This window comes from Diadema setosum, chromosome 9 (assembly GCF_964275005.1).
Source record: "Diadema setosum chromosome 9, eeDiaSeto1, whole genome shotgun sequence".
Lineage (NCBI taxonomy): Eukaryota > Metazoa > Echinodermata > Echinoidea > Diadematoida > Diadematidae > Diadema > Diadema setosum.
In genome coordinates this window covers 8313565-8457743 of record NC_092693.1, presented here as the reverse complement: position 1 = coordinate 8457743, position 144179 = coordinate 8313565, and the positions used below count along the sequence as shown (strand labels likewise).

Below are 144179 nucleotides of genomic sequence, written 5' to 3'. Positions count from 1 at the left end.
GGAATTGTGATGATGTTCACACCCTATCACTTTCACACTTCTGGTAAAGTTAAACATAGAAGTTGCAACACTAGATGTACAAATTGCATGTTGCTAATGTGTTGCCAATGTGTTTCCATAATTGGCTGAACTACATCCTGTCGAGTTAAATCACCATGACCAGTATCTTTGCAGTGGACTCAGAAAATTTATTTCTAATCATTGCCATGAGTGTTGATAAGTTGAGCTGCAATTGCTTTTTAGCATGCTACATGTAATATCTCAATAGTTTTGCACTATACGCCCCTTCTTGTTTCTTCACATGTGGAAAGTTTTAGCTGCAGATTGCTTGCATGTGCTAAATGTTTTGAAATCTTATCTTGCGCTTTCATTTTCTAAATGTGTATCTAATTTGAACTGCCATACAATTACAATTTGAATTGTCACTTTTAATACGATGTTGCATGTTCAAACTGCAGCTTGCTTCGTAGTGTTCAACATATGGATAGTCAGAGTTGTCATGTAGCACATTGCTTTTGGATACCAATCTCCCCCCCATCCCTTCCCCAACAAAAAGAGATAGGAAATTTAATGTTTTCTCCAAGAATGTTGCTGCCTTTCAATGTGTTTTCATACTAATTTTATAAAGCAACAAGGTATCGTGATCTCAATTGTGTATTTTGAAGAAGAAAATATAATTGGGTCTGAATAGTGGGCTGCTGAAAACTTGTTTGAAGTTGTCCCTGCCCCCCCCCCCCCTTGCAGACTGATTGATTTACTATGTCATGTTCATCCAGGCCAGGGGAGGGGTCGGTATCCTAACATTGGTTGCTCCAAGTGATGAGCATCCATCTATGATGCTTCTCCATCAGCTTGGGATACCAAGATGATGAAGGGAGTGGGGGGAGGGAGGATTGGGATGCATAGTCTTGTGTACAGACTTCTTTTTAGACTTCAGATAAGATTTCAGATCAGCGGACATAAAATGTGACTCACTTTACAAATGAAGTTGTTTTTTTTTTCCTTTTAATCTATTGCTGTGATCCAAAGAAGAGAAGTCACTTGTTTACAGATATCTATTTCAATTGTGTGACATTGTAAACAAAATTGAACGTGGTATACAAAATAGTGCTTGTAAGAAAACATCAAACTATTTGGTAAACTGAGAAAGAGAGTCAGCAAAACATACACGTAGGTTGATTTATTATATTCTTCTATATGCATGTGAATATGAAACAGTTAAAAAAAAAAGATACAAATTTGCATTCATGATGAAGTATCTGAAATGTGTCCCAGTGGTATAAAGTCAGCATTAAAAAACAAAGTCATAATTTCTGTTAAACCTATTTTTGTATTGTTTCAAACTTGGAAAGATATGTTACATACTTGTCATGTGTAGGCCTTTACTCTTTTTTTTTTTTTAAATCAAATAAAACCTTTGACCACTGAGTATTGCACATTCAGGATGTATGAACATTTATGTGCATTAATGGCAGTACTGTCACACGATAGGAACAATATGAACACATGCACACGCACACATGCACAAACACATACAGATACACACATACTGACTCACAAACACACACAAACATGCTGGGAATGGCTGACTGACCCCGGCCCACTTCACCCTCAGCAGCAAAGAGACATAGATTACAAACAGTACTGTATCAGCCTAGGGGATAAAGTGTCACATCATGAAGAATTACATAGTGTACAGAGCCATTGGTATTACATGGCTAAATTATCATACTCTGACCTCTATTCCTGTAATGCTTGATATCTAGTTCTGAATTGAGCATATAATGACAATATCTTGAAGACATTTTCTCCATGATTTATGCTAAAGCGGTATTCAATACTCCATGAGTTATTACAATACATTGTACCACATTCCAAGTTTTCTAGCAAAACTTGTGTGAATGGTATTGTGCAAAGGGGAGAGTGTTTATAAACATACATGGGGCCAAGTAAGCTGAATAAATTTATCCTTGACATGTTCAGCAATTCAAAACAAATATACAAAATGTACATGCGTACAGTTATGTGACCATGTGACTTAGGTTCCAAAATGTCATAATTATTCATTTCTATATACATTTTGTAAGATACTTTATGATTCACCTTGTGCTAAACATATTTCTTGCAAATTGTTAAAACAGAAGGAGTTGGGAAATGAATGCTTTGTATTATTTTGTACCATTCTGTTGAATTAAAATAAACTTGAATTCAAGATCAAGGGGGGGGGGGTGTAGAAATGTTCTTTATACATGTAGCATGACTCTTGTAGAACCACTCTGACTTTAGATGTGTATGTTTCTTGTACATCAACCCAAACCTTCATGAGATATTTAATTTGGTACCATTTTGAATCTCTCTACCACCCCTCCCCCTTCACCCCTTCCACTATGCAGGCAAACCCCATGTGCAATACCAGCTAGACAGTGCCATGCAGGATGTCAATGACATGTTTGTACTGCTGGAAGAGGCAGAGCGCAATGCCTGCCGCACCGCCCTCATCGAGGAGAGGAGCAGATACTGCACCCTGGTGGGCTTCCTCAAACCCGTCGTCGTGAGTATCAGTAGCCATAGCAACGATGTGAGTTGAGAGTGTTGGGAAGTAACGATGATGATGATGATGACAATGGTGACAGTGATGATGATGGTGATGATGTTGATGTTGATGTTGATGTTGATGTTGAAGATGATGATGATGATAATAATGATAATAATTATGCTGATAATGATGATGGTTTAAATATGATGATGATTATGATAGTGGTTTCAGTTCTTACAAGGTTGATAATAACGATGATATAGGTTCATTTACCCAGAGCCAAGGTAACCAGAATCTCATTACTGCATGACTCTACTATGTAAACAATAATATGAAATAATATGAAATGATTTTATGAAACAAACGTTGAAAAGATTTTTTTCCCCAGAATACAACAAATAATGACCAGAACTTTGTACAAATATAAATCAAGTGATGCTGAGGACATATGTATAAACATGCATAGATAGGCCTACAAGTTGTACATGTGGTTGCTTTTGTCGCTTTCCAGTAAACAGTAAGCTCATTTGTGTAGAACAACCACAGGAATGCCGTCCTTGGACTGTTCTGCCTAATTTGTGGTGGAAATATTTTGAATAATTTTTCACATAGGGTCAAGTAAAACTGGGTTGGGGGTATTTGGAGTGGTCATTATGTCATTTCCGTTGGCATTGTTCTTACTGAGGTTAGACTGTAGAAAGCATAGGCCTAATGGTCTGTTTTTTTTGTGTGTGTTATTTGAAGGCTTGAAGGTCCATTTTCCCCCCAAATCTCTGCCAGTATTCAATAATTGAAACTCTCAGACTGCCAAATGATGTAGGAAGAATGTGGAATTGTAGGATGTTTCCTAGATATTCATTGAATTTGATATTTTTAGAACACTGAGCAGTAGGGCCTCTATTGTTATGTTTATAGGGATTATAGTCAGTTGCGCCCCTGGATGGGAATTAATGACATTCCAAATCACTAGCTTGATAAGTTTTTAATCCAGCTATACCTCTCACCTGGTAGAAACAGCTATGATTTGCTGCAGTTTAGTTGTGGTTCACTTGCCATTAAATAGGAATTTTCACAGAAAGTGAAGTTTTCAAACACTAGTGCGTTCCATAAAAAAAAAAAAAGAATTTAACTTTAATAAAGCCAACATTGTTTCTTTTTTTTTTTTGGTGTGGTTTACACACAATTTAGTGTCACTGTATCATGGACAGTACATGCTGTTGTTAGTTATTGACAAGGGATAGGCCCTAACTATAACAACTATTTCTGGCCTTACTATGAGTCCACTGCAAGAATGCTGAATTGCACTCAAACCTAGACAGAAAAATCTGTTTGTCCAGAGGAGTTTTATAACATTTTTTTACTTTTAGGACCCTCCTCCGGAGACAAAAGGAGGGGATTCCATGAAGCCAGACATAGTCTCTGCAGAACGTATCAACAAGATATAATACTGATCTATTTGTCAAACCCAAGCCAAGCTTTCTCTGCAATTTGGCATTTCTTAAAGTCTTCGTTTTTCATCACCTTAATTGTGTTGAATTGGTAAAGTGTTTTTATATTGTACAGATGTATTGATTTTACTAATTCTTTTTTTTTTAGCACTCCTTTACCAACTCATTGCAATACTTGGCAAGTAGTGTAATGTTCTTGGGATTACGAGCTTTTCATTTGATTCTGTTTGGTTAGTCTGTACAAGCTATAGGCCTTATGATATTTAGCTTATGCTACAGTACTGTGTGTTTACAAACAAAATTTAAAGGGGGGATTTTGGTATTACTGGAAGGTGGGATTTTGGTATTACTGGAAGGTGTGACAAGTGTCAAGGTCGGACTGTGAATCCTTTGGTTGTTATATCAACATTAGACTTTGATCTGAAAGCTTGAAAGCATGTAGAAGAACCTGATGGATGAGAGCTAAGTAGGCCAGGCACTGTGCCAGAGAGAGAGGGGGAGGGATTGTTGGGTTAGGTTAGAAATGGGTGGATGGGCTCCCCTTGGCATACTGGAGGCCAGTCCCTGAAAGTGGGGGTGGGGGGGGGGGGGGGGGGAGGGGGGAGCATCTGGGAGAGAAGGTGCATGAAATGGGCCATCAATTCAATTTAGTGGAAAGACGGTTGGCATGCTAAGAGGCTTACGATGAGACAGACAGTAAACAACCTGCCAAAGGAGCTGCGCGATGGTAGTGTGGGGATAGACAATCAGGAGTGTGCGGCATTTTAAAAGCCCCATTTTGATAAACAAGTTTGCTAAAAATGGAAATTAGGGCAATTGAATATGTAACCCAGATGATGTAATTTCTTGGCCTGTCCTACCTGCATAGCACCAGTTGTAACAAGGTGTCAAAGTTGAGGGGCCTTTCGTAAGGATTTCCAGTACAGATGTAAGCAGTGACAGTTCTATCATGCCAACTTTATGAAGAGAAAGTTACAGTGATGTATGGATATATGACAGACCAATGCTGCCTGTAAAGAATGGACAATGGTGTAACATAGCACATTTTTGATGACTCGTGACACAATAAAACCCTCCTGGCTTCTCTTGAAAAGTTATATCTTAGAAACAGCGTGCCTATGGCTCCTGCTTTTCAACAACGGACAATGGGGGAAAAAAAATCAGTAAAATGTACAATGCCATCACCCAAGACCTTGAAATCCTCACGTAACTCTTATTCTGTTGTAATGAGTGGTACACATGTTTGAAATTGTTGGCTAGATTATGCAGATGTTTCATTCACTGCATATCAGAAATGTCACAAGTTTGGCTGAGAAACCAAATCCGCTGCTCTTGGAAGAAAACTGTGTTTGTTTGTTTGTTTGTTTGTTTGTTTGTTTGTTTTTCCATTCAGATATCCTCATTTGTAAAGGAATAATCTTGGAATGATGACAGCATGTTATCATTGTCGTTTCCTAACTTGCTATTATCATTGGTTCTTTCTGCACCTGTCAATACAGGATGCTGGATATTTGGTTTAACCGAAGACTATCTGAGCTCAGTCAACCTTGCCTGAGTCAAATACAAAGGAACTTGAGAAAATCCTTTGCCTGCAGTGAAATTTGACTTCCACAATATGATTAATACATGTTTATAGCCATTCAGAAACCTTTTTCTTTTACTTCAAAGGCAATTCTTCGACTTGTGTTGGGTCAACTTGGGCGAGTTTTGACTGTATGTTAAGGCGGACTTGATAACATCAGTTGTACAGAGTGTTACAAAATGTTAGAATGCTCTTCTTAATCTCCATTGGCTGTTTGCTTTTATTATTAGCATGCTTTAATGTATTTGTCTGCTCATAAAGACAGTCAGTAGCCTCTGCTGAGTAGTCTTGGGAAGGGGTTTGAACTACAATGACTCTACTCAACCTCCAAGTGGTACATAAAACTTGCAGAAACATGTTTATGACGACTTTACCTTGCTCATGAAAGTGAGAGCACAGCATTTCCCATTTCAACACCAGCATCGAATACTTAATTCACATATAGGCACATATGCACTCACACTCCAGGCCTTGGGTGAGGTGTTGCATCATGGGGTAACAAAAATCCACTTTCTTGCATGTGTCAGCACACAAACATAGCAAAGGGCCAAGTATTGCAAGGGTTTAAAGAAAAACAACAACAAACGAATAAATCAAGCTGGCAGAGTGAATTGCCAGTGCGATTCTTGCATGGTGTTGCAAAATTAATTATTTACAAACTGTTACATGTGTGTGTGTGTGTGTGTGTGTATGTATGTGAGCATGCCTGTTTTTTATTTGTTTTTGTTTTTTTCAAATTCCTCTCCTTTCCATCCACCCTTACCCCCTCTATGTTCATTATGGCTTATGCCATTAATCTTGCCCCCATTTTATTATTATTATTATTATTTTATTTTATTTTTATTTTTTGCAGGAGGATGAGATCTCTATGTTGACCGAGGTGACCCACCTACAGACAGTGCTGGAGGACTTGAATGTCCAGAGCCAGGACCCCCACACCCTCCCTCCAGCCAGCGAGCAGGTCATTTCGAACATCAAGGGGCAGGACGTGCCGTGGTCATATGTAAGTTGGGCATGTGTTAGTCAGTCGTATGGACTTATGCCTGGCAATGTGATGTTGTTTGTAAATAGATGTATGTCAACTTGCTAGATGTGTGTTCATTGTGCTGCGCTAGTGTCTTTTGTTTGTGTGTATGTGTGTTATTAATTAAATGTGCATAGGAGCAGACACAACGGTATTTGCTCATGTATGTTGCAAGCATGGCAATTTAGGTACTAACAGGGAGGAGAGATGGAAAATATATTTTGAAAAAAAAAAAAAGAAAAATGTTGCTTCTTCACTATTCATGCTTTCTGTGACTTTTTCGTTTATATAAAAAGGAATCCTGTTCATAGTTGCTGTCATTATGACCATATCATTCATGAATTTGGTCACGATATTTGCCATATTTTAAATGAGAATGTGGAGATTGATTACCAAATTCGCCCAAATTGTATGTTATTATGTAATATGTAGTCTAGCAATTACTGACCTTGTCAAATGCTGCAATGGAAGAATGAAATAATTTTAAGCAAGTGCCTTTCTAATGAATTCATCTCTCATCTTTCCCTACTTGGTAGACACCCCCAAGTTCCCCGACACCCTCCAACGAGTCCCGCAAGTCCAGCATGTGCAGCTTGAGCAGCATCAACAGCTCCGACTCGCGCTCCAGCGGTTCCATGGCCTCCGCCCACTCCAACCACTCCCACCCCAGCGTGGGCGGGGCAGGCGGGTCGGCCCTCCACCACAACTACCACCGGCACCGCAGCCTGTCGCAGCCCGGCAACCCGGCCTGCCGCCTCTCCAGTGTCTCCTCCCAGGATTCTGGCTTCACCTCCCAGGACACCCTCTTCACCCGATCGGGCTCGCCGCCCACGGGCACAGCCACGTCGAGTTCGACGTCGACGTCGACCACAGCTGTCCCTCAGCAGCAGCAGCAGCAGCAGGGACAGGGTGATGATGAGGAAGACGGGGAGGAGGACGAGACGTTGGCCTACAGCCTCATGCTGCAGATGGCAAATGAGTATGCACATCAGGTAAATTTGGATTCACTTGACTGTTTATCATCAACATCACTATGTACAAACATTTGAAGCCAGCTTTTTTGGCACATTCTCAGGCAATACTGTAAAACGAGGAATGTTCGTGTGCATTTTAATTTCACGAATTTCGCTAGCGCCAAGATTCACGAAATTAAAATGCATGCAAAAGTTCTTGTCTACACCATATGCATTGAATGCCAGTGGCAATTTGCGAAAATTTCGTGCCGCAAAAAAGGCCGTCGGTTCCAATTTGCGAAAAATTCATGGCGCGAATATATCATGTTTTACAGTATATCAATAAGTCAACAAGTTTTTTAAATTCTTTTTTATAAATAGGAATTAGATGGTGATTACAAGTGATGATGAAGGATTATCCTTCTTTTTGAATAATCATTATAAATAATTGTGCAGTTTTCTTGTAAATGCCACATCTATCATGGGGAAAACTCCATATTGATATTCAGATATAATCACAGTCTTGAAAGAAAATTTACCAGAGAGAGAGAGAAATGTTGACAGACGCAACAGTAACTATGAAGCTGCAACTTGTGTTTACCAAAGGAGACTCTGTAGACAGGGGCTGAATGAAAGAGGAGATATACTCCAGTACTCTCTGCTGTAATGTTTGATGTGGAGCTCATTCATTTTTGACATACATGTAGGCTCTAGATCGGAAGTGCATGCATGTGATATTCAGCTTGATGAAAATGTCCCTTTGTCAATCTTCAGTGTGCTCTATTTGCCCACTGTCAATGGCCCTCTTTGTAGTATTGGGACTGTGTTACACTTGAGAGGATTGGCTGAGTTATTAGAGGGTCAAGTTTTAAAGAGGAAATTAACTGAGCGTATGTGAGCTTCAGTTACAAGTCACTGCACTGCGTGTAGGCACGTAAAGGGTTAACAAGCTATGACACTCCGCTTTTCCCTCCTGATCGTCATGCAGCATGGTAGGCGGTCTTCCAGCGATCAGTCATCCAGTGAGTGCAGCACCCCATCCTCTTCCCCCTCACCAGCCTACCCCGCCCCTCCATCAGCCCAGATGGCGCCCACTCCGCCCTGGTTGGATAACACCTCCACCACGCCCACTCCCAGCACCTTCGCCGCTCCCCGCAAGCCCAAGGCCGTGCCCACGCCCATGGTGTCCTTCAGCAAAGCCGGGGCAGGTGGGGAGGGACGGCCGCTGCCGGTCAAGACAGGAGGAAAGGGCAGGCAGGTCATGCCAGACTTCAACCAGCCCCAGCCAAACCAGAGTGAGTATCATCCACCAGGGCTCTGCCCACTTACATACAGCACAAAATCTCTCTAAAAGGAGCAGTGAGGAAATGACTTTAGAAAGTATGGTATTTCCCCACACTACTGAGTGCCGAAGTGACGATGTCACAGTCTTTTGTTCTAGTTTGTGTTGGAACCCGGTGTACGCATACTTATAGACATTCGGGCTAGGTAAAGTTATTTAGAACCTGTATCCATGGCGATAAATCGCTATGACATCACACTTTGATATTGTATTGCTAAATACGTGAAGGATATTTAGGCGTTAGTAATCACCCTGGCCCTCTTTTTATTCTGTACTTCACACTCTACCTAGGTCAAAGCCAGTGACCTTGATTATAACATGATTTAAACTTTGAGACAAAAATGTTTTATTGGCGCTTTGATGATAGAGATAATTTGATACTGTGGTCTTTCCTCTTTCTCAGTGTAAGCTTGCTGCAATACATCGTGATGAATACCAAGCACGAACTTTCCAGATTGTTGATAGGACCATCAACACAAAGTAGCAAACTCAAAGATTACTTGACTGGGGAAAAGTGTGATTACAGTATAGCAGCTCACATTTGACTGCTTATGCTGTGGTGGACAATATAGTAGTAGAAGATGACCAATAATAAGTTAGGTGGTTCAGGCATTGACCAGGCCAACTTCAGCATGCCTCCACGAGAATGATGTTTGGTTGTGGTCAGTAGAAGGGTACTGGAAATACCAGGAAGAAAACAAGAACATTTAGCCTGTCCTTTAGCCTTTCCTTTCTCCTTAGATAAGGGTGTCTCAAAATATTCTTATATTTTTTGTGTTCTTATGAGGCCCAATGATAATGATTGCATAAGATGGCAGTCATATGTAGGTATATGTTTACAGAAAGGCATTGTCACATGTTGACATTGCAAAATGTGCCCATCTTTTTTTTTTTTTTAACATCTAAAAGCTGTGAGAGGGCAAGCATAGGAGATGACAGAAGATAGGTATTATTGTGACTCTCTTGAGAAGGCAAAGCAATTACATGTTTGTTTGTTTTTTGGTCTTTGTCTTTGTCTTAAATTCCAATTCCAATTCTGTCACATGCTTTTCCTTCACCATTCAGTTGTGCCTCAGCCTGTGGTGTCCTCCAATGGCTCAGACCCTCAGTCCCTGAAGCAGCGGTGCGCTACGCTCCCTTCCAGGAGAGCCTCACAGGTGAGTCTTACCATTATTTCTTCCCCTCATACATGTACAGTCTGACATCTCCTATCCGGACATGTCATTACATGTACATCTGGATAAGGGATTTGGCTGGATATAGGAGACTTACTGTTTAATACACATAGCTGCCTACCCAATGGTAGCTACATGCACATGTATTAGTTTTGCGTGAGAATGTCACGTCCTTGTCAGGTGGTCTTCTTTCAGAATTTTCTGATAAATTGCTCAGTGAACGATCACCTGTACTGTGTTCCTATTTACTGAAAAATTTTCTGTCATTGATCTTGCTGTGATTTTGGGGTATTGAATGCATAAAAGCTTCCTGCTTTGATGATAATGGTGAATATTTGAATGAGGGGACAGAGATGATAAGGCCAAAAAAAAAAAATTGCTTGTTTGCCCTTAATTGCCAAAACCCAAGAGGGTCGGTAGGTCGGTTTTTTTTTGGTTTTTTTTGTTTTTTTTTTTTGTTTGTTTTTTTTTTAAATATCAGGGTACCCTTTTTTCCATGTCAATGCACTCAAAACTCCAAGAGATTCATTCAAATTTACGTCTTGCTATAGGGCCCGGTACGCGAGGCAGAAACACTCACTGACAAACACTTATAACGTTCATTTTTGTTAAATTTTGCAAACAGCTCCAAAAAAAGTACCTTCCAGTGAGATGCTGGCAACTGAACTCCAAACAGTTTTGGTGCCATGACAGCTGGTAACGGATGCTGCAAAAGTAGCCATCTTGTGAAGGGCTGCACACTAACCCATTTTTTCTGCCGGTCCGACCTGTCTCTGTCGGACCGGTAAATGCCCCGTTTTACCATTTTTTACAGGTCCGAACAGAAAATTTACCGGTCAACAACGACAACATTTTAAAAAAAACATTAAATGACTTGCAAACTTATTTTCTTGTTTTTTATGGATGTACCCCCCCCATGTACATTTTACAGATTAATATTTTTTTTAAACTTGCATTATTTATTGCACAAGAAATTTAAAAATAAAGACAGGAAAAAATTAGAATGTTTGTTTGTGAATTAGAGTAAAATGATAATGAACAAAATCAGATTGTATCAAATGCGTTTGCGACTTTTTCTAAACATCGGCGCACGAACTTGCTGCGTAACCTGCTCTTGGTGGTCAGTTGGATTGCGATGATTTAATGAATTATTTTAGTTGTGATATTTTCTGATGCACGCGATACAAGGGGTTCTTTATTTTTCTCCCGATAATCTCTTCGCATTTGTGCATGCGTTTTTGAAAGGTACACGACATGCAGGGCCGAATTCGCAATCCTTTTTGCGCCCATTTCCACCTCAAATATTAGCGGGATTGTCACGATTTCATAAATTACTTCGGTTGTAATATTTTACGAAGCACGCGCCAAAAGGGGTTGAAAATGCGTCCTTTATTTTTTCCCGATAAACTCTTCGAATTTCGTAAGTGCGTTCTTAAAAGATGTACCACACGGCCGAATTCATGATACTTTTTTGCGCCTATTTCTACCTCAGATGTCAGCGGGATTGTGACGATTTCATACTAGTAAATCACTTCGGATGTAATCTTTTGTGATGCACGCACCAGCTAGAATGGTTGAAAATGCGTTCTTTATTTTTCTCCCCATAATCTCTTCGCATTCCGTAAATGCGTTCTTAAAAGATATACGACACGGCCAAAAATCATGATTCTTTTTGCGCCTATTGTTTCCTCAAACTTCAACGGGATTGCGATGATTTTATGAATTATTATTCGGCTGTAATCTTTATGATGCACGGGCCAAAAGGGGTTGAAAATGTGTCCTGTATTTTTCTCCCTATAATCTCTTCGCATTTCGTACATGCGTATACGTCACGGCCGAATTTACGATCCTTTTAGCGCCTATTTCTACATCAAATATCAGCGGGATTGCGATATTTCGTTAATTATTTCGGCTGTAATCTTTTGTGATACATGCACCAGAAGGGTTGAAAATGCGTTCTTTATTTTTCTCCCGATAATCTCTTCGCATTTGTGCATGCGTTTTCAAAACTATACACTGCATGCTGGGCCGAATTCGAAATTCTTTTTGCGCCTATTATTGTTTACTCAAATTTCAACGAGATGGCGAAATTTTCATGAATTACTACTCGGCTGTAATCTATATGATGCAAGCGCCAAAAGGGGATGAAAATGTGTCCTTTATTTTTCTCCCGCTAATCTCTTCCCATTTCGTACATGCGTTCTTAAAAGGTATACGACACGGCCGAATTCACGTTCCTTTTTGCGCTTATTTCTACCTCAAATATCAGCGGGTTTGTGGCGATTTCATTGATTACTTCGGATGTAATCTTTTGTAATGCACGCACCAGAAGGGTGAAAATGTGTTTTTTATTTTTCTCCCGATAATCTCGCCGCATTTGTGCATGCGTTTTGATAACCAACACGGCATGCAGGACTGAATTCAAGATCCTTTTTGCGCCTATTGTTTCCTCAAATTTCAACGGGATTGCGTTGATTTCATGAATTTTTATTCGGCTGTAATCTTTTATGATGCACGTACCAAATGTGTCCTTTATTTATTTTTTTCTCCTCTATAATCTCTTCGCATTTCGTACATGAGCTTTTGAAAGGTGTACGACGCGGCCGGCCGAATTCATGATCCTTTTTGGGACGATTTCTACCTCAAATATGTAAGCGGGACTGCGATGATTTCATGATTTTTTTTTTTCTCCCTAGTATTATCTCTTCACATTTTGTGCATGCGTTCCTAAGAAGTACACGGAATGGCCGATTTCGTGATCCTTTTTGCGCCTATCTTCATTGTGAGATCATTCTGAACGAATGAAAATATTCATTTGTGAAATGACTGTGTAAAATGAAACTGAACGCAATCAGATCCATTTACTCTATCGCTGAATATCGAATATGTTTTTACTTTTCTAAAAATCGACACAAGTAAATTAATTCTAACATGTCAACTGCCACGCTGCTGCGAAGCCGGGATCGGATCGTGAGTAAAATGACCCAGAAATGTGTGCGCTTCTAATTCTATCAATGCTTCTTGTCTGGCATGACCGCCGATCGCAAGCAAACGAAAAGCAGTTACACTGTACATGCATGGCATGGCAGTGGAGCGTGAGCAGCGCCAATGCGTAAGCTAGCGCGACTACTGGTCGCCATTGTGCAGACCTGTACTAAGTGCATGATATACATGCATTGATTGGATTTCGTGCGCGTGCACGCATGTGAGCCAAAAAGGTTGCTACATTGTAGCATGCAATGCATGCTGTAAAACGTAACACAATTACGACGGGTCGATGAGATGGAAAAAAAAAAAAAACATTTTTAGACTTTTTTTTATTCTTTCTGTAGCTTAAAATGGATAATTTTGGGTTTAAAACCATTCACAAATTTGTAGAAGGTGAAATTTGTGGAAAAAAATAAACTTGAAAGAGCAAAAAAAAAAAAAAAAAAAAAAAAAAAACGCGACCCGAAATTTCCGTGATTTTCGGTCGGTCGCGAAGGGCAAACAAACCATTTTTTTTTTTTGGCCTAATGATACTACAGAGACGGAAGAGGCACCCCCAGTGAATACAGTGATTATACAAAGACAATTTCATAGACAAATAGGATAAAGGTTGCTTTGGCCGTGACAGTGAGACTCTGAGTTTTTGAAGAGCTTAATGAGGATGAAGGAGACACGTTTTCATCTCGTTTTCCTACGTTGTACTCTTACCAACATATTGTACATGTATGTTCTTTTTGTAGGGATCTGCCCCTCTGGCCCTGGAGGCAGCTCTCTCCCGGGGTGAGAAGCCAGACCAGGAACCAATCTACGCCACTCCAGGCCCGTCCCGAGCCAAGCCCTCGAAGCTGGAAGTAGCCCCCAACATGACCCCGATGAGCCAGCGGTCAGCAGGGTCAAGTGGGTATGGCACGCAGACCAGCTCGCCGAATACTTCAAGTGACACCGTAAATTCATCAGGTAGAAACTTGCTCTTCTATCTCCGTGTTGATGTAGGGTTGCTCTATTTCATGACTGCTGGATGAGAGAGAAAACCTCAAGTGTGCATGACTGATGTTTATCAGCAATTTTCATGCTGGCCATCAGTGAAATGGTTCTCATTTCTCAATAATTCTTGTACATGCTGATTATTTGATAAAGTTGAATGTTTCCCATCTCATTATATTTCCACAGAATATGACCCATACTCCATTTGTGACACAAACGTCAACTATCCCGACATCAACAAGTCTGCAACACTGCCCCGCCACTTCAACCCGGCATCCCTCTTCCAGGCTGTCTCTACGGCAACGTCATCAACCCCATCACCAACGCCTTCCTCCTCCTCCACATCCTCCTCGTCCTCCACCTCTCAGACCCAGATGCACCGTCGGCACTCCTCCATAGGTGCTGTCATAACGCCTTACAACGAGACATCCACCCAAGGCACCATGCGGCGCAAGAAACCACCACCCCCAATACGGAGGACGCCTTCTGGCAGCTCCCTAGCTTACAGCCTGACCGAGTCCGGTGGCACGCCAACCTACGATGCCTCTGGTAAATTCAAGCTGCCGCCAGCCATGCCTAAGGTACCAGTGTCTGCCGGCCAAGAGAACCCTCAGAAGGTGAGTCGGAGCCAGAGTCTGAGGATGTCCAGTGATGATGGCATGGTGCAGGCCATGAACAGGGTCGCCATCAGGGAGCTGGATGCCAAATTGGCCGAGCGCCGCAACTCTCCGCGAACACCACCAGCTGATGCCATGAGCAAACCGCCCAATTACACCAACGGTACTACAAATCCTGACATGGTTGATGGGCAACCCATGTACAACATGATGTCGCCAGGTTCCAGGCATAGCATAGCACATCCTCCAACATCATATCAGCAACAGATGTATCCACCACAGCTACCGCTTCAAAGTCAAGCAACTCCCCAGTATCATGGACAGCAGCAACAGCAACAACAGTATCAACAGCAACCTCCCCCAACACAGCCTAAGCCACAGCAAATGCAATACCCACAACAGTCACAATACTCACAGCAGCAGCAGCAGCAAGTACAACAAATGCAACAGGTGCCATCACAACATTATTTGCAGTACCAGCAACAGTACCAGCAATACCATCAACAGCAGCAGCACCAGCATCAGCCAGCCTCACAGCCTCAATACCAGCAGCAACAACAGAACCACTATCAGCAACTTCCACCACAAGTACCACAGCAGCAGCAACAGCATCAGCAAGCCAGCAACCAGATGGGATACATGTACCCGACACCAGATGGCATGGCATGTATACCACAACCCCCTGCACACAACCCTCCCACTCCCCCTACCCAGGGAAGCCCCCTGCCCCTACCCCCAGCCTCCTTGCTAAGCAGCCAGACTCCTCCTCCTGCTGCTGCTGCTGCTCCTGTGGCGGCCCAGCCCGCATCGGACAGCGAGTCCGAAGAAGAGGAGACAGGCATCGGAGTTATGGCGGAGATCCGTCGCGGAGTTAAACTCCGAAAAACTCTGCAGACCAGCGATCGGTCAGCACCGAGGCTCACCTCCCCTTGAGGACGGTGAGATGGAGAAGAACCTTATGACCGTAATCCAATTTTGGTGTCCAGGCTGATACCTTTTCTTTGTGCTGGACATTGCCCATGCCAGCACAGCAACCCGTGGCTTTTGCTAGTGCAAGTGCAACCATTTTTGTCGACAGAATGCATCACGAGTTACGATTTGTGACATTTGAAGAGCTCGTGGTAGTAATTCATGACTTTGTAAGCGGTTACAGCCCCATGACCAGACACTAGCAGAAAACATTTTGCATGTGTTTTGATCAATGCATTTGTCATTGACCAAGAATTCCCACATGAGATAATGTTTGCATTTGAATAGAGGCAAGGAATGAGAAATACCACATGATTGGAGCTCATGCGCAGAATCTGACTATAAAGCTATCTGTATGCGTTCACTACATCCAATTGTAGTTGGTCCTCATACTCTACAGGAGAAGTATATGTACTACTGCTACTACTGCACACATCTTAATCCACAGGAATTACTGTACATCTGTGTGTGAAATAACTGTCTATTTACCCTTTAATGTATGGTTGGAGGAATTGTAATGTAACGTTGTTCAAAGAAGTGAAATGTGCATATGACCTCCTCTGCCCTGTAATTGTCATATCCTTACACTACTCGTGCAAATTTAATGTTATTCCTGTAAACCAACAAACCTACCACCTGCTCTGCAGGGGTGTGTTGTAAGCTGCCAAAAGTACATTGGTATTTCAGCTCCTGCAAGTCTGAAAACTGCTCCATTTCTTCCTTCCTTATTTTTGTTGTTATATATCCTAGGTATCCAACTCGTTTCAAACCAGTAAATCAGGGAATTCGTATGGTGCATTACATCCTATATCAGTTTGCACAAGCATCTCCGCCTAAGCAGGTCTCTGTACAGTACAAAGTATCTCATTCAGTTGAACGAATTTGTTTGGTTCCCGGATTTGGTGCATCTCAGTTTGTTTGGTTCTTTGTTATTTTTTTGTGCTCCCCATCTGAAATACTTTTTGTATATTTTTTTTTTGCCATTCTGGCTCTTGACCAAGGTGGGTATATATATATATATATATATATATATATATATATATATATATATACTCCTTAAACAGCTGCATATCTCCCATAAACTGTGGTGCTGTAAGCTATCTCATTGACTTTTCAAAGAGTGGGAGAACTTCATTCAGAAGCTGCAGCAAGCAAGCCTTTCCCCATTAAGATTTTGATTTCTGTCGATAAGTCTTACCTCTTCTGGAGCGTATTGATGTTTGTACTCTTGGTGGTGCACCTTAATAAACTCTTCTTTCACAGGTTGATGCGATGACATCACAGGTGCCCTGCTGTGCAGCCAAGACAAAGGGGAGAAAAAAAAAAGGAAAGAAAAAAGACCCTTTCCCATTTTCAAAAATATGAGATTGCATCCTTGACCTGGAGTGCCGGTTGATGAAATTCTAGTTTGTGTTCATGCATTTTCGATATTCACGGCTGACTGTTAAATTAACTTGAATTATATTTCTGTAGTTAGGCTGCACACATACTATTCTCTCCATACCAATGTGACAACTTACAGTAACGTATAAGAAGGAACTTGACAATGTTGTATACGGATGTCAAGTCTTTGTGTTTCGAGTTTTTGCAAATATTGACATTGAAATAATAAACTTTGCAGCGAATTTGCTGAGTGTAGTAATGATCCTCAGAAGTATATCAAAGAATATGAAGTGTTTGCTCAACATGTATAGATGAATGGTGCTTTCCGTGGGGGGTTTACCTTTTTTTTTTTTGTATTTAGTCGTATAGAAATTGGTCAATCTGTGATAACTGTTGCCACATGTTTCTGAGCTCCGGGAATCAAATAGATTGAAAAAAAGGAAAAAAAAAAAAAAAGCTGTGAATACGCAACATCCTGGTATAGCATCTCATGCATTCGACAAGACAGTTTTAATATGAGTATGTGCCTCAACGCAGGAGCCTGTTGGTTGCCTGAGATATTAGTGTGAGTAGGCCACTTTGTTTCTGCAGATGATGACAGAAGAAAAAAAAAAACCCACACACACAGATACTTGTGTGGTCCTCTAGTGCAATTTCTTGAAAGGATTCTGAATGGTATGGACACAGTGATCTGTTCTAGGTTGGTGTTTAGTACAGTCTTTAGCACAAGTTCTGTTTTTATGGTGTTTAAAAAGTGACAGCATTGCACTGCTTTATATTGTTGATGATTTGAAATGTCAATTACAATTTAAGCTTCAGCAAGCCATCCAAGGGAAAAAAAACACCAAAGAGTTTTGAGTAGATGATAGATTTTCTACACAGGGAACTCTTTACAGTAGGGAAAAAAAATGACGCAAAGCAAAGTGATGTAATTAGTATTGCTTGCAAGATATGGATTTCCATACCACCATTTGCTATCACTAGTCATATTACAGTCATGTTACAACATTTATAAGGGAAGTTTGTGACGTAAGATTTTCAAGATACAAACAATGCAATATTCATTCATTCTTGTTTAGATTTTTAATATATGCTCTCATATCTCTCTTTCTCTCTCTGTGAAAAGAAGGCACAACCGTAGAAGAAACGATTTGTATTAGTCGAGGTTTAATCTGTAAGAGAATGCTATCACTTTCTAAAAGTTGGTTATATCGAGTGCAAGCTGGATCTGGCGAAGAAGGCATTAGAAAGGAATTTTTAATAATGCATTTGTGTATGTTTGTGTGTATGTGTGTGGGTGTGGAAATACAGTAATACAATGCTGTAGAGGAGAGACATGGATTTGTGGCTTTCAAACTGCACGGCTTATGACTTTCAGTGCAATCCAAGGCTGCATTATGGAGCAAATTGTTCAGATTTTGGAGGAAGTGTTTCACGAGAATGGTTATGACAGATGTAAATATCTCTTGAGGTGTGTTTTCTTTTGAAATGCAAAGGTCAATTGGATGAACATCATTTGTTTATTGGCAAAGGCCAATCATTGAAATTGTTGATAAGAAAGCAAGGACATGGGGACTGTTATTTATTATGATTTCATGTGTGGTGAACGAGAAGGGAGGTGAGAAGCACGATGACAGAGGGTGTGTAATATTGCCAAGAGTCTTGCAACAGGTGGCTTTGATGTAACTGGGACATACCACTTCAGCTCAAAGTGAGTGGCGGCACTACGTATTATCCTATGCAGCCGCATTGTGGAAGCCGGAAATTTGTGACCAACTTTCTAACTGTCAGTCGGTGAAGTTTCTCTTCGTCTTCATGATGTAGCTGCAAAGAGTTCTCTTGTTAAATATTTGGAAGGCAAGCCGCCAGTCCAAAGAAACAAAACCTGTAAAGATGCACGTTTTTGTCTTTTAGAAGTCATTGCTGAAGATACAAGTATTTGCAATATCAAAATGCATCTGACTGCAATGGTGATGTTACTATCATATATAATTTTAAAAGAATCTAATCTATTAGTTAAAATAGAGCTGTTTGAGCCATAATCCAATAATCAAGCTGTGACATCAGTGGTTTGTAACTGAAGAGTAATATTGTGCACCCGATGGGATATATGGCATATCCAATTTTTGCTTCCTGTATCTACAGTCTTACTGTTGTGTCACACATTTTTATTCAAATAGGCATTTGACAATACTATGTCCCTCTCTGTCAAGTTTGTATGGCAGGAAATAGATTCTGAGATCTCTCAATGTAGTAGAGATTATCCCCCCCCCCTCAAAACTTTGTAGTTTTCTATCTCTTTCCATTTTGTGGGTATTTATTAGTAACACAGCTTAATTGTAGTAATAGTTTTGGTGGGTAGGTATTTTGTAAGCCCAGTTCATATATCTCAGACAAGCCTTCTCTAGAGTTGGCATGATTCATTCATCTGCAAAATATTTAAAAACCCGATGATGGCCTCTGAAATCTAGCATATGAGATTGAAACCAAACCTGTATTATCACATAGGAATACTACCCCTCATTTGCCATAATTTTCTAATAGATGATTAACAAGGAAAAAACGTAACCCTTATTTACTCAACTCTAGTCTCTGTCCGTATGTTTCATGTCACTCAAGGCAATTATTTCTTACGCCGGCTTTCCTGTAAGCCAGCACCTATCAAACTTTGCCCACTCCGCATTGAGAATGGGAAATTTTGTGTTAAATGGAGGAACGAGGAATTACGAGGAGAGTGGTCTGCACATGTGGTTGCACAAAGTGGCACTCGTGGCCCCTCATATGTTTTGATCAAGAAAACAATACGAGGAACTCACTTCTCTCTATCTCGCTTTCTCTTTCTCTTGCTCTCTGCATTTGCTGTGTGGGGTTCTCTTCTTATTGTTGGATACTGTTTCGTTCTGTGAGGTATTTATCTTTGAAAACCGGTTGAGACTGATAAGGAGTCCGACAGATTTGGTAACCAAGCCTCATCGAAAGAGAGAGAGAGAGGAGATCAGTTTGTGTTTGTGTGTTTGTTTGTGTCTGTGTGTTTGTGTGCATGTGTGTGTGTATATGGTGTGTGCTTATGTTTGTGTGAAAGTTTGTGTTGTCACTTCACAGACCTAACAGGGCCTTTAGTTCATTTATGTAGCAACAGTGGGTACTGTGACAAAGTTATTCTTATGGACAAATTTATGGGACACTCTGTACCCTTGGTTTCAAACGAACACACAAAAAATGAGAAGAGCAAAGAAGTTCAGTATTTGTGTCAATGTCCATTTGTTTGAAATGGTTGCAAGGCCGTTCCTTAAATGCTTTTTATTTCTGCTGTAGATCAAACTGAGACTCCTTGGAGAGAAAGAGAAAAAAAAACACCCAAGTACAGCAGGTTTTGTTGTAGATACATGTAAGTATTGGGATGTATTATTTGAACGTTTCTTGTACATTGTGCTCTAATTTATATCAGTTGTAGTGTTACAGAAGATATTTCACTCTAGATATGTGAGAACATGAGAAGGAAAAGATTGCATGAGGTCAATATTTTTATGATATGTCATGTCTTAATTTAATGAGGAATTAAAGATGTACAGATGAAATTAAAATAAGTAAGAAAAAAATTCATGTAGAGTTCTTCCAAAACTGCTTTCTTTAAGATTGAGATATTGTGTATAGATAGTAATGAGAAAATAAATGACTAGCTATATACTGCTTTGTTTAAAGATATTAAAGACATTTTTTTTTCTTACTTTTAGAAATTAATATGTCTGTATTCATACAAAGTTCAGAAAGTCTGTAGTACCAGGAAGTATGTTTAATAGATAATGACACATTGTACATTGATTTTATTCATGATGTAATTGCATATGGTAACAAAAACTCGTTTTTCCTGCTTAACCTTTCATCCCACAAAACTTTTTTTTTTTCCACAAACCCCATAGCTTCTATGCGTCTAGCAGTCCATCACTGTGTGTTCTCATTGATTTACTATGCAAAGTTGCATTTCTTGATCGCATTTTGAGAAATTGTTACCAATGTGTTTTTATCTGTATGTGTACTTTGACTCTGTTACTGGGATTTTTTTTAGAAGAACAAGCAAGTAAAGAGGGGAAAAATGAATAAATGAAGATTTGTTTTGATCATCCAGTGCAAACTAAGATCCATTATGAGATGTCTCATTTGTGTCATGCATATTTGTCCTATTTGCTGTTGTCATTGTTTGTGCAAACATTAAGCTCAGACACAATCATATAAAATGTGTACACATTGATATGAATACCACATTGATATAGCATAACACAGTATCATAAAATAGTGTATATACAAATATCATGCAATTAATACATGTATCATGTTCTCATTACACAAGACCACAAAAGGAATTGAGAACGGAGGATTTTGTACAAGAAAATGTGAACAATTTTCTTTTATTTAGTACACCATAAGATATTCAATATCTTCATGTAATTCTTTTTTTGCAAACAACAAAATTACTTTGTTCTTAAAAATGAACAAGGCTGAAGGTCTGAAAAGATCAAATACCATAATACTTTTTTCTTATATTTTTCAAGGAAAAATGCGCTTACGGTATATATCATCAGATTCTGAAACAGTGAGTTCAAAGTGTGAATTATAACATTGAAGTTCACTCTGAAATACACTGTACAATTGTGTATACATACTTAACACGCGTGAGTGAATTAGCTAATTATTGATTACCGTAATGGTATATTCTACATGATTGTAAGTCATTGTAGGCCTACTAAAATATATTCCAAGCGCGGACAGAGCATAAACCATAGTTTTGAGCTACGACGCGACTTCATTAGGAAACGGAGAGCGGTTTAAACATGTAAACAAGATTTAAAGTTTGATCGATTCAATACAGTTCCCGCACTTATGCGAGATGAACTAGGTCAAACGTTTCAGTGATTATCCAACAATTTCAAAGAAAAAGAAAAAGAAAACAATATAGGCAGGACAGTGGTAAGTTTCAAACACGAAACAAAGAAATCAGATTTAACGGAATACACCGCTAATAAAAGCAATCTCTAAGCTTTAGTGTGTGTTTTTTTTTCCTACTTTGGTAGTATGGAACTGAGAGATAGCCAACACTTGCGTATCAACTAGGGACGTCGTGCCAGGTAAATTGATGAACAGTACGATGGCGATGTAACATTCACAGACATACACGCCGACACATTTTTGCATCCTCCTGGACACTTCACAAGACACCTAACGACTGGAGTGGAAAAGGTTTATTTTACACGAGAAGACACTACGGAGAAAAGACGTCACAAAGTCACAATAGACCAGTTTACTATTCATGAACTCGTATACGTGCCTTTAATTCACAGTCTTTTACCTGAAAACCAGAAAGCCTGCCTAAAGCTTGCTTGAGGATTGTCTGAGGCCTGTGTCATACCCGAAAGGTGCTAGGGAAAGAGAAGAAACAAGTATCTCTCCCAGAAGTTCTGTGCTCTATCGCAAGATGGTTCAATGCCAACTTTTCATGCGATGCTAATGTTCTTTTTTTTTTCAGTCCTGAAGAAGCTTTGAAGAAAAACTGGAAGGATGTGTTCCGTGAAATACAACCAAAAAGTTTCACTAAGGATTTCACCATTTCCTTTGAAATACAGCTTAAAATGGTTAAAATCAAGAACCTCATATTTGGTCTCCTAATCAAAACTCTATACGGGAGAGCGGCTTGGAGCATGGGACATCAAAGCCAGTGGAATGCTATAAGCATTCAATTGTCATGCTATAGAAACTACGCATAAATTTGCACAAATTAGGCAGAAATTCCGTTCCTCCTCTAACAAATCCCTGGTCAAACTTGGCAATCACTAATAGACCTACACGCAAACTGCATCCACTACGCATTGGTGGATGAGGTGGGTGGAATCGCTGGGAGGAAAAAATATCCAGGAATTGGCGTGCGCTCGTAAACTGGCCTATTGTAATGCAATTGTGACGCCGATTCTCCCGCTTTGAGGCTATGTTTTTCTCAAAATCTCCTGCTCTAGCTGTGTGTCTCTGTGCCAGATGCATTTTCCTCTCTCAAAATTAACTTTTCCTCATTTTAACTTGAGTTTTGACAATTATGTTTAAAAAAAGGGGAAAAAAAGCTATCAAGATTGCACCAGAGATCAGCATCACCTTCCGGGGCCTTACGCGGCGCTGGCCCGGACCCCGGAATGTCGCGCTTGGCGCTCGTGATGTGCATACTTATTGTGCGCATGTACAGCCTATGATAATATAATGTTTGCGCGAAATGTCTTTAAAATTGATTGCTTGGCGTTCCAGGCGGAAGAATCTCCCGTTTGAGAGATGTGTGGGATTGGGATCTCCAGTAATATGTATATCAACTTTCTCCACCGTTTGTTGTTCCATTTATCCCTTACCTATAAGGAGGACGCTCTCGGAAAAAAAAAATACCTCTGACAATTTTGTTACTTCAGCTGTAGGCCCTACTCATATACATAGAACATTGTTAGCATCAAGTAGTAGTGCACTCACAATGGCGTAACTAGGGAGTTACGTAACTATGCAGACTAAATTAACCCGTTGAGGACGAGTCCCGAGTATACTCGGGCAGCTGTCTATGGGAAATGCGTGTTGTAGCAAAATCAAACCGTCCTCAACGGGTTAACGACATAATTCCATCCATGTCTGAGTTACGACGGTCTCCACTTAAGTCGAGAGTTTCTTATCCATCAAGCACCAATTACACTGGCCTTGTTTAACTTCCAATAAGCTCTGCAACGAGGTCGTTTTTCCCCCTCTTTCTTTCCGAACAGTCGCTTAGGGCTAAAGAAATCATACAGGTTGTCATTGGATACAGACAACGTCCACTAAATCCTGCCTAAGTATAAACACATAGGGTACCTAATAAATGCACTAAAATATCGTGGCACGAGTTAATCCACTTAATTGTCGGAGATGGTAACAATTCTAATAGTAATATTTCATAATATATTACACACTGCATAATCAATCGTTGCGTATAACCATGCACATAAACTCAACTGCCATCTTCTGGTGTGTCAACTCGTGACACTCGCGCTTCACACGGACCATCACTCGCTTCCTAAATTCCCGCGCTCACGGCTCCGGAGCAGAGTTCGCTGCTGTATGAGGCCCTAAAATTGCGGCCGTGTTTAACCAACGTGCGAAACACTGCATTCAGTGCCATTGCATAAAAGTTTTACAGGATACATATGGTTGCAAACACGAGAAGAAAACACACACACACACTGGTGGAAAAAAAAAAAAAAAAATGGTGCGTGCCAGGGCAAACAAGTGGTGAATTTCACGGCAGAGCGTAGTACCTGCAGCTAAAGTGGCGGTGAAAGTAGTAGAGGTGATAGTTCATCATTTGCGTGTAACTTTTTGACCCCTCCTGGATTCTTATACCACTGTTAGCCCATTAGTAAACCTGAAGTAACACTGGACATGCCATCAAGCTGCTATAATGCAAAGAATGACAACAGCACACATAAATACAATCTTTAAAAAAAAGGAATATTGAGAAAAAACATAGCTATAGCATTAAGGCAAACAAAGATTTATTACCATAAATTATCATTTAAAACAGCACACTGTCGGCGCTAGAAAAAATATAAAACGTAGAAATGAATTTTAGAAGTGTCGCACAGATTCATAATGCCTATAAAAATTGTTTGACATGCACGATTGCTACAAGCGAACTATCCTCAGCAAAGAGACTTGAGTTGGTATTCATGTGATTATACAGTAGCAACTGGGCAAGATAACTAGCATAATGCGAAAAGAATAATACACATATATGTATAATAGACTAATTGAAGACAATGCCGAATAACAAAAACAGTAACTGATCAGCTATATTAATAATGCATACATAATGGTCCCGACACCCTCGCCACAGTTTGAATTATGTGATACCTGATCAAATATCAGGATTCCTAACTAGCCTGTTTGAGCAATATGCAACGTTCACTTCAGTATAGTAATCTGATATCATACCACGATTCGTACTCAGTCGGATCTCATATTCCTCTTAGCCTATTTGTGCAAAAGAACTAATTCGCTACACCTCAAACACTCATTCTAGAATTGTCTTAATCAAAAGGTGTGAAACTCAACCAGGGCATGCATTTATCACGATTTTGCAAGCAAATTATACAATCTAGTGGATTTCAATCGTCAAGATCATCCATTTCAGCATTCTCGTGTTCTGTTTTGTTATGTTTTGTTTTTCAGTTCAGATATATGGTGGAGAACTGCACAAATTGGCTTGTCCCCTACCATTAATATAATTCATTCATCAAAACATTTTTCCAATGATGTCATTAGTGAAAGGATATTCACATGACTTCAGGTGCCAAAAATACTGTGAAACAACAATAAAAAAAATAACACAAAAGTAGAACAAAACGAAACAAAAAGAAAACCCGAAAACACTTGGGTGTGGTGTGTGTGTGTTGCAAAACAGAATGGTGGTTTTTACTTGCGATGAGTTTGCCACTAAGACAAATAATATGACTCATCAAGTCTGTCTCCGCTATCATTTTCACCATTAGAGCCAACCCGACGTTTCCGTCGAAAGTCACCACTGTAATCATTCAAGTGCCCTCTTAAATCAATTTCCGATGCTAGTGTCATTGTGTGGCAATTTTCCAAAAAATCTGGAACAAGACATTCGTATTAAAAGAAGCCTGGATGATGCTGCCATGAAAAAAAAAAATCAAGTTCGTCGCGTATCCGATTAGTGACAAAGACGTCAGAAGAATTCTCCTAGCCAGTACGAAAATCTACATCATATTCCCAATGCCCTGGAAAACAATAAATAAGAAAAAAAAAAAAACTCTACCGCGTCTATCGTGTCGTTCGTGACAGAGAGAGGGCTTTTATCGAGTAAGGACCCTGTCTTGGAGAGACAACACATTTCATCTGATAGCAATACCGAGTTGCTCGTAATTGTGAGTAGACGATAACAGGTTGCAAGTCATTAGTGAAGAATAACGATGATGAATTTTGGTTATCGTTGCAGCTGTTGTCGTTGCTGTTTCTGTTTCGAGAGGAATTCTGAATCCAAACATTAGTCAGTTATGGGGTTTGCTTCTTTCCCACAATCTGATTGCCTGCGCAAACTAAACTTCCTTCTGACTGCAAAAACTGGAATGATTTCCACAAACATCTTATGCTGTAAAAAAAATGCAAGACAGAAGCCCTACGACAGAATAACGTATTACGCTTCTCGTTTGGCATAAGTAGTAGATATTAGGGTTATTTGGTTGATGCGATCACCAATTTCTATAAATTCCGATGTGAGGGCGTCCCAAAGGAAGATTCGAAGACATCGTAAAAAGTGAGATAGCCATTGTTAGGTGTGGCTTGTTCACGGCTCAATATTCCCTCCCTGCCTTCTCTCTATTCATACGCGAGCTCATTCGCGCCATCTGTAGGTGTACTAGGCAGACAAAATTCACTGAAATCAGCGGAGTCTTTGAAGCGGTATGGCCGTCACGAGGACTGCATTTCACTCCTCAGAGGGCAGTGTCTTCTTCCGTCTCGTTCCTGGACTCCGCCGGAAACTCGTCTGTTCTCACGTCACTGGCGGCATTTTCTTCCGCTGGAGGAGAAGCTGGATCCTCTTTCGCTGCTGAAGATTCAGGTGGTGGCGTCACTGGCGAGGCAGTATCGGGTTCGGGCTCGGCGATGTTGTCGTTCGTAGCGGCCGGCTCTTCCTGGAGGACCTTCAGCGATTCGCCAGAAACATGAGCCGCGGATTGAGCAGACGGTTCCTGATCGAAAGAGGTCTCGACCTGAGCGTCACCAGTCGCTGGTTGCTCCTCACTCGCAGTTTCCCCAGCCGTCGCGGTGACATCACCGAGTTGCTGTTCTTGAACAGCTTCTGGACTCTCCGCTCCTTCCACCATTTCACTTGAGGGAGGTGCTTTCTCCGCCTGCGATTGGTCGCCCGTGGTTGCAATTTCACTTTCACCTGGACTGTCATTGTGTTCAGCGGCTTCATTTTTTTCTGCCGAAATCGAATCCGCCTCTGGCGAAAGCTCTGTTTTGTCGTCGGACGTTACCCTATCTTGAGTGTCCCCATCATTATCTGGGCTAGCAGTTTTGGCTTCGGTGATGTCCGTTATTTCAATCCTATCGTTACTGCCGCTCTCCTCCTCACATTTACTTGCGTCGTTTTCAAGGTGTATCTCTGCCGCTTCTTGGGACACGTGCGGTGTGACATTACCAGCTGCCGCTTCCTCCTCCTCCTCGCGGTCAATAGCTCCAGTGGCTGCGTCATGTTTTTCGCACGAACCATTGGTCTCAGCCTCGTTGGCCACCTGTTCGGCAGTAGCACTTTGTTCATTGGCTTCCACTACTTCATGTTCATCGGCTTTTCCATTTGTCTCGGAATTATGCGGCTCAGCATCTGCTGGTGTTGAGCTCTGATCACTGTTATCTGTCTTTCCCCCTTCAGGACCCGCCGACTGCTCTTCCGCGTTTTTGGTCGGCGAGGGGTCTCCTCCGTTACTCAACGGTTCTTTCTTCTGCTCGCCTGCTTTCTCCACATTTGCTGTCACGTGATTTTCTTCCGCTGCAACATCCCCACTCGGTTTTATCTCTGCAGCGTCCCCATTCTCCCCGTTAGTCTTGTCTGGCGCTACTTCGCTTACATGGTTCTCTTTGGCAGTCTTGTCGTTGCTGGCATCGCCGTTGGACTTGACCTGAACGTTGTCCTCCTCCTCCTCGTGAAACACAGTATCCTCCATGCTCCCGTCGGATCCGACCATGACGAACCCTGGATCGCCGCCTTCCTGGATCGCCTTGGCGAGCTGCTCCAGTTCCTTGGGCGGGATCTCGAAGAGCATGGAGGAGGAACGGGATCGTCGCTCCTTCACCGTGATGGCCGCGCTTAGGCGCTCGTAGATGGTTTCCACGAAGGGCTTGGCACTTGGACTGTAGAAAAGGTACTCCCCTTCGCCCTGGGGACTTCGACTGTAATATATGAAAAATAAGATAGTAATGAACAATTAATGGGTAATTGTTGCACACGTTTCTGTATTGTCTTGGTCACATTAATAGTCAGAAAGTGTCCATTGATATGCCAGCAAACTCTTAGTCTAAAATAAGATGAATTAATTCTCTGTAGTCCTGCTCCACATAGTCCCTATATGCCTTTTCTCATTGCAACCTATTCAAGACAAAGAATCTCCGGAAATGGCGGAATCTGCATCGAACACATCGAGTACAGACATCGTACATCAGTAATCCTAATGCAGCTAATGCATCAGTTAACTTTCTTTGGACCACTTCTCTGAAACACCACTGATCGTGTTTTGGTGTGTAACTGGCAGCGGGTATGAGAAGGTTAACGCGCCAGAGGCGGCATTGATGCGAGGACCACTCACTTGCTGATCTGAAGGCACGCAATCTTCTCCAGGTCCTGCTGGGGGCCCTTGCTGGGTAGCATAAACCTCTTGAGGTGCCTCAAGTCCCACTCCAGGGCCTTCTCGCCGGTCAGCGGGTGGTGCAGGGCGACGGTGAGTCGAGATACGCCCGCTAGGTAGACTCCGGACAACTTCAGCCTCTCCGAGTCCTTGTTGGGGATCACGCTGACACGAAAGAATTCTGCGGTAGGTTGTGAAAGATGACACGAACATTACAGTCATTAGTATCATCATCATCTTCATCTTCATTCTTATCATTAACAGAATTTCTTTTATCATTTTTACAAATATCATAACTATCTTACTATCTCACCCGACAATGTCATTACTATCACAAAAATTTCCACTGGCAATGGTAAGGATACCAGTGTAAAAAAAATAATGAAGGTCAATCTTGGATGCGCCCGGCATGGCTGCCTCGGTCTGCATCATGCCTCGCCTGACCACAATAGCAAAACGGGACTTACAGAACCACACTGTAGTTTGTTAGTATAACAGACGCTGTCCTGTGGAAAATGTTCCACGACTGGGTTTATGACCCGGAATGGTGTGGACTTGTATTGTATGTAAACTGTCTTAATAGTGCGATCTGGTGCATCTGATTAATAAGGCAAGGTGCATCTCATTTCCAAGCCAAGGCCACTGTATATATGTATTTTATGCGAGTAAGCAGCATTAATGAGTGCGATTAAATACATCATGGTGAACTATTTCTTGCAAAACTTTTACGGATAGGCCAACATTGATTAGCTGCAGGTCTTTGAATAAGTGCATAAATTCTTTGTGTGCGTGAATTTATGTGATAATACAGCGTAAGTAGTGGAATACTAACTGCCATCTTTTTTTGTGTGTGTTTTGGTTGTGTGTGTGTGTGTGTGTGTGTGTGAATATGACTATTGAATCATAGAACGAAACTCGAACGGGCAATTAAAAATAAAACGTGTGTGTGTGTTGGGAGGGGGAGAGTAGCATTTCAACGTTGCAGATTTTCTGAAGAAAGACTAGTGACGTCATCAACATTCAATATAGGATCGCTGGGGAAATGAATGACATTCAATTCTTTTGTTCTACGGAACGTGCGCTCTTTCAGTCAAATTTCAAAATCCAGTTCATTACAGAGTTCTGTGCATACGGCCATGATTTTTTTTTTTTTTTTTTTTTTTTTTTTTTTTTTTTTTTTTTTTTTTTAATACAGAAATACCCGGGTTTTTCTACGGGGACTGTTGAACTTTACTATCATGGCTATTTGGTACCTAGGATACAGCTCACTTATTGCGAAGATGAAAGTCTCAGAGGCTCTCACAGTCACGGTAATCATCGATTGCAGAGCTTTAAAACGAAAGCTAAAAGAGACTTGTCATGCTGACTTTGCGGTATTTCAAAGCAGACGATCTTCCTTTGACAGTCAACATGCCCAGAAGTGACTTGGCGGGGGATTGTGGGACGGTAGTACATTATAGTTACATAAGGTGGATGAGATGACAAAAGCTTGCTGTATAGAGCACGTCATTAGGGAGCTTTAGATTTTAGACGCGCGGACGTTCAAAGAGAAAAAAACATGGTTTGAGCGTGCGCATTAACTTGACGTGCGCCACTGCGTACGCTCAGACCATGTTTTTTTCCCTTTGAACGTCCGCGCGTCTAAAATCTAAAGCTCCCTAATTTTGGATACCACGCAGACACCTCTGTTTTTCAACATAATGTGCTTCTTTTCTCCGACCCCCCTTCCCTTTCTTTCACTTTCTCTTTCTATCTTTCTGTCTTCTCAGTGTAGTTTACGAGCCAGCCCTTTCTCATCCCATCCGCCCACATTTTCCCCCTGTGTCATCTGATCTACATGTACATCAGACATTCGTTGCCGATCAGCCATCACTCAAGAACAATAGGGCGCAAGAGCTGCATACCTCAGACTTAACTTCCCATCCTAAGTTGTGTCTATAAAATAAATATAAATAAACGTGTATAATGTTACAACTTTCTCAAGATTTCTGACAAGGTAACATTCTCGCAAGGTGCGGTTCCATCATGTTATCTAACATGTGAAAGAGAAAGAAGAGAAAGCCCAAACAAATCGGGAATGAAAAACATACGTTAGTGGGTCATGGAGGGGTTTCGGATAACAAACAATACGCTTGGAAAGAATGGAATTCAAAAAGTCAGCAGTTCAACTCACTGGAGACCAAAAAGTAGGGAGGGAGAGCGAGCATACACTAAAACACGGATATTTATCTTTGGAGGCAGGACCAGAGATCGAACAGACTGGGAACCGGTAGGGAGGAGTGGTTCATAAAGAGTTAAAAACAACAACATCAGAGCGATAAACTGACGATAAAAACTCGTGTGCTTCAAAACAGGTACATCTTTGTCATGACATTTACTTGACGACGTTGAAGCTTTTCAAGCCGTGACGATTTTTGTCTCGTTTGCACAAAATAGCGCGAACGTGAACTTCACAAGCGTGCTATCACTTCCAATCGCTCTATCTCCGATCAATTAGTTCCAGCAAGATTTTGTTTATTTCAATATCGATCTAAATATTGAGAAAAAGTCTGGTGAAAATTTGAAGCACTGGTCAGTGGAAAAGGGGCTCTCCCACATCGACAATAAAACAGAGGAAAACGTATTAAATATGAACAATGACGAATTCAAAGCCTGATTTTTACACATGCAGAAAAAAAAAACCGACAGGAAAATCATTATCATCATTGAGTTGGAAGCTTAGGGCAACAGAACACAGATGGAACTAAAGGAGGAGGGGACACACAATTGAACGGAAGACTGACGCACCTGAGCCGAAGCCCAGCACCGATGTAACTTCCTTCTGCTCTGATGCGGGCAGGAGCAGCTTCCGGAACACATCCATCCACTCCTGGGTGTCGGTCTCGCTGTCTCCGGACAGGGTCAGCGCCACCGTGCCTCCGCCCTTGAGGAACTCGAAGGCCCTACTCTGGCTCTTGGAGATGACCCTCCGGATGTGGGTGATGCCCTCCAGCAGGAGACTGGTCACCTGCTTGTTGTAGGCCCCCTTCTCCATGTACAGCTCCAGGAGCACGGAGGACTGCGACGAGCCCTTGGTGGTGTTGGTGCGTATCACGACCCATTTCCGCTTCCACGCCTGCATGGACGAGGAGAAGATACAAGGAGACTTTATCAGAAATGCAGGAGGGATCATAGGCAGTGAGTATCATATAGAGGGTCACACGAAGTCGAGAGATCTGAGCAAGTTCATCGACTTCACTGTTATTATAACAGCGATGTGTTGTACAATTTTAGTCTATCAATCTGATCTCGGGAGACACCTTGAAAATAACTAACACAACCCTTCTCCACTGAAGTTGGACATCAAACGAAAAGAACTTCGTCAAAGTTGGCATGGATAAGACATGAAAAATAAGATGCGGATAAACTGAAAAAAAAAGTCATAAACATTGACATGATTCAACCACTAATAAAAATTAGATGCAGTAATGATCTTATCGCTTGATATCTGTCCCATCGATCTGCACACTACACACGTAATTCTTCACTAAATGTTCTCCTTTTTAAGCTGAAATAATCAGAAGAAATTATATTCATCCCAAGTAATGAAATGTGGATCAATCACAGGATGACTTTTGATTTAAAGGGAGTGGCTTAGAGAAATCTCTCTTGCTACATGGCTGAAAAGTGAAAGAAAATCCTAGCACCATCGTTAAAGGGACATTCCGGACGATTTTCATAATTTCACATCATGTAGTACATAAATCAACAACTCCATGTATAGATTCGTGGAATTTGTTGTGGTCCTTGAGCAGAGAAGCCAATAAATTGAAAATCTTAAACAAATTACACTGAACAGTGTTGATGACATCAGAGCCTCATATACTTCAGAAATGTAGCAGTGCAATTCCATTACAAGACCAATTTGCTCAAGAAGTTCACCTGTGAAGAATCTATGCATGCCTTCTTCTTTTGTTCTGCTTCCGTGAGCCCGACTCATGCATTCTTATGGTGAGACTACCATGTCATCATCCTTGTTCATTGCACTTTATCATAACTTTTGAAAACATTCTCATTCCTCATCCCAATCACTATAATTTCTGAAACTCTGTACTCAGTTTAGCTGATTTATAATTGTTCAAATGTAAAAGTCTGAAAATCACCCGGAGGTCTCCTTTAATGGTATCACACCAGATACATCGCACCAAAATGGATGGTTGTTGTTAATGTTGTTTTGAAGAGCGAGATTTTACCCACTCCATTAATTTATGTACATGCATGTTGAAAACGAACGATAACACTCGAGCAATGCCAAGGTCATACGTGGGAATTTCCGCAAAAGTTCTGTTATATGGTATTATCTCCTCGAATCATGATTATCTTTTTGGGGTGTACGTCTGTCACTTCATCTAACCGCATCGAAGTGGCGGAAGGTATAGGAACGCTCTACACCAACACTGATTTTTTCACACGCTATTATCATGATTATCACCCTGCCGGATGAATGAATGTCAGATATCATTAGTGGCGACCTTCATCCGCATTGCTTTCTCCCGAGTATGGAAAACAGATACAATACTAACACGGAACATCCAATTTAACATCCACTGACATTTTAGAAAATCTGAATATGACAGGAAGGAAAGGTATAGTCCTACGGCTTCCTCAGTACCGAGCTATAACCGTGCGGTTTATGAGCTTTTCAAAGGAAGCTCCCTCTATTACTCAAGTAGATTTGGGTGGGGAAAAATGGACACCATGCACTACGGAATTCAATATCACAGCCAACATGTATTTACCATTTGCAGATACACAGAACAGCTTTAGTCCTTCAAAATATTTTCAAAATGTGAGTTAGGGATAGAAACAACCAATGGAAAAATATTAATCAATGTATAATCAATTTTTAGTACTGTTAATATACAAAATGTGAACAATAATTTTGTTAGGAATCGCTAAAATAAACCGTCTATAAAAGTTACGGTTTACGGGGAAAAAAAAACAGTGATATCGCCTTTATTGTAAAGTTTAAAATGGAAGGTTGATTTGTGATACCAGTGAACTATAAATATGCATCAAATGTGATAACTCACATATTTTAATTTTTTCATATTTTTTTTTCACTACTGCTCCCAATGGTAAACAGTGGTTTTAAAATACTGACCATGTCCGGACGTGCGATAATAACCAGGAACAAAAATAGAGTTGACAATTGACTTGTCAACTATCAATGATTTCCTTGAAAGGTTGAAATAATACAGTGGTGCTACGTTGTCATCATATGACATTGATTACCTATCAATTTCAATGAGAAGCAATGTCGCGATTAAGTTCAAAGACATGAACACGACTTACAGTCTCTGTCAAGACGTTTTATTACCCCGTGGCATTATTGCGCGATAAATAAGAGTGCGAGAGAGACCCTACGACTGTTTATACGGTCATTTGGCTCTCAGTGATTCCAATACTATCTCAGAGATGGAGTATGTCAGCCAAGCGATTGGTTAAACAAAAGACTGCAGAAAGTGTTATCTGAAATAAAAAGAAAGGCCTTGAAGCCAGATTCATATGGAAAGACAAGCACAGGCTGCTTGCTGTTTATTAGAGAGCAGTTTCATCTCCAAGGTGCTGCGGAAGTCTAACCCGGAATGTTTGTACATTGTCATGGAGGAAGGGACTCATGTTACGTCCATCATGATATCCTTCTTATTACAATATTTAGTGATAACGAAAAACAAAGCACCACTCTGCCTTTATCTTTCAAATCTGTATCAATCTAATATACATATATATATATATATATATATATATATATATATATGTGTGTGTGTGTGTGTGTGTGTGTGTGTGTGTGTACATACTATGCGATATCTATTTATATCTATATTATATCTTATATCTATATCTATATTATGTTTTGTCCCCTAAACATATTGTCCATAGCGTCATATGTTTAGTATTTTGCATCTGCCCTTTGGCGTTCGCATCTGAGACGTTTTGAATGAAGAAATGATAATATTACACGCATAGTTTGTGATAATTAATTGGTATAATTCTATGCATTTTTTAATTCTTTCTAAGCATCGCAGGTCGAGGCATGAAGTATACTCCATGAGAACATCGCACTTGACACCAAGTCAAACAAATGAAATAATAAATATTCTCATGGATCATTTCTAGTTCCCTGTCATCCCAAGTCTACTACGTGACTCCCTTTTCAAGCAAGGGCTAATTCCATGAATCCGGAATGTCTACCTCGAACTCTATACGTGGAAGTCGCTCCAAAAACAGTTGCCATGGTCACCGAGATGTAAAGACGTACATCTCGAACACATGCTCGTTGTCAATGATGTTCAGACAGACGGGTGCAAAGTCCATAGTCCCAAGCAACATTGGCTGGGAACATGCCTGGATTCGTTAGCAGCCAGAGGCGTCTATCCTGGGGGGGGGGGGGGGGGATGTTGGGGAAACAAAGTTATCATTTCGCCTCCCCCCCCCCCCCCCCACCACCACCAAATAATTCCCGACATGTGGAAAACTTTGTGTTTTTGATAGAGATCACCCAAAGTGTGCACCAGATTGTTGAATTTCAATTCTGAATATGTTAATTCCCCCTCCCCCTTCCCCGCGTGGGAGGTAGATACCTACTCCCATCCACCCCCCCCCCCAAGTCGGTCCTTTTCAGTAAACTAAGTACACTTTTAAGACAGGCTTTGATATTCCATTATTGTCACGACAGGAAGAGATACGCCACTGCCAGGGGAACCTCCTGCAGAATCACGGAGCTCAGTTTCACCCATGCATGGTATACACGATAATCCTTTGTAGGGTGTAACGTGCACTCTTTCAGCGTTGAGACAATATTATAATGATTATTATACAAATATCGTCTTTGCTACTGTATCCCTCTGTCTGCATGCGTGCTTCTATAAACATCGAACTGCCTGATATAAAGTCATCATTCATTGCTATCAATCATGATATCGGTTCAACGACAATCGGGCCAACGATAATAAAGACTTACATGGAGGAAAACTCTACGTCATGTGACCTTGCTATGTGTAACGTTGGCTAAAGCAATGAGCAGCCATGGTTCAAGAGTTTCAGAGCGTTAACGAAAATTGAACACAAATTTCTGCCCAGTATCATCAAGTGCACAGAAATTGGAAACTTGCAAGGCGATGACATCATCAGGTCATCTCATTCGCAAGTGAGAAAAGAAATGAAGAATATTATTTTACATGCCGTTTTTCTGAAACTGCCCAAGTTGTGTTCGTTGTAGGTCCATGCTCAGACGAGGGGGCTAAAGGAAGGCTCTTTATACTCTTTTATTAATTTTACATGACGGGGAATTCCCCTTTAATTTGGTACGCTGGATCAGCCATCATTCACACAGCCCCTGGTAATCTCTTTGTGTACTTCGTTGGGTTCACGGCATACGGTAAATGAAATCGCTATCAATGCAGGCTCATGGCCAAACAGTTGTCTCCTATGTTTCAAGAATGCTCTTAAAAAACACGTCGGTTGCGAAGCTGGCTCGGGAGATAAAATCGACTGGAGGAAACCGCGAGGTGACACGCAGGGTCAACTTTGCCTATCCATTACTTTGTCGATCCAGCACACTTCAACTTTATTGGCAGCAAACTTTAAATCAACAAGCACGCACCCACCTCATGTGTATATTCAGGATTGGTAGGTATACCAATAGACACTCGACTCGATTCTTGTCCATAATACATTGGATACTCAGTGTTTGGCTATATACACGCGACGATCGCTTGTCGACGTATTTACATGTGTGATGAAAAGTGGAAAAAAAAAAGGTCAAGAAGATTTGAATGGGGACACTCAAGAGATTTCCGTGGGCCAACGACAAATACATGTAAAAAAAAAAAAAAAAAAAAAAAGGGGGGGGGGGGGGTAGTCACTAATTTACTTTACCGGCTACAAAGTTTGTTTGAACTGTGTCATACAGAAAGAATTCTGAAGGTTTAAAACGAAAAAGCATACGGCAGCAAAAGAAAAAAGTGGATTTCAGTGAACATTGCTATACAAGGCTGGTGATTAAAGAACTGCACTATAGTTTCCTCAAGGATTTCGCTTAGTTTTGTGTGTCTTTTCTATTTCTAATGTTCTCAGAACAAACAGAAAGGCAGGACTTCGTTGTCATCACCGACTTATCAACGCTTGGATTCCGAACAAAGAAACCACTCTGCGGGTTTCATACGATCAAGCAAAAGGTAAAAAGAAATAACAATCTTTCTGCGGGAACACAATCATTGTGTAGGAATGTCTGCAGACATAAAGTAGAATTTGCGAAATCTAAGGTACCATACTGGCACCCACGTCATCGCTTTGTTGCTGTATTACCATCAACATGTACGTATATAGCTACTGTTATTTCTGTTCGATCACGTGACGCCCTAGATGTTGGGCAATGTCAACACTGTCTGTGGGATGTGGGAAGAATATTATCATTGCAATCGCTGGAATAATGAAAAAAAAATGGAAGTGTCTAATAATAAAGTAAACAGGGGAAGTACAGAGTTGAAACCCTGCTTTGTGCTTGGCCAACGGAGGAGACTACTACCGGTGGAGCCCGCCAGCTGGCTCTATGATATATAGGTGCGTCCAACCAGGGAGGTGGGAAGAGACACATCACACGAATCCTGGAGGTGTGCATATTATTGTATACGCCGAAGTCACATGAACTTCCAAGTTCAAGGTCACACAGTGCAGCAGAACCTGACTGACCGCTCCCCACCCCTGCGCGCAAACACACAATACACACACACACACACACACACACACACACACACACACACACACGTACACATAAACTGCATCAAACCAAGTGTGAGTAAAAAATATAACGTTTCGCAGCCGTATCACTGCTTCCACACTATTTCAGTAACGTTCAGTAAAATCGTAATAATACGACTTCTATTCTTCGGCACAATAAGTTATCACAGTAATAACTCTTTGAAGATAAATTACCGGGTGTTTTTTTTCCATCTACACTAAATTTTAATAAAACTATGTTCACATCTTGCATACAACTGTATATCTAAACAGTACTTAACACTGATTAAACTAACTGGCATTTTTATGTTAGTTGTTTCTTCCCCTAACTCACATTTTAGAACTATTTTGAAGCACTTTCCACCTGCCAATGATAAATAGTGGCTTTAAATTAACATTGCTGAAGAGTAGGAGGCTAGCAGTGGTCACGATATCGGCGTGGGTGTGTGTGTGCGCGCGTGTGTGCGTTCTGGTGCATGTATAGTTGCTTAGTAAACGACCGCAGAGGATTAATAACTTGATCTAGAACATGGTATCGAAGATAAGTGCTACAAAGACAGGGGAGGGTGGAATAGAACACCTCCCCGGCCCTCACATCAGGATCATATATCATATGAGAATCTCGCAAGCTCTCACGCGGAAAGTTCAATTTTTTTTTTTCAATTCAAATTTATTTCACATGCTAAAAAGAAAACATCACGTTCACAGTAAAACAGAAGAGAAAAATGCATACAAACATAGCACGTGAGGGATCAGTAAAGGCCGTATAAAGCCTATCGTGGCCGATTCCCTTACAACAATAAATAGGACGCAATTTACATCAAAGGAACAAAAACAACAATGAAACATCACAACAATAAAAAAAGGGGAAAATGGCAAAATTATTACAATAATTACTCAATTGCACTTTGGATTAAAAACATTTTGTATTAACGTTTAAAAGATATCAGTGTTGGACTCTCTTTCTGAAATGTAAAAGACATGAACAATGCTACTGTATCAGTGAGGCTACGTTGATATTCGTTTCATTTCCATTTTCAACCTGATGTCGCAGATGTTTTATATCACAAATATCGCTATTTTACAAACATCTAAACGCGTTAATAACTTCCGCCCACTTTGTTCATCTTTCGTTCCTTCTTTTTCCGCTGACTAGGAAGGGGACTCCACCTCTGACTGATCCGCCAATCTGGGCGTTTATAGCGACGAATGAACATTCAATAGTCACAGACCAGGAAGAAATTGGTGGCACAGGCTTCTGTGATACCAACACCTCTCCTCAGTAATGCGATATCCAATCGGTTGTTGCTGGTACACGACGCAGTGTGCAAAAGATAACTGGATAACGATTAGATAACACGGAGCTTCTTTGAAAATGGGATTCGTTTGCTTTCTTTTGGCTTGCAACGCGTGGAGACCCATGACCTTCTCCAACTAAATTTATAATGTAGACTGGATTCTCATGGCTTGGTTATGTTAACCTTTGAACAGCCAAGATATCCTACGGATGCACATACCTCTGTAGATTCGTGTAGATACTCTAGCGGCTTTCCGACTGCTCCAGCGATAAAACCTTCAAAATCTCCAGTAATAAACATCATTTTTATCAGATTCTGTCGTGAATTTTATTAACCTCCTGAAATGCGACGTCTTCATTCTCATTCAACATAAAAAAAAAAACTTTTAAGAATAAATGCATTCAAGTAAGTGGAGGAAAATATGTCGAAAAAAGTGCAAAATGATCGCAATTTAAGCATTAAAACACACACACTTATACGCATTACTGTATTGGCATTGGGGTGCCATTCTTTTGTTAGCATGATTCGGGCAGGACTTTGCCCGAGTTTAACATTGATATAACACGTGGGTTTGTTTTCCTGGCATCCTGTTTTCGAAATACTCTACATAACCGCGGGTTTACATTCCAACTGCATCCTGGGCAATCCTGGGAAAAAAAATGTTCTCCCTACTCGCAGTTACCATGACAACTGTTCGTTCATATTTCGAGACTGTCAAGACTACCGTGTAGGCAATGCTAACTTCAGTTAGGGTGTCTTGTGCCAATTCGTCTTGAGGTCAAGAAGATCGGGTCACTGCTACCGCAACCACCCGCTGTAAACAATCCTATGGTGACCCTGTAATATGAACTCAACAAACCTTTGCTTTGTTGAGATTTTCTTGCGTTCGTTATCGCTGTCAAAAATCCTCGCAATCTGTGGCAGTACACCTCCGCACGCATAGTCGCACTCCAGACTGATAATAATAATAATAATAATAATAATAATAATAATAATAATAATAATAATAATAATAATAATAATAATAATAATAATAATAATAATAATGATAATAATAGGGTATACGAGATTGTGACACAAGATGGGTACTAGTATTATCATTGTTATAAATCATTAAAAAAAACTGTTTACCATTGGGAGCAGTGATTAAAAAAGGAATGTTATCACAAGTATCTTGATGCATAGGCCTATGCAAAGTTCAGTTGTATTACCAAACATCCTGTGCTATACCATATGAAAATTTTGCAAGAAAGCCTCAGGCTCAAAAAATAAGGAGTTATCACTAATTTTGTCAGTAAACAATCATACTGTTTCTTCTAGAAACGATTTCGATAAAACTATTGTTCACACTATGTAGGCCTATATTTAACAATGCGTAACACTGACTATACTGTACTGATTAACATTTCTACATTGGTTTTTTGTATCCCTAAACTCACATTTTAGAACTATTTTGAAACACTATATCTGTTGTGGGTTTGTTTTTTTCATCTGCAAATAGTTTTTGAGTATTATCATTTTCGTGCGTCCTCATGCGAGTCTCATGCACCAGACAACAACTGCTGTCATTATTGCTACAGCGGGTTTATTTGCTCTCGCTGTGTATCACTTTGCCTTGACCTAAATTCTTTCTTTTATTCCAATAGCAAAGCGACTGTCAAAAAAAAAATAATTTCAGACTGAAAGCTAGGCTGTACTCCCTGGGATACAAAGTTTGAGGTCAAGACCCGATTGACGGTGAGACGGATGAATGTGCTGCACGGAGCTGACATACTCCTTTCTTTCAGGTCTCTCACAATATTTCCTTATCATTCACTCGAAGGCGAAATGAAAACATTGTACAAAATGTAAGAATAAGCCAAACTGAAGTTCAAGAACAATCAGTCTGTCTGCCTGTCTCCTTTAAATCTTTCCTCTCTTATCAGTAAATCTCTGCGTTGACGACTTTCATAATGTATGAATACCTAGGTAATGCTGTGAAACACTCTACATACTCCAGTTAAAATGTGTATTTAGCTATCATTATGTGCCATACGTTTGTAACAGGGAATGGGATTCTTGGAAGCCAGTCAGAATGCCCGCGCTATACCATATGCCCCCCCCCCCCAAAAAAAAAAAAAAAAAAAAATAACAACGGTACCCTCCACATTCGATTTGCTTCAATGGTCAAAGAGAAATGAGGAATTTTGTAGAGGATGTCAGGAATCTCTTCCCTCCAAGTTCTGTCTATTGTATTCACACACGAGATTATCGAAGTGCTAAACTTGGAAGAATCAGACTCATGACATGCTTTACAACAATCCACATTTCTCTGTGACCGCTTAACCAAATCAGATGGGGCTTTCTGCAAAATAGAGCTAAGATGTTATATTTTAAGACCATGAAGTAGCATTTAGACAGTTTAATCATATTGGGTGTTATCAATGCGAAAATCTGATTGTAATTTTTTTGGGGGACATACTGTATAATACCGCAGGCTTGTCTTTTTATGTTTAACTCAACTTCCTGTAAAACATCCTATATACACTCACATTCACACACACGCTTACACACAAACACACATTGAGTAATTCTGTGCTGTATATTTTTTATGTCATACATAATGGGTGTATCTACCTGTCAAGCCTCATAGGCTTTTACTGATACATTCTATTTCATTTTCCTTTATTATAATGCACTCTATTTAGGTGATCCGAGTATCCTCTCGGATCACCTATTGTTTCTGTACGGAATCTTTCTTTATTTCTTTCTCCTCAAAAATTGTGCAGAGGTTAGCTCAGAAAGTGCGTTGCCTATGAATGTCAAACTTATACCATATATGTATCATGTCCCAAAGACGACAGATCAAGTAAAATCATAGTGATCAGTCGACCGTGACGTCACTATGACGTCATTATATGAAAACACATTTTCATGCATATCTCATTAATAGAATGGAATTCTTCAATTAAATTTACGTCATATATATTTTAAATCAAGCGGATTCTACTCATATTCTCAAACTTCATATTTATCTTAAAACGCGCGCGTACGCGCGCGTTGAAATATTTGTATGCTCAAATCGAGCTCAAAACTTTTTTCCACACGTTTCAGACCATTTCGAGCATTTTTTGAAAAATTGAAAAAAATGGACGGACGCGTACGCGCGCGCCCATATTCGCACACACAGCTCATATGCAATAGAAATTTTCAGTTTTTTCACACGGATCGGATGTCCAAAATGTCAAGGAATATTTCTACCAAGTTTCAAGTCGATCCGACTCAATATGACGTCATACAGGCCCCGTCAAATTCAAAATTCCGCGCGTGCGTCAATGGGGATACACAGTGCAACTATGCCAAAAAACCGCCAATCTTAAATCGGATTTTACTCGTCAGGATGGACGGTGACCCCCCATTTTCTTGACATATTCTGAAAGCTGATGAGTTGTACATATCATTTCATGGGTTGGATATGCTGACAAAATGATTAAAAGATATCAAATTTCTTAATAAAGTAAAAAAAGCACATTTTCAAAATGACGTCATCAAATTTCAAGTTTACTCGAGCGTATCTCACTTGTCCTTGGCCAATTTTCACCCAGATTTCAGTATGCTGTAGCTTATTTAATGCTCTATCAGATTTAATCAGTCAAATATTTCGCTGGATGAAGTCTTCACCTCGTAAAAATAGATTGAAGGTAACCTTGTCAAATTTGACCCATTTGCGAGTTTTCTCTATAGAAGTGCAGTTTTTCTTGAAATGAAAATTAACTTGACTGTCTTTATCGAGCACTATCTCACTTATCCTACGTTGAATTTCTCCCAGATTTTAATATGTTGTAGCTGAGACTTTGTGCTATCATATAAGTGCACTTTTTTTTCACACGATGTCGGTATCACGTCAAAATACTTGCTTGAAATTAAAGCTCATCAACGATGTATTGAAATATTTCTTTCTTTGCGCAACTTTCTTTGCAAAAACTCAAGAAAAACATGCTCTATCACCACCATATTTTGCACATGTTTAGTTCATGTCACCTACATTATTTCATAAAATAACGACTTCTTGATCAGACGCCATCTTGGGTATGTAAATAAGGGTCAAAGGTCATAACTGTTTCATCTTGTATCTTGGTGAATACCTGTCCTATGTTTCCCATATTTTGCACACTTATAGACGATGTCGCAAGAATCATTTCACAAATTAACCACTTTTTCCTCAGGTGCCATCTTGGGAGTGTAAAGGTGGGTCAAAGGTCATATGTATTTGTTGCTGTATCTTCGTTATCTAGTGTATACAGAATTTGGTACCAAGGATGGCAGATATGACTCCCTTTTCTAAATGAGAGTCCAAACATCACACGGCCAATGTCTCTAAACACAGATGAAACCTGTATGATCATGCATATTGCGATCAGGACTCGAATCATTGATTAAAAAAAAAATCGGATCACCTTAATTTGTCAGTAATGACAAATTACAATCTCTAGTTGTTCCATTGTATTTGTTCGCTGAAATACTTTTTAACATTTTATACCTGTACACATTGTGAATAGGCTTATATGAATGATTGTTATTTTCAAATTTTTATCTGAAGAATGAAATAAAACGAATGAATGAGTATAGCACCTACTCCTGATACAGCATGGAGTCCATGAAATGCGTACGAATGAAACAAGTCAAATTAACGGCTTAATACTATACGTCCTCTAGGAAATATGATTACATCCACAAATTCAAATATTATTCAAATTAGTGGAATTCTTCCGTCGAGATGTTTTCATTGCAACTGATTGACAAATCGCCCAACATCGACGTAAATAAGCACTGAATTGATCAGTGTTTTAGTAGTAGCCATGATTTAAAAAAAAAAAACACACAGATAGAAAAATAATAGGCCTATATACTATTGCGCTTGGAGGTGATCATTACTGTGACTGCACCGGATTTATACTAAAATAGTCACTTTTCCTTGTAGACAGCGTCATCAGTTTGAAAACGATTCTGGTTATAGCAATGTGGTTTTGTTCCTGCGTATCTATAAAAAAGTAGTTTTTACGGCAAAGCTCTCATAACCTTGGAGGGTATGGATGTCAAGTTCATCGACTATTTTCTTCTGATTAGCCGCACTGATAGACAGTGTCTTTGAACGAGGATTTTCACAAGCTGACATGGAACGTCCACTTAGGGGAAAAAATGATCTGCGCATATAACCACCGTGACTTTGGACGCAATGCGATATGGGCGTGGTTCAGCACGAATCCCGGATATACAGTATGCAACAGTGCATGAAGGTTAAGTCTAACCATGGCCCTAGCAGGTCCATGCTCTATAATACCTGCCAGCTTTATGTACGACAGAGCGCGGGCATCGAAGTTACCAGAGTGGATGTTGTTTCACAAAAGAATGAAGCTCCAACAAAAACCAAACCATGGACATGTCGCCACTTCGCAGTCTAGAGAATTAGGCCCTACATGACCATCCAAGCATCTGGTAGCCTATCTTTATATCAGGGATGTAGAATTTTCCCCCTTCTATGGATATAGGAAGCTGTCATGGAATAATGATTTAGGCCTGTACATGTCATAATGAGAAATAACCTATCAGACACGCCTATTGCAAAACGATATAGAACCTTGCCTCAAGTAGTTTCGGCTTTTGCACACGATTACTGATGTCAACGCGATCACCCCATGTCTAACAGTATGATTAGTCCAGTATGCGATCATTTCACTTTCGGTTTGATTCCCTATCTTTTCATACCCCACCCTGGGAAACACGTAAATAGAATCTCATTATAAGGGTATCTGTATGGCTGGATCGTCGTGGAATCCATGTACACGGACAAAATGATTTGATGAGGAACGGCGGAAAGTAGCGAATAATCCCAGTCCATTCAACACGTTCAGCGTCTATTATGGCATGATTGAGGGGAGATGTCGTTGGTAATTTATGCAACATACGTCGCCAAAATATTGAACGCCGCAAGGTATCATCTCCACGATATCAATTTTTAGTCAATGCTTCCGTGATGTATACAATAAACACATAGGTCCTACTTCTTTTATTCGGTTCTGTGATTGGTCTTAAGTGGAAATCCGGGACAAAATAATGCAAGTTAGTCTAAAAAGAATGAGGACAATTTTACATGCAAAAGTGTAATTTGAGTAAAATCGGAAGAAAATTTACCAAGTTATATGATATTGTGAAGTTTCGCAAAACTCTCATGAAAGTTTTTTTTTTTTTTTTTTTTTTTTGGGGGGGGGGGGGGGGGAGTCGCTATAGTGAATATGCAATAGTGAATTAGTTATGTCATCCCCTCATAATAACTTTGGCATTCGGTGTGTACATGAAATCGTTAAATTTCCATTTTTCTTTTCATCAAACACAATATGCTCCCACATCAAATCCAGACATAAAAAATCTGACTGTTCGTTATATTGAAACTGAAGTTTCGCCATTTATTATCTTTTTAACATTATCAATGTAAAATTGTGAGGTGATGAAATCTTCTGCTCATTCATTTGCATAATTATTCAATGAACATCAACTGTTCAAGAAGTGTTGTAAAAAAAATAGCGAATCTTTAAAGTTTTATCATTTATGCTTTTGATCCGATAGTTATCAAATTTTCACTGTTGTGCTTGTCGAATTGGCGTTTGAATACCCCTTTCGAGTTGAAGATATGGCCGAACCATAAGGGGCATGGGGGATTGTGCATGTGAGTGCTTTCTGATCATTCAGGGAAGCTGAATTTAAAGACAGCAGTTTCCAGGTCTAACCGTTAGTGATATCCTCAACATGCGGTATTCGTGTTCTATCTTCCTTGCATCTTTTCTGCGTTCCTCACAGTTCGGACGTCAAGGTTGCGGTCAGTTGGAGTTACAACTGGTCAGTCCGTGGTCAGCAGCGTAGTTACTGGTGAAGACGTGCACGCTCGTAAGTAGCGAACCCACAAGGATTGATATCAATACATAACCTTATTAGTCCCTTGATTTGTGTTACGTTCTAATTTGACACTGTCATCCTGGTACATTGTGATCAAAGTCAGACTTTACATATTTTTTCTTCTCAACCCTCCCCCTCCCTCTCCGCAAGAGATCGGTTTTCTATACAGTTTTTCATATTTTGCAGGTATGCCGAGGGTTTAGTCTGACTATTGTTCATATTTGATTGTGTTAATCATGTTTACTTTGCAAATCACTGTATATCTTGAGTTGTATCATGACAGTTGTTACTATTTTTTGTTCTCGCTTACAGATCCCAATGCAGATGTTTCGGGTTTTGTGTAGACAGAACATGCAGGTATGTTTAGGGGCCTGTTTCAATCGTTGTTGATCTGATTGCATGCTGGCGTATATACCCATTTTGAATGCGATGCTATTTCACATTATAGTTATGTACCAGACGCTCCTTGCAGGTCATTCATATCCATCTGCGTGACGCTATAGATGTAGGCCCCTACTGAATATCTATTTACAACATGCAGGTGATATTCACGTATGTCTATATTTCATAGTCTTTTTTTTTGTGTGTTCGATGTTATTCATGGATATGCTTAACACAAGTCCTCTCGTCGGAAAGAAAATATCAAAATGAAACGAGAATCACATGACTGACCACGTGACAGTCACAAAAATTCGATTGCTATAGCACATAATGGCCTTGTGTTTGGGGTTTGACCGGGTTAATAAAGAAGACAATATTGAGATGCAAAAGAGAGGAGAATCTCTTTCAAGACTTTATCCCTTTTGTTTTGGGACCACATTCTCAAAATATCATTCCTGTAAGTATAAAATGGTGTTGTGTTTGGGTTTGACCGGACTAATAAAGGGATATATCTGATGGGCGCAGAATCTCATTGTCCAGGAGTCAGTAAAAAAATCAAAAGCAATGCGCAAATATTGACCTTCTTGTGATTTTTTTTTTTTTTACCCTCTGTAAATAGGGCATGCTTGTTTCCTCTTAAAGGCATAATTTACCATTTGCAGATGAAACAAAAACCCAGCATTAGTGCTTTAAAATAGTTCTAAAATGTGAGTTTGGGATAGAAACAACCACTGTCAAAAATTGAATCCGTATAATCGATGTTAAGTGTTGTTAAATACACAAAATGTGAACAATAGTTATAATAAAAATGTTTCCAGACTAAACCGTATACAGTTACGGTTTATTGAGAAAAACCCTGATATCTCCTTTTAGTTATATTTTAGGGTTTATTGCAAATATTTCATATGGTAGGATGTTTTATGACACAACAGACCTACACATTATGCATCAAATGTGATATCTTGAACATTATCACTGCTCCCAAAGGTAAACTGGACCTTCAAGCCTCGCAGAACCCCCCAAACAACAACAAAAACAACAACAAGAAATTGCCATGGTAAGCCTTTGAGATGAACGATATCCCGAAACGTCATTGTTACATTGTACCAGGGAGGTCGTCTCACCTCCCTTCTTGTATACATGATACCATAATAGCCCTTGAGTGTATGATAATTTGAACGAGTGACGGTCACGTTCGTTTTACATACGAGATTGCCATTGCCTATATGATAACAATTACTCAATCATACAATATAACTGCCTTGAGAATTAACCATGCAGATTGATTCAATGGGTTCCAACCGTCGTCCGATCCGCTACACGCACGCCACGACTGGCCAGAGTAGTTGATGGTGGAATTTTTGTTTACTACACAATCTGGTCCAATTTTGGACCTCATGTAGAAGAGGAGATCTGATCTGAAATGGACTATCTACCGTTACTATCACAATCATTGTTGCATGTCAATTTGTTTTCACAGTGTCTTGATACTTCAAAACCTTGATTCATGTTTCAGCTATACGTCAAGTTTATAACACTGTTTGTTTTGAAGGTATATTATAATTCTACTGTTTCGGAGGCATTACTATGATTCTACTGTTTCGGAAATAAAAATATAAACAATCTGCGCCACTGTGAATCGTGATGATTGTATCAGCACGGCCGTGACATTCACAGTGTATGCTCGTATATTTAGGGCCTACTGCAACATGTCGTCCTGTGAAGTTGGGGAATCCCAGCTGCTGAGGACATTACGCTAAAACAGGACGGAAGTCTTAAACAAGGAAGAGTTTAGACAACAAATTATGACTTATCATTTTAGATTTACACAACATCCAGGCGCTGACAACATAATAGCCACGTGACGCGTGTGCATTATTACCCGGCCGCCGTGTTCACCGTTACTTTATTATAATTATTATGTACATAGGCCAATACTATTTAGGTCTACGAGTTGTAAACCTGCCTACTGCGTTCCTGCCCCTTTTTGCATATGACATTGTGCTCAATTTTCTCGAGATTTAAAAGGAGAAAGTGATGTCTCTTGAACCTCCTTGGCAAAAAGAGCAAACCCGGTGAGGTGATATTTCAATTCAGTAAGAAAGTTCGTAATTAGCTGGTATGGTATGGTATAGTATGGTATGGTATGGTATGGTATGGTATGGTATTTATTTCCGTATAAAAACAATAAAAAAAAAAAAAAAACAGGTGAAGTGCCCATATTCAGCGTTGCCAATATGGCAACGCTGTTCTTCCATGGGGTTCACATACAATGAATACAATATACAATTTGAAATGGACACGTACAAAATGAAACCAACGTTTATACAAACATGCAGGTGGAAACACATACAGTAAAATGAGAGAAAAAAAAAACGACGGATAATGGAAAAGTCTTAAAGGCAATTGACTAAAACAATGAACAAATCAAAATATGTTTAAGTATAAAAATTGAGTGTTTGGAAATAAGATCCTCAATCATATTTATGCAGTGAAAGGAAAAACAGATTGTTATAAAATAGTTACTTTGATCAATTTAGATAGAAATATCGTAGTAAACGAATGAAAAAGAAACGAATGAAAAAGAAATGTGCTAAAGTGCACATTGTTTGTACAAAAGACTTCTTTTTTCTTTTTCTTTTTTCTAAGCTGGTTAGGCACCTCACTCGTCGAAGCGACAATGCATAAGTTTGCTAGACGTAGTAATATTATGGAATTCATGTTAAAACAAAAAGTGAACCTGCGCAGACCAGCAGGTGACAGGAATCGCTCAGGAATTTACACTTGTATGGGGGAGGGATGCACTTCATTGTCTTGCATTGAGAGCATTGACAATTTTTTTTTCTGGTATTATTGCTAAATACCAGGATGTGCTGGCATGCACCGTTATTGTGATTGAATGAATAATGATCACATTGCAGATGCTTATCTCAGTGAAATTGAAATCCAACATGTTCATATCTCAAATTATCTTTTTCTGCTTTAATATGCGCAAGGTGGAACTATACGAACTGGCTTAGACGGGGTCATAAAACCCCGAAAAATAAAAACCCTATGGACAGATAACATTTCACATCAACAAATATAGGACTATAACCACTGGTCATTTTCTCCGAGATCACATGCGTCCTCCATGATTCGTGAGGGAACCCCGGGGAAGCACTTATAGAAGAGAGCACCCGCATTGGGGAACACTCATATCTAATTGCAGGTAAGGAGGCAAATCACGCTCAACTAAATTTTATCGACATGGATTTTGATTTCATGTCGCATTTCCCGGTGTCCACGCGGCAAGGTAAGGACTTCCTTTGGCATTATTCAATTCCCCGTACAATGGCGATCCTTACCCGTTAGCTATCTTAATGACATGGACATTATAATAGGTTTTCCCTTCGAACGCTTCCGCCTTATGAAATATGATGGCACGAAAGCAGGGTAAGCGGTGGAAGTTGAGTCTGCTCTGAGGCCACGTCATCATTATGTTCAATTTTTTATGTTTAAACTTTTGTCTTCGAACCCGGGCGTAGGCTGCCTTCGAGACATCCTTTTTAAAAAAAAAAAAAAAAATCTATATAGTTTTAGCCCGTCTCAGCAACACATTATAAATGTAGGCCTACCTTAAAAGCTGGTGCAAAGTTTGCATGACCTAGATCCCAAACAATCAGTAAAATGCTATGCAAATAAACAAACTTCAGACAAGCACTCTGTTTACTAAGCGTATCCATGACTGTAGACTATGAATTCACATGCAGCAAAACTTCAATAACTTCACATTTGGAAATGCTTCGTTTTTGACTACTCCAACAACAGTACGGTGAAAATTGCTATGAATGAAATAAATTGCGGCTAAACTGCTTTTATGTTAACATTTCACATTAATTATCGTCATAGTTAAATGTTACAAGATTCTCAACTTGTAGATTATCATGTGACTATCATTCCCGCTTGTTGGAAAAGTGGAAACACTTTTCCATCACGCGTTGTGAGAAAGGAAACCATGCTTTACCGCTAAAACATGGAATATTACTCCATAAAATGAGTACAACAAAGCAGAGTTATAAGGGTAAGGTTGAGAAGCACTTGTGTTTTGTTTTGTTTTGTTGTTTGTTTGTTTTTTCTCACCTCACTGATTCGAAAGACCCAATTTACACAGTGGGTATATAGGTACGGGTGTACCTACAATATCATTCGCATTCGACATTAGGCATTACTGGAATGTCGTTGTGAACACGTCATAAAACAAAACAGAGGAAAAAATTCAAACCAGTCTTTAATTGTTTACAAACAAAATTATCTAAATCCTATCCGTAATTTTGAAAAAAAAATACACACACACAAAGAGGAATCCCAAAGGTTGTCCCTGACAGCATGTAACCAGGAATACTGCTCGACACAACAAAATTAGTACTTGCAGTACAGTGACTGATGCACGCTATAGCTAGCTGAAAGCTTCTGAAATGTGATTCGATACAGGAAAAAGGGCGAATCAGAGAGGTCATCCCACTAGACCGACACCCACGAGTCATACAGCCCACGAGTTCGACACTACTTACTAGGCAAAATAAAGCCCATGAGTTCGACACTTACAGGTAAAAACAGCCCACGAGTTTGACAGATTAACACGGGACTTAATGTGTTGGTCACGAGGGCCTATAGTGTCGAGCTCATGGACTGTATGACTCGTGAGCTGTATAACTCATGGGCTGACTTGTCAGCTGTATGACTCGTGGGCTGCATGACTCGTGGGTGTCGGTCTCGTGACGTGCACCCGAATCAGACAGGTCGTTGAAGGGTCCTCCGGAAAGAAATCATACACTGTGTATATACTCATAAATTGGAGTATTAGAAACATGAAAACCAAGTACAGTCTTAGTGGATAACACCCTTACAGAAGTTTGATTCGCTGGAATGATGATGATGATGGATGTGCAGCTATTTGGCGGTACTTCTCTGGCCATCTCCGGTTGATTTCCTCAAAGGCTGACAGACAGTGTGACTGTTTGACAAATGGATGTCGGTACTTGGGGAACGGAACATGCAACTCTCTCACATTTACAGAAGGTTTGCATTCATCATTCAACTTTATCTCTATACGTCAATCAAATTAGACTTGTGTACTTGCTATGACAATATACGTGATGACAGTGTAGAAGGAATCTCAACCTGGATTCGGTGGGGGGATCTAGGTCCCACATTGTATTTTTGATTACATTTTCCAGCTCAGTCTCGGTCTCTAGTTTGTGTGACGTTCATGAAACATAAAATACAAACTTTTGAAGGCAATGATCTTGTTGGTAACCTTGACGGCATCTGTTGCAAGGTTGTCAATAAGATCCCCCAGAAGACTCGTGATTTGTCTATAGATTTGCGCTGTGCTGATTTTGATAACGCAGCTTATTATACTGTAAATTATACATATAAATGCACCCGTACTGCAAAGGCAAGGTCACGTCTAGCGGCCAAAAGCAGACAGTAGGCGGTACTGTAAAGAATCGAAGAAGACTAGACGCATATTCAATTGTCTGTAGCTCTAGCAACGAATCACAAACATGAAACATTATTCTTAAGGTATTAATTCATTTCAGATATCTAGTCATGATGATTTTGGTACTCAGTAACGTCTATATAATAACAATCTTGTATTTTCTCGCCACACGAGAAATTGATAGTGTCTGCTTGAAGACTACCACGAACGGAAAGTATGCTGTTTCTATGACGCGGTTCCCATACAGATTATGCTATTATTGGGCTTTAATTGGTTTTAAACAGTATGGATATTCACTATATGGTATGCTGAAAAGTCTCACGAGTTTAAGCCACACCAAAGAAAACAACGGAACGCGTTGACCACTAGGTATTGCCAAATTAGCATAGTTGAAGCATCAGTTCAGTGCGTGTTTTAATTATTGCCACTCACAAATGGAAATTAGCATAAATCAGTACGCCTCAAGGGAGAGAGTGAACTTTCTGCACAGCAACGAATTACTTTTGTTGGCTAAATCGGTGAAACAGTCTGTTGCCTGAGACTACACAAACAGCAGGTGTTACGCTCAGCTGCTTTTGAATAGCGAGCTGGAATGTCGATTCTCTGGAGCCAACGCACCAGAATAATAATTTAACGATCAAAAATAATGACAACCATGACCCACACAAGCAAGCAAACAAGAGTTCTTCACTCACATCGATGTTGCAGGACTGCTGTTATTTTTTTTTTTTTTTGGCCATTTTTCGTCTTCACGCGCGTAACCAAGTGACTGTACTGCACTGCATGTTGAGAACACAACGGCGCAAGACGATCAAAATGAACACCCTTCGCAGAATCATGATGAGCTTCAAACCGAAGCTCCTTGACAGAACTTGAGCCATGATATTCAGGGTTATCACAGGTGCATATCTCATCGGTTTATTCAAAGATAGGGCTCTTGAAAATGTGTGAGCATGCCTGTAACAGCACGAAGCATGGTAGCTCAGTAACTCTATATCCAAGCGCATGCATAAACGAGGGTGGACAACGAAAAGACAAAAAAAAAAAACAACAACAACAAAACAGACAAAACAAACAAGCAAAGATAAAAAACCGAACATATTCTACAGTTTTACGAGTCATTTTTACGAGTTCAGTCAACAATGAATGCATGCTACACACCGTGTTGTATTGTGCCTGTGTATTTTACGTGACACTAATACAAATCTAAAACGTGATCCATGAAAAGTTTATTAATGATCATCTTCAAGTAGACCGCGTTACTCAGTTGCCTGCAAGGCATTCGTATTCACCCTGGAACTCTATTGACATCATTATTTATTATTTATGGGACGTCACTCATGAATCCAAGCAAGAGACAACTACAGCTCATCAGCTGTCTTTCAAAATGGAGCCCGACATGATTATCGTTATAATTCCATGAAGCAAGCTGTCTGCCAAGGGCGTGATAAACCAACTCATTTCAGGCAGCAGTAATCATCGTGGGATGTAAAACCAGGGAAGTGGGAAATTTTCCACCTCCCTGGTAGACTGCTCGGTCTCTGAGCTCGTACATAGTACTGCCCGAAACGAACAGTTGTGACTATTAGGCCTACTACCATCAAAGATTGCTACATAAAATGTGATATGTGCAACAATTTTGCTTTGTTTCATCTTATATATAAAAGTACAGATACAAAGGCATGAGTATCCTACCAGATCCAGATCAAGAAGGGAGAGGGGGAGAGAGAAAGAGAGAGAGAGAGAGGCGGGGGGGGGGGGGGGGGGAGGGGACGTATCAGTCCCACGTATTCATATCCGTGGTGGAACTCTCTACCGTTTACTTTGGAATTCCGCTGACAAGTTTGCAAAATTTAAGTCAGTTTTGCTTGGTATCGACTTTTGTCTCTAAAGCGTGCAAAACTTGCTACCATGCGATTAGAAACCAAAGAACGAAACGAAACAGTAAATACATCAACTGTACGATATAAGCTAGTCCTATCATATGCGTGATCGGTTGATGCATGGAGTTAGCTCCATGCATGGTTTGTAGCTCCATGGTTGATGATACCAAATGCTATTGGACTTTGGTGGGCATTCAGCGGTATCAAAACTTTTACGGCCACATTCATTAATTATCATGTCGACGAATAGAGAAAAATTTGGTCATTGCGAAGTACGATTCAAAATTGTTGAAGCACAGAGATGACTCTTTACTGTTTTCTTTACTCCTCTTTCATATGAGCATAAAAGTATATATACATATTTGAAGCACTGCACAGAATAAGCAAAACGAAAAGACAATATTCATGTATTTTATATAAAATATTATATATATATATATATATATATATATAATATTATGTATAATATATATATATATAATTATATATATATATATATTCATACATTTATTGTGTATTACAAAATATTAATGATTATTCCTATCTTGATAGGATTAAATATTGGCTTTTTCGCTCCATGACAGGAAGGAAATGCGCTAAATTGGGTCACAACCCGTCGGACCGGAAGACTTTGCGAGATCAGTGTCTATATGAAGGGGTGAGGCAATGTTGTTCGTAATGGTATGCAAGGTAAACAGGGGGATCACTCACGCATCACATCCTCTTTCACCGTGGCGATATAACTTGCATAGTAATCTCTGTTCCTAGCAGTAGCACGCAGGATTGGGAGCTAGCCTGAAAATATAGCTTGTCGATGAGTTTGCACAAGTTGCATTCCAAACCTTCTACAAGGGACATTCTGAAATCGGTTTATACAAATTCCTCTTCTTCTTCCAGTTCTATGTCTTCATCATTACCTCTTTCTTCTCATTCTTCTTTTTCTTCTTCCCCTGCTTCTTCTTTTTCTTTTTCTTCTTCATCTTTTTTTTTTTTTTTTTTGCAGTGGGGGGGGGGGGGGAGGGGGGGAGAGAACGGGATTCTTTTTGTTGTTCACTTTTGTTGTTCAGTCATTTCTTCTTACGTTGCCTACCTCTTTTTTCAAAGGTCGTGTCGATTAGTGTATAGTGAACGACCAAAAATATATGTTATGCATTCTTTATTACGTTTAAGGTTTTCCACATACAGTGTAGTATGGGCTACGAAAATAAAAATACAAAAAATATAACAGCAGCTCTACTGCTGTAATCGCATTGACTATAGACCGATAAAATGTAATCGACTCACTCCTTGTGGAATCTCGTCAGTAATATCCGTCAATCACGGTCTCGGTGTTAAATGTCATCAAAATAATAAATGATGATGGTGGTTTGAGAAAAAGTGGAATATACAATTTCTTACCCAACACACATTGTATTAGTAAAATTATGGTCTTGATTAATATCAATAATGATGATAACAATGATCAGAGCATACCGGGTCATATCTTAAGTTAACCAAGGAAGTCTCATAGTGTAACTTCTATACATTCCAAGGGTTTGGCCATTCTATTATGTAATTGCCTAATTGCTATAGGTAGGCCCTACTCATTTTGACACCTATGCATGGGTCATGAGGGTCTGTTATGGTGGGTTCACACCTAGGTCCAATATGCGAGGAGAACTTTCTCATTAACTTTGAAGCCATCAACTTAGGCCTATATAACCATTCATACGATTTAAATTTGTGAAGCTGCAAAATACGGTAAAAAGAGCTTAACATCATGATATTGCCAGACTAACAGCCTTAAGTTCTGCTTAGCATAAAAGGTGCAACCTTCTGCATATGGCATGTGGCAAGTTGATGGCGATATGGAATATGAAGTAAAGTAGACTTGAAAGGAGACTAAAGCGTGTCCAAGGACTCTTCATATCGTCAATGTCGGCTCATATAAATTCGTAGATATTTGATTACTCCAGATAATGCAGAAGGTTCATTAATAATGCACATTCGCTCGCTGAAGCATTGCCGTGCTTGCTGTAATAATAATAGTAAATTTCATTATGCCGCGGCAATTACAGAGAGTTGGGGGAGATGAGATGGGACCAATGAGAGTGCTTGGTGAAATTGCGTACACGGTCACAAACAAAGCGGACACGATCGTCTGTTAACTCCTTGAAAGACGAAAGGTTAACTTGTGCACTTTTCCCCGAAAGGCTACATGCTGACACGATCCACGAGAATTCATCATTACACTAAAAAACAGGGAGATCTATGCGAGAGACACGCCCCAGCTCCATGTTAGTGCTTAGTACACAGGCAGGACCGACTTCATTCTCGTGTCCAACTGGCGTATAATACCAGGGAGTTCTCTTTCCACCTCCCTGATAATACCATGAAGCTACAACGCATTGAATGTGCTGTAGCTCCCTGATAATACCAAAGAGGTGCCTGGGATACATCCTTGATAATACCAGGCAGGTGAGTCACCTATCTGATAATACCATATTCATAGACTTACATTTATAATAACACTATATACACCATTACACGTCTACGGTTTGCACACTCTAGTATAGGCCTACAAGGCGTAGCCCGAGAACACAACCATGCGAAACCTCCTCAAAACAAAAGAAAAACATGCACGAGAAAGTTGAACTTGCGATTGCTCTATACAATTACAATGCTCCACACAATGCATGATGGTACATCCGGTCTTCGTAAAGCATAGGTTTTAGTCCCAGGTTACTGAAAAGTGACTAAACTCTGCCATACATATAGCCATGAATGACCAGTGGACCAACAGGGATATTCAATTTCAATGGAACTCCTGATAAATGATGTCGACATCTCAAAACAGCCGCTGACAAAATAGACCGTTCCTGTAACTAATTACAATTAACCGTTTCTGTAATTTATGACAAGATGTTTCTTTTCCAACAACCTACAGTAGCGAAGCGTTTCATTCACCTGCTACCTCCGTATGTTCCATGGGCATGGAATTCGCCTATTATAGTTGTTGCTAAGTCGGGCAAACTTTGTGGTTAATTTTTGAACAAACTCCTGTTTACCTTTGGGAGAAGTGATTTAAAAAATGTTCAAGATATCATTTTTGATGCATGTGTGTAGGTCAGTTGTATCATAAAAAATCTTACCATATAAATTTTTTGCAATAAAGCCTAAAATATAAGGAGCTACACTGTACCGTGACTGCATCACCATTTTTCTCATTAATCACTGTAGACGGTTTAGTCTGGAAACATTTTCATTATAACTATTGTTCACATTTTGTATATTTAACAATACACAAACACACACGAAATGATTTCTGGAACTTGATGGGTCAAAAACACACGTAACTGCTATTCCACCAGATAGCTGGCTGAAAGGTCTGAATAATTATCAAAATATAGAAACCTGTTCGGAATGCTCTCGGTCGGGGGATTACCGAAAGCAGAGCATCTTAATCCATGCCTTACATGATTAATCCATGTCAAACGCAACTCTCATCAGCGAACTATACCTTTCGCGATTAGCAGCGTGGGCTAGCTAACGGATGTTCAATTATTCCCGTTTCCGCATCGTATAAAACAACGTCACACTGTAATTTCACGCGTGGCAAGGCAACACATTATTACTTCATGCCCCTCGCGCAGCAAAAGATGACACCTAAGCAAAACGTGACATGACACCTTTAGACTTGACTGGACAGATACAAGTGACGTGTTCATTTCAAAGCGCTGCACAATTTTCAAAAAGTGGTAATACCTGTGTATAGCAGTCACTCTATTACACAGAAATTCGACATTCAAAATATGACCTTTGCAGACAGGTGACCACTACAGTATATTATAATCGAACGGTCGACGGCATTATCATAATGATAACACGTATTATTATATGTGACAAAAATGACTGTTCAAGACACGTCACATGTGTGTCTCCTGTTTACAAATACCAGGAGCTCTCGTCATGTCACTAATCGTCACTGATAGTATAATGCGAGTGCAAATACGGTAGTTGCTATCTCTCATCAGCAATTACATGTAGGTGATGGCCCCGAAGCGAATTGCTTATCGATAATGGTCCCCTCCGACTGTATAGGCCTACATTAAAATACCATTATATATCTGTACGTCTAATATAGGCCTACACGTCGGTATTTATCTATTTCTTGAGTACTCTTTTTTATAATTTCATGTCAAAATAACTGTTGATTTTGTCATAATGATTTCATTTGATGTAAAAGTGGAGAAAAAACAACAACAATCTGAAACTGAAAAAACTGTAATCTGAGACACAAAATTACGCCGGGTATAGCAAAAACGATACAGTTCTAATACGTCAACAAACGAAGCTTGTACATAGACATAGTGGTCGCTTTGAGTAAGGTCAACAACATGGAGCTACGGTATCTCCAGGGTATCTCCATGGCAACACCATAATCATCATCGGGACAGTTTGTAGTGGCCGCATATGTGGCCGCTAGACCAAGATTAATGTTCGGCCATTTGCCCTCTGTAGAATAGTTATATCTTTAATGAATTTATCTCAATCTCTTGGTCTGAACCTGTTGGAACTATAAATGTGATAAATCGCCCGCATATTATATTAATGGAGGATTTTAATGAGACATATAGGCTACGTCTTCACTCCAAAATTCACAGCGTTTGTACAAATTGCCCGACTTTCCTCGAACTTTCAATGAATGCCTCACTTATGTATCTGTATTAGATTCACTTATATGTTTTGGGAGCTTTTCCCTTTAACATTCAAGAAATACTCTGACCCAGTTCTAGTACACAATAAGAGAGTAACAGATGCCGACTTGCCTTATCAAGAAAAACAACCTTTCCGCAAGTAATGAAGACGACGGTGAGCGCATTCAAAACAAAATGCGAACCAGAGCTCTTGATATCACTTTCGACATTCAAGTGCATCAGAAATAAAATGTCAAGGGAAAACAACAACTATAACAGACCGAAGTATATGAGGATGTATCATGTGGTAGAAAGTTATCTGGACTTCAGGAAATGTCATGCTATACACACTTATACCCGAGCGTTTGAACACTGCTGGTAGAACAACCCTATAAGATTCACGGAAAGTGATAGTGGACAAATTTCCCTCCCTAATCAATGAGTTACACATCTGTGGGTCAAATAAAAGGACATTTCCACATTATCGCGTTTGATGGGAAACTCTATGCATAGACTCAAATGAACGGAGCAAAGTCATGCGTGTATGTGACTCAAATGTGCGAACAGAAAACGTTTCATTAAAGTTTGCTGAAAGAAAGTTAACATGGACTTACGGACTTGTTTTCATGTGTTCGTGAAACTGGTCAGTTTTATCTCTTACAAACTGGCGATCAGATTGTGTAAATTAAATCTAATCACAGGCCTATAAAATACGCGGGGGGGGGGGGTAGGGGAGAGATAACAAAGAATATAACGATAATAGTTTAAGCGTTTTACAGCAAACTGATCATAGCACTGTTAAACAAAAACAAAATAAATATAGGCCAACATTTTAATTATGATGGAAACATTTTGGCTTTGAGTTTCTTTTTGAAAGTTTCTTCCTGCATCCCATACTGTGATTTTGTGCGAATACATCACCTGAGCTGAAAAAAAAAGAGTGATTCTAGGACATTTCTGTATTACACTGTTTAATCCATTAATCATTGGGGGCGGGAGTTTGAGCGATTGTATACTATGTTACCTTATTCTGCCCGGAACATAGCGGTTTTATATATATATATACAAATGCACTCGTCTCGGATGAGTCCCAATATTAGGCCAGTGACGTGGTTGGGCATTTGGCTTATAAAAAGTACAGTGCCTTTGCGCGAATGCAGGATTATGAATAAAAACTTGTTTCACGGAATTATTGATATAGTATGCAGAAACATGCTAGTCAATGTGGGATTTTAAATATCCTTTTCCCAGTATGTCGCAAAGTACTTACATCTTATGTGTTTTCTCTGTTTTGTTTTGTTTTTGTTTGTTTTTTGCTTCTTTTTTTTTGGGGGGGGGTTGAAAAAATTAAAACAGAAATGAAATGAATGAGATCAAATCAAATCAAATCCCGATTCAGAGAGGAATGTTCCTATATCAGTTTCGTAACATAACGGTTAGGCCGACGTTCGATAGACTTGGGAAAAGAACGCCTTATCCTGATTCTCGGCTTATATTCACTGCCTCATAAGGTGCACAATGAGTTGATCCTTTCTCGAGATGCCTGTCATACTATGACAATTACGTCATGAAGAACATTGTTAAGTGAGTAACGGTGAGCTAATACCTTCTAATCCCCTATATGACCTTACACTGTTCTTTTGAGGAAACCGCTACAAACTGTTCATTGACGGTGAAAGGAGTATAGTGTTCTGATAGGAGTTGCCCCGCAATTTATCGTAGAAGGGCATATTGGTATTATGTTATTTCTGATTATAATGTTTCTTATTACATACACACTGACAGTAGGCCTATACAGAGTACAGTTCGCCCAATTTCACATGTTACACGACAGGGTGCTTGTTATCTGCCACAATTGCAATGTATCCTCTAAGTTTCGGGGCTTCCCCTCTTTTCACAGGCCTTTAAGACGAGATGGCATGTATCATAATGAAGCAAATGTTATAGTTGTCATGATTATTAAACAATAAATCTGTAAAGACCCCAGAGACGTGATTAAATTTGTCTAGATATTGTGATAACATTGTTGACAAAAGAAAAAATCTCAAAACGAGAGACAAAGTCCAAAGTCACGTCAAATTTGTCATTACAGGCCCAACAATTTTGAAGTTGATATTGTGTTTCACAAAGACACAATAATTTCACGTATGGGGACACCCTTCTATGCACACCGTCACATCCCTGCCCTTAGTTTAAGTACATGTATCTTAAAATAATAAAAGAATACAAGAGGGTAGGGAATATGACAATAAAATAAAATAATATTATATGAAAAGAAGTCCCAACCGTTTATGTATTGACCGGAAAAAAATCAAGAAAAAAAGAGAGGCAAAGAGACCGACAGAAAGATATTATCGCAAAACTAACTTTATTCTTCCAGAAATCATCACATCATCATATCCCACAGAAACAAAATGGACTCGAGTGTTTGCGCTGTGATCAAAGCGATTCTCAATCGAACAGTGCGTTCGGAGTCTTCTGTTTACTCTGGACTTTGATGTACGCATGCTTCGAAACTCCACCAGATGTCAAGGGGGATTCCCAGACAGAGTGTATTATCATTACGTCATTTTCCCCATACAACAACTTCGATATTATAGGCCTAAGTTTTAGAGTGTATCATGTATCAACGTAATAACGGTATTCACTTAATAATAGGGCACATTTGCCTTTCTTTCTTTTTTGTCTTTTTTATGCTTAGCACTTCAAGAAAATATTTTGGATGGTTAACTTAAAGCTTTCTCAGTAAAAAGGTTCTCTTGTGTGTTTGCTTGTGGGTCTTTTTAATTAATAAAAGTGAATTTTTTTTCTGACCCCCGAATCCAAAGGGCTTTGTTCTGGGAATAATTGGAATGCATGAATATGCTAATAGCTTTCAAAAAAGAGGGTTTGGCAGCATATATAGGCCCTATACCAATACACGTATAAAGGCTAAGGGTTCTTCCTGTAAGTTCATCATCCTTACGGTAAGACGATGACAATAAAATAGTACTAGATATGGTAGATCTTGTAGTCTGTCAAAAATGACGATAACCTATTTGAAGTATCTTCGCTCGTTTTTGTATAAACAAGTGTTCGTGAAAACGTAGGCCTCCTCTAGCTATACACAGACAGAAAAATTCGTCTCCCCCCCCCCCTTTTTTTTTTTTTTTTTTTTTTTTACTTTTACGGCTCTCCAGCGAAGGAGGGGATTCCGTGAAGCCAGACGCAGTATCCGCGAACATAATTATGCCCGGCAATATACAGACCGATCTTTCAGTCAAATATATACTATAGCTATGTAGTCAAGCTGATGTATTGCAAATTCTCAACCTAATATGAAAGCATGTCTTCTTCCAGTAATGTCGATTGAATGCTTAAAGCAACGACTCAGTCCAGTTGCAAAAATAACCTTCCCGGATTTGCCTCACGACTGCAACTTCGTTCTTGTTTCCAGCTGACATTAAAAGGACTGTACAGTACTGGTTGAGGTGAAGATTCAGGTTCATAACATTCCTATTACAAAGTGAGATAATGAGAAACCTCTTATGAAATATGAAAAAGCACGTAACTTTAAAAAGGATTCAGTTTATTTGATGAAAATCGGTTTTCAAATGGCTGAGATATCCAAAAAGAAAAAGTGATGATAATAATAACAGGCGACAGGCCACGCCTTTTATTAGGATCTCTTTGTTTCACCTTGTTTTTGGATATCTCAGCCATTTCAAAACCGATTTTCATCAAATAATGTTGATACCCCTTAGAATTGCATGCTCTTTGACATCTCAGAGTGGTTTCTGAATATCTCGCAAAACGTTAAAAGCTAAATCGTCACCTCAACCAGAACTGTATTCCTGACAGCCCCTTTAAAGGAATATACCACGTGTTTAATATAGGCAAAGCGTCCAGCACCTACCCGCCAATATCACGAAATGACATTAAAAATACGCAAGAGTGGCTGCGAACCCCGTCAATAAAGAGAAAAATACTCCATTTAACAGAATCCCTAAAAAACGTTTCCGTTCCTATTTTCTAATACTAGATATAATCTATAAATTAATTTACATGCAATGCTGACATTAAACATATAGAACTACCGTACGAAAGGTGAAGGCTGTATAGGCTACATAACACTGGAACTTTTGTCACATCTGTCTTGAGGTGTTGAAATGTAGGCCTATAGATCTACATAAATAGACTTAGTTCTTACCAACATGATCATTGCTTGAAAACAAATAAACAAAAGAAGAAAGTGACTCAGATTGTTTTATCAATATAATGTACAAATCGACACAACTAAGTTTATCCTTCTTTGAACCAGGAGGGAGGTACGAGGTGCGTTTTCCACCTCCCATGGTCAAAATGTATACAGTAAACTCCAGCCATGGCATGAACGGAATTCACTGTCTTTTCCACATTATCGGACTCTGACAGTGTTAAAAACAAAGCAACTACAAGGGCAAACTTGCCTCCACCTCCTCGAGAAATAAATCGAAAAAAAAAACTCAGTTAGCAGCACTCAAATGTTTAGATACAAATTTACAATACACTGTAATCCACGTCGCAGATATGCGAGGAATGTTATGCCCACTTCAGTATATACTACTACTAGTATACTCCTCCTCATCCACTCGCAGACAAGAAGTCGCCACTCACGCGGGACCACGCGATGGTTTTTTGTCTACAGGTCGCCAGCGAACCACGTCCACCTACAGTTTTCCCACCCACCAGGGCGTGGAAGAACTCTGCGGCACACGCCCATGCCAAACCAAGCAACGAATTCGGCAGTACACTCCACAAAATGGTATACACCTTCCGACACCAGCCATACTATTCTCTCCCGGCAACTGTGTACTGTCTGACAGCTCGCAAAACTTACCTTCCCAAAACGTGACGGCTGCTTAACATGCAAAAATCCTTCTTTCGTCTTCCCTCTCCGATTCATGTCGTAACGAATAGCTCCTTTCCAAACTTTGCCAACAGTGGTGTTCGTTGTCAAAAAACACGTTTCCTTCCCGCTTCCCCACGCGCCCCTCCAGCTGACGGAACCAGCGCAGTAAATAACAAGTCCGAAGAACAGCCGAACAATCTTCGACGCGTGAAGTATGTAGCCTTTTCAGCGACAACACATGCCTTCTTGGCAACGCATAAATTCAACAGTTCATCGAAGGAAACCCAATCATTAATCCACTAGTAATTATCCTACTGATTTTTTTTTTTTTTTGAGTGAGAAAGTGTGTCGTGACGAGATGGACCTTTGAATACACAGACAACACGCGGAGAGGAGTAGCGCCAATCACACAGACGTGACAGTAGTATTCATTGTGGTGTTGAGCGAGTCCCCGGTCGCGGCTAACCCTGCCCATTGACTACCAGGGAGTATCAAGTGAAGAGTGACGTATGTGTCTGCTCAATGGAAGGGGCTTCCCTCATGAATATTGCGATCCAAACACACACCCGCACTTTGTCCCGCAAACACGTCTGTCAGAGCGCATCGGACATTGTCCTTTTGCTAAATTCTGAATCAATATTTCTGAGAAGGTAAAAGGAGTTTACACAGAGAGGGCAGTTCTTCAAAAGGATTCTTTGTGGAAGTCTAGATTCCTGAAGGCGTAATCAGCCCTTGTTTGGAGAGGTGGGGGAAACCAACCCCCCGGATGTCAAGTTTTGAGAGACTTGTGGCTACGCTGTAAATTTTTGTCTTCCAACACAATAGGTGACTACTATATTCAGCGATCTCGATTAAACAGTTTAGTTTGGAGTTTGGCTTGTGCCCTTTATTCCGACAGAACATAACAAAGCAATCACGCAAGTACTGCCCGACAAGCATCAAATAAACGCATTAGGCTGCGTTCACATAGAAGTATACTATTCGGGTATTCGGGCTCGTTTTTCGAGGGCACGCGAATAGCTTGAATCGAACGATAGGATTTCCTCACACCGGTTCACATAGGAGGGCACTATTCGAAAGTACCGAATAGCTGCGAAAAGTATAGCAAAGTGGGAATCGAACTTGTTCGATTTTCTTGCAGCGTATACCGTCTCTCGTTTATGAAATAATGACAATTTTGGTCTGGATTTGCCCTTTAGCAAAAATAAGCATGTAGACTGACATTCTGATGCAGTTTAGAAATTGTTAATAAGATTTGCTAGGATGTAGGAGGAAGAAATCCTCACTGCATGGGATGGTGAGTTGACGGTGCGGGTGATGGTGTATTCGGGGCCCGAATAGCGAATAGCGAATAGCGAATAGCGAATAGCGAATAGCGAATAGCGAATACCGAATACTTCTATGTGAACGCAGCCTTACGCACAGGCACACTTTAGTCATGTCCACACCCGCACACAGCTGAGTCGGTCATCAATCTAAGTGTCGATCAGGTAATTATCATTTTGATACAAGTGTCTTGTCCTCCATTGAATGGGTTCAGATCTCTACAGATACAAAGAAAACATCATGACTATTGCACCGTGAAACAAGGGCTCCCAAAAATATAGGATCATGACTGTGGGGGAACAATGTGCTAATAATCATACAACAGGCATAAGGTATCATTTCGCTGAAGAAGAAGAAGAAAAAAAAAACCTTTTGGTCTGAATTAAAACAGGCTTTTTTCTTAATTAAGAACTGTGTCACATGAATCATCACGATATTTTAGCATTTATTAAAGTGTGTTGTAAGTAAGTTTGGTTCATCAATACTAACAAACACGTGCTGGGATATAGCGACTGTTTTGGAAAACAATCTTGATTCACATGACGTTCAATAAGTGAATAGCTGTGCAAACTGATTAGTGGCTCTAATGGCTTGGTTGTAAAATCAATCTAGCATGGCAAGTTCCTGACCTCGGATGAAGTAGCATTTTTTTTTTAATACTCAACTCTACATTCATAAAATACAGATTTTGAAGAAGGGACATCGAGCGTATCTATAATACCACTGGTGTAAATGGGTGTCTTGTCTTGAATGGCTTGGCTTGTTTTATTATTGATATTTTCAAGACATAGGATCACATAGAGCCTACTTATCAGTGAGGGATGGCGGGGGAGGGGTGGCACGGTTAGGGGCCTAATTGGTGGTTCGATGTTCAGAATGTCCTGACGTATACAGTGATCATTACAGTTCAACCTCGATTATCCGGCTATGTCGGGACCGGCGCTCATCCGGATACGCGAATTGGCCGGATATGGCAGACACAACTGTTAATGTATTTTGCTGCCGTCCAAGCTGCCGTCCCAGTGCACTGGCAGCTAGGCAGGTAGCGTACCCCGCAACGGTGGTGTAATCTATGCTGGCCTGCGCAAAATTGTAGTCCCTTCTTCACAAAAATAAAATATATCTTTATGTGAAAATCATACATGTTTTACCTCATTAGATACTGAGAAACATATCATGCACATCTTATGAAATTAGTGAAATAGATCCATGAAAGTCACTGTTTTTTCTCAATTTTTGGATGAAAAAAAAAGAAGGTGAAGTTCACTGCGTGAACGCGTCCGGAAAATAGAGATTTCAGGATAAAAGGAGGCCGGATAATCGAGGTCGAACTGTAGGAGATTATCAACGTCATAATCATAATAGTCATCATCGTGTATTGTTATTGTTAAAATTTTTGTTATCAAAATAGCAGTATTTCGATCATTATCATTAGTAGTGGTATTATTATTATTGCTAGTATCATTATCATTATCAGACGGTGAAACATAGCTGCGTATGGCATTGTATTGTTTTACTTCCTGATGGCTGCATGTTTACTGTTCTCTGTCCCCGTCCCCTGTTCTGCACGTTTGCTATGCCCCATGTCTGACTTGTTATTGATATAAATTATGCGAGTCCTTGTTCACGTCCCCGTCAATGCCAACGTTCATTATCATGTACGTCTCTGTTTTCGTCTCTGCCCTTGTCTCCGTCCTTGTCCTTGTCCCTATCTCTGCTGTGTATCTTCACCTATCTTTATTTCCTATATAACTGCATATCACATGAATGTTCATTTACGTCGAGGGCAGCGCTAGAGAAAAGCATGAATTAATGAGGATTAGGATGCTTGTTATCATTATCAATCATAATACCATTTGTTGCATTGTTTCCTGATATATTCAAAATCTGTTGATACCTGCAGCAGAAATATTGTAGTAACAGAACGGGATTGGATTTTAGAGGAAGTATAGAAACGATATCATTGTAGCGTTGGCGAGTATCATTCACTCCATTTTCATGATAATCATTTTCATTGAAGTAATTCTATCAGAATTTTCATTATCATTACTATCTTATAAACAGTATTATCATCATCATGATCATCGTCATCATCATCGCATTATTTATTATTCAATTAATTAATTAATTAATTAATTAATTAATTAATTTATTTATTTATCTATTTACTTACTTACTTACTTATTTATTCATTCATTCATGTATCTATTAATTATCTTATTCTTATCGCTGCCCTTCTGGCTTTCAACCATCCACCAATCGTGACCCCCACAGACAACACTGCCTCTTTCACATGCAGCTACACGCCAACGCGAGATGGCGCACAGTCTATTGCTTTGTATCGGACACAATCTGATCATAATGGGCATCGGACCGTAGACGTGATGTATTATACTTCATGTATCGGATTTTTGTCTCATACTACAGTACTGAAATCATACAAAATGTCGTGTAAAACGATAAGATGTGAGAATGGAGGGGGGGGGGGGGGTCAGAAATAAATAACAATTATTACAAAATATTATAATTATTATTTTTCTCTCCTTCTCTTTCCCTTTCTCTGCCGGCTGTTGGAGATAGTCGAGCATTAATCATGCGTGAAAATACCAAAAGCTTCATAGAAAACAAAAAAAATGATGACACACATTGTACTAAATCAATGTCAGCTCTGTAGATTGCATGTACAGTATTGGTGGGGATGACAATTTGGCTTTTAACTTTTTGCGAGATACCAAGAAAACACTTATGATATAGTACAGAGCATACCATTTCAATCGGGTTTGGAATGACTGAAACATCCAAAAACAAAGTAAAACAACGCGATCGTAATAACATGGGTCCCACACTTTATTAGAATCACTCTTTTTTGATATCTCAGCCATTTCAAAACCAATTTTCATCAAATAAACGTTTAATTCCTCATAGAATTACATGCTCTTTCGTATTTCATAAGAGGTTTCTCATTATCTCACCAAAAAATGTTAGAAACCTGAAATTAGGTCTCAACCAAAACTGTACGATCCCTTCAACATCTCATAATGGTTTCTGAATATCTCGCAAAACGTTAAAAGCTAAATCTTCGCCTCGACCAGAACTGTACACACCCTTTAAGCCGGCCCCTCACCTCCATGATCATTAATATTTTTCTCTTGTATTGTTGTGCTCTGAATGGCCATGGCATGAGGGACTAAACATCATCAGAACCTAATTGCATAAAACACAGTACAGAACAATGCAAGCAAACAATTATCACCATTACAAAATAAACAGTCAGGCGCGTAATGGGGGAAGGGGGGAGGGGGAGGAGGGAGGGTCCTCTTCTCCCGCTGCTGCCCAGCAGCATTCGCTTGTTTGTTTTTTTTTTTTTTGTTTTTTTATTACGCAATAATGACCCATTCCCCCCAACCCCCCCCCCAAAAAAAAAAAATAAAATAATAATAATAATGTCTGCTTTGGTGTTTTCTTTTTGCGCCTCATTAATAGGTAGCGAAAATGTGCACCAGACTGTAACATTTCTAAAGTAAAATTGTCACACCCTTTCCTGCTCGGTCGCTGCGCTTAGATAATTAATACAGCTTTTCAATTGAGTTGTGAGGAAGTCGCACAGTTTCTTTATTCCTACTAATCGTCTTACCTTTTTGTATTAAACATTTTCCAAAATAACATTTCGCCCAAAATGTGCACCTAATCGTTGAATTTCAATTCTGAAAATGCAAAAGCTCTCTATTGTGGGAAAGGGGCTAGTAATACATCAAACACTCTCCCCTGCTTAGTCGCTGCGCTTAGATGTTGGATTTTCAAATAATTTGATCAGTAAGTGAGAAAGTCACACAAAATTAAAAAATTTAGTTGGGGTCTAGGCCATGTTTTTTTCTCTTTTTTTGTGTGTAAAATTTGACAAATAACCAAGGTCTCAATTAGCTTCTTCTTTTTTTTTTTTTTTTTTATAGATTGAACGTTTTCCAATATTCCATCTACAGTGCACACCAGATGGTTGAATTTCAATAAAAAAATAAAATAAAAAAAAAGCTCGGTGAATTGCTGCGCTTATGAGTATAAATGACAAAATCATGCATCAATTTAAGAATTTTGTCAAGTTGGCCCGAATTCACGAAGGTGATACAACCATGGACAATTTGTATGGAGCGCCAAGTGTTGCATGGCCTATTTCGTTACGAAATGACGATGAAAAATTGTCCATGGTTTAAATCATGGTTTCAATATTGTATTCAATACATTAGCTCCCTCACTTGCGCGTCACCCCTCCTACCTCCCCCACCGCCCCGAAAAATGCCACTCCAAGACCCTATCCCACTCGCTCGTTTCATCCCGCCAAGCAAATTTTTAATCCCGCCCCAATAAAATTCTCCATGCGGGCCTACACAGACAAGGGTACGAAAAATGTGTAACAAAATTATGATCGTTGAAATCAAAGAAAATAGTAGGGCACCCTATATAAATAGGCCCTACCGCCGCATCGCATTTTAGCCGTTGCCACTTTTGCCAGCCCGCAGTGGTGTTGATTAAGGAGCTGGAAGTGAAGGCCGTGTCACACCTTTCCGGGCAAGCCTTGCGTGCGACTTGCAAAGAACAATTTTTACTACCCGGAGGTCCCCATAGATGAGCCGCACATGACGGTACCTAGCACGTATCTCACCCGTAGTCGCCCTGAAGTGCGCACGCAAATCTTTTTACCCGCAACTATGTTTAAGCCCTGTCACGCCTTACCGGGCAAGCTACGCGGGCTTGTTGCGTGTTGCGATTTTCCTGCATACCGGACAATTTCTGAGGGCGGACAAGGATTTGTGCGAGTCAGTGCATGCGTCTTACTTGCTGGACGCGTTCTACTTAAATTCTACTTGCGGGTATACTGTGTGACCTGTGTACCAGTCGCGTGGGGGCTGACAACTCAGTGAAGGAATTCCTCTGAAGGAATGACAAAAGTCCCACGGAATGTCATTATCTTGGCTGCATACGGGGACTGCGAAGTACCTGCGTGGGAGTTGCCTGCGAAGTGCTGCCGCTAAGGGTCTCCTACTGGCGTTCTGCGTGGACCTCTCCGGGCATCCCCGACTCACCCGGAAAAAGTTTTGGTCATGCTCAAAACTTGGCTGCGGTTAAATCGGACTTGCGTGCGCACCTCCGGGCAACTATACAGGCGATATACGCGCTTATAGGTACTGTCAGGTGCTCCGGGTAGCAAATTTGTTTCCCCGCAAGTCAGAGGTACACGCAGAACACCAGTAGGAAACCCTTAGCTGGCAGCACCTCCAGGCAACTCCAACGCAGGTACTTCTCAGAACCATGAAGTCGCTCGTAACAGAAAACTGATCGGTTTCAAAGCTCTCACGTAGGTCACTTGGAATGCACGCAAGTAGAAGCTAAGTAGCACGCGTCTAGTGCCGTGGTAAGAAACAGCAGTGCGAAACTTGCAAACGTTCTTGTTCGCCCGTGGAAAATCTCCTGCGTGCTGGAAAATACCTCCTCGCCACAAGCCCGCGTAGCTTGCCCGGAAAGGTGTGACACGGCCTTGAGAGTGAGCTGAATGAAGACTTGGTGACGAAAGATCGAGGGACAATGGGATGAACAGCCGCTGCGTGTCTTTTCTCCAGTCTGCGTGTTATAGGGCCTATGTCTGAGAAAAGTACAGAAACGCCTTGCAGAACACTAGCTGGAACCTTAATGACGTCACGCTCGCGTCGCCATTTTATCGCAAACTGCGTTGTTCTCGCCACTTCACCAGCCAGAGATTCTCGTGGAATATCTCGTCTTCTCCGCGAAATTGGTAAGTTTGGCAAGAGGCGTGAAAACGTAAGCCTAAAGATTTCTGTTTTAATGTGGTGAATGAATTGAAAATCTTTAAGAAAATGTCGTAATTGGACAATCTGTCGAGTAAGTGGATGTATGGGTTCAATGCATGCATGTTTGACACGTAAAGAAGCTTTGGAGCTCGTTTGTTGTATTTCCGTGGCGGCTGCTACGCGCTAGCGTATGCATGCCTGTGTGAGCGAGGGAAGAGTATGCCTAACGTTGTTAGTAGTAGGCCTATAGTAGTAGTAGAGGCCCTATACCATTGTTAATGTTAGTTAAACTGATGATGGTCGTATCGTATCGAGTAGGTGGTCTAACGTAGGCCTACAAGTGTTGTACACACCTCAGCAGAGACTCCAACCCCAAGCACCTTCTGATCTGGAGATTCTCCAGCCCGAAACCCCTAACAAACGGGAGACTCTAAGTTGATGCGTGCGAAGCGCGAAGTTCCTAAAGTTCTAGATGCTCTCTGGTGCTATCTAAGGCTTATTTTTTCAACATACGATAGCAATAAGTAAGAAATCCTTTCCAACGGGAGACACAGAGCCAGGGCGGGAGAAATTAAATCTCAAGCGGGAGAACGGGAGATTTTGCAAAAATGGGTTTTCGGCGGGAGATCTCCCGTCGAAAACGGGAGAGTTGGAGTCTCTGCCTCAGCCCAGTCGCCGTAAAAACGCGAATACTGGCTTGATTGATTTGCTTAATTGAATGATCTCAGTATCAATGCATTTTTATGGTCTCTCCCTGTAATTGGAAATCTGCCTTATACAAAATTTGTAAATACAATGCAAGTACAACTAACTTCACAAAGGCATAATTTACCATTTGCGGATGAAACAAAAACCCAGCATTAGTGCTTTAGAATAGTTCTAAAATGTGAGTTAGGGATAGAAACAACCACTGTCAAAATTTGAATCCGTATAATCGATGTTAAGTGTTGTTAAATACACAAAATGTGAACAATAGTTATAATAAAAATGTTTCCAGACTAAACCGTATACAGTACGTTACCTTACGCTTTATTGAGAAAACCCCTGATATCTCCTTATATTTTAGGTTTTATTGCAAATGTTTCATATATTGTAGAATGTTTTATGATACAACAGACCTATTGTACACATATGCATCAAATGTGATATCTTGAACATTTTTTAAATCACTGCTCCCAAAGGTAAACTGAACCTTCAACTTTGCTTCATAATTATGAAAGGTAGAAATAGATCTAACGTTGGATCTAGACCTAACTAACAGTTAGATCTAGTACATTGTGTTATACCTCTTTTAACTATCAAAAAAGAAAAAAGATGTTTGGGCAATGTACAGTAACAAATACAATGTAGTATTTAAGATACCTGAATTAAGTCGTATACTGGCATTGCAGAATTCAGTTTGAGTGAACACCTGTGCTACCAAATCCCATCAAAAACCATTCATAATTTTCTTCACATTCCCCTCAGCTCAGCTCACTCAGTCACTGGATTAAGGACACTTATAACTGAAAGATGTCATAAAAAGGATAACACATTCATCTCTCTTGGCTCCTTTTATGCTAGAGTCTCTCAAGATGTCGAGACGGAGCACAAGATCAAACAGCTCGGGTGTGAAGCGAAAGATTTCGCTGGAGGAGGACTCCAAATCCGTGCCAGAGGAACAACAACCAAGCAAGAAATCTCCGAAAGTGGATGGAGAGGTATACATGCTCCTGAAAAAGGAGGAAAAATGTGATGCAGCTGAAGGAACAGTACCTGCTCCTGGGATATCTGAGCACAATAATGAGGTAATGGTTTTAATGTGCATGTGGTGCTGTTTTACTCTGGCTTCTTGTTTGCATGGTTTTGTTTGTTTGTTAGTTTGTTTTGTTACTAATGGGGTGGGACAGTGTTTTCATTCATTATTTTATTCTTCATAAAAACAGTGCAATAAATGCAATTTGTTTGATTTTTCCATTTTCTTTGCCGTAAGATGGCAATGTAGTTGTACCACGTGATGTCCTTTAAAATTCACAAACAGCTTTTTAATTCTGTTTTGACTGATATTTTATCCAGAAATTGTGTTCAAAATGTGATACATTTTGATTTCCTTTAATAGATTTAATTAGGATTGTATCTTCCATAGTGTTGGACAGAAAAGTAGTTATCGGTTTGCCACAACTTGAGATGATAACCTTATATTCCTGAGAAGTTATGTTATGCTTTATTTTGTTTTGTTTTGTTTTGTTTTGTCTTTTGTTCTTTTTATCTCTGTTTTCTTCATTGCTTCTGGCAGAACCAAAGCCAAGAACTTGCTGAAGACAAAGGTCAACCTTGGGAAACAGAAAAGGTCTCAGGTATATATTGCCAGATAGAGACACATAAAAAGAGTTTTGATTGTGTTTGTGTTTGTTGGTGGATGATCTGATTTGATATTTCAAGGCTACAGGTTGTAAATGTCAGTGAGTGCCTGAGTGAATGCTAGTGTGTCTGATGATTTAAAAAAAAAGGAGAAAAAAAAAGAGATATTTATTGTGCTCAGTATGTTATCATTTTTCAAATGGAGGATGTTTGTCACTTCATGATGTTTTAACTATTTTCTGCAGTCTTAATCTTAAGCTTTGCAAAATTGTGTTTGTTTTATCAGGTTGAGAACCTCCACTATGCCACTTAAATCTGAGAACACATTGTGTCTACTGACAGAAAAAGTATATGAATGGACCCAAAATTTGCTAACTAGTGGAACTCTTCAAGCAAATTTTGTTCTCACTGATGGTATTGAGTGCTGTTAAACAAGACGAGCTTTTTGTTTTTGCAAGTCAGTGCTGGCTGCTACACATGATTTATAGGTGGATATACAGTTGAACCTCTCTTATCCGGCCTCCCTTTATCCGGATCTCTCTATTATACGGATGCAATCTCGCCGTGATCTTTTTTTTTTTTTTTTTTATAATTACGGGAGGAAAGGGGGATTCCCAACTCCTTGAGAACTCCTACACAAACACACATGAATTACATATTACTTCCAACATGATTAACATACATTACATCAAATTTCTTTCCAAATTGCTTACCTTCAAACATTTTAACATCCCCAAACATCCCCAAATCATCGCAAGAACATGGACAGTTTATGCGCTCGAGTCCTCTCATATCGCATTGCCACATATAGGTCCATACACAGCCGTCGATTTGACTAGATAGACATGCATTGTTTCGAGTCATTGGCTGAGCAACGAATGATATTGAACACTCAAAATTTTGAAGCGTAGTTTCGTCGACTCGTACTGTTTATTTTCAAGATCTACTTGATACATTTCTTAATAATTATTTAGGTAAATCATCCCAAGAATTTATAAAAGAAAATGATTTCATTCTTGCAAACACGAACCTCTATTTTGGGGTCTGTTACTGAGTGTAACAATGAAAAGGTTGCAGTATACACATTACTACATGTGGTACTACAATGGGCTATATCAGTACATGTGTATGTACATGTATAAAGCATTGAGTCTCCCGTATCCGGCCAAATCCCTTATCCGGATGAGCCCCGGTCCCGACTTGTCCGGATACCACTGTATTATCAATGGCACATATACCTTGTAGGTAAACTATCATAATTGGTACATTATTGAATGCGTGGAGCGTTCCTGTGCATGCAAAGCAGGTTAATTAGCGGCTGGAAAGATGTTCAGGTGTCAGATTTATTTTTCTTCTTGGTTTTGTTTTTATCATAATATTGTATCGCATGACTACATACCCCAAGGGTATGGTGATTTTGCTATGACACGCATTTCCCATAGACTCCTGCATGAATACACTTGGGATTCATCTTCAATGGGTTAAGCCAATGAGAAATGGAGTATGGATTACACCTGTACAACAGAACAAGACAGGAATGTGTAAAATTTCAGCTGATCCAGTAAAAGCACTACCGCTTCTTGATTCTTTGTCCTTTGCACTGTACAGCCAGATCATAGCTAATTTTGAGCCTGTGTGTGTGTGGAGAATTTCATTTTGTGTGTTTTTGTCTGCACAGTCTAGGTTACTGTTACCGTGTGGCTGCTTTACTTGCATGCCCTTAACCTGTTGAGGACGAGTCCTGAGTATACTCGGGCAGGTCCACTGTCTATGGGAAATGAGTGTTGTAACAAAATCAATCTGTCCTCAACAGGTTAAGATGTGCCAGGGCTGTAGTATGGACATTAATTCCATACAATTATGCCTGTGTATACTGACATTTTTTTTTTTTCAGTTACTTAGTATTCCTTTTCAACACTATCATAAAGACTACCTGCAAAGAGCATGGTCACATAAAACATGTGTCAGATCCCATTGGGGGGCGGGGGGCAATATGATTTTGATATATATTGAATTTAGATAAAATATGTGTAAGGAGAAATATATGAGATTTTGATAACATAAGCATCAGGTTACAATGTGCTTCACAGGCTAGTAGTATTGATATCATTCCAATTTGTTATTGTGTTGTTTTTGGATTGTCCTATCCTGAGAGTAGATGAAATGATAACTTTTGTTCCTCATTCATCAAACATTTTTCTCTCAACGAATAGCTGGTCCACGTGTTGGATACATCGATGCTGTGAGGAAAGCTGTAGCTGCCAAGCGAAAACTGGATCAGGCAGTTAGAAGTCAACGAAGTGCAATCAACTTCAAAGTAAGTGTTATAATTAGGAAAAAAAGTGAAGAAAGAACAATAATGAAATCAAGAGGTGTTAATACTGTTTCATTTCCAGGCAAATATCTCACATTTCTCAGGACCAAACTGCATGAAAATTGTACAGAATGTTTTCCAAGATGTAGAATATCATTCATATGTGAAGTTGAATTATGCCTGGTCATTGTGGGTGTCAATTTTGGGATCTATATTTGACCCTTTTTCTTGTAGAAAGGGTTAGTGTTAGGATAAATTGTACTCTCATTTGGATTCAAAATATCTTTCAAAATTGATAATGTCTTTAACCTCACCATGCAATGCAGGTAGAAGAAAATTGAAAACAAAATGAACAAGTAAAATGAATGAATTCAATCATGGCACAGTATGCTTTTTATGAGAGAGTTGTGACTATTCCACATCATTCTCACATTCAAGTTTCATATTCTCACCCCTCTGCTTTGTTTTATTTCCATTTCTTTTCCATGTTGCTGGTCTTTTTTGTTTCACAGAAGATGGTAAGGTTGGTGAGAAAGGACCTGACGTCTCACATGAAGCTTCTTGAGCGTAAGCTTAAAGTGTGCCAAAAGTACAACAAACAGCTTGAAACTTTGGTTCAGGAGGTCTTCACAACACTGTACCAGCAAGTCAAGGGACCGTACGTAATAATCCAAAATGATGTAATGTTTGATATGCCCTGAAAAGCTTTTGTATATGTCCACTTGGTGGTGGTTCTGGAGGCCACTGGCTTTTGAATTGTCCTTGCATTTAGATTGTCCGATAATCTTGTTTCATTGATTCCAACATCATTTCAGACCAGAGAGGTGAATTATCCATTGTTTTTTGTTTGTTTGTCTGTTTTATCCAAAGACAACAGTAATGTGTAATGGTTAAAGTTTCAAAATATGTATTCACATAATAGTTACAGAATGACTTACAGAAGTATTTGTTGATGGCTAGGACGTGTACAGCAAGGAGTACAGTGAGTGGACCATTTTTCATTGAAACATTGGCAAACAAAAAAGTCCTCAGTCAGCTTGATGGGTGGTAATCAAACTATTCAATCTGACCAAAGCAACAAACAAATAAACAAATAAACCCATCAACCAAATTCAACAGACCCTATGAGCTGTAATATCTCAATGCTGAGTGTAATTATTGATGAAATATAAAAAAAAAAACCAAAACAGCCTCCAAATAAATCGGTAAACATTAACGTTAGGTGACCATAATGTTCAAAGACTGTTGGCCAGGTCAAGCGATGTGCTTGTTGATAATGGTCTCCCCCACTTGTATACTTAAAGATCTGTAATAAAATTCATGTATTGTTGTATCTGTGTAATGTGAAATCTTGTTTGTATTTCCATGACTTGTGAATAATATATTTGACATTGTCATGTTTATTTTCTGTTATGTACAAGTGGAGAAATAAACTTACTGAAACTGAAACTGAAACAGTACGACTTTCGGTCGCACCTCCCCGGATCACACTTCCTTTTGTGCCTTTGAACAGTCCCCAGAGATGACTGAGCAATGATAACAAAGGCAGGAGCTCTCAGCAGTCAGCTTCAGAGCTGCAAGCATCAATCCCTATTGTACCCATGACATTGAAAAATGTGGTACTGAGATATTTATTATCATTATTATTATTATCATTATTATTATTATTATTATTATTATTATTATCATTATTATTATTATTATTATTATTATTATTATTATTATTATTATTATTATTATTATTATTATTATTATTATTATTGTTGTTGCTATTATTATTATTATTATTATTGTTGTTGCTATTATTATTATTATCATTATCATTATTATTCATTTATTTATTTTATTTTTATTTTTTTTTTTACTGTTGTGTCCTTTTCTAATTCTCACATAGATTGAAAAAAAAAGAAGAGATAATTTGCTGCATGTGCCAGGAGGAGGAGGAAATGTGACATTTGGTTATCACATGATTGTATAACTTTATTCCACCTCCAGTACAGTGTGTCCGTGCGCAACGAGAAAGAAGTCCCGCCCAAAGACAACGGTGATCTCCGTTCCTGAGCAGGGGGAAGAAGGCCATCACATTATTACTGCCAAGAAAGAGGAAAGAACTGACAGTGTGGAAGAACTGTCCAATAAGCAGTCAACAAATGGTAACTATGGCAACATTTTTTTATATTTATTTTTTTTCTTAAAGCTACACAAAGGCAGGTCGTACAGTGAGGTCATCTATGCAGGAATGAGACGTAGGGTCCATTTCATGAAAGTCTTATGAGAGACTTTTCACTCATAAGACACACTTACGAGAAACTTAATGAATTCTACATCGCTTCTTATGAGCAATTTTGGCCAGTCTGAGATTTACGTAAAGACTTTTATGTGATGACTTCATGAAACAGACCCCTACTCTATGTGTAGATGGGCGGTTTGTCATATTTGATCTCTTTTGTTTCTTGTTCCTTTGGAAGATATTGTGCACATTGAGCTTGTTGTAATTATCAGCACAAGCTTTGTATGATATCTTGGATGAACACTTTATGAAAATTATATAAGAAACTGAAATGCCGAATAAAGTAATTATAATGAACTGTCCAGGATGAAAGTCTGAACAGTGGTCCTTTGGAAACATCTCACTCTCAAGAGTCTGGTGTCTTTGAAGGTTGGTATCGAAACAAGTCAGTACCTGGTATTAAATATCATATACATTGTATTTGCTTTAACACAATTATGCTTTAGTGCGAGCATTACCTTATTATTTTCATGTGTAGCTCAGTTATGGTGTGAATTGAAATCTTGTATAGATTTTATAGGACTGTGGGCAAAGCATTTATAAAATGCACTCTCTGCATTGACTCTGATATGAAGTTTAATATATACATATGTCAAGTAAGAAAGATACTTGGACAGTAATGCAACCGTAAGACAAATAGTACATCAACATCATACATGTGTGTGATGCAGAGTGTCCATAACTGATGTATTGTTGTTTGCTTCTATCCATTTCAAAGACCTTGAGCAAACTCTCGTAGTGGACCAAAAGGAAGACTCTGACTCTTCCAAGCCACCTCACAACTTGGCTGGAGATTTCACCTTTATCACTCTCAACACAGAAGGTCAGTTGGTCTCCTCTCATTTACTTTCCCGCATTGAAAGAAATCAGAGTTATAAGATAAAATCCACAAATATCAAGTACTTGAAAGAGTATTTTCAGTTCTATGTTGTTAAGCAGCAGTCAGTGTTCAACTTGTGTCACAGGTGGGTTAGACATGCTTATCATATACGTATTCAAACAGCTTCTGAAAGAGGTGAGAGTGCAATCAAATGCAAATCTTCCCTGATCTGATTCTTTTGTTTCTCTGGGTTTATGGCATTTAGTATCCCCTCAGAATTTATTTCTTATTTCTTAGATATCATGTACTATTGAAAGAAAGCAATACAATATGTTTTGAACACTTCGATGTCTCATTACTTCATTAGAACCATTGGTTACGTGCCCACTTTCATTTTGTTCGATCTTGATTTAGCCCCTCTTATTTTTTTTCCCTCATGCATTTTCTTCATTGTTTCATCCATGGTACCAGAGGATTACCCTGGGGGCTCCTGGCTCGGTGATGAAAGTAACCCCCAGATGCGAGTACGATGTCACATACCACCGAGGTAAGGACCACCGCCGGCGCCATGGCTTCAAAAGTGGGGGGGGGGGGTGGGGGCTACTTCCGGGTTTGATCAGCTAACAAGCAAAAAAAAAAAGAAGACCTTCAGCGCAACCAAAAAAAAAAGTCTTTTATTGAACCATTTTATAGCAGTCACCATAACACACACACAAATCAAGTAATTTGTGTGCTTTCTTGTGGCTTGATCAAATGCATGTTTGTGGAAAATACACTGGTAATATAACGATGTGTGAAACATGTCCCAGCGTCAGTTAAATTGATCAAAGATTTGTGGCAAATACAGTGCACTCCCATTATAACAAACATGGTAATAACGAAATTCCGGTTACAACGAAATAAAATGTCAGGACACAACATTATCCTCTCTATGTTTTGTATTGTTTATTTGTTCGGTTATAGCAAAATTTCGATATAACGAAAGAAAACTGCTGGTCCCGAGGACTTTATTATAATGGGAGTCCACTGTACTACTCTCTTGATAAGAAAAAAAAAAGATATTCTTACAACTCTTGCAATAAGTCTCATATTGTGTCTTAATGAAATTAAATTGAATTGAATTAAGAGCAAGTGGTTGTTGTTGAAACTGCAGCCTATCCTCTCATGGTTCTTTTTTTTTTTTCTTTTTTGATCAGACACACAGACAAATGACATACAACTGGACAGACAGACAGACAGACACACTTACACAGACACAGACACTGAGACAGATACAAACCTTCACACACAAGTGATGTGATAGCAACAGGAACAAAAACCTCCAGTATAATGCCAATTGCTCTAATACCAATTGCCCTATCTCATTGTTCCATTCAACTCAAAGCGACATGCTGCACATCATGAACATGTACAAGTCGGCGGACAAGCTGGCCCTTAAACTCCTGGACCTTCTGTTCGACAAGGAGACGCAGGCCACCTCCAACCTCTCGGGCACGGGCAAGCACAAGAAGAAGAAGCTTGACCCTCTCTTCGTCTTCGGCATTCACTGTAGGTACCAACGCTGTCGTCCACACGGCCACCTTTGCACGCTATAAACAGAGTGGACTTTATCTTGCTTCATAGTGTCATCTCCCCCCCCCCTTTACCTTATCCCCTTTGCCAATGTGCTCTGTTGAATGGCTGATCAGCACATCTGCTAGCACACTTATCAGCCTGAAATTGGCTGTCTGTGAATAGGAATTCCACTCACAAGTTCAAATAGATTGCAATGAGTGGACTAGATTAAAAAAAAAATAGCAGGTGTATCTGAGAACAAAATCTAAAGTGACACATGTTTTTACTTGAATAGTGACCTTTGTCACAACCACATAATATGTTAATTAGATAATGAAATGAGGTCATCACTCACAGGTTGCTTTTGACCTGCATCTCATTTCTCTTTACTGAAATAAATTGAATCCTATCCCTTGTCTCAAATTATTCAAGAATTGAGATGACTATGCTATGATGACCTTGAAAAAAAAAGGGGGGGGGGGAGGTTGTAACTACTAACTGATTGACCCAAAACTTGAGTTTTAAAATGTTTTTATTAACAACCATTAGAGATTTGTGATACGATGTCTGAATTAGGCTTCATCCGATTTGCACGTGAACTCTGACAATGTTTCAGGAAAACATGTAACCTTGGAACTCCCCAACTTTCCTCTTTTCTGTTTGATTTTGTTTTTGAACTTCTACTGTTCTGCTTGTTTATATTACAGTGGCTTTTGCAGTAAAATATTTCTCTATTGGCTTTTTATGTCTGCCACGAAGTGGTGCCGGAGGCATTATGTTTTCAGGTTGTCTGTTCGTCCGTCCTTCCGTCCGTCCGTAATGAATTTTGTGGACAGCTTAACTAAAAACCTTTTGAGGTATCCTCATGAAACTTGGCATGTATGTGTATTAGGGGGTGAAGTTGTGCCTATCAACTTTTGGGTGCACATGCTCAAGGTCAAAGGTGAAAAGGTCAAGGTCAAATGCTCAAAATTTCCCTATTTCCCCCATATCTATGCAATGCTTGAAGATATTTACTTGAAACTTAGTGTATACATATTACCCAAGTAAGATTCTCTGGTGAAAGTTTAGGGTCATGAGGTCACAGGTCAAAGGTCAAAAGGTCAAGTAAACGTAAAAATTTCACTTTTATCTCCATATCTTGGAAATGGTTCAAGGTATCTTCATGGAACATAGTATATATGCATGTACTGACTAGCAGTAATTATCTAGGACATTTGGGGTTCATGAGGTCAAAGGTCAGGGTTAAAGGTCAAGGGTAACACTTCAAAATTTTACTATATCTCTCATATTTATGCAGTGCCTGCAAGTTATTTTCTATTTAAACTTGGTGTATACATGTTTAACCCAATAGAGATTCTCCGGGAAAGTTTTTTTTTTTTTTTTCCAAAAAATGTCAAAGGTAAAAAGGTCAAAGATCAAGTGAAAGTGCTGAACTTTACTTCTTCCTCCATATTTCGGAAGTGGCTCAAGTTATCTTGAAACTTAGTACATATTTATGCATGTTCTGCCTGACAATGATTCTCTTATGAATTTTAGGGTCAAAGGTTAAGGGTCAAAGGCCAGATGAAAATGGTAACAATCTACTATTCAATACAGAAATTGCACTTTTTCTCCGTACCTTGAAAATTACTCAATGCATAAACTTATGAAGGGGTCAAAGTCAAGTAAAAGTCCTAAAATCCCCAAGTACATGCTCTCTCATTCATCCAATTAAACCTAGGTAAAGGAAGGTGAACATTTAACACATTTGTGTGAAATGTGTCATTTTAATATTTTGCCAATTTTGTGAAAATGTAATCACACATTGTCCACATGTACTATAGACCTATTAGGAGAATCATGCATTATGGTGGAGGCATACCAGTCGCCATAGCAACATTTCTAGTTATTTCTAGTATCTACTGTAATACTGAGGACATACGTACCAGCCAAATGTGTTCTGTGTTGTACTGACAAGCTAGATGGAATTCATACAACGTATTTTGACAAAGCTTGCACTTTCCTCTTTTTTTTTCTTTTTTTTTTTTGAAGCTCGGTATAATATTTTTGTAGAGTGTAGGAATTATTTCATATGAAAACTTCATATGAGTTAACACTTATACAAAGAAACATATTGTGAACTATCATAAGCGGTACATACATTTGTCATTTGTACTAGTACTTGTGGACAATTTGTCTAGTACAGATCTTATCTATATGTCAATCTTGTCTTTGTGTATTCATTTGCTCATAATGTTTTCATGTCTAGTTCATTCTGTGGTTTCTTTTGTTTATGGTATTTGGTATTAATGCATTCAGCTAGTTATTATTCATTTACCCATCTAATCCTCAATTTATCTATCTCCCTATCATTACCCACCCATATCTCTTATTTGTGCTTATATTAATCTATTTATTGGTGTGTGTTCTTTTCATCAGGTCACCTTGTGAAACACTTTGGTATCACTGGAGAGGACTGGTACCGCATTCGCCTGAACATTGACTCCAAGTGTCGCACTGCCTTCAGGAGGAAGCAGAAAGGGTTGGCGCTGTATCCCAAGCACACTGTGAAAAACAAGCGGGTGCCAGTCAGCATCGCTGGAACTACTTACAAAACGCAGGTACAGGTACATTGTACAGACCTCCCAACCATACTGAATTTGGAGGAAAGAATCTGAATTTTGACCATTCCCAGCTCTTGTTTCAACAGGAGTTTCCTATTTTTCTGGATAATTTTACTACACACTCCTATGGGAACTTCTCTTTCTTTCCCACTTTTGAGCCAAATCATCCCTATTTTTCAGTCAAAGGTTGGGAGGTCTGATTGTAGGTGCTAGTGGTATCAGCTGCATGTTTTGTTTTGATTTCCAACAAAGACTTCAGCTGGAAGTCTTGATCTGTGCCACTCTGGCTGATGCAGTTCATTGCTACTCTGCTGCTATTACTCTGTTTAATACTAAAGTGTTACTTTAATTACTACTTCTGCTGCTACTAAACTTCCAATCATAGGCCAATTTGTTACTGGTAGTGGTTTCTCCTGCAACTACTGCTGCTACCACTCTGCTACAAACAACCACTACCCATCTGTTGCTGCTGCTGCTGCTGCTGCTGCTACTACTACTACTACTGCTACTACTACTACTACTACTACTACTACTACTACTACTACTACTACTACTACTACTACTACTACTACTACTACTACTACTACTACTACGTCTACAATTGTACTTCTGCTGCTGCTGCTGCTATTATTTCTATGTCTTCTACTGCTGCAATATTACTGCTGCTAATAATGTTGCTTCTATCGTTTCTGCTATTAGTCCAACTTAAACTATTACTCTGCTCATACTTACACTACTATTACAAACATCATCATTGCTTTCCTCCTCCACCTCATGATCGTCATCATCCTCGTTATCATCCACATCATCATCATAGCCAGTAACTATTAACCATTTTAATCATCATTCTGGGTTTGAAGCAGGACTTTCCGCACTCCAGCACAGTGCAGCACCTGCAGCAGGTCGTGAGTCAGCTGCAATCCATCCCGGCCGAGGGCCTCTCCGGGATCGCCATCATCCGCGAGCAGCCCGACGGCACCAGCACCGTGGAGACCGCCTCCGGCAGCATCGTTGGGCACACCATCCTGCAGGAGGGTGGAGAGCTGCAGGCAGACCAATTGAAAGAGGTTGGTGTCATTCCAGCATCAACCACAAATGCCCCGCCCCTCCCCCTTTTTGTTTCTCCCGTTCTTCCTAGTCTTCATCTCAGACCATCTTCCCATTCTTTTTAGTCTTGCTCCCAGGCCATTAGATGGCACTCTCTCTTGCTGTTGTACATATAGATGCTCAACCACTGTAAAACCAGAAATTTTGGTATGCATGGAACTTTCGCGAATTTCGCGAGGAGCCAAGATTTGCAAAAGTAAAATGCTCATGAAAGATTTCGTCCACATTATGCAGTGAATGCCTCTACAATGCAGAACACCATAATGGTAGGCAAGTCGCAAAGGTTTCATGCCGCGAAAAAGCCGCTGGCTCCAAATCACAAAGCTTCATGTTTTTGGCTTTAAAGTACCTTTCAGAAACAAAGTATTACACAGGTCTTAGTACAAACAGCCATTATGGTACAACAATTAATTGATGAGATTTTGGATAGTTCTTCTGAAGATTTCAGGATTAAGATCACTTCATTCACTTTCATACTTTTCAATATATGTACATGAAATAATACCATATAAAACATAATTTCATGAAATTTCTTCAAAGAGAACTTAATAGAAGATGAACTATGATGATACAAATGCCCAGACATACTTGTACTTGTACCTTATCACCAATACATATGAAAATGCTCCATCAGTCTTTACTTTTTACCATAAAATTCTCATCAGCCATTCCTTAATGGGTACGAGTAAATAGTGCAGGAGACGACAGACTTAGATCTCAGTGACTCTGTTCTGCTCTCTGATGCACCTGAGGGACCTTCCTAACTCTCAGTGATGGGAGCTTTGCAAATGTGCAAGTGTCTGGGCACTTTAAAAGCTGGTAGACATATTGCCTACAGGAACTGGGTGGGTCTTTTGAAAAGTCTACAAACATTTTTTGTAATCTAGTTGGGAAGAGGTTAAAGGTAGGGAATCCCATTTGCATGCCTTAAATGAAGAGTTGTATAAATACAAAGGTATGTTGAAGAGAGTATCATTTTAGAATCTCCCATAAAGTATTGAAAGTGGAAGGTAACATTTAGTACATTTTTATTGACCGTTTGATTTTGAATTGAATTTTTTTCGGGGCTCACCATAAATTCCAGTACATTACTAGGCTACCTTTGCAGAACCATGCACTGCATGTGTGTCCATCATGTATATTTTTTGAAGAAGTTCATCAAAACTTACAAACATTTCTATATACATTCTTGCCACACACTCTATATGTTATTACATCAGCTCTTATACTTATAGATTTGTGTTTATAGATAAAAAATACAGAAGACTGCAACAAAAAGGCTCAAGTGTGGCTGACACACAGAACTACTGAGTAGTTGAGTTTTGTGCATTATTCAAATTGTAGATAACTGTTGACTTCCAAATTTCTCAGCAGTGGACTAAACAAGTTCCCTGAGGTTCATATTTAATGTTTTGCTGCATTTTGGGAGGTCTGTAAAAGGTATCCCCTACCTTTAAAGGGGAAATCCAGTAAGTTTCTGCTTTGATTAACACAAATTAATTTTCAGAGTGGATTTCCCCTTTAATGAGTTGTTTGCTTTTATCTTGTTTCATTCATCATTTAGGTGATCAACCAAGCTGGCAGTACAAGTGAAATCCACCTGGCGGCAGGCCAAACTATCGGCTTTTCTCAGTCAGGCGAGCTAGAAATACGGGAGATTCATGTCGAGGAAGCGAAAGAAGAACAATAAAATTCATGTACCGAGTTGATCGTTGCACACGAGATACACGTAATGTAATCTGGGCACTCTAATCCTGACTTGCCTTTTCTCTGGAATAGCGGATGCTGGAAATGTAAAGAGATATTGATGTGGATGGAGTGAACGTAGAATCCATGAGAGCAGGATGTTATTGAGCTGAGGACTCACCGCCTTTGTCATTGAGGACCACTGGAAGTGGAGGCAGCTCACATGGAAATAGGTAGCTTCTTGGATAACAGTTCAACACTGACAAGGCTAGGTAGTTGGTATATGACTAGAACATAGTGTCGATTAATTGAGCTCCACACTAGAAATTCAGAGACAATCTGTTCATAATTTCTGGTCAATTGATGCACAGCTAGTACACTGTAGATTATCACATCAAATATGAATGGTATAGCAAGATGATGTGGATTCAAGTCTGTAACAACCAAGTGGCTGTCTCCATCGAGTTTACGTGCTCATCCCTTGCCTCCCTAGCTATTCTCCACCATATTGAGCTGTCGTGAGTAAGTAGCATGGTGTGGAATATAAAACTACTGTTATGCCCAGAGGCTTGACAAAAGTGCAGTGAATACTGGAGTTATCATTTGGCATACATGTAATTGGTCAGTGCATTAATTGATACAATGCATAATTTCTTGCTACTGCAATATCTCGAAAATCATGCTTAATTTCCTCCTGAATATTGCTGTATTATGACTATGCAATGTTGAACTATTAAACTTGGGGTCTTGTAGTTGCAGGTCAAAGACCATTGACCAAATTTTCATGTTACATGCAGTAATTATAAAGGGAAACAGTGATGAAATCCAACAACTCTTTTTTTTTTTTTCCTCAAGATGACAAGGCTAGGGCAATTTTTTTGTGTTGGTTTGAGGCTTTTAATATATTATCTAGCATTCAAATTTTTTACTTTTTACATTAACTGAAATATATGACAGAATTCATTGAAACTCGATGTAGATGTTTGGTATTGTGCACTTCCATTATAATGAACACGGTTATAGTGAAACTCTTATTACAGCAAAGTAAAAATTTAGGGCCCAAAATTATCATCTATATATTTTTTATGTACTTTACTCTTCGGCTATAACAAAATTTCAATATGACAAAAGAAAACCGCCATTCTCGTGGACTTTGTCATACCTGGAGTGCACTTATTGTATTGTATCCAGTCATGAGTACATGTACATTGTGTTTAGATCAATGTGTCTTGAGGTCAGGGGTCAAATTCAAGATGATGATGATGATGATGATGATGATGATGATGATGATGATGATGATGATGATACAGCATTTATATAGCGCCATTTAGCTGCAGAACCATTCAAAGGTGCCTGGCTCCAGCAGTGTGTCACACATCATTCACAAAGTTTGTCTTCAGTTCAGATTGGAAGGTGTTTCAGATTACAATGTGAATAACATTACAATCATTTGTAAAGCCAAGATAAGTAGAAATCAAGGGAAGCAGTGACCATTCATTTCATTATGTGGTGTTTGTGCAGAGGTAAATGCACAGTGTGCGTGGGTACAGAGTGCAACTCAATAGCACACAGTGTAAATCTATTAAATGCACAGAGTGTATCTCTGCATACTTAGTGTAACTTTGAAATACATATTGTAGCTCATAAGCACACAGTGTAACTCTGAAGTGCACATGTAAACTGTGAAGCAGATCACAGCAATTTTTGTCAAAAATTGGTCTCCTACTACCAGTCATCTAAGGCACAGGAACATCTGCACTACGTACTTTAACCCGTGGAGGGCGAGTCCCGAGTACACTTGGGCAAGCGTTGAGATGAGAAATGCATGTCGAAGCAATATCAAACCATCCTCAACAGGTTTATGCAGGCAATACAATATGAAATGCAGCATGTCAATGATATGTGAACAGACAAGAACTTTCGGAGCGACAGAAACAAGATTAAGTTTGTCCAGGAATTGCCAGCAATGATACGAACAATATTAGCCTTAACCCTAATCAGGCTGGGCTTTTTTGGCTATGCTTCAGCTATGCTTCAGCTCTCGCCTATGGAACGCGTGATCGCGCCGAAAATCGGCACACGCAACGCCCGGGGTGTATACTATCAAAATGTATGGTTGCTTTCTCCGAAAAATTGTTCTTATATTTTATATCAATTAATTACATTGTACAGTATTCATCGCATAATCGGGCATCTGATAATCGGGAACCTCGCTTAAATGACATACGCTTCCCAGAAACATTTCCAATGCATGTTATTTTCACTGGATAATCGGGCGGTGACCTCTGATAAACGGGACAATTTTTCTTCAAGCGATCTTTGATTTCGTTGATATTCTACACAAAAAATCTACCAAAATACCGCAACAATATTTCAAAGATTCCCTATCAGTTGTCGTTTACATCGAACTTACAAAGCAAGCTTCGGACTGGTGTGTTTTGACCTCCGTCCATCCAGTACACGTACATGCATAGCCACGAAAGCACCGTGTATAAGTATTCATGCCATTGCGAAACACATGCTTTTGCGAACATTCTTCTCCCCTACATAAGCAAAGCCATGTGCAGGGAGAGCTAGAGGGTCGCGCCGAGGGGTAGCGTGGTTGTGTATTCACATGTACAGTACGTCAGTATGTGTGTGTGTGTGTGTGTGTGTGTGTGTGTGTGTGTGTACACTACATGTACATGTCGTATGCCGTATCAGTCAGACCGTGTATGGCGAGTGCTCATCGCGAAATCGGGCACCTCGCTTAAAGGGGCCGTGTTTGCTACTCCTAACCTGTCCCGATTATGCGATGAATACTGTATTGTAATTTATGCATAAAATCAGTTTGGGGCTCTAAATCACTTATTAATGTTCTAATTCAGCTAATTTCTTTTTAAAAATGTTTCTTGTATCATTCTCCTGAGACATAGGATAAAAAAAATCTGTATCGAAATTAATTTCTTATGTATTTGATTGTTTTTTGAATTTCTTATGTATTTCTTTGTTTTTCGACCTTTTGTTTTTGTTTGTTTTTTGGCCAAAATTTGTCACAGACATTTTTCGAAGCTTTATTATGCTAAAGTAAATTAATTTCGTCCATTCTGAGTCAAGATATGAATTTTTATGTGAATTAATTGAAAAAACACAATTTGCATTGGATTTGTACACAAAATCAAGTTTTGGAGCAATTTTGGGGTTGACAAATTTTTTTCGAACGGGCGTCGCGTTTAAACGGTAAGTGCGGGCGCAACAATTTTGGTCTCAAAAGTTGCGCGATACTTGAAAGAAAAAAGTCATGAAACATCGCGGCGGGAGCTTATCGCGCTGCGAAGATATTGCGCGAAACGTCGAGGGGGGGCAGATTCCGCCCCCCCCCCGCCTGATTAGGGTTAACAGAAAGCGGAATGCTCAAGTGCACATTACTGTAAAAGTGGTTATTTTCGCCTAATTTTTCACACTCATCTGGCTGAGATGAATTTCACGTTTTTAATTACACAGAATCTGAGATATTCATTAGTGGAACATATGACACGCAAAAAATATGTATGTGTTTTTACTTTCGAGCTGGTTTCTGGTCGTGTGAAATGAGCAAAAATTTCCACACCAAGAAAACTCCCACGTTTACAGTACCGGTACATGTTATATAGTTGGAAATTCTCTTTTAATTTTGTACTTGCAGAGACTCCAACCCCATGCACCTTCTGATCTGGAGATTCTCCCGCCTGAAACCGCTAGCAAACGGAAGACTCCAACTTAATGTGCGCAAAGCACATATCACGGGCGCGAAGTCCCTTGCGGTCTAAGGTTCTAGATGCTCCCTTGTGCTATCTAAGGCTTATTTTTCAAGATACAATGAAATTAAGTAAGAAATAATTTCAAGCGGGAGAAATTAAATCTCAAGCGGGAGAACGGGAGAGTCTGCAAAAATGGGCTTTCGGCGGGAGATCTCCCGTCGAAAGCGGGAGAGTTGGAATCTCTGTACATGTGATACTGTGATCAACGTTTTTTTTTGTCTGCACTAATTTAAGACAGGACAGCAATGTAAGACAAGATGACTGCATCTTATGAACAAAAACAGTGTGTGATGGTAAAATTCTTGAATGCTGTGACTAATTATCTATCAATAAACATTGGATCTTGTGTATTTTCTGTACCTAGCTCAAATATCAAAATCATTGCCATCTGAATGTAAGACAAAACATGGAGGTATACTTGTTTGTACCTCCATGGACAAACAGTGAGTGGTGAGCGTTGGATTGTTTTAGTCTTGGCCTTAACCCGTTGAGGACGAGTCCCCGAGTATACTCGGGCAGGTGTCTATGGGAAATGCGTGTTGTAGCAAAATCAAACCATCCTCAACGGGTGAATGAGGAAGGGCCAAGAGGAGTGACAGAGAGAACGAGCAGAAGATGGAGGGGAAGAGAGAGAAAACAATCGACAGAATTCTCGGTATTGCCAAAACACAAAAAACTTCTGCGCACGCTGCAGAGCCCCCGTCACAGATGCACTGTGGGATTCCTCAGTCACTAAAGTCATTGTTCGCTAGTGGAAGGCTTCAATGTGCTGGTGACATGATGAAAAGCGAAGAAATCTTCAGCAAAAAATACCCCTGGATAAAGACGGAACGTGACCAAGTGCATATGCAGCCAAACAGGGTGAAATTTGTCTCTTAAGCTATCCCATGATACATCTAAAGCAATGCTTGCTGCAAGGCACCCAGGTATTGGCGATACCAAGAATTGATATAACGGAGCAAGATGTCTGCCTGCCGGGGAAAACAGAACACAGCTTGCAAAAGGGTTTGGAAAGACACACACTCCTAACAATTATACCGACATGCACACTTCTTCATTCTTTTACAGTCTGAAAATTTATCTGATGTGAAATGGCATGTACATGCACATGCACACGCACACACATACACAGGCACACACACTGTAGCCTACTATGAATGGTTTCAAATGTTTCCTAGCATAAAATCTCCTACATCTTGACAGTGCACCCACAGGTCATAACTAGAAAAGCACTCGCGAGAGCACAGACCTCCGCCAAGCACCTCATTTCCACCCAGTACAATGTACCCATATACACACAAGCTGAAAATGGCCCATTTTCCCAATACATGTATAGAAGCCTTTTGTTTAAATGTCATCAGCTTCCAGCTACGTGGCACCTCACCTGAGTAGAGCACGCATAATAATAATTCTGGTGTGAAAGTTCACAAATTACAAAGGAGAAATATGTTACCATCTGATTTCTTTTTTTATTTCTTCGTTCCATTAATGAAAATGGATTTCATCTTCACGTTTCCTCTAAATCAATCTTTTCACAATAATGTCCATGTAACTCATACAATCACAGGATTTTCACACATATATTATTTGAAAACAAAAATCTTTCTACACCTTATGAGCTGAAATCAGATTTCATGTGGCATTTTTCTCAGCTTTAAGTTTTCCACTTTTATCCGAGTACATTGTAATGTGATGATGGCTCGCAAATGCATCGAGGCCTGCAGTGCCTTTGCAATACTGCTGTTGCTGGTAGGGTTTGAAATTTGAAGTAGGGGTTAAGTGCATTTGAGAAGTGGGGGTGAAGGTGGGGGTTGAAGAAGGGGTTTGGCTTTGGCTGGAGGAGTTGGAAAGTGGCTGAATTATCTCCTCCAAGCAGACCTGAGAAAGTGAAAGTGAATTTTTGGTACAGAATTTAATTCTCTTGTACAAAGTCAGCAGGCAGGCTTTATGAGAAATTTGGCATTTGCTGTTCTAATGTTATCGGAGGGGAACAGCAAACAAGCAACAACAACAACAACAACAAAAGGCAACTGATGACCTCACAATGGAAATCAAATGCACTCTCCAGAAAGCACTTCTACCATAGCATGACACAAATGCTCCTGGTGAGCTGAAATTAATTGCAAAGGGCAGCACACTGCATCTGAAAGTTAGATTTAACATCACAAAAGTAAAGGTGATGCTACCCAAGAAATTGTGCTGTATGTGCACACTATTCAGAAGAGAAGAAGATGAAGAAGAAGAAGAAAAAAAAAGAAAGAAAGAAGAAATATCAGGTCATGCATGTTGGATTGTTAGAAGGATCATAAATTCATCAGCTTGTGCCAATATGCATACTATTCCTGTATGGGAGACACAACATTGTACTGCTACACGTACAATCTTGCCATCACAGATGGTGTCCAGGCTACACTGTATGAGTTGTAGGTTTTGAATGCTATTCCAAAACAAGTTCAAGGGATTTTGATATGTAGGAACTCATTCCAGAGTCTGTATTCTTATCAACTGTCAAGGAAGAAGAGGTAACAGCTGCACAACAGCTAACAACATATGTGCACTTTCAAGATTTTTATTTCTGAAGATACTCTCGGCCCAGATACAAGGCAGGAAAGCCACATAGCTTGTACAAATATAACATTACTCTCAAGGCATCTTTAATACATGAAAATATTGTAAAGAGCTATTGCACACAAAACACAATTAATTGTCTTACATTCCTATCCAACGGTTAGGAACTTTTTATCTTTGTTACACACTAAGTCACTTCTTCAAGCACTGCACTTCCTCCAGAGAGAGGTGGATCTCCCCTTCCCATAAACAATTCCATTTAACCTGCTCACAATGATTTTTAAAAGCCCATAGGCTTAATTATAGTACCCACAAAGTTCCTGCAAGCAAAGGGGAAAAGATGTACTTCACAGCTAGTGGTTTGCCTATCCCAATACACCAACCAGGGAAACCTTGTGATACCAAGGACCTAAAAACCGAGACAATTACCTGTTATATGAGGTTTCTCACTATATCAGCATTAAAAAAAAACAAAAACAACAACAAACAAATGAACATAAGGAGTTGAGGACTGCAAATCACCTTGGTATGAGAGGATTTTGATATATCTGACCAACTTATGAGATTCATGCTACTCTGCATTTGTCAGAGATGAATGAACATATGCATTTTTCTTGCAGCTTACTGCCATGGGTTCCCCCCCCCCCCCAAAAAAAAAAAAAAAAAAAAAAAACATATGCATTTTTCTTGCAGCTTACTGCCATGGGTTCCCCCCCCAAAAAAAAAAAACAAAAAACAAAAACAAAAAAACAAACAAAAACAAAACAAAAACAAAACAAAAAACAAAACAAACAAACAAACAAAAACACCCTTGTCTTTAACATACAAGTCTGTTATTACTGTATTCGGCAAAACACAGTTAACCTCACAAAGTCCCCACTGCAATGTGCATCAAAAATCACACTTTAATCAGACAACTCATGAAATGGGTTGGCCAAATACAGCATGTAAAATGAACATCTATCCTCCAGTCCCACAATAGTTGATCTACATGGTAATACTGTATTTTGGGTAACTACACCCAGCTTACTATAACTGAATCTTTCAAAGTAGTACTAGTAGATAAGATAGTCCTCCACCAAAAAAAAAAAAGAAAAGAAAAATGCAAATACAAATACAAATATAAATCAAATCTATGATGACTCTCAATCAAAATGTAAAAAAGGCGAAAGTTGTGTTTTGATTCTGATTTTGACAGATTTAACATACAAGGCTTATGTACCCAAAATTATGTGAAAGATCGGAATAAATTCTACAGTGTAGCATTTTTAATGCTACACAAGAGACTACAACATGTTAGTTCAGAAAGTCTATACACCCATCAAATACACAATGGAGTCAGAAAAAAGAAAAGAAAATCACTCTCATTTGTGTCATATGCTCCCTTTTTGTGCTTATTGCCAGTCGACAGGGTGTGAACTGAATAGAGAACAGGGGAAAAAAAAAATCATTGACATCTCGCAGGGGTGGAGGAAAGTACCCACTGCATCTGGTCTGGCAGCTGGTGCAGCAATGCAATTACTACCTCTGGGACTAAACCAATGCACACAATGGATCATTTGCACAGGACTTTATGACAGAATGTGCTGGATTCACAAGATACAGTCTTACGTTTGTGTGTTTTGATGTTTGTGACTTTGTATCGCACCATTCATGCGGCTGGCATCCACATCATTACACACTTTTTATGGTAGATCACCTAGTCTTTACATAGACTGTACACGTACATTACAAAAACATAATTGCATGGTCATGCATTACAACAGCCACAAAAATTTGGAAGGGCTCATTTTCCAGGAGGGCAGAAACATGCTTTATTTAAATAATAGTAATGGTTATAGTACTAATAATTATCATTATATGGAAAGTTTGTCTAGCGTCTATAATATTACAAAAGCCTTTCAAAGCACTTGGCAATTACAGATACATGTATATTATGAAATTCACACCAAATTTGAAAATCTACAGTGAAAAAAAAAAGAGAAACAAAATTTTAGACTGACTCAGCTGATTTTGGTGCAATTTGGAAATTCTACTCTGCATCTATGCTTAATGAGCTTCACATTCACTAGAACAATGCTCTTCCATGTTACAAAGTTAATTTGCAGGGTATTGATACACTCTACATCACGTTTTTGCCCCACACAAAATGAAGGGTGACTCAATGCATTGGAAATAGAAATACAATTGTACATGTAACTTTAAAGCACTTACCCCTTACTCTAAAGTGGCAATCCTACATGCCAGTGGGTTAGAAGTAAGCAATTTCAATGACTTATAAACTATTTTTAAGTTGACAATCTCTTCTTTTAGAGTGTAATCTAGGTATGATATCTTATCTGGTAAATTTTAGTTGCTTTTGCCATGTATGGTCACATATGGGCATCACGGCGATTGGCCATCAGGCAGTACCTGAGCGATGACCTGAATGTTTGATGCGTCAGGGAGAGTAATGCCTGGCATTTGGTACGTTAGGGCTGACACTCCATTTCCAGAAATGTCGCTCATGGTGTATGTAAGGTCACTGGAGGGCACATCTGATGTTGAAGACTGTGAAAAATCAATTGACTGCAATGTCAAGGACTGAGAATCATTCAGAAGGACATAACTGACAGCAGAAGGTTTGGAAGTGATGCTCTTGACGGTTTGTGCCACTGACGAGGTTTGTGGGTTTAAGAGACTGTCGGCGATCAAGAGCACATCCTTGGTGTGCTCTTGGGTCTGGTGATTCTCAAGCGCCTTTGGACGAAGGAAACCTTTGTCACACAGCTTGCACGAGTATGGGTAATCTTTGGTGTGGTACAAGATCTCGTGATCTCTTGCACTGTCTTTGCGGTAGAAGCTCTTCTGGCAGAACTTACAAGCAAAGGGTCGAACAGCCATGTGGGAATTTTGATGATCACTCAGTTTGTCCTTCCTCGCAAAGGTCTTCCCGCACCCCGGGTGATCACAGGAAAATGGCTTCTGTTTGGAGTGCACAGTGTTGAAGTGTCGAGTTAGCTTGTTCTTGAATAGAAAGCCCTTGCCACATTCGTCGCAGGTGAAAGGCCTCTTGGTGGAGTGTGATGCCATGTGCTTCTTAAGGTCTCGATCTGTCTTGAAGCCACCACCGCATATGTCACAGAGATATCCTCGGGCATCTTGATGGCTCTCCATGTGCAGTCTCAGCTGGCGCTTGCTGACTGTCAATTTTCCGCATTCCTCGCAAGTATGCTTGTGGGGATTTGAGTCCAGGTGCTTTTGCAGTCGGTCCTGTGATGGGAACTTCATCCAGCAAACACTGCATTTGAATGAGAGCTGGGCATAGTACTGCCTCATCCGCCACTTCCTGATTCCTTCCTTGTACTCTACCTCCACATCCCTTGTGTGTCGCATGCAATGGCGGCAGCAACACTGGAACATGAGCTTGTCAGAGTGCGATGTAATGTGCGCACTGAAAGTATCTATATCAACAAAAGTTTCAAGGCACTTGAGGTCACGGCACTGAAATTGTTTCACCATGTTGTGCTGCTCATACATGTGTTTTGAGAGGCTCTTACGGAGGAACCACTTCACGCACACTTTGCACTTGAGCTGTCTTGAGTTGACTTTAACTGAGCTTGAGTGTTCCTCCTCCTCCTCATCACTGTCAGCAGTCTGTACATCCTCACTGTCATTCTGCTGTTCAGTCCCACCTTCACGATCTCCCCTGTGGGCAGCCTCACTCACACTGGAAGTAAAGGCATCTAGACATTCGTCACCTGCTGTGCTGTTGAGCTGCCGTTTTGGCATCAAACCTAGAGCAGCAAGATCAACAGGGGAGAGTGTCATCTTGTTTTCCCTGTCTAGATTCTGATTTGATGAACCAAGGATTGCACCCTCATCATTTCGCCTGCTTGGATGACTGTTACTCTGTCTTTTACTTCTCCTGGGTTTTTTAAAGTCCTTGTTGCTACTAGGATTCTGAAAATGTGTTCTGTCAATCTCAATCCAAACTTTGTGGCTCTCGATATGGGACTTGTACTCTGTCCTTTCACGGGATTGATGCCTACACAGCGGACATTCATAACGTTTCCTGTTTGCACACCTCCTTTCATGGCGAAGGAGGGATCTTGTGGCAACCATTATCCCACACTCGCGACAAAGATTTGTGCTGTCATCTGTGTCCCCTCCCTGCCTCTCAGCCCCTGCATTGTTTTGCTGACTCCTGTAATAATCTTGCCTGTGTTCATCTCTCATGTGCTGCTGTAATTCTTTTGCTGAACTGACCTCTGTCCCGCACAATTTGCACAGTCCCCTCTTGGCAGGCCTCCCCTTTCGCTTTCTGGTGACTGGCGTGTCTTTGTCACCCTTCTGATTCTTCAGGGCATTCCGATGCTTCCTGGTGCTCAGGTGCTGCTCCAGTTTGAAGCGACTCAAGAAGTTCAGGTTACATGGCTTGCAAGAATGGTCTGGACGTTTTCTCCTCGAGGACACCCTGACAGACGTGTCTGCTTTGGAATCATGGCTTGTGTCGGCATTCAGCTCCTCATGCTCGTGTGCGGTGTGATGCCGCTTTTGGGAGTGTGTATCTGGAGGTGTAATTTGGGTGAATGAAGTGAGGTCTGCCTGAGAGGCAGAATTGTTCTTCTCCTCTGGGTGAGACTCGTAGCCCTCCTGATTCGACATCCACTCCTGGCTGAGATCGCACTGCCCTGTAGCCGGGTCCAAGACTTGCTTGTTGGTGGCAGTGAGGGCATTGAGGATGTCTAGTGTCAACTGCGAAGACACCCCCTCCTTGTCACTGGCCTTTGTGGTGAACAGTTCACTAATGGACGGAGACACACTGGAGATGTTCCCATTTCCCTCCTCTACATCTTGCATTTGAGAGATTGCCTGAGAATCTGCATCGCTCATCAAGATTCCATCCAGAACATCTGAAAACAAACATATGGTGCACAAATCAGAGTGCTGCTGAGTTTTGAAAAAGAATGTTGCTGTACTGTGTGAGACCTTGACAGGTCAAAGCAAATAAAAGCATTTCATGGCTCATTATTGACATAGGGTGGGAATGGTATCACTTCGTCTGGCATATATACTAGAGTGAGATGATTAAAGTTATGATATTGTAGAAAACAAACTGCCAGTACTGAGAGATTTTTTTTTTCAGAGAGAGATTAAAAGTGTTATCAACATTTTGTATTCAGAGAGCAAAAAAAAAAAAAAAAAAAAAAAAAAATTACTAGAAAATTTCTGTCATTAATTTTTGAAAGCAGATGTTGATTTTTCTGGCTTGAAACAAGAATTTGTACCATTGTTATTACAATGTTGCAAAAAGATTAAGAATCTTGTATGAGTGAGACTACAAGGCTTTACATGATAGATGTGATAGCATCTTGCAATGTCAACCACTACCATAGCAACAAGTAGAATTCTGCATGCCCATTGACTGCTGTCATGATATTTGGAATTTTAGGCATATTACTAAATGGGATGTGTTTGCAGCTAGGCCTTGCTCAACATCTACAGACACCAACACAAATTGTATGCCTTGAATGTTGCGGGAGTATGATAGTTGTTCAACGATGTTACATTCTGCATTTTTTTTTTTTTTTTGGGGGGGGGGGTGAAGGGGTTTGCAGTAGAGCCAATTCGATAGTTTGTGCAATTCACAATTAACTTATCAATTTCTGGGGTAATTTTGTCACAGAAATTATCACCTTGTGCCCAGCAACTTGGCAAAACTCTGAATTACATTGCATACCCTATATTGGAGAAAGATGAAATGGAACTGCCAGTAATCAAATTCATTACACGCAAATTGTATGCACCAAATCTGGGAAACAAACAAACAAGAAAGACTTATGACCAAATTAAGACTCAAGTGCAAGAAAAATGTTATTCCATCAAATGAAATACTAAAGTGAAAAGAAATCTTAAAAAAAGAAAGAAAACACAGTCTCACACCACAGAAATATGGCTTCTGGTACTTGACAGGAACAGAAAAGTTTATTTTCTTGTCATTTATGAACATACCAAAGGCATGAATGCTGAACAACATGTGAGTTCAATTGGGAGAGAGGGTCCCCACCTGAAGCTACTACGTGGTCTCCAACAGCTTGCGATGACTGGTGGTCGCTGTCGCCCGCCTTTGGTTTCCTCAGCTTCTGGCAGCTCTTGTCTTTCTTGTGCTGCATAAAGACAGTCATGTCTGTGAACTTCTGCTTGCACCGACCACATTCAAACACGTCCTCCTCATCTGTGTAGTGATTTAAGCAGAGGCAATCGGAACTATCAAACTGTGATCTTCTACAGCAAGAACTCCCTTATTTACCTACAAAGGTTTACCCCAAATTGGATTGGCTAACAACCGTAGTGAAATATCCAGGAGAGTAAATGCCTCCTGTTTTGTGCCGGGTTGGTGGTGGTGGTATTACAATGTAGATGTGAGTGTTTGTGTGTGTGTGTGTGCGTAGGGGGGGGGGGGGGGGAGGGAGGGGTAGTTAGTGAAGATGCCAAGGGAATGGCTAGCCTTGAATCAAGTTGATTGCAAAGAATGAAGTAGAGGAGCTTTGTACCTGTACTCTGGCATTCACATCCATTATCTACATTCTGAGAGCTACTGTTTCTGTAGATGGTCAAAATTTCAAAAAGAGATGGAACAAGGATTCAACCATTTCTTTTTTCCCACGGAAATTTGTAACAGGTGCCCATGAAATGAGAATTTATTACTCTTAGCTGGTGGGTATCATCAGCATTGCTCATCACTTATGCTACTGACATGCCTGAAATCAAGGAACTGGTACACTCGAATTATACGATACTTTAGAATAAGACATGAAATAATGAGGTTATAGAAGTCTAACCACAAATTTCTGATATATAATTTAGCAACAGCAACAATTTTTCAAACCCAATGAGGATGAGCCGATTTTGTTATTTTACATATTTCCTATAGACACCTGCCCAATTGTGGTTGGGATTAGTCTTCAATGGGTAAAGAATAGTAATACTTGAACTTTACCAGAAATTTTACTTTGTTACTCAAGGCAACAAATGAAAGTTAGCTACAGTTACACTCACCTGAGCTCATTGTAGACCCTGTATCACTCATTCTTGTCTTCTTGCTGATGTTTCTATATGAGGAACACATGAAGGAAAAAGGTATGAATTGGCAAAATAAAGTTAAACCTGTCTAAGCTACCATCTGTCTCTGCATTCTCCAAAAAAGAGAAACAATTGCTTCACTACCCTGTGTTTAGCATTCCATATCATATGTAATACAGGTAGTGGTACATTTAAGGTCCCTTCGTGGTCAATATTTCAATGTTTATGTGCCCATAGCCTTCCAATATACTATTTCGTGTGTTCCTGTGTCACCTCTCTTTTCTGCCAGTGTTTCAGTGAATACCATTTCACAGCCTTTATTTGATTTTTTCCTTGTGCAGAAACCCAGATCTACACAATATCAAAACAATAACTTTTTCTGCACTTGTTTAAGTCCAAGATATGTTGAAATGCAATGCCACACATCTTTTTAAAGTTGTTTTAAATGGAGTAAAAACAGGCAGAGAGTAATATTACTTCTGTGCTGGACATACATCATTTGTACTGCAAGATGTTATGGTTTCACTTTTTTTTTTCTTGAAACAGTGAGCTTCTGTGAAACACCCCATTCAAAATGTGTGAGTGAACACACAGCTGGTCAGGCTCAGATTACACTGTTATTTAATACAATGTAGGTAGAAGTGTTGAAATCATATCACTGAGTTTTTCTTCAACTCTCAGAAGTTTAGATTTTTTTTTCTTCTTCTGAGACTACATATTAGGCAGCCCTTCAATGTCCAACCCAACATTGCCCACTGGAGAAGAGAACAAATGAGTAGGCATGGAGGCCTATGGCTATGTGCATCACATGACTCTTTTCATCTCAATAACCCTGCAGCTGTTGATGTGTTCAAGAAATACCAACATATATACTGTATATACCATGCATTTTATACCCAGTCATTGGGTGTCCGGACAGGTTGTGGGATCGGACGCGTACTGTAAAGTGCGTCTGGTTTGACAATGACGCGCCTACGTAAACAGTTGTTTGTCAGTGAGGAGCTGTGTGTAAATGCGTATTCAAAGTAAAATATTTGAAGTCAGTATGCGCGTCTTACGTGTCCGGACACCCAACCCACTATCCTACTTTTGTCTTCAGAATCCAGAAGGAAATACAGTTGAACCTCTATTATCCGGCCTCCCTTTATCCGGATCTCTCTATTATACGGACGCAACCTCGCCGTGATTTTTTTTTTTTTTTTTTTTATAACTACGGGAGGAAAGGGGGATCCCCAACTCCTTGAGAACTCCTACTCAAACACACATGAATTACATATTACTTCCAACATGATTAACATACATTACATCAAATTTCCTTCCATATTGCTTTCCCTCAGACATTTTAACATCCCCAAACATCCCCAAATGTAACAATGAAAAGGTTGCAGTATACACATTACTACATGTGGTACTACAATGGGCTCCATCAGTACATGTGTATGTATATGTACATGTGTAAAGCATTGAGTCTCCCGTATCCGGCCAAATCCCTTATCCGGATGAGCCCCGGTCCCGACTTGTCCGGATACAAGAGGTTCAACTGTAGTACTGTAAAAGTGGATATTTTCGCGCCACTAATTTTTTGCGCTTAGCCGGGTAAGAAGAGTTTCGCGTGTTTTTAATTCTGCGGAATCAAGACATCACGCACAGGAACAAATATGGTAAGTAAAAATATTTGCGTGCTTTTATTTTTCGCACTAGTGTCTGGTTGTGCAAAATGCGCGAACATTTCCACATTTACAGTATGATACAACAGCCAGAGCAAGACATGCAAGTTTCTAGTCTCTTGTATTCATACTGTAAAAATGGAAATTTATGTGTAAAAGTTTTCATGCTCAGTCAGGTAAATATGAATTTCACATTAATTCTGTTGAACCACAGAGATAAAAATATAATAGGCGCATACTACAAGCAAAAAAATTAATTTGTGAACTTTCATTTTTGTGCTAGTTTCTTGTCACGCAAATAAACTGCACTTTTTTTTCTGTCATTTGACTTGATCAAACTTAAAGTTTAGTACTTGTTGTTTCATTTGAGCTTTGCAAGGTACATGTATGTACACTCAGCAAAAAAAGAAAGTAAACGCTTTTTCAAGTTTAGATTTCTCATAGAATATTTGGCTGAAAGCTGTGTATTATATACCATATTGAAGGTAATTGAATTGGCTATCAACCTGGTAGGTCAACAAAAAGGGAAACTTAAAACATGAGTGAACACTATTGTTTTTCTCTTCCAGGGCACAAAAGCAAAAATTGCAAAACTGAACAAGTTGTCATTCATGCCTACGTGCTCTTCCATAGAACAATGAGAACAAAAACAAATTTCACACAAAAAGAAACATGAATCAAGTTGCAAAAACAAACCGTTGATCTCTATGATATCTTTATTTACCTAAAAGACCAATGAAGGCTAAAAATAATGGAGGAAAATAAAGCATCTTATGTCAAATCTAAATTAAAATGAAATAAGAGAAGTAATAATAAAAAAAAAATGGTACAAATTTGAGATTTTTTTTTTTTCAAATTAGGAAATTGTTAATAATGTTTGGTTCTTGAAATTGTCACATGGATTGTAAATCACTAGTTTAAATGAAATAAATAAAGAAATTCTGCTCATTTAACCATCTTTATGCTTTTTATTCCCTATGTCATTTGAAGTTTGACTTGACAGAAAATTCTTACTTTTCCCCTTTAGTTTCCCACTTTGTTTTTCTTTTAGGTAATAACGAGATAAAGAGAACAAAAACTTGTTTTTATATTTCATTCATGCCTCTCAATGTTTTAAACTGGACTTTTGTTATCAATGTTATCGTGAAGGGCATTTGCAAATGAAAGAGAACATGTCAATTTTTGCAATTTCTAATTTTGTGCCTTGGAGGACAAAAACGAATGTGCTCACTCAATCATAAAATTTTCTTTTTAATTAACCTATGAGCTTAACAGCCAATTAAATTACCTTTATTACGGTATATAATACATTGATTTTCATAAAAATCTTCTATGAAAAATATGACCTCGAAAAAGTGTTTACTTTCTTTTTTTGCCGAGTGTACATATAAACTCCCCTGTCCTACAAAGTGCAAACAAGCATCGCATGAACAGCACAGGTATATACATCTATGACTGATCGTTTATTTTTCGGTAGACTCCTAACTAGACTAAGTAACCAGATATAGAAATTTAGAATCACTGTAGTTGTTGCTCTATTAAACAATACAATAATTGTCTCTTCTAATCTGTTTGAGTCCAAAATATATTAATAAAAATTACAAAAATTACGATAGATCTAAGTACTAGAAAACTGACATTCCATTGCACTAGTGCTGAAAATGAATTCAGTTGACTGTAACTGACAAGACCTGATCTAAATTTACAATGTGTAAATGTGTCGAAGTACAGTCGGTAGGCCCACTGATGCACGTGTAACTGCGACCAGCCCGAGAATGCTTCCCATTTTGGCTCCCACATCCACAGAGTGCCAGTGGTTCAACTTTTACAATGCAGCACCCACCCATGCCCCGGGCCGGGCTGGGGTTTTACTGATGTGACGTAGCACTGAAAAGTTTAACATACATGTAGAGTTAGACAATGATATTTTCTGTGCTGTAATTTTACCTGATAACTCTCACAAACACTCATAGTTGACCGAAGCTTGAAATGATTAAGAGAAGATATGCCTTCTTCAATACTAACCGCTAACGTTACGTCGTTAGCCTTCATCTGCAATGACCATCATAACACAGAACAAGCACTGTACCGAGTCTAATGATTACAGACACAGTGTCACAGCTAGCCATGTTTCAAAAACTAATACTATAAATAGACCTTGTAGTACTAATGTTAGTAGTAACATGTAAGATTCTAAATTGTTATCCATCCCTACAAGCGCAAGAAAGAAGAGTGAAGGCACAGCTCATCGCTCAGGTAGCAATGACGTTCAGCATTTGAATAAGAACTCCATGATCACTGGCACTGCTACACTGGCATTGCCATTATTGGCATTACCATGATTATTCGTAGTTAGGCTTGTTATATCGACATGCAGACGCAAACGCATTGCATGAGATATTGTCTACTTACTAGAATGTTCTAGGTCTTGACTTAAACAGTTAAAGCCCTTTACTGTAGTATATGCGTCATGGATATACATGTCCTTTGGGCTATCCTGGGTTGGAAATTTAGGGTACTTTGTACCAGAAGAATCACATATACTGGACCCATATACTCTAGTAGATTAAATACTCCCAGCTGAAATGGTGGTTGTGCGGTGCTTCTGAATGAAGGTACCGCGTATACGATATACGCGTACCGTATATCATACCATGAAGCTTGCTTGATTGGTTGTCGTTGTATTCCAGCAAGCGCAGTCCATACACTGAAATCATTGACAATACAGTACTGCATGCATATGCCGTCAGAGCTGCAGCAGAGAGGTAGAGTACACGTATGGAACGCTATCTCGACTCAAATTATTTTATGCAATACTCTGTTGATGATTATCGTTTGTTGGTGCCGGTTTGTTTGTTTCTTATACTCAAAGCCCCCAATTCCTTCTCGTGCTAGCTTCACTTGCCGTTCGGGTCCCGTACTCGTTTTTCCTCAGCTGGCATCCTACACCCGTATAAATGTAACACTAACTATACACAGCCCAGTCGCTGTACATGGTACGTCGCGACAGGGCTGTACGCGCGCGACCACCAACCACTAGGAGAGCGACGTAATCGTATTACGATAGCTTTGAATTTTGATACTTAACATCATTTTCGTCACCTCAAACTCAACGAGTATACTTTTCAATATTTACTCTACATCTGATGCTATCAGTATTCAAATGTACGCAATGAAACTTACCGAAATTGATCATCATATCCAGCATGTCCACACGGTACACAATCTTTCACGCCAGGCCTAACTATACACAGCCCAGTCGCTGTACATGGTACGTCGCGACGTACCGACGGTCAGGAATTGCGCCAGAAAGTGTCATTTATTTGTTCCACGGACTTATCGCAAGTGGTCTCCATGGACCCAGTGTGGCGAACTATTCTTCTGTAATAGAAACATGCATTTAACGTGAGTAAAGTATTCTGTTTAAAGGAGAAAAGTATACATTTTCCTAAGTTTTGTAGTGCTAGTTGTGTTGAGGTTCCTCACTTTGAGGCTGCATGCCGCGCTCGTCAGACGCTGTTTTCGCATAGCGTAACAGCGTCTGGTCGGGCTAATGTAACACCAGCTCAGTGAAGGAGGTGAAGGAGCAGGGACGTGGGAACAGACATCCTTCCTCCTTTCATAATGTGTTCTTCTCAGGGCCAGCGCTGCGTTTATAAAAGTATGGAGGGGAGGGGGCACTTCAAATTTCTGGTCCCACTTCCTTTATCACATGATGAGCAAACATGGCTGAAGAGCAATTTTCTTTACCATTTACAGGGTAAAAAAAAGAAAAGAAGAAACAAAAAAGTGTGTGTGTAGTATGTGTTGGGGGGGGGGGGGGGGCATGCAATCAGTACAAGCTCCACGAAGAAATGCAAACTGCTCTGTGCCCATCCACTATCAATTGAAGCAGTCAATCAAAGAGCAATAAAGACTTCACTGGTCTCCCTTTTGCTCGACTTTGTAATCCACGCATTCCAGACAGACACTACCATTACATGTTTTTTGTATTAGTACATTAGAGACTATTCATACAACAAATCATACAGGATTATAGCTGAACTTGATATTCATAGTACAGGGTAACATGGAACTGAGTAAGTAGATAATAGATGAAACACATGAAAATTGTTCAAGTGGAATTCCACAGCATGTTTAAACTAAATAAACTAGAGAATAATCGAACGAAGAGACTGGGAAAAATTTCATCGAAATTAGACTTTAAAAAAAATATGTTTGGCATCTTAGAATTTGAAATTTGTCATTGAATACCGACGTTGGTTGCAACCAATCATATAAAGCTACGTATAATAGAAGCCTGAAGGCGATGTTGCCATCACCGCTCAGTTTTTCTCCCAATGGTTTGTACCACAAAAAAAAAAAAAAAATGTATTTGAAATCACTTGTTTAATACGATAGAAAACTTAGCAACTTTATACGACGCCACTTATCTACTGCTTTGTTGCTTTGGGATATAACGACATATAATGCCAGAAAAATATATCATGACTTATTCAGTTTGAGGTTAAAGCAAGACATTTTGAAGGAGATTAATGTGCAGATCAATGGGAGACTTGTAAGGGTTACTGTTCGTTATTCCGAAGACCTTCGTTATTCCGAAGGCTCTTTAGTCCGAAAGTTCGTTATTCCGAATTTCATTTCCGGATCAACGAATCTTCGGAATAACGAACCTCCGGAATAACGCCACAAATGTTCGGATTAACGAACCCTTTTTCATTTTCGGATTAACGAACCTCTAAGTATAGGGAATTTGCTTGTTTCAGGTTTACGAACCTTCGGAAAAACGAACAGCAGATGACATCACCTGGTTCCTCAATATATACGCATAGACCTAGTGGTTGCGACTACAGTAATTGATATAACGTACTGAAGTATATCAAATACAACTTTTTAACAAGGCTTCAATTTTGATGAAATCATAAAGGCATTATCTAACATTATTTTGCAGATGAAAAAAAAAAAATCAGCATAAGTGCTTCAAAATAGTTCAAAAAATGTGAGTTAGGGATATAAAGAATAAATATGTTAATTAGTATGAACAACCTTTGTTGAATATACAAAATGTTAAAAAATCTTCGTTATAACAAAATTGTTTCTAAAATAATTTTTTTCTGAGAAAAGTAATGATATCTCCGCATATTTTAGGCTTAATTAAGAAATTTTCATATGGTACAATCAACAGTAGGATCTTTTATCAACAAATCGAACACCGATTCTAGAATCAATTCTTCCAGTGGTATATCTATCTGTGGATATCTACTCTGCTCTGTTTTCGACAGCCATTTTGAACATCGTGTTGAATTCTAACTTGGATATAGAGGGGATGGCGAGGGATGTTGGGGACAAACCCTATTACAAGAAATGTCCATAGCTTCGCGCATGCATTACAATACTGAGTAAAATACTCAGTGAAATAATACTAAATAAAACAAAATGATTCATTTTGTGTGTATTTCGGTGTGTGTGTGTGTGTGTGTGTGTGTGTATGTGCACGTGCCCTCGTGCATACATACACTCGTACATAATCCTGGCAACATTGAGTTTTAACATTTTCATTTTTGATTGCCACCATGGTTAATCTCCACAAGAAAAGATATCAAAAGGGAATTTACCCCAAACAAAACACAAAAAAAAAAAACAAAAGAAGAGTTTGTTCGCAAAAACCGATAAGTACATTTTTGAAGTTTTTGAAGTACAGTCTCCGTCAAAAAGTACAAGATAATACATTTTGAATGATATATTGGTCACTACTATTATAAAGGTACATTTTTGTAAAAGAAGCAAAAAATTTCTTATTGTTCTCTTTATTTCTCTTGACCTTTAATATCTCCATTTGGCAAATATGGACTTATCGAGTTTTGCGAACAAACTCTTCAAAATAAAGCAAAAAATATAATGTAGATTTAACGAATGCAGAAATATCAATTGTACACATTTGCATTGTTTAAGGAAAATCAAATCATTCGTTTAAAAGTTATGATTTTTTTTTCTGGCTTATAAGTTTTGGTTTATAGTATATTATTACGTCACTGCTGGAAACCTACTATAAAACAGTGATGTCGTGTCATGCGAACATTGGGAAAGAGCAATACAAACAAAGTAGTGTATAAAGAGAATTCCACACATTTTCAAATCTGGCTTTATAATTATAAATATTTGGACTTACGCACCAGAAGGCAGTGATGAGAGCATAAAGTAGACCCAATGTCGAAACACGTCTTGGAAAACATTTCAAAACAAGCACAAACTGAATCTTTGATAAATATTTGAGAACAGATTACACAGAATGTGAAAAGGAAAAAGAGGCAGAAAAAATAAAAACCCTGACAGATACTCATATAACTCAGGAGCGATAGTCACACAGTAGGCCTACTAAGATGGACACAAAATTATTACTTTGAATTCGTAAAATTGACAGCCCATTACCAATGTAAGCTTGTGTGAATTTCTGATATAGCGCCCTCATACTTCGACGGTGTGAATCCAAAATCCCCTCGGTCGGATTGTCGTAGGGTGCCGCCATTCGTGGTCATCATTGATACGCCGAGGGGTGTGGGACCCGTTTTGCTGGCGTAGAGAGACTTTTACGGCTCCTGTGATGGAGTCTTTTGAAGATATTGTACTTGTAGCTGGTTGTTACATTATTCAAGTTTTAGACCCTCGTGCCAATGTTTTCTCCCAAGGTGAAACTATATAGCATTTTGTCGAAGAAGGCCCATATTGCGTGTATCATCGATTCCAAATAAGGCCTAATTATGACATTGAGACTGTCATGACTTCTCTCACCCCACACGTACATTATTTCCTGTGATAAAATGCCAGCTTTGTAATAAAAGCATATGAACAAACACTTGCTTTGCTGTATCTTTTATTTTAATCAACACATATCCTAAATCACATTGACGGGTCAAAGTCACGAGTGTTGTGACTGCACTAACTTTGCAGATTGCGACACGTCGGGCTATTTATATCGTGTGGGAAAACCCACTATGCAATCAACGCGGCGTAGTATACATGTACCGATCTCCCTTCCATTGTAATGTCAGTGCTCAGCGTCAAATTCACTCGGCAACGTTTTGGCTCTATGATCTAGTTGTTCAGAAATCTCTTGCTATCCACAGCGAGAATTCTCTCGTAAATTGTGCAATTTCGGAAATTGTGACTGATCTTTTGACAAGCAGGTGACTTCATGTTGAGCGTTTGATACTCGATGAAAAGGGCACACGTTTACCTGTGGAGATGGGATTGATATAACCACAATAGCATTGCTTTCTGTGATACGACGGCGCGCCCTTCCATCCCAGCCATGAAGAGCACACAGGCCTATATTCTGATGTAGGCTTTGTCAAATCCTGTAGAGAAATTGTATGCAACCAATACGACGGCAGGTAAGTCAACATATTTTAGGCCTAAGTGAAACAAAAAACAAAGTCCAAATCAAAAAGGTTATCATATTCAGGCCCGAGCATCCCTGCAAGCATATAGTATGATGACACGTCAGAATGATGTCAATATTTTACGTCATCGCTTTCGTCAGAAAGACGTCGTAAACGGTCGACAATAAGACGTACTTTTGCTCAAATGGAAGACGTAAAAAAGACGTCATATTTAGACGTCAGAAAAGCGTCATGTATGTCGTCTTTTTTGACGTAAATAGACAAAGAAAATGGACGTCATTTAGACGTCTTATAAACTAAGGTATTTTTGCTCGAAGAATGGAAGAAGTAAAAAAGACGTCATACTTGTGACGTCTGTCATCTAGGTGATCATACAAAGAAGTTTTAATGACATTTAAATTACTACTTTAAAGACATAATGTCATATCAGAATAAAATCATAAACATGTCGTTTACACGACTCCAAAATCTTCGAGTGATCCCTGAGGTCACTCCAAAATGAGTGAAAATGAACATTTTCACTCAAAATTCACGTCAATTTCACTTTAAATTCACTCTTTTTTTTAATTCATTCTTTCAAGAGTAAATATTGTCTCTCGATTCTTTTTAGAGAGTAAGAAAAAAAAACTTTACATGAAGTAAAGAATTGCTTGGTCTGAACAAAGAACTTCCAATTGTACGATTTACGGTGAACTTGGGAGATATACACAAAAAATAAAACTGTCGCTAACTAAATTGTCGAATGCTGATGTTCTGTCTCGTATCAAACAAACTGGGAAATCAGCTAAAGCATTATATTTATATAGCTTTGAATATTTCTCCTTTACGAAAGGGAAAAATCAGATGGGTTGGATTCTCAAAGTGAAGAATGTTATTGATAGCTTTTATAGGCCTTTCTGACATGTGGAGAGTCAACCCAGTATCCTGTCTTTATCTACATTAAAAAGGAAAAAAATAAAGATATGAGTCAAAAAGCTGGAGTTGGACAGTGATATTGAGTTAAACAATCAATGCGCTGTTTATCGAATTTTTAAGCAGAAATCATGCTTTGAAATAAACCTGATTCGTCTTAATGAAAGTAATAGGAAATCTCTAACACATTTTCTTTGCCTCAATCATAGGCTTCCAATAGGGTTTGGGCGTTACAAAGACATTCCAAGAACTGAGCGTACGTGTACTCATTGTTCGAAAAAGGATATTGGTGTTGAATTCCATTATTTTGTTTGTATGTCCCTCCTTTAAGATGGAACGTAAAACATTTCTCAAGAAATATCATTATGAAATATCCGAACATATTTTAATACAAGCGATTGTTTTATTCCACTAAGAAAAAGACTTTGTCGAACACAGCGAGGTTTTGTAAAGTAATAATGTCCTTTTTATCATAACACTGTATAGTTACTGTACAGTTCATTGTTTCGTTTGTTTTAGTATAGGCCCTATTCTTTGTAGCCTTTCTATGATTATTTGCATCTGGCAATGCCTGCACTGTTCATAAAATTTAATTTGAAATTATTCTGTTTTGTACATAATAGGCCCTAATTTGCAATTGGTATTGTACTCACATACCACACGAGGGTCGTTGAGTCAATAAACTTCAACTTTAATTTCAACTTCAGCTGTGTGCATCTTTTATACAACTCCTTTTGAATCTAACCTAACCAAATCCTAAAGTCCTAAAACCAGTACCTGTACCTATGCCTACCACCTATCCCAATACCGGACTGTTAAATTACGTTTTATACTGGCAAAAATCTGTCATGCTCCATGACATGGTTACTAAACTAGGTCACAATTTTGCAATCAGCCCAATTAGAATATGAAAATAATATGTCTTCATAGCACAAGTTGGAATAGTTTGAATAAAATAACAATAAAGTGTACTATTTTTGACACAATTTAAATTTGGGGTCATCCCACTAGACCGACACCCACGAGTCATACAGCCCACGAGTTCGACATTGAAAACAGGCCGTCCATGAGCCATACAGCTCACTAGTCATACAGCCCATGAGTTCGACACTAGGCAAAGAAAGCCCATGAGTTCGACACTAGGTAAAAACAGCCCACGAGTTCGACAGATACAACACGGCGGGTAATATGTCGGTCTCGTGGGCCTTGTTGGCTTAGTGTCGAACTCATGGGCTGTATGACTTGTGAGCTGTATGACTCGTGGGCTGTATGTATGACTTGTGAGCTGTATGACTTGTGGGCTGTATGACTCGTTGGTGTCGGTCTCGTGACGTGCACCCTTAAGTTTAACCCCAGCATTTAAATATTGTAATTATTGATGTTTTCCTTATTTCCACAAGTTTTTGCATATTAGATTCAATCTTAGGAAGTTTCATGATCGATGAAGAAACCAAACGTTTGACGTCGTTATTACGTCTTTACGACCAGTCACTAGCATTAAGACTGGTAAAAATCATATCATGTTAAAATATGAAAACTGAACCAACAACTTCAACATGTTTAACTTTAACTTTATAAGTATTTCATTGTATTCTATCTATTTCTACTGGTTTCCAAATCATAGACTCTTTCTTATGTTGTTTAAAAAATACTTTATATATATTCCTTCATTCAAACTTGAGTACAATTTGAACATGTCGTTATTGTTTGCTAGCTGCGTGACATTTCAAACATCTAACAAAATAGTATCCGGTACAAAATAAATATTGGGACTCTGGCAACATAACTTAGCACTACATTCTGCCGCCTTTGTGGTTTCCATGTTTATCAGGCGTTGATCAAAACTGACTCCCAATGGAAGTACCTAGGGTTGTCTTCCGCACGTAGGCCTAGTTGTTGTCCATATAGTTGTCCATATGTAATCATTACAATCAAACAGACCCAACATTAATTAGGGGATACAAAGAGTTGCGAAAAGAATTTCTTCTCGGGATCACGGGAAAGTGATCTTTCTAGGCGTTTTCACATCAGCACGATGTTTCGAAATAGCGCGCTATTTTCTGACTTGGGACATTAACCCGATCACGAAATAGCGCGCTATTTGATAATATGAATGCAAATTAGCGCGCTAATTGATCGAGAAAATTTCTCGAGTCCAACTCGGGAAATTTTCGAAATAGCAGGATAATTAATGCGAACTAGCGCGCTATTTGATAATGTTCGGGCCGATGTGGATAGGAAATGAAATAGCGCGCTAATGTGCGATCGCGAAAAATATCTCGAGCTTGGATTTTTGTCGGGCTGATGTGAAAATGCCTTCTGACCCCAGGCGACTATACAGAAAATGTGGTATACTAGTAGGACATTATGCACCATAAGGTTTTGGTACCTCAAAAGTTTCCTTGAGTTTCCTTGTCTTAGTTTGTGTTTCAGGTTAAAGTACCTTTCATAATAACTAACACTGTGAGACTTACTTGCCCCAAAGTGCTCTCATGTCGTAGGAATCATGCAATAATGGTTTCGTACCAGAGCAGAGCGAGCACTGAAAAATTCGAACGAACCGTTAGTTTGACTCGACGCGGTACCGCGACAATCAATATACACGTATTGTACGAAACCATTATTGCATGATTAGTGAGACATGAGAGCACTTTGGGGCGAGTAAGTCTCACAGTGTTAGTTATATGAAAGGTATTTAACCTGAAACACAAACTAAGACAAGGAAACTCAGGGAAACTTTTGAGGTAACAAAACTTTATATTATCTTTAATGGTTGATTTTACAAGTTGAAGGAGTTGTTTTCGAGTAATGGCTCCGAGATCTGAACATGGGGAGAAATCAAATCATACGACCGATTATTTAGAAATAGATATGAATGTAGATTATTTTCTGTGACAATGTTTGAAAGTATTTTCATGCAACTTAGTTTATACATGAGTCAACGGACAGAGAGGAAAGCTGATAGGTCATTGCTAACTGGAAAATGCTTAAATTTTACTTTTTTTCTATATTTTTAAAATGACTCGACTTATCGTCATTCAACTTAGCAACGAATCTCGTAAGAAGTTTTCGTCATGGCGTCAAGTCATTTTTAAGTGCTAGAGATACATTTTATGCTTAGATTAAAACTATTTTCTCCATACACTGAAAATGATTCAAAGCATACATGTAATAAACCTCAATTCATGCACCTGCACTACCCGACTATCATTCTGTTGGTAAAATGTTGTGGCCATGCGTCCAAATTCTACAGGGAAATTGTTAAAAATGTTACTGTTTTTTAATATTTTGAAAATGGCCCATACACTGTTATGAAATTGATGTACATAATTACCAGATAATGATCATTATGAAAACGTTGTGGGCCGTGTTGTCAGAGGCCAAGAGTCAACGGTCAAATGAAACTTGGTTCGAGGAATGTATAATTTTATTATGTGCCATCATACTTTCAAACATGTAATTTCACCATTCCACTTTCTTGCCAATCATGGGAAACCGTCGTCTCATTTTGTGTAGATGTACTGTGGACCTAAAGGGAGCACATTTTGAAGCCGATTTTTAATAGTATTTGAAGAAAATATAAGTATATGTTTTGAAGTATATAAACATTCCTCAGTAAGGGGGAGGATAATCCAATTAAGCCAGACAGACTGGTATCATTAATTCCCTTCAGAACGCAGACAAAATATTGTGAAATACGTGACGGAAAGACTCTGATGCAATACATCTTAAGTTATGGGTATAAGCCAAAAATGAACTACTAAAATCTCTTTACATGTATAAATGTTTGTTCAGTTGTATGAGGATAGAGAATCAATCTCATACAAACCCTGGAACACGCATCCTTGAAGATAAGCATATTTACGTCGGGTTCTGTGTATAGGGGTTAGATATCACAAATAATGATATGCTTTATGCCAACCTGTCTATGCAAACTCCAAGGTTGATAAAATGGACCACGCCAGAGATCGCCACAGAGCTGGCAGAGGTGGCAGAGGAAGAGGTGGACGTGGGACGTACCGAGGCGGAAGGGAGAGGAGACGTGAAGATAGGGGTGAAGGAATGGGGCGTGGCTTCGAACGTGGTGACGCTCGAGGAGCTGACCAAGCCCAAGGAGACAGGTGGGCTCTATTAATGGTGTTTGAGTTAACGTCGCAGGAATCGTATACTAACGATGAAATAATACTAAAGAAATGATGAGGACACAAGCAATCTTAATGCAAAATAACTGAAACAAGTATTATATTAATGGACATGAAGATACTGATTAGGCTTAGATAAGTCGTACAGGCATGTATTATCGCCGATACCATCAACCCATGGTGGTGCAAGTATCCCGCTTTCGTGATAGCAATGATGGTATACTTCATGATGACAGTCTGATATTGGTGATAGTAGATGTTAATGACATTACTGGTGTTGAGATGGCGGGGTTGTATAGCATTCACGCAGCACCCAATTTGCTTAAGCAATATTGATGTTGAATCATTGCCAGTGAATGGGAAATATTATCGTTATCAATATATAGAGAATTTGTTATCAGTACAAGCAATTCCAGTAGGAGTGCTACCAAAATATCAAATTGCGATCATTACTAGAAGCAAGGATGAAAGTAGTTATGATACTGACGTTATGTAAATTGCCTCAACTGCATTTTAAGAGACATTGCTTTGGAGAATTCGTCTCTTAACGATGATTACGTTAATTCACCTCTACTTACAACATGATTTTCCCTCTGTCAAAAAGTAAAGAGTTACGATATCGCATTGGCTTCTTGTTTCTGCTCCATTCAGCAGTTCAGAGCCTCAGCTGACCCGTCCCTCATGCCAATGACATGAAACCTTTTGCCATAGCTTTGCCTTATGATCTAAGCTCATGTCAAATATGTCTATCGGTTCGTAATAATGTGGTTACATTGTACTTTCATAAGCTGTCAGACATTTTATATTCTTTAAAGGACAAGTTCAACTTCATAGACACGTGAGTTGAGTGAATGCAGTAATATTAATAGAACACATCAATGAGAGTTTGAGGAAAATCGGACAATCCGTTCAAAAGTTATGAATTTTTGAAGTTTCTGCTCAGTCACGGCTGGATGAGAAGACTACTATAGCTTGTGATGTCACATGAGTACAACTATATAAAGAAAATATAAAGAAAATTCAAGATATTCTCACTTTTCTCACATTATAAAAGAACACTCGACTTCTCTCTTTCGGAAGTCAGGGGAAATAATATTACCCCTAACATAAGTCAGTAACATGTCAAAGAAATGTGCACTTTATTCAAAAAATCTAATTTTGTGAAATTCTCTTTTTATTTTCCTTATATTGTTGTACGTATGTGACATCATACATTGTAGTACTCTTTTCCTCCAGCAGTGATTGCACAGATACTTTAAAAATTCATAACTTTTGAACGGATTGTCGAATTTCCCCCAAACTTTCACTGATGTGTTCTACTAATATTGTTGCCTTCACTCAGTCCACATGTATATGAAGGCGAACTTGTCCTTTAAATGCCGACAGATTCCTAGATCATTTTCCCGTGATAAACATAATACTTCACCTATAAGGAATGATTCACGCATGGGTATACTTGTCATTATTATTTCATTTCTATTTCATTTTATTTCATTCATTTCATTCCATTTCATTCTCTTCATTTCATTTTATCGTTTTATTTTATTGCTTCTCTCTAGACTGTCGTGTCCGCAGTCGATGTTTAAAACTATATGATTTTTACAACGGACGCGAAATTGGGAAGCAATTATACAAATAAAACGGGCTTTATCTGCTGCTGTGTAATATGAGCTGTATGTGCTTTCCTTTATTTATTTGTATTAGTGCCAACTGGACAAGAACGGTGAAACCATTGGGTTACAAGACAATAGAGTCACTGTTGGAAAAGGACCCTGATGAAGCAGCCGTTCAGCTTAGTTCTCTAAAGAAAGGACTTGAGAAACTGCTGCACATGGACGAAATACGATACGACGTTGTGGCGCTGCTGTTCCAAGTGTTGAATCACGTCTTACAGGCACACGGCGCAGCACAAACAATCAATATGCTTATTGACATGTTGGGAAGGTCCCCGTTTCTGACAAAGCACCTACCGCGACATCTCATCGCGATGAGAACAGAGCGAGATAAGAGTAGAATAAGGAAGATACCGAGATGTATACAAGACATCGCCAAAGTGCTTTGTGAGATTCATCAACGCCGCCCAACTTACCGGAGCGACTTATGTGTATCATCAACGCTCCTTGAAGATGTCATAGGATACACTGAGCAGAAAGGCATCATAGTAGATGACGAGATTCAAAGGGATGTGAACGTCCTGAAAGAATTCCAAGCCACAATTGATAAGGAGAGGGAAGATAGAGCCAGAGGTCCCGTCGAGCCTTCTGAACCGCCGCCGGATGATTTTCGCGATATCAGCGTACTTCCCAAGTCAGAAGAACTTACAGATTTATCTGTCCGGCCGTACTTGCGAGCAAACATTGAAAAGGGTGAATACAAGGATGCGGATCATTATCTGGACGTGCAGTTTCGACTTCTTCGTGAAGATTTCATATATCCCCTCAGGGAAGGAATCAAGGAATACAAAAAGGAGACATCACGACCTGGAAAGCGCAGCAAACGACTTCAGGACATTCGCATATACCATGATGTTACACTAGAGGAGCCTTTGTACACTCAAACTGGGGTCACGTTTCGAATGCACTTTGATGAGTCAAGACTAAAAGGCATTCGTTGGCAGGCTTCGAAGCGACTGATCTTCGGTTCACTTGTAATTCTGACACCAGATGATTTCAAGACTCTGATCTTTGGGACAATTGCCAACAGATCACCTCAGGATCTTGAAAAGGGATTCGTAGATATAAAGCTTGAGCGTGACGAGGAAATCGTGGAAATTTTCTCCGATAAAACTTTCGTGATGGCTGAGTCTTCCGCTTACTTTGAGGCATACAGACACGTCCTCAAAGGACTTCAAAGTGTCACGGAAGAGACCCTCCCGCTCCCTGACTATATACTTTCCGTCTCAAGCACAGTTGGTCCTCCAGCCTACATTGGCCAAGACAGAACAACTGAATATGACCTATCGCCACTTGTGTCTGATTCAATCCCGAACGCTAATGCAATCAAGAGAAGACTGAAAGCATCAAAAATCCTGGATAATCGTGACTGGCAGAGAGCGGTAGACACAGGCTTGGATGAATCACAACTTCAGGCAGTGAAAGCGGCTCTCACTCAAGAAATGGCTGTAATACAAGGACCCCCGGGGACAGGTAAGACGTACATAGGACTTAAAATTGTCCACACGTTACTTGAAAACAAGAACATTTGGATTGAACACCAACTGCTTGATGGCCAAAGGAGTCGTTCAAACCGACCGATTCTTCTGGTATGCTACACAAACCATGCCCTGGATCAATTTTTGGAAGGAGTTGCAGAATACAACTGCGAGGGAATTGTACGCGTGGGCGGTAGAAGTTCAAGTGAAGCTTTGAAACGATTCAATTTGAATTCTTTGAGAAGCTCCAAACTGCGGGAAGAAATGCCTCGTCACGTTCGACGACGAATTGGAGAAGTGCGAGGGGAGATCGAATGTCTTAGTAGGGAAATCAAAAGTTCACAAGACAAAATGAATGCAGCCAAAAAGGGGCTTCTTCACGAGAGAGTTCTGTCACCATACATGGATGAACGTCACTACAGAAGCCTCACGTTCGGAAATTTCTCACAAGGGTATGGTGCATCTCGGCTTGTCGACTGGCTTTTGTTCGATATGAATCTTAATTTTGGCAATGAACAACTTCCAGGTGGAGGAGGCGAACCTCTAGGAGACGAAGCCGAGCCCATCGATGCAGAAATGGCAGATGAGGATGATGAGGGTGAATTCAACATTCTTGAAGAAGCTGACATCCTCGAAGAAATGAGGATCCTGGACATAGACGATCCCCAACCGAACGTGACGTTAAGCGATACTGACAATGAGGACGATTCACTGGCTTTCCACTTGAACGATCTCGATAACATTCATCAAGCAGACGGATGGCAATTTGACCGCCGTACTCAACGACAGAGAAAGCAAGAGCTACACAGAAATCTCCGGGGTACTGAAAAAATGACTGACGATGAGGCGAGGAGGATTACCAATGTGTGGAACATCCGCGAGAGTAGAAATCGTTGGCGGCTTTATCGCTACTGGATCCATAGGTATCGACGAGAATCGCAAAGGATGTTGATTCACAGGCAGCGAGAGTTCTCCGACCTTTGTCAAGAGCTAAGAGAAGCTCGCAGCCAAGAGGACTTTGAAATCCTTCGTCATGCTACTGTGATAGGCATGACAACGACGGGAGCAGCCAGGTGTCATACTCTCCTCCAGCGCATTAAGCCACGCATCGTTATTGTGGAAGAAGCAGCAGAAGTCCTAGAGGCCCATATCATAACAGCCCTGACGGTATCTTGCCAGCATCTTGTCTTGATTGGAGATCACCAACAGCTGCGGCCCAATCCAACTGTGTACAAACTAGCCAGAGAGTATCATCTTGACATTTCTCTCTTTGAGCGAATGATTAAGAATGAGTTTCCATGTCAACGACTAAACTTACAGCATAGAATGAGGCCGGAAATTTCTCGGCTAATGAAGCTGCACAAATTGTATCCAAACCTAGAAGATCATGAATCCGTTATGCACCTGGAGGATATCGAAGGGGTGACCAAGAACATATTCTTCATTCAGCATGAGGAAGCTGAAGACTCAAACGATGAAACGAGGAGCCACGCAAACATTCACGAGGCAAAGTTCATAATGGCACTCTGTCGATATCTCCTTCAACAAGGATATCTACCAGAACAAATCACCATTCTGACAACGTACACAGGCCAACTGTTTAATTTCAAACGGCAGACTTCGCGTAATGATTTCAAAGGTGTAAGGGTAGCTACCGTTGACAACTATCAAGGTGAAGAAAATGACATTATCCTCTTGTCCCTTGTTCGAAGCAACAAAGAGGGTAGTGTTGGTTTCCTTACAACCGAGAACCGAATCTGTGTAGCACTATCCAGAGCGAGGAAAGGTCTGTATTGTATCGGAAATCTCAAGCTTCTTGCAGAGCAATGCAAACAAGGGAGGGGTCTGTGGACAGACATCGTCAAGTGTCTCCAAATGACAGGCAGCATTGGTAAGGCTTTGCAATTGCAATGCAAAAACCACCCTCTAACCAGAACAAAGGTGGCATCCTCAAAGGACTTTGAAAATGTACCTGAAGGTGGTTGTACTCTGGCCTGTGAAGCTCGTCTTAAATGTGGTCATATGTGTAGAATGCCATGTCATCCGACAGATAGGAAGCATGAGAACTACAAATGCATGCAACCATGTACAAAGATCATTTGTAGGGCTGGTCATCGATGTTCTCAACGCTGCTTCAACAAGTGTGACAAGATGTGCACCCAAAAAGACCTGAGAAAACTTCCCTGTGGCCATATGCAACTCGTAATGTGCTATCAACACTCAGCAGATGTCACATGTGAACACCCATGTCCTCTAAAGCTACCATGTGGCCATTCATGCAAGTCTTCCTGTGGAAAAACGTGTACTGTGGCATGTGAAGAGCTTGTTATCAGGTCTTCATGGCCTTGCAAACATAGAGTTCGCGCCAAATGCTCTGCTGGTCCCGAATCATGCCCGGAAAGATGCAATGCCCTTCTAAGCTGTGACCACAGATGTAGTGGGACCTGCGGCTCCTGTTACCGTGGTCGACTGCACGTAATGTGTCGCCAGAAGTGTGATCGTACACTTGTATGTGGTCACCCATGCAAAGAGACATGCGCGACCAACTGCCCTCCATGCGGTCGCATATGTCAGAATCGATGCATACACAGCCGCTGCAGGAAGAAGTGTGGCGAACCATGTGTTCCATGTGCAGAGATATGCCCATGGAGGTGTAAGCATTTCCAATGCCGGAAGAAATGCGGAGAGCCCTGTGACAGACGTCCTTGTATGTACCCTTGTGACAAAATGCTGAAGTGCAATCATCCTTGTATCGGCGTATGCGGAGAGCCCTGCCCTAAACTGTGCCGAATCTGTAACAAAGATGAAGTTACGGAGATCTTCTTCGGAGATGAGGATGAGCCACATGCTCGGTGAGTTAATTAATCGACTGCTTTGATTTTCTTTTTACCCTTCAACGTGATGATACTTTGAAAGATAAATCCTACACACAGTCGTTGGTTTATATTCACATAAAGTACAAGACACAATATTTAACCAAAAACATCTTGTTTCAAAATGACACTAATTCTATACTTTTCAAACCTGTGACACGGTGAAATGGTTTATATGTATTTTGTTTCGTTTTCTTGAGTAGATGTTCTAATACAGTGACTGCTTGATAAATGGCAAATGTAATGAAATGAAATACACAAAACTGTCATCGAAGCAGAATTTGATATTTACTCGGTGTTATCCTTGTCAGAGGATACGCATGGACAACCTTTCAGGCAGAAGATTGATAAAGGAGGGAAGTAGAGAAAACTGAGGGAAATCTACTTTGTGCAGATATCAGTAGCAGTGCAATGAAGAGAAAGGGGAAAGAGTATCAACTGTGAGCTTCAATATCAAGCGAGGTTTTAAGGAGGGGATCCCTATTTGCTCTGTGCTCTTGTAAGAAACATTGAGACAACTAATAAAAAAAAAACCCGCAAAAGTATTGCATTGTGGTCTCTCACACTTTCAAGAACGCAGATTCTGTGAATTGTGTGCGTTAAGAAAAAAGGCCCTGGGAAGTGTCTTAAGTGAGAGCCATAGACTGGTCCAGCACGAGATTACGCTTCAGTTTACCCCTATAGTGACTTGTAAGAGAAAAATATATTCTCCGGATGATGATAATTTGCTTGCGCATGATAAAGAAAAATTCGATTACACATTTTGTGCATTCAACTTAATTTTTCATTTCTTCACTTTTTGATAGTTTGATTATATCATGTGTTATAATTGATTTAATTGGTGGTTTGTTTTTCACATTTTGTGCACACTCTCGCATTTTTTTTATCCGTATCTTCGTAGCAGCAGTAAAATGTTGACTTTTTCGTTATTTGTTTTACTTTAAAGATTTTCATTAGTCTGAAAAGGAAAGTCGGGTGCAACTAGGAATCTGTTTAAACTGTGGTTTCCAGTCTTCAGATATTGCCATTGAAATCAGCCCTGCTTAAGTTCTTAGACATTACGGCATACTGTATATATCTGTTCATGTGAAATGAACGTAATTCTACAATTACGATAAGTTATGACATTCGCTGAGTATTTGTTGAATGTCATAGATAATCGAAGACATATTATATTCGACCTGTAATCCATCAGGATCGTGTCTTTTCAATGATAGCTGTCAATTGTGAGAATCACCCTCAAAAGCATTTGCGCCCAGCCCATACTCGTAGGTCTTGAAGTAACAGGAAGGAAATGTGCTTACGCGTTGTCTAGGTTCGTTGAATTGGAAGACTGTGGTCACGTGATCGAAGTTAAAGGACTTGACCGCTGGATGACGCAGGACAGTGATACCGCCGGAGATGCTGTTAGTATTCAGGTAAATTGGAGATTGCACATAACGGAAATTGGATGAATAACAATGTATTATTATAAACCATTAACATACTTGTTCCATGCAGTCCCATGAATATCGTTATTGTTGATTGAAATATTACCTCACACGGTCAGGTATACAGACAGATACTCTTTCACAAGAAAGGGAAAATTGAGGATGAAACAGAGATTGTCAGTATGGCAGAAATTCACGAAAGTTAGGTGATGCACCATGATATCTAAATGGTACTTGATCATTCAAGGTAAGAATTAATAGGAGAGCATAATACTCCTTTCCACAAAAGAGGAGTTTTGGACTTGCTGATGGTTATCAATGTATGTACTAAGATGTGCTTGCATTCGCATAGAACATCTGGTTCGAAAATAGTTCTGGCTGTGTACCACTTCCATACCAAATATAAATGTTAGTCGCTTTCATCTTAATGGTTCGGCAAACCATTAAGATAAAAGCGACTAACATTATATTTTCTTACATATTCATGCAGATGAATATATTATGTATGAGATTTAATATAAAAAGAATCAGGAGATATTGAGATTGCATATTCCAACACAATGAAATCAGGCACTTATTAACAGGCCAGTCAGTTGTAGTGATTGAAATTTACATTACTTCGAGGACAGAATTTTCGTACATCCTATCAGGAACTCTTTTGGTCTGTTTCCTTGTTTCTTTGGCAGATATGAGTACAACGAATGATGTCCTCTAAATTTCTGTTAGTACTTGTGTTTTTACATTGCAATGTGTAAAATGAATCACACACGTTTGAAGAAAATGTTCTAAAAGTATTCTTCACTAAATGTTAACATATACTGAGTCTTTCAAGTGAATTCATTGTACATGATGATATGTTTATTTCCTATATTTCTTTCCTATTATAGCATTCATGAAGTAACTTAAACAGAAATTTTAATAACAGCATCAACGATTGAAATTAGCAAATTTCATCTGGGACAGCAATGCTATTCGTCAAATCTGATAGTGAAAACAATTCCAACCTACATCATTGTAAGTGTTCCTATTCTTTGTTTTGGTTCTAACAGCTGAAGGGTTGTCCACGATGCAAGACACCAGTCAGGCGCAATTTGCGTTATGGTAATGCAATTAAACAAGCTCTGAACGACGTCGAAGCTGTGAAACGGAAGACTTTCGGTGACAAACAAAACATCGAGTTCACTCGTGAACAACTCGAGCGCGATCTTACATTAGAGACTGAGGTGATGAGCATGTTGGCCATTGCAAAAGAAGAGAGACTCTTCCCCCGGAAAGAGGACGCTCGGCATTTCCTCAAATCCGTGGATGAGACCTCCAGTCTGAGCTGGGATCAAGTCAATTCCGTGAAGAACAGAGTTGTCGTTTTGAAGGAGCTGAGAGAGATTGAGAAGAAACTTAACTTGCTTCATTTGCCAGCCGACGAAAAGGAACTGGCTGCATCACTGAGAGCAGATCTGGCTGCAATGAAGGTTTGGCTCTGCCGAGGGGATATCACGAGAATGTCGCCACAACAAGTAACAGACGCAAACAGCGAAGCCACGAGGGGCCACTTAGGTCTACAATTGCTCACTTTAGTGACGACCAAACCTACGGCACGTACGAAGGCTGCGGAGGAGGTGAAAGAAGTGAAACACGTGTTGCTTGCCGACACATATCTGACTAAGGAGGCACTAGATGACACAAAGAAGCTCCTGAAAGTCATTGCCACCAAATCTGATGGACTTGGCATCACTGAAGCTGAACGGAGAGAAATCGTCTCTGCCTTAGCGTTGCAAAAGGGGCACTGGTTCAAGTGTCCACAGGGCCATATTTACGCCATTGGGGATTGCGGTGGGGCGACGGTTGAAAGCACTTGTCCAGAATGTGGAAGCAAAATCGGAGGGGCGAATCACAGACTGAGAGATGACAACAGGCTTGCATCAGAAATGGACGGGGCTCGCCATGCAGCATGGTCCGAGCAGGCAAACATGGCAAATTTTGACCTGCGCGACCTCATGTTATAGCTGTGATAACGATTCTTGAAGAAGAGACATATAAATGACTCGATGTCAATATAGGACGGGACCCAAAAGGCAAAGCATGGACTTGTGATGCATCTGCAAATCTTTAAATCAAATGGAATATTTGATATGATAACAAAAAGAAATTAAATGAAATATAATTGTGTTTTTTGTTGATGTCCTTAATGCAGAAGTCATTTTGATGGGCTTGCTGAAGATGGAATCTGTCGAGACAACTGTGTTTTTTGTTGTTGTTCCTGAATAGCATAATATGTTCGTATATAATATATTTATTATGATAAAATTGTTACTACATTCCCTTTGTCAAGAGCATTCTGCTGCCTTTTAAGACCTAAAGGGGACCGTGAGATGTTGAATACGATTATTGCCTTCAGTTATCACATCATGAAAATGTTACAAGAAACTGTGTGTGTTTACTAATTCTTCTAACCTCATGATTATGTATTGTATAATGAGTGTAGAGGAAAGATTGGCTTATCTGTATGTTATATCAGATTTACACTGTCTTTACTGACAGTTTATTCCTTCTTACAGTGTCAAAGCAGGAAATCATATGGCTGTGCTGATATCATTCGTATAGCGCATCTATAAGTCTAACATAGGCAAATGAGCGTAATGCTAACGAAAGCTCAATAGAAGAGTCTATAAGTGAAACTTCATGCGTGTACAGTGAGTCGCGTCTCGTTAGGAACGATCTGTGCTATGCTAAGGAACGAGGAGTGCATTTTATACAAGGTCTTTCTGTACGTGTGCTTGTGCGTGTGCGTGTGCGTGTTGCCAGTTACGAACAATGTGCAAGACCTTTATGGAGGATATACCTGTCAATACAGGGTTTAATCTTAACTATATTCAATTGTACTCTCTGTGCCTTGCAATTTATCCTAGACAGCCATGCCTGGTCTGTCTTGTTGTTGTAGCGTTGTTATATATGGTACTATTAAAATACCAGTGATTTTTCATAGCTCCTTTCAAGTATATACCGAGAACCTTTGCAATTCGTGTACTTCTTCAATCCCTACAATAAAGAACAGAATGCTGTTACCTGTACGGTTTCATCAGCTGTCTCATGATGATTGGAAGTTTGTAAAGATGATCTGTCCCTTGTACCTAGCCAAACTTCCATGTTGTATACTTGCTTGCTTTACAATTGATACTCTTTCATGACGAAGCTGTCTCTCTTTACAACTGCATATTCAACACCAATTTGTTTCAGTTCTCTCATATTGCATAATACGTGGCATACAGACCAGAAATCTGTTAAGTTAAAAAGAGTTCCGAAATGTAGGAAAATACTTACGCAAATAGCCTAAAAACTGAACTGACAGTAGGGAATTGACGTGTATGCTTAAATTGGTTGAAGCTACTCTACATTTAAAAGTGAAATGAACTATTGAGCTATTCGTCGGTTATTAAGTTGTCTTATTTGACTTTGCGTCATGCAAATAGCATACTTATGATTTTATGCCCCATACTTCAAGGGCTCCCTGACAGTATTTTGTGCTATAATCTCACAAAATGTAACTTTATCTGACACCTTTTCTGTAATGCGTATTATGTATTTTTCGTTGCGATGCACAGGTAGCCTAGTGTTTCTTGTATAATATCCTGTGCATAAATTATGCTAACAGTAAGTGAGCATTTATCACAGGACTCCAGTGAAAAGAATGTGAAAATTGTATGTACAAGTATTGATCATAGGTATACAAAAGACGCAAACATAGATAATGTTTTGGTATTGCGTTGTACATGTTACTTGCTGACAATCCATAGAATCTGATGTATTATGTCATACTCATAGACGCAAATGGTAATAGTACTTCAGATTTTCCTAGAACGTACAACAGTGAACAGATTATTAGTGCTTTTTATTTCTTCATTGATTCACTTGTGATATAACCTTCCTGAAGCAGCATCGTCAAAGTGAGAGATGTGTTTCAACCGTGGAAATATTTACAGATCTGTTGGATCTGGTCACCATGACAAAATCGCTAAGTGAACTTACACATCCCTTACCTTGTTTGCACACCACATATGCCTTGCTATCGTTTATTGTACGTATCACAGTATGATTGTCATTGAGGTGAAACAACCACTATATACCCTGGCTAAATGAAGGAAATGAGTGGCTGGAAATAGATTTAGTCCTTCGTAACGATGAAAGAAAGGTGTGTGCCAAATATTTTACATTGTATATATCAATAATGCGTCGTTGTGCAATTCATGGAACCCAATTATACCAGAGCATGTTCATTATAGTGTACATTTTTATGGGTTTATTCCATCTGTTCGGATACAACGAAAGTCCAGATATAAAGAGATAAATAATGTAGCCGGCACCGACAGTCTCGTTATAATGGGATTACACTGTATTATGACATACATTACAACATGATGTAAATTGAAATGGTCTAACTGTGCCTGGGATGAATGATGACTTGATTTTTACACGTTTGTTATGAAATTTAGCTTAGTTCGTGGCTATAAAAATGTCTATATACGTTGCATAAACTCATTCTTAATGTTAGAGTGTACTTAAGAAGTAAGACCAACACATTAGTTGTGATAGGGATTTTACACTGATGATTCAACGAATTAATAGTACAAGAGCAATGATGAGCGCCAAATGTGACTATCTTTATGAAGCATATGCTATACATGTATAGGAGAAGAGATAAGCATGTTAACACTTCATGCGCCACCTCCTATCTTTCGCATTTGCCGTTCTAAAAAAGTTGAAACCCCTTTGCTCGCCTGCGCTCCATGTTATGATTTATTTTTCTTGAAAGTTTGGTGTTTTCTACTGTTCAAACTTATCTCAATGCCTTCTGATTTCAGGGCACTTATGATAGAGACTATACTTTGTTTTTAATTTGCAGTTTTAGCCAAAAAAAAAAAAAGATACTGCAAGAAATTGATATCGTCAGATATGAAAAATATGGAGATGTGAGTTGCGGCGTGCAGCGTTTTTAAACACATCGAATACTGTCAATGGAAAGAAACTTAGAATGAATGTAGGTACAGTGTATATTTGTTTAGAAAGTCATGTTAGTTTCGTCGTTATTCTGATGTACGTTTCTATTATTTTGAATTTTGTAATTTTAGCCTCGCACGGTGAAGCAGTTGACGGTATAAAGGCATGATTAAATTAGTAATCATGCCCAGAGCAAGAGAAAGGAAAAATGTCACCTATTATGGTAGGGTCATTCGCTCTGTGGTAGATAGCGTTATACCCAAAGAATCAGAGAAAAACGTATAATATACATTATATTTGAAAAGTGAAATTTTTTTCTGAACTTTCACTTTGCAGTGTTTTCTAGTTCCTTTCCTGTTTGTGCAGTTTGCTTCTTTTTCATTTTACATGAATATCGAAACTATTATTTACAGCTCTGACAAGGCTTTAAAATTCATTGCACTTTTAATCCGCGAACAGAGCTCGCTATCGTTGAGCATGTATTTTAGCACTCCGCGAGGAAGATTTTTTTTTTCTCAAATCAGGCTTCTCCTTTGATATTGTGGTACAGTACTTATTTCAAATTCCTACTGAACCAAGCCAGAGTACGGTTTTTTTTTTAATGTTTATCAATTGTTTATTGTAAGTTTGAAATTAGAGTAATATTGCAATGACTGCTTATGATTTTTATGTTCGTTTAGTTCGATTAAATTTGAATGATTTGGAAAGCAGTTTTCCTGAATTATCATTCTAACTTATTTCACCAATAATCATCCCCCCCCCAAAAAAAAATGCAAGTTATGTGGTTGAAACGGTCAAACCAATAGGTAATAGATACAACATGATTGATGTGAATATAAAAGAATGAAAAAGAATGAATTTAAATGATAAGTGATAGAATTGAAGGTTTTGAAAAGCTTTTAATTCCTTTCCATGATTATGGTATGAGTGAAGAAACAAATGGGGGTTGTATATATACACACGAATAGAATTATATACAATGTATATACATAATTATAATCATAATATGTATATATATATATATATATATATATATATATATATATATATATATATATTTGATGTTCCAACACCAATTTCTAGTTGTAACGGGTAACTATGCCACCGCTAATGTCGAGCCTGTGAATATATATATAAATATATATATATAGATATATATATATATATATATATATATATATATATACATATATTGGTGTTGGAAGATCAAATTTATCTTTCGGTGGCCCGATCGGGAAACAAACATTCAAAATAGATTGTTACTTTTCCTTATATGTCGGGCCATTACATATCTTTTTTTTTTTTCGGGCCACCAAAACTTCAGAACTGGCCTCCAGATCAAGAAGTATGTGTCGAGACCTGTATTATATTTATGTACATGTAAAATGTGTGGAACATATAATGCGCGCGCATGTGTGTCTATGTGTGTGCGTGTGTGTGTGTGCGTGTGTGTGTGTGTGTGTGTGTGTGTGTTTGGGTGGATGGGAATACGTTTTAGATACATGTTGGTCCATTTGCAGTCGGAAAAGTAAGAAATCCGATCGGTCATTTTTATGTAATACACGGGTACATATCTTCTTTCTATATATCACTTTCTCTTTTTCTTCTTCTCACGGGTTGGCAAAGTAGTTTCCTGTGCCAAAGGTCGCTGGAAGGAGCGTTCATTTCTTGTTTAAAGAGAATTTTACACCTTGGGTTGCTTAGTAAGATGAAGATAAAATAGTTTTGTTTCGCAATGTGATTACTGCTTGGTACTTTGCTCTTTTTGACAGGCACCGCGTGCATGATACTCAAGGTAACTTCTAAAGGAGATGGAGTTTGGTGCGTCTGTATGGATATGTGTCTAACCTAGTATGAGTTGATTTTCACACAATTTGAAATTGTTTGCAATACCAGCTCAGTAACCATGTTGCATCATTGAAAGACACATAATGAATATGTATCCCTGCTAACGTATACAAAGTGATATCATAGGCAGCGCCTGATTGACAACCTGTCACTACCATGGCTACTGAATGTCACAAGCATTCCAGTTCAATTCTTTTGACATGATGAATATTCATTGTCTAATCCTAGTAATTTTCACTTTTTACAGGTATTTGTATAATGCAAAATTATGTTGAGTACGTCTTGGTTCAAGGAAAAATTAATCGCGTGGACGACCGATATGAATAGGCGGGGTCATGCGTAGCCTCAGATAAGTTTCAATTATGGATGAGATTGGAGTATCATGACCTTCTGAATCATGTAAACTCGATTAGAATCCACTTGCTTCTATCTCCTTCATTATCTGGGATTGGATAGAAATGATTTAACATAGCGCCAATGATAGAAGCTTATTCATTTTAAAGAGTTACACGTTCATGCAAATGCATGTATTTGGGCAGGTTGTACTTTTTATGTTGTTTCAAGTCTCTGTATGAATCAAAGTTCGTTTGAATTGTTACGTACCTATATTGTGCTGTCTCATGAGAACATCTTATTATTCATGCATGTACTCTTAAGCATGCACTTGCGTGTCGTTCTGTTTGTCAGTCTATCTCTATTGCTCTGTCCAGAAGGACCTATATTTCATACAAGCTTCTTAACTTTCCAGCAGGCACGATAGGTTTTCCCCACTATAAGGTTCGTTACATAAAGCCAGTTGCATTCAATTCAATTTCAACTCATTTCATTTCAATTTTATTCAGCCATTCAGTAAAAAACATTCGTTTATACATATAAACAAAAATATGCATGTAATTATATCGGAAAGTCAATGTGCATTGACACATTATATATTATGCTACTGTCCCCGCATTTTGATATCATATTGAACATTATGCAGAACTACAATTACAATGTATTAATCAGGTTGTGTATTTGCTCTTAATATCTGGTAATAATTATCTATACTTCTCATTTGTTGTTAAAATTGTATTAATGTGCATTACTCATAACCAGTTATGTCTGACAATTTGTGAGTTCAGTCTGTGTCATGCTTATATATGTTCGTGGAAAGAAAAATGGGAATAGGACTGATATGAATGATGAAATTAGGAGAATCCACTAACTAAGAGTTACAACAGATGCGTAAATGCTTAAAGACTGAAGGAATCTGGATGTGTTTTATTGATAATAGACAGCAGTCAGATTTACCAAGATCACAGACGAAAATGGATATAATGAGAAGGATCTGGGAAAAAGTATATATCACTGTAAAATCTTGTAAATCTTACTCAAATGTGTCTCAATAGTAATAACGATAATAACTTTATATGACAAACTATTATAATCTCGGCATTCACGAGCAAGCAAGCCACATTTCGAGTGTGTGCGTGATTTGTTTTTGTGTTGTTGTTGGGTTTTTTTTTAATGTGTGTGGGTGTATGGGTTATTGCCTCTTGTGCGTCACACTGTGACAACGAACACCACCGATTGCTTCACTCATGGCTTTTGGCAGTGTTTGAGAAAAACAAATTGCGCAATTTGCCCTTCGCAGTTACAGATCGTAGTACATGTATTCAACCCTCACCCATTAGATCTATCTGTACCGACACGTACACCTACCGTCAGTGATGACAAAGCTCCTAGCCATTGCTGATTGCAGCTCTAAAGCAATAATACATTTTGTATAGTGTTCAAGACATGCCGGAACTGAGGACATCCAGTCTATACAGAGGTAAGTCTAAATCTTAGTATTTTCTTGTCAGAAGGGCTGAGATTATTTTGTATGGAAACATAAATCTACTATCTTCCCATTTGATTTAATTGATGAACTTTGAATAATGTTAATTAATGTTTAAATTAATGTTAATCTTTTTGAGGTACTAATACCGGATCAACCAGATTTATTTACCAATGATATTATATGCGAATTAGACTAAGAACGATTCTCCATCTCCCGTTTGGTTTCTTTTGTATGAATGTAAGAATATTTTGATTTGATTTGATTTGATTTATTCATTCCTGTATTATCATTGAACATTTTAGCTTCTTGACAATCTGAAACATTCATTCTAATGAATAATGATAATCATATTCTCGTTCTGTGTATAATTTTAGATAGACGTGTGTGTTTGAATCCAACTTGTTTCCACAATTTCCAAGGTTGATATAATGGACCACACCAGAGGTCGCCACAGAGGTGGCAGAGGAAGAGGTGGACGTGGGGCGTACCGAGGCGAAAGGGAGTGGAGACGTGAAGACAGGGGTGAAGGAATGGGGCGTGGCTTCGAACGTGGTGACGCTCGAGGAGCTGACCAAGCCCAAGGAGACAGGTGAGCTCTATTAATGGTGTTTGAGTTATTGTCGCATGAATTGTACTAACGATGAAATAATACTATAGAAATGATGAGGACACCAGCAATCTTAATGCAAAATAACTGAAAAAAAAGTATTACATTAATGGACATAAAGATAATGATTAGGCTTGGATAAGTCATACATGCACGTATTATCGCCGATACCATATCAACCCATGCTGGTGCAAGTATCCCGCTTTCGTGGTAGCAAGATGACAGTCGTGATAATAGTGATGATAGTATAGATGATAATGACATTACTGGTGATAGGATGGCGGGGTTGTATAGCATTTACGGTACCCAATTCGCGTAAGCAATATTGATGTTGATATGTTGATAGAGAATCTGTCATCACTATAAGTAATCCGAACAGAAATTGTGCCAAAAGATCAAATTGCAATCAATACTAGAAGTAAAGATGATAGTAGTTATGATACTGGCGTTATGTAAATTGCCTCAAATACATTTTAAGAGACATTGCTTTTGAGAATTCGTCTCGTAACGATGATAACGTTAATTCACCTCTACTTACAACATGATTTTCCCTCTGTCAAAAAGTAAAGAGTTACGATATCGCATTGGCTTCTTGTTTCAGCTCCATTCAGCAGTTCAGAGCCTCAGCTGACCTGTCCTTCATGCCCATGACATGAAACCTTTTGCCGTAGTTTTGCCTTATGATCTAAGCTCATGTCAAATATGTCTATCGGTTCGTAATAATGTGGTTACATTGTACTTTCATAAGCTGTCAGACATTTTATATTCTTTAAATGCCGACAGATTCCTAGATCATTTTCCCGTGATAAACATAATACCTCACCTATAAGGAATGATTCACGCATGGGTATAGTTTTCATTATTATTTCATTTCTATTTCATTTCATTTCATTCATTTCATTCATTTCATTCCATTTCATTCATTTCATTTCATTTTATCGTTTAATTTTATTGCTTCTCTCTAGACTGTCGTGTCCGCAGTCGATGTTTAAAACTATGATAATATGATTTTTAAAACGGACGCGAAATTGGGAGGCAATTATACAAATAAAACGGGCTTTATCTGCTGCTGTGTAATATGAGTTGTATATGCTTTTCTTTATTTATTTGTATTAGTGCCAACTGGACAAGAACGGTGAAACCACTGGGTTACAAGACAATAGAGTCACTGTTGGAAAAGGACCCTGATGAAGCAGCCGTTCAGCTTAGTTCTCTAAAGAAAGGACTTGAGAAACTGCTGCACATGGACGACATAAGATACGACGTTGTGGCGCTCCTGTTCCAAGTGTTGAATCACGTTTTACAGGCACATCGAGCGACACAAACAATCAATATGCTTATTGACATGTTGGGAAGGTCCCCGTTTCTGACCAAGCACCTACCGCTACATCTCATCGCGATGAGAAGAGAGCGAGACAAGAATAAACTAAGGAAGATACCGAGATGTATACAAGACATCGCCAAAGTGCTTTGTGAGATTCATCAACGCCGCCCAACTTACCGGAGCAACTTAAGTGTATCATCAACTCTCCTTGAAGATGTCATAGGATACACTGAGCAGAAAGGCATCATAGTAGATGACGATATTCGAAGGGATGTGAACGTCCTGAAAGAATTCCAAGCCACAATTGATAAGGAGAGGGAAGATAGAGCCAGAGGTCCCGTCGAGCCTTCTGAACCACCGCCGGATGATTTTCGCGATATCAGCGTACTTCCTAAGTCAGAAGAACTTACAGATATATCTGTCCGTCCGTACTTGCGAGCAAACATTCAAAAGGGTAAATACGACGACGCGGATCATTATCTGGATGTGCAGTTTCGGCTCCTTCGTGAAGACTTCATATATCCCCTCAGGGAAGGGATCATTGAATACAAAAAGGAGACATCACGACCTGGAAAGCGCAGCAAACGACTTCAGGACATTCGCATATACCATGATGTTACACTAGAGGAGCCTGTGTACACGCAAACTGGGGTCATGTTTCGAATGCACTTTGATGAGTCAAGACTAAAAGGCATTCGTTGGCAGGCCTCGAAGCGACTGATCTTCGGATCACTTGTAATTCTGACACCAGATGATTTCAAGACTCTCATCTTTGGGACAATTGCCAACAGATCACCTCAGGATCTGGAAAATGGTTTGGTAGATATAAAGCTTGAGCGTGACGAGGAAATCGTGGAGATTTTCTCCGATAAAACTTTCGTGATGGCTGAGTCTTCCGCTTACTTTGAGGCATACAGACACGTCCTCAAAGGACTTCAAAATGTCTCGGAAGAGACCCTCCCGCTCCCTGACTATATCCTTTCCGTCTCAAGCACAGTTCGTCCTCCAGCCTACATTGGCCAAGACAGAACAACTGAATATGACCTATCGCCACTTGTGTCTGATTCAATCCCAAACGCTAATGCAATCAAGAGAAGACTGAAAGCATCAAAGATCCTGGATAATCGTGACTGGCAGAGAGTTGTAAACACAGGCTTGGATGAATCACAACTTCAGGCAGTGAAAGCGGCTCTCACTCAAGAAATGGCTGTAATACAAGGACCCCCGGGAACAGGAAAGACGTACATAGGACTTAAAATTGTCCACACGTTACTTGAAAACAAGAGCATTTGGATTGAACACCAACTGCTTGATGGCCAAAGGAGTCGTTCAAACCGACCGATTCTTCTGGTATGTTACACAAACCATGCCCTGGATCAATTTTTGGAAGGAGTTGTAGAATACAACTGCGAGGGAATTGTACGCGTGGGCGGTAGAAGTTCAAGTGAAGCTTTGAAACGATTCAATTTGAATTCTTTGAGAAGCTCCAAACTGCGGGAAGAAATGCCACGTCACGTTCGACGGCGAATTGGCGAAGTGCGAGGGGAGATCGAATGCCTTGGTAGGGAAATCAAAAGTTCACAAGACAAAATGAATGCAGCCAAAAAGGGGCTTCTTCACGAGAGAGTTCTGTTGCCCTACATGGATGAAAGTCACTACAGAAGCCTCACGTTCGGAAATTTCTCACAAGGGTATGGTGCATCTCGGCTTGTCGATTGGCTTTTGTTCGATATGAATCTTAATTTTGGCAATGAACAACTTCCAGGTGGAGGAGGCGAACCTCTAGGAGACGAAGCCGAGCCCATCGATGCAGAAATGGCAGATGAGGATGATGAGGGTGAATTCAACATTCTTGAAGAAGCTGACATCCTCGAAGAAATGAGGATCCTGGACATAGACGATCCCCAACCGAACGTGACGTTGAGCGATACTGACAATGAGGACGATTCACTGGCTTTCCACTTGAACGATCTCGATAACATTCATCAAGCAGACGGATGGCAATTTGACCGCCGTACTCAACGACAGAGAAAGCAAGAGCTACAAAAAAATCTCCGGGGTACTGAAAAAATGACTGACGATGAGGCGAGGAGGATTACCAATGTGTGGAACATCCGCGAGAGTAGAAATCGTTGGCGGCTTTATCGCTACTGGATCCATAGGTATCGACAAGAATCGCAAAGGATGTTGATTCACAGGCAGCGAGAGTTCTCCGACCTTTGTCAAGAGCTAAGAGAAGCTCGCAGCCAAGAGGACTTTGAAATCCTTCGTCATGCTGCTGTGATAGGCATGACAACGACGGGAGCAGCCAGGTGTCATACTCTCCTCCAGCGCATTAAGCCACGCATCGTTATTGTGGAAGAAGCAGCAGAAGTCCTAGAGGCCCATATCATAACAGCCCTGACGGAATCTTGCCAGCATCTTGTCTTGATTGGAGATCACCAACAGCTGCGGCCCAATCCAACTGTGTACAAACTAGCCAGAGAGTATCATCTTGACATTTCTCTCTTTGAGCGGATGATTAAGAATGAGTTTCCATGTCAACGACTAAACTTACAGCATAGAATGAGGCCGGAAATTTCTCGGCTAATGAAGCTGCATAAATTGTATCCAAACCTAGAAGATCATGAATCCGTTATGCACCTGGAGGATATCGAAGGGGCGACCAAGAACATATTCTTCATTCAGCATGAGGAAGCTGAAGACTCAAACGATGAAACGAGGAGCCACGCAAACATTCACGAGGCAAAGTTCATGATGGCACTCTGTCGATATCTCCTTCAACAAGGATATCTACCAGAACAAATCACCATTCTGACAACGTACACAGGCCAACTGTTTAATTTCAAACGGCAGACTTCGCGTAATGATTTCAAAGGTGTAAGGGTAGCTACCGTTGACAACTATCAAGGTGAAGAAAATGACATTATCCTCTTGTCCCTTGTTCGAAGCAACAAAGAGGGTAGTGCTGGTTTCCTTACAACCGAGAACCGAATCTGTGTAGCACTATCCAGAGCGAGGAAAGGTCTGTATTGTATCGGAAATTTCAAGCTTCTTGCAGAGCAATGCAAACAAGGGAGGGGTCTGTGGACAGACATCGTCAAGTGTCTCCAAATGACAGGCAGCATTGGAAAGGCTTTGCAGTTGCAATGCAAAAACCATCCTCAAACCAGAACGCAGGTGGCATCCTCAAAGGATTTTGAAAATGTACCTGAAGGTGGTTGTACTCTGCCCTGTGAAGCACGTCTTAAATGTGGTCACATGTGTAGAATGCCATGTCATCCGACAGATAGGAAGCATGAGAACTACAAATGCATGCAACCATGCACAAAGATCATTTGTAGGGCTGGTCATCGATGTTCTCAACGCTGCTTCAACAAGTGTGACAAGATGTGCACCCAAAAAGACCTCAGAAAACTTTCCTGTGGCCATATGCAACTCGTAATGTATCGGCGTATGCGGAGAGCCTTGCCCTAAACTGTGCCGAATCTGTAACAGAGATGAAGTTACGGAGATCTTCTTCGGAGATGAGGATGAGCCAGATGCTCGGTGAGTTGATTAATCGACTGCTTTGATGTTCTTTTTACCCTTCAACGTGATGATACTTTGAAAGATAAATCCTACAAACAGTCGTTGGTTAAAATTCACAGTAAAGTACAAGACACAATATTTAACCAAAAACAAGTTGTTTCAAACGGACACAACTTTTATACTTTTCAAACCTGAGACACGGTTAAATTTTTTATATTTTTTTTTGTTTCGTTTTCTTGAGTAGATGGTCTAACACAGTGACTGCTTGATAAACTCGGTGTTGTCCTTGTCAGAGGATACGCGGGGACAACTTTTCGGGTAGAAAACGTTTAAGACTGATAAAGGAGGGAAGTAGAGAAAACTGAGGGAAATCTACTTTGTGCAGATATCAGCAGCAGTGCAATGAAGAGAAAGGGGAAAGAGTATCAACTGTGAGCTTCAATATCAAGCGAGGTTTTAAGGAGGGGATCCTTATTTGCTCAGAGAACAAATATATCTTACGAATGATAACAATCTGCTTGTGCATGATAAAGAAAAATTCGAATACAGATTTTGTGCTTTCGATTTAATTTTTCATTTCTTCACTTTGTGACAGTTTGATTATATCATGTGTTATATTTGATATAATTGGTGTTTTCTGTTACATTTCGTGCTCGCTCTAGTAAACTTTTTTTTTCTTTTTATGTATATCTTCGTATTTAATCCAGCAGCAGTAAAATGTTAATTTTTTCGTTATTATTATACTTTAAGGATATTCATTGGTCTGAAAAGGAAAGTCGGGTGCAACTAGGAATCTGTTCAAACTATGGTTTTCAGTCTTCAGATTTTGCCAGTTGATGTGGAAGCGGCTCTGCTTAGGTTATTCGACATTACGACGTACTGTAACATATCTGTTCATGTAAAATGAACATAACTCTACAATTGCGATAAATTATGACATTCGCTGAGTATTTGTTAAGTTTCATAAATAATCGAAGACATAATTATATTATTCCTGTAATCCATCAGGATTGTGTAATTTCAATGATAGCTGTCAATTGTGAGAATCACCCTCAAAGGTATTTGCGCCCAGTCCATACTCGTAAGTCTTGAAGTAACAGGAAGGAAATGTGCTTACGCATTGCATAGGTTCATTGAATTGGAGGACTGTGGTCACGTGATCGAAGTTGAAGGACTTGACCATTGGATGACGCAGGCCAGTGACACCGACGGTGATGCTGTTAGTATTCAGGTAAACTGGAGATTGCACATAACGAGAATTGGATGAATAGCAATATATTACAAGCCATTAACATATACTTGTTTCGTGCAATCCCATGAATATCCGTATTGCTTATTGAAATATTGCCTTATACGGTCAGGCAAACGGACGGATACCCTATCACAAGAAAAGGAAAATAGAAGATGAGATGGAGTTTTTAGTATGACAGAAATTCACGAAAGTTAGGTAATGCACCATGATATCTAAAATGGTACTCGATCATTCTAGATAAGAATAAATAGGAGAGCATAATACTCCTTTCCATACAAAAAAAAAAAAAAGGATTTTTGGACTTGCTGATGGTTATCAATGGATGTACTAAGATGTGTTTGCATTCGCATAGAACATTAATATACGGTTCAAAAATAGTTTTAGCCGTATACCACTTCCATACCAAAGCATTAAGATGAAAGCGATTAACATTATATTTTTCATTTATTTACGTAAATGAATACATTTTCGAGATTTACACATAAAAAGAATCGGGAGATATTCAGATTTCATATTCCAACACAATGAAATAGGGCACTTATTAACTGACACTTCAGTCAGTTAAAGTGACAGAATCTTTGTACTCCCAATCAGGAACCCTTTTGGCATGTTTCCTTGTTTCCTGGGCAGACATGATTACGACGTACAATATCCTCTAAATTTCTGTTAGTACATGTGTGTTTACATTGAAATGCGTAAAATGAATCATACACGTCTTAAGAAAATGTTCTAAAAATATTCTTCACTAAATGTTAACTTATACTGAGTCTTTCCAGTGAATTCATTGTACATCATGATATGTTTATTTCCTGTATTTCTTTCCTATTATAGCATTCATGAAGTAACTTAATCAGAAATTGTAACAGCATCAATGACTGAAATTAGCAAAGTTCATCTGGGACAGCAATGCTGTTCGTCAAATCTGAGAGTAAAAACATTTCCAACCTACATCATTGTGCGTGTTCCTATTCTTTGTTTGATTCTGACAGCTGAAGGGTTGTCCACGATGCAAGACACCAGTCAGGCGCAATTTACGTTATGGTAATGCAATCAAACAAGCTCTGAAAGACGTCGAAGCTGTGAAACGGAAGACTTTCGGTGACAAACAAGACATCGAGTTCACTCGCGATCAACTCGAGCGCGATCTTACATCAGAGACTGAGGTGATGAGCATGTTGGCCATTGCAAAAGAAGAGAGACTCTTCCCCCGGAAAGAGGATGCTCGGCACTTCCTCAAATGCGTGGATGAGACCTCCAGTCTGAGGTGGGATCAAGTCAATTCTGTGAAGAACAGAGTTGCTTTTTTGAAGGAGCTGAGGGATATTGAGCAGAAACTTCGTTTGCTTCATTTGCCAGAGGAAGAAAAGGAACTTGCTGCATCACTGAGAGCAGATCTGGCTGTAATCAGGGTTTGGCTCTGCCGAGGGGATATCACGAGAATGTCGCCACAACAAGTAACAGACGCAAACAGCGAAGCCACAAGGGGCCACTTAGCTCTGCAATTGCTCACTTTAGTGACGACCAAACCTACGGCACGTACGAAGGCTGCGGAAGAGGTGAAGGAAGTGAAACACGTGTTGCTTGTCGGGACAAATCTGACTAAGGAGGCACTGGATGACACAAAGAAGCTCTTGAAAATCATTGCCACTAAATCTGATGGACTTGGCATCACTGAAGATGAACGGAGAGAAATCGTCTCCGCCATAGGGTTGCCAAAGGGGCACTGGTTCAAGTGTCCACAGGGCCATGTTTACGCCATTGCGGAATGCGGTGGCGCGATGGTTGAAAGCACCTGCCCGGAATGTGGCTGCACAATTGGAGGTGAGCGTCACAGGCTGAGAGAGGACAACAACCTGGCATCAGAAATGGATGGTGCTCGCTACGCAGCATGGTCCGAGCAGGCAAACATGGAAAATTTTGACCTGCGCGACCTCATGTGAATACTGTGATAACGATTCTTAAAGAAGAGACACATAAATCCAAGACTCGATGCCAAGATAGGACGGAACCCAAAAATCAAAGCATGGACTTGTGACGCACCTGGAAATCTTTAAATCAAATGAAGTATTTGATTTGATAACAAACAGATGTTAAATGAAATATGTGTGTTTTTTGTTGATGTCCTTGATGCAGAAGTCATTTTGATGGGCTTGCTGAAGATGGAATCTGTCGAGACAACTGTGTTTTTTGTTTGTTCCTGAATCGCTTATGTTCGTATATAATATATATAATATAGCTATGTATAATATATGATAAAATTGTTACTACATTCCCTTTGTCAAGAGCATTCTGCTGCCTTTTAAGACCTAAAGGGGACCGTGAGATGTTGAATACAGTTGTTGCCTTCAGTAATCACATCATGAAACTGTTACAAGAAACTGTGTGTGTTTACTAATTCTTTTAACCTCATGATTATGCATTGTATAATGAGTGTAGAGGAAAGATTGGCTTATCTGTATGTTATTACAGATTTACACTGTCTTTACTGACAGTTTATTCCTTCTTACAGTGTCAAAGCAGGAAATCATATGGCTGTGCTGATATCATTCGTATAGCGCATCTATAAGTCTAACATAGGCAAATGAGCGTAATGCCAACGAAAGTTCAATAGAAGAGTCTATAAGTGAAACTTCATGCGTGTACAGTGAGTCGCGTCTCGTTAGGAACTCTTGCTTTTCGGTCTGTGCTATGCTATAAGGAACGAGGAGTGCATTTTATACAAGGTCTTTCTGTACGTGTGCTTGTGCTTGTGCGTGTGCGTGTGCGTGTGCGTGTTGACAGTTATGGATAATGTGCAAGACGTTCATGGAGGATATACCTGTCAATACAGGGTTTAATCTTAACTATATTCAATTGTACACTATGTGCCTTGCAATTTGTCGTAGACAGCCATGCCTGGTCTGTCTTGTTGTTATAACGTTGTTATATATGGTAGTATTAAAATACCAGTGATTTTTCACAACTCCTTTCAAGTATATACCGAGAACCTTTGCGATTCGTGTACTTCTTCAATCCCTAAATAAAGAACAGAATGCTTTTACCTGTACGGTTTCATCAGCTGTCTCATGATGATCGGAAGTTTGTAAAGATGATCTGTCCCTTGTACCTAACCAAACCTCCATGTTGTATATTTGCTTGCTTTACGATTGATACTCTTTCATGACGAAACTGTCTCTCTTTACAACTGCATGTTCAACACCAATTTGTTTCAGTTCTCTCATATTATATAATACGTGGCATACAGACCAGAAATCTGTAAAGTTAAAAAGAGTTCCGAAATGTAGGAAAATGCTTGCGCAAATAGCCTAAAAACTGAACTGACAGTATAGGGAATTGACGTGTATGCCTAAATTGGTAGAAGCCACTATACATTTAAAAGTGAAATGAACTATTGAGCTATTCGTCAGTTATTAAGTTGTCTTATTTGAGTTTGCGTCATGCAAATAGCATACTTATGATTTTATGCTCCATTCTTCAAGGGTCTTGATGGTGTTTTGTGCTATAATCTCACAAAATGTAACTTTATCTGACACCTTTTCTGTAATGCGTATTATGTATTTTTCGTTGCGATGCACAGGTAGCCTAGTGTTTCTTGTATAATATCCTGTGCATAAATCATGCTAACAGTAAGTGAGCATTTATCACAGGACTCCAGTGAAAAGAATGTGAAAATTGTATGTATTAGTATTGATCATAGGTATAACAAAAGACGCAAAAAATAGATGTTTTTGTATTGTGTTGTACATGTTACTTGCTGACAATCCATAGATGCATTATTTCATACTCATAGACGCATATGGTAATAACTAATAGTACTTCAGATTTCCCTAGAACGTACAACTGTGAAAAGATTATCAGTGCTTTTTTATCTCTTCATTGATTTACATGTGATATAGCCTTCATGAAGTAGCATCGTCAAAGTGAGAGATCGTGTTACTACCGTGAAAATAGTCATATATTTCTTGGATCTGGTCACCATGACAAAAGCGTTGTATGAACTTACACATCCCTTACCTTGTTTGCACACCACATATGCCTTGATAATTGTACGTTTCGCAGTTATGATTGTCATTGAGGTGAAACAAGCACTATATACCCTGGCTGAATGAAGGAAATGAGTGGCTGGAAATAGATTTAGTCCATCGTAACGGTGAAGGAAAGGTGTGTGCAAAATATTCTACACTGTATATATCAATACTTTACGTAATTCATGGAACCCAATTATACCAGTGCATAATATTAATTATAGTATACATTTTATAGGTTTATTCCATCTGTTTGTATACAACGAAAGTCCAGATATAAAGAGATATAATGTAGCCGGCACCGACGGTCTCGTTATAATGTGATTACACTGTATTATGACATACATTACCACATGATGTGAAATGAAATGGTGTAACTGTGCCCGGCGTAAATGATTAATAGATTTTTACTCGTTTGTTTGAAATCCAGCCTAGTGCGGGGTTATATACTTATGTCTACGTTGTATAAACTCGTTCTAAATGTTAGAGTGTACTTAAGAAGTACAACCAACCGTACAAATTGGTTGTGATAGGGATTTTACACTGATAATTCAACGAATTAGTAGTACAAGAGCAATGATGAATGCCAAATGTGACTATCTTTAATGAAGCATATACGCTATAGGAGAAGAGATAAGCATGGTAATACTTCATACGCCTCTCCCTCTCTTTCGTATTTGCCGTTCTAAAGAAATTGAAACCACTTTGCTCGCCTGCGCTCCATGTTATGATTTATTTTTCTTGAAGTTTTAGTGTTTTCTACTGGTCAAACTTATATCAATGCCTTCTGTTTTCAGGGCACTTATGATAGAGACTACTTTGTTTTTAATTTGCAGTTTTAGCCACAAAAAAAAAAATGCTGCAAGAAATTGATATCGTAAGATATGAAAAATATGGAGATGTGAGTTTCGGCGTTCACTGTTTTTTTTTCTTTTAACACAAACATAAACAACAAACTTAGAATGAATGTAGGTACAGTGTATATTTGTTTAGAAAGTCATGTTAGTTTCGTCGTTATTCTGATGTACGTTTCTATTATTTTGAATTTTGTAATTTTGGCCTCGCACGGTGAAGCATTTGACGGCATAAAGGTATAATATACATTGGAAATCATGCCCAGAGCAAGAGAAAGGAAAAATGTCACCTATTATGGTAGGGTCTTTCGCTCTCTTTGTGCAGTTTGCTTCTTTTTCATTTTACATGAATATCGAAACTATTATTTACAGCTCTGACAAGGCTTTAAAATTCATTACACTTTTAATCCGAGGACAGAGTTCGTTATCGTTGAGCATGTATTTTAGCACTCCGCGAGTAAGATTTTTTTTTTCTCAAATCAGGCTTCTCCTCTGATATTGTGGTACAGTACTTATTTCAAATTCCGACTGAACCCAGCCAGAGTACGTTTTTTTTTTATGTTTATCAATTGTTTATTGTAAGTTTGAAATTACAGTAATATTGCAATGACTGCTTGTGATTATTATGTTCGTTTAGTTCGATTAAATTTGAATGATTTGGAAAACTGTGTTCCTGTATTATCATTCTAACTTATTTCACCAATAATCATTCCCCCCAAATGCAAGTCATGTGGTTGAAACGGTCAAACCAATATAGGTGATAGATACAACATGATTGATGTGAATATGAAAGAATAAAAAAAATTTAAATGATAAGTGATAGAATTGAAGGTTTTCAAAAGCTTTTAATTCCTTTTTCATAATTATGGTGTGAGTGAAGAAACAAATGGGGGTTGTATATATACACACGAATAGAATTATATACAATGTATATACATAATTATAATCATAATATATTGGTGTTGGAACATCAAATATATATGTATTTATATATATATATATATATATATATATATATATATATATATATATAATATATTTGATGTTCCAACACCAATTTCTAGTTGCAACGGGTAACTATGCCACCGCTAATGTCGAGCCTGTGAATATGTATATATATATATATATATATATATATATATACTCCTAGATGGGTCATTTGGAAGACATTTCCATTTGTTTTATATGCAAATTTGTTATATACATGTTCAATGGCAGTTTACGCAATGGAGACACGAAAATTGTCTCCTTAATGACCAGTTGTCTCCCTAATGAAGACACTTCCCCCCAATGTGTCTCCCTAAGGTGCCATCTAGATATATATATATATATATATATAAAGATATATATATATATATATGTATATATATATATAATTATATATATATATATATATATATATAATATATATACATATATATATATATATATATATATATATATATATATATATATATATATATTGGTGTTGGAACATCAAATTTGTCTTTCGGGAAACTGACATTCAAAATAGATTGTTAATTTTCCTTTTATGTCGGGCCATTACATATCTTTTTTTTTTTCGGGCCACCAAAACTTCAGAACTGGCCTCCAGACCAAGAAGTATGTGTCGAGACCTGCATTATATTTATGTACATGTAAAATGTATGGAACATATAATGCGCGCGCATGTGTGTCTATGTGTGTGCGTGTGTGTGTGTGTGTGTGTACGTGTGTGTGTGTGTGTGTGTGTGTGTGTGTGTGTGTGGGTGGGTGGGTGGGAATACGTTTTAAATACATTTTGGTCCATTTGCAGTCGGAAAAGTAAGAAATCCGATCGGTCATTTTTGTGTAATACACGGGTACATATCTTCTTTCTATATATCACTTTCTCTTTTTCTTCTTCTCACGGGTTGGTAAAGTAGTTTCCTGTGCCAAAGGTCGCTGGAAGGAGCGTTCATTTCTTGTTTGAAGAGAATTTTACACCTTGGGTTGCTTAGTAAGATGAAGATTTTTTTTTTTCAATTGCGTACACTCTCCATTTATGACATTCATTACCTCCAAAGTGCTGTCTTTATGTATAAATTCCATTCCCAAGAACTCCCCACCAACCTGTTAAACATGTTTCGTTTTAATTCGGCTATTCATAGTTATTCAACCAGAACCTCGACAAACGTGCACCCAGAAAATCCAAAAACTGCCCTTGCCCATCGATCCATATACGACATGCCGGTCCTGACATCTGGAATTCTCTTTCTCATGACGTGCGACGGTGCCAATCAAAACATACTTTTAGAAGACTAGTAAAGAATACCCTTCTTTGCAAATATGTTTAAACAATACCATTTGCATGGTTCTTGCCTGCTGTCTTACCCCAGGTTCACAGGTTTATTTTGTCATACGTACACTACGTACATAATAGCAGCGAGTCTTTCTATGTTAGTTGTTACCAGAATTGTCAATCTTGTATACCTTTAACTACCATGATGTAGAGTATCCCTCTCCTTATCTCTTCCTCTCACTTTTCCTTCTTTTTCTCTCCTTCTCTCATCTTCCTATCTATGAACGAATTGAACGCGCATAATACATTTTTTTTTTTGAATGATGTTTATGTACATAATATGTGTACGTTATCCATACTGGACGTCCCAGTCAAGCTTTTCATAACTTATGACGATCCAGACAAAGTGTGTATTATGTTTCATGTACAAACTTTGTGCATATTTGTGAATAATGTATGTATATGCATTTTGTGAATAAATCAAATCAAATCAAATCAAATCAAATCAAATCAAGATAAAATAGTTTTGTTTCGCAATGTGATTACTGCTTAGTACTTTGCTCTTTTTGACAGGCACCGCGTGCATGATACTCAAGGCTACTTCTAAAGAAATGGAGTTTGGTACGTCTGTCTGGATATGTGTCTAACCTAGTATGAGTTGCTTTTTACACAATTTGAAATTGTTTGCAATACCAGCTCAGTAACCATGTTACATCATTGAAAGACACATAATGAATACGTATCCATGCTAACGTATACAAAGTGATATCATAAGCAGCGCTTGATTGACAACCTGTCACTACCATGGCTACTGAATGTCACAAGCATTCCAGTTCAATTCTTTTGACATGACGGATATTCATTGTCCAATGCTAGTAATTTTCACTTTTCACAGGCATTTGTATAATGCAAAATTATGTTGAGTACGTCTTGGTTCAAGGAAAAATTAATCGCGTGGACGACCGATATGAATAGGCGGGGCCATGCGTAACCTCAGATAAGCTTCAATTATGGATGAGATTGGAGCATCATGACCTTCTGAATCATGTATAACTCGATTAAAATCCACTTGCTTCTATCTCTTTCATTATCTGGTATTGGATAGAAATGATTTAACATAGCACCAATGATAGAAGCTTATTGGATAGAAATGATTTAACATATGTAGCGCCAATGATAGAAGCTTATTCATTTTGAAGAGTTATACGTGCATGCAAGTGTATATTAGGAAGGTTGTAATTTTTATGTTGTTTCAAGTGTCTGCATGAATCAAAGTTCGTTTGAATTGTTACGTATACCTCTATTGTGCTGTCTTATGAGTACATCTTATTATTCATGCATGTACTCTTAAAGGGGATGGTTTGAGTAACTGATCAGTGGGAATCAGTGAGAAATCAGTGAGTACATTATATATCTCTTGTTGTGTGAAAATTATTTGTTCAAGAATGGTCTCATATTCAAGTAATGTGCACTTCAGTGTTTCCAGGTTAGCATGCCTGTACAGTGTCGGGGCGATCGTTAACGACCCGTTAACGATCGCCCCGGCACTGTACATAGGCATGCTAACCTGCACATTACTTGAATATGAGACCATTCTGAAGTAAATAATTTTCACACAACAAGAGATATATAATGTACTCTTAAATGAATCCCACAAGGATTGGAACAATCATCCCCCAGCATTCCCACTGATTCCCACTGATCAGTTACTAGCAATCATTCGTGTCGTTCTGTTTGTCAGTCTATCTCTATTTCTCTGTCCCGAGGGACCTATATTTCACACAAGCTTCTTAACTTTCCAGCAGGCACGATAGTTTTTCCCCACTATAAAGCCCCCGTTCCACTTTTACGATCTGGACCCCGATCTGTCCCGATCTAGAAGATCGGGAGAGAGCGGCAAAAGCGTACGGGGATCGGAAGCATCGTAGCAGCAGCGTGTGGAGGTCGGGGTTAGAGTGGGCATTTTTTCAGATCGGGAAGAAATTTTGAACCTGTTCAAAATTTCTTCCCGATCTCCCCGATCAAAATTGACCTATTTTTAATCGTACGGCAAGCGGGGAGAGCGTAGTGACAGCGTAAACGCAGCGGGAAGAGCGTAGTGACAT

The 144179-nt window shown here is 39.4% G+C and overlaps 5 protein-coding genes and 1 pseudogene across 5 annotated transcripts in view; 4 read left to right on the top strand and 2 right to left on the bottom strand.

Moving 5' to 3' along the window:
* Positions 1–16560, top strand: part of LOC140232810 (uncharacterized) — a 132107-nt gene extending 115547 nt beyond the window's left edge. Inside the window, exons 7-13 of the mRNA XM_072312926.1 lie at positions 2394–2551; positions 6420–6569; positions 7127–7582; positions 8532–8838; positions 9951–10042; positions 13789–13945; positions 14186–16560. Coding sequence (XP_072169027.1) covers positions 2394–2551; positions 6420–6569; positions 7127–7582; positions 8532–8838; positions 9951–10042; positions 13789–13945; positions 14186–15582 — 2717 coding nt within the window. The 3' untranslated portion in view covers positions 15583–16560. The remainder of the gene's footprint in view (positions 1–2393; positions 2552–6419; positions 6570–7126; positions 7583–8531; positions 8839–9950; positions 10043–13788; positions 13946–14185) is intronic.
* Positions 16561–26180: 9620 nt separating this feature from the next.
* On the bottom strand, positions 26181–63012 carry LOC140233010 (uncharacterized). The gene is made up of 4 exons (XM_072313116.1): positions 62717–63012; positions 31212–31539; positions 28386–28605; positions 26181–27972 (listed from the first exon to the last, which is right to left on the bottom strand). The coding sequence occupies exons 1-4, from the start codon at positions 62780–62782 to the stop codon at positions 26511–26513; spliced, it is 2076 nt and encodes a 691-aa protein (XP_072169217.1). The 5' UTR covers positions 62783–63012; the 3' UTR covers positions 26181–26510.
* An 8417-nt stretch (positions 63013–71429) lies between these two features.
* LOC140232700 (protein BANP-like) lies at positions 71430–85635 on the top strand. Its single transcript, XM_072312819.1, has 11 exons — positions 71430–71642; positions 72131–72191; positions 74409–74512; positions 75022–75167; positions 76505–76662; positions 77518–77622; positions 78091–78166; positions 79004–79167; positions 81595–81776; positions 82643–82846; positions 84451–85635. Exons 1-11 carry the CDS (start codon positions 71430–71432, stop codon positions 84574–84576), a joined length of 1539 nt encoding a protein of 512 aa, XP_072168920.1. The 3' UTR covers positions 84577–85635.
* Positions 85636–92837: 7202 nt separating this feature from the next.
* Positions 92838–97479, bottom strand: LOC140232809 (uncharacterized). The gene is made up of 3 exons (XM_072312925.1): positions 97456–97479; positions 96969–97176; positions 92838–95814 (listed from the first exon to the last, which is right to left on the bottom strand). Exons 1-3 carry the CDS (start codon positions 97477–97479, stop codon positions 93305–93307), a joined length of 2742 nt encoding a protein of 913 aa, XP_072169026.1. The 3' UTR covers positions 92838–93304.
* Positions 97480–106749: 9270 nt separating this feature from the next.
* Positions 106750–121562, top strand: LOC140232808 (NFX1-type zinc finger-containing protein 1-like). The gene is made up of 5 exons (XM_072312924.1): positions 106750–107042; positions 111906–112084; positions 113810–118108; positions 119445–119547; positions 120609–121562. Exons 1-5 carry the CDS (start codon positions 107022–107024, stop codon positions 121560–121562), a joined length of 5556 nt encoding a protein of 1851 aa, XP_072169025.1. The 5' UTR covers positions 106750–107021.
* Positions 121563–128646: 7084 nt separating this feature from the next.
* Positions 128647–136875, top strand: LOC140233119 (NFX1-type zinc finger-containing protein 1-like; annotated as a pseudogene).
* Positions 136876–144179: the final 7304 nt, after the last annotated feature.

Coding starts and splice junctions, on each gene's coding strand:
- LOC140233010 (XM_072313116.1), bottom strand. CDS start 62,782: ATGAATCGGAGAGGGAAGACGAAAGAAGGATTTTTGCATGTTAAGCAG. Junction 31,540..62,716: donor AGCCGTCACGTTTTGGGAAG/GTAAGTTTTGCG, acceptor TCGTCCATGCAG/GCGTGGAAGCGGAAATGGGT. Junction 28,606..31,211: donor GGTGCTGGGCTTCGGCTCAG/GTGCGTCAGTCT, acceptor AACCTACCGCAG/AATTCTTTCGTGTCAGCGTG.
- LOC140232700 (XM_072312819.1), top strand. CDS start 71,430: ATGTCGAGACGGAGCACAAGATCAAACAGCTCGGGTGTGAAGCGAAAG. Junction 71,643..72,130: donor TATCTGAGCACAATAATGAG/GTAATGGTTTTA, acceptor TGCTTCTGGCAG/AACCAAAGCCAAGAACTTGC. Junction 76,663..77,517: donor CAATAAGCAGTCAACAAATG/GTAACTATGGCA, acceptor TCCATTTCAAAG/ACCTTGAGCAAACTCTCGTA.
- LOC140232809 (XM_072312925.1), bottom strand. CDS start 97,479: ATGGATGTGAATGCCAGAGTACAG. Junction 97,177..97,455: donor ATGTGAATGCCAGAGTACAG/GTACAAAGCTCC, acceptor AGAAGATCACAG/TTTGATAGTTCCGATTGCCT. Junction 95,815..96,968: donor AGACCACGTAGTAGCTTCAG/GTGGGGACCCTC, acceptor GTTTGTTTTCAG/ATGTTCTGGATGGAATCTTG.
- LOC140232808 (XM_072312924.1), top strand. CDS start 107,022: ATGCAACCAATACGACGGCAG. Junction 118,109..119,444: donor GAGGATGAGCCACATGCTCG/GTGAGTTAATTA, acceptor CGCGTTGTCTAG/GTTCGTTGAATTGGAAGACT. Junction 119,548..120,608: donor GAGATGCTGTTAGTATTCAG/GTAAATTGGAGA, acceptor TGGTTCTAACAG/CTGAAGGGTTGTCCACGATG.